This window comes from Vipera berus (assembly GCF_964194415.1).
Source record: "Vipera berus genome assembly, chromosome: 3".
In the NCBI taxonomy this organism is placed as follows: domain Eukaryota; kingdom Metazoa; phylum Chordata; class Lepidosauria; order Squamata; family Viperidae; genus Vipera; species Vipera berus.
In genome coordinates this window covers 93,818,258-93,936,997 of record NC_138204.1, presented here as the reverse complement: position 1 = coordinate 93,936,997, position 118,740 = coordinate 93,818,258, and the positions used below count along the sequence as shown (strand labels likewise).

The following is a 118,740-nucleotide window of genomic DNA, read 5'->3' as shown; positions in this document are numbered from 1 at the left end:
CTTCTATGTACGGTCCTCTTAAAAAAACAGACTTCCCTCACTACGACAGCTCCTAACCACACCTCAGATTGACTAAGACATGTCTTCATAAATGGTTCCCCAACTCCCAGGCAAGGAATGCTTTGATATACTATAATAAAAGAGGGTAAAAACTCTCTCAGGTATATATACATTCTTATAGCCCATCCCTGATCTAAAAAGCTGATATGAAGTTTCTGTATCTCAGTTTTTAGTTTCCAGAAGATGAGAAAAAATGCCTTTTAATGATATAAAGCTAGTTCAAATCAGTGTTTTGTATCAGGATTATGTATGTATATATTTTATATACATACTATCTATCATCTATCTATCTATCTATCTATCTATCTATCTATCTATCTATCTATCTATCTATCTATCTATCTATCTATCTATCTATCTATCTATCTATCTATCTATCTATCTATCTATATTTATCAGGCGCGAAAGACCAGGTCCACATGTGAAGGTCTGATTAAACTGATTTATTGCTAAGTAGTCTATGCACAGGAATATTCTCAACTAATGGTTATCTACTTGGAGTTAGATAAGGGTCAATGGAATTCAAGAAGGGTTAGACTTAATCTGCTTGTGGAGATGTAGGGATTCTAGGCTGATCCCTCTTTTAACTGCATCCTAGTTCTGCCACTTCTCCTATATCATATAGATATTTTAAAAATTGATAAATACATCTCTTGAATCTCCTCTTTAACATCAAGAGTATAAATTTATTTCCTTCTTCATAAAGGTTTTGAGCCCTAGAGTCAAAGAAATCCAGAATTCTTTATAAAATGTCAGATTCCATATTTTGAAATAATGCTTTTCTATGCACATACCCCTTCTAAAGATAGATGTATAAAACATGCTCTGCCCCAACCTTGAAAAATAAATTTAAAATATTTCTACTTTATTTTTGTGATGCCTGATCTAATCTAAGACATTTATGAATATCTCACTATCATAATTATTAATAAATATATTTGTTTCTCCTGCTCTCCTCCAAGGGAAGCCTGGTCAATATCCAGAATTTTGAGGTCAAGCAATGATTACCATCTTCTAATCAAGGCAGATGGCATCACCCTTTTATTCATAGATGCATTTACCATAATCCAAACCCATCTCCTAGTCATGTGCCTGGAGACTTTCTTCAGTTAGGAAGGGAAGGATGAAATATGTAAACTAATTTAAAAAATAAAACAATCCAGACTACAAGTAGAGACCTGATGAGATACAGAGCCATGTTTGCTTCCTCAGAATTCACATTTTAAGCTGCCGTTTTGGATGGCATTTTGTGAGTGCAATAAGAATGAAGGAGCGTTGACATCTGGTGCTCTGATTACCATCTAGGCCTGAACACTTACTTATCTTGTCTCTGATTCACTCTTTGTCTTACATCAACAGTGCTCTAGACATCTAGTTCACTTCATCTCCTAGAGCTCTTAAGTAAACCAAGGAGGATCCTGCAATTGCTAAACTATAGTAGAAGAGGCCAATTAGGTGGAATCCCATTCAAGGGCCACTGTCACTTTATTTTTACAGGTGACTGACTAAACATTCAACAGAATTGCTCATCATAACCATCACTGCACTCTGGAAACAAAGTAATTCTATTGCATCCATCCTCCCTATCAACTTCATAGCAATCACAAAGTGATCCAACTGCCATAAGAAACAGATAATAATTCTGTCTATTCTCAAATAATATTGCACCAGTGCTAAGATAAAAACCAGATATCAGACCTCCAATATGATTCAGGCTGTGGCTGTGTCAGTCCTTTGAGCTAGTGCAGATCAGGAAACCAAAATTGTGAATACTACTACTACTTTTATTATAAGGTTACAGCAACAGAATCATGTAACTCTGGAAGAACTTTTCCACACCTCACCTTTTGGTTCTAGAGAATTAGGGAGGGATGCTTTCTCAAATTATGTTTTTGCTTTGGACTCAATTTTTATTTATCAGACCGTTGTCTAGTCCAGAGGTCCTGAACCTTTTGGGCACCAGGGACTGGTTACGTGGAGAATGGTTTTTCTGTGGACCAGAGGGGGTGTGATTTTGTGTGCTGCCTGCATCCCGTGGATGGGGCTTTGCTTGTTTGTGTGGCCTGATTGCTGGCATGCCACAGTCCGGTACCAGTCCATGGAATGGGGATTGGGGACCCCTGGTCTAGTCTGCAAACGCTCCTCCTGTTTCTCAAGATTATTTTTACAGCCCATTACAGGTTGAAACCAGACCAGCATGAACTCGTGGGTTGCCTCTGAAAATGTTAAAATATCGCAGTTCCATTGAGAATTCCACTGCCAATCCATTCATGAAGTCAAGCAGCCCATACAGAGTTGCCCCCTGGGAAGTATATTAGCAATCCCAACTTGTCCTAAAGCCTAATTTCTCAACCAATAAATCCAAATAACTGTAGATCAGTGATTCTACGTTCCTACTACCTTGATCTCCATTCTTAGCTTCAGTTCCCCTATCATATACTCAGGTCTCCAATCTCCAGAATATATCAGGGGTTCTCATCTTTCATCCATTCTCTTACCCCTTCTTATTTATATCCAATTTAACCATCTTTGTTGCACTCAGTCAGCTTCCTGCCAACCATAGCCTATTGGTTGGTTGCACCTGAGAAGATCATTCTTCCCTTTCAGGACATTGTCCGTGTAAAGTCAGTCAATAACTCTCCAAGCTTTTCCTTGATATCTAAACTTCTCTTCATCAGAATTCCTTATTATTTCCCATCTCTCTCCAAACCCAAACAGAAACTTTAACTCTTCACTGCTTTTCACTCCTCTTCGCACTTTCTCTTTCTCACATTAATTTCCTCACCAACAGGTACAGGTCTTTCCACAAAACACTGTTTGTTTCTAAAACAACAATTAGGTTGGGCAATTGCTGACAATACAATGGCAGCCAATACATTTTGCCATGGCAACTGGAGGCTCAGGTAGACAAACCGCCTCTCTCTAGGAGCCCAATCCTGCTCTGTTGTGATCCTCTGCCGTAGCATAACCTAGCTCGGAACAACAAAACCCAAACGGGTCCTTTTAAAAGACCTTTGTTAACAAAGTAAATGTTGAATAATTGGACCCAGCTGTTTTGAATAACTTTCGTCTGGTCTCCAACCTTCGCTTTCCTGCGAAGGTTGTTGAGAGTGTGGTGGCGCACCAGCTTCCCCTGGTCCTGGATGAAGCGGATTATCTAGACCCGTTCCAATCGGGTTTCAGGCCCGGGTACAGCACAGAGACGGCATTGGTCGCTCTGGTGAATGATCTCTGGAGGGCACGGGACAGAGGACATTCCTCTGTCCTTGTCCTATTAGACCTCTCGGCGGCTTTCGATACCATCGACCATGGTATCCTGCTGCGGCGTCTCAGGGGATTGGGAGTGGGAGGCACAGTTCTTCAGTGGTTCTCCTCCTATCTCCTGGGACGCTCGCAGTCGGTGTTGGCAGGGGGGCAGAGGTCGACCCCTAGGACTCTCGCTTGTGGAGTTCCTCAGGGGTCGGTCCTCTCGCCTCTCCTGTTCAACATCTACATGAAACCCCTGGGTGAGATCATTCGTGGTTTTGGAGTTGGGTATCATCAGTATGCTGATGATACCAAACTTTTCATTTCGACCCCAAACCACCCCAGTGATGCCCTCGATGTGATGTCCCGTTGCCTGGAGGCGGTTCGGGCCTGGATGGGGAGGAACAGACTTCAGCTCAACCCTGACAAGACTGAGTGGCTGTGCATTCCGGCATCCCGGGACATTCAAAATATTCCATCTCTTCTTATGGGGGGTGAGTCCTTACCCCCCGTCGATAGGGCTCGCAACTTGGGAGTCCTCCTAGATTCACGGCTTACTCTGGAAGACCATATAGTGGCCGTGACTAGGGGGGCTTTCGCCCAGGTTCGCCTGGTGCGCCAGTTGCGGCCCTATCTGGACCGGGATGCCCTGTGTACTGTCACTCATGCGCTCGTGACCTCTCGCCTGGACTACTGCGATGCTCTTTACATGGGGCTTCCCTTGAAGACCACTCGGAGGCTCCAACTGGTACAGAATGCGGCCGCGAGAGTTGTCTTGGGAGTTTCCCGGTACTCCCATGTTACACCTTTGCTCCGCGAGCTACATTGGTTACCAGTTGTCTTCCGGGTGAGGTTCAAGGTTTTGGTTATGATCTTTAAGTCCTTACATGGCATGGGTCCGGGGTACCTCGAGGACCACCTGCTGCCGGCGTCAACTCCCCTCCGCCCTGTGCGTGCCCACAGAGGGCCTCCTCAGGGTGCCTCCGGTCAGGGAATGTCGACTGGTGGCCCCCAGGGGGAGGGCCTTCTCTGTGGGCACTCCGGCGCTATGGAACCAACTGCCGGTTGAGCTCCGGATGGCACCAGACCTTCGCTCCTTCCGGCGCGGTCTGAAGACCCACTTATTTGAATTATCTGGTCTGGCCTGATGGGGAACGTTAGGGTTTTTAATGGGTCTTTTATTGCTATTGTAATTTTTAATTGGGCATTTAATTCCTTTTTAATTTTTGTATTGTTATTTATATATGCCCTGTTAACCGCCCTGAGTCCTTCGGGAGAAGGGCGGTATACAAATTTAATAAAAGTAAAGTAAGTAAAGTAAAGTAAAGAAATTAATTTCATTAATAATGGAACTATTGTAGTTTTACATGGTCTCATTTAAGGCAAATCAGATTTCTTCAGCAGTAGAAAATGTGAAGAAAGATTAGTAATTGGAATTAAGAAGCTCCCAGATGGCAATTTCATGTATTGGCAATAAGCCATTATCTTTCATACGAAAAACAGTGAAAAATATTATTTTGATTATAGCTTGAAAGGCAGGGTCCTGTTTATTAAAGTATTAAATGTCTGACCGTGGCCCAATTAAAAGTTATTTTAAAATGCAAGGGGTAAGCACTGATAGAGACAAACTGAATGGTAAAATGGGGCATCTCTCAGATTAAATTTTACTGTCTGGTATAAATTTGTGGGTGATAGAATAGTTACCGTATTTTATGGCCCACTTCTTCAAACTGCATACTTCCCTTTTGTTTTATCAGTATTTTAGGGCATATTCACACACATTTCTGAAGTATGATAGCAGAGATAAGTCTGCTCCAATGAACATATCCTATAATAAGAAACCTCTCTGAATAATTGCCAAGTATATTTGCATCCCATTCTTTCAAAGAGTCCCACCCAGCATAGTGTAGAGATATCCCTGAATTTAATTACAGTACATATTTCATCTGGACTAAACTGAGGCAGTTAATTGGGACAAGTCTTCTGCACTTATAAATCTACTGCACGTACAAACACCTGTGCTACTTTATCATAAATTACAATATACTGGTCCTTGTTTAGTAATTGTCTTGTTTAGCTGCTATTTGTAGTTATTATGATGATGAAAAAGTAACTTTCCAACCAATCCTCACATTTATGACTTTTGTAGGGCTATAAATTAAAGGAAAGTTGAAAATCATAAGCATAGTCATGGCTTAATTTAGTGACCACTTCACTTAATGACCGAGTTGCCAGTCCAAATTGGGGTCACTAAACAAGAGTTACTATGGATGTGATTTAAGAACTTTGTCTTTTAGAATGACAGAAACATATATGACAATTATGTGACCCATGTCTAAGTGTAGAAAGGATGTTTATCAAATTATTTTGGACATACTGCAACAGTTCACTTGAGAAAGTATTGAGGTGGTTAGTAGTGGTTATCAGTGTGTGTGTGTATGTGTGGTTTAAATTTATAGGATGTTTTTTCAATTATAATATTTCAATACAGTTAGAAAATAAGAAAAAGAGCAAGGGAAAGGGAATGAAAAGAAAGAAAACAGTTATGCCTTCTGCCCTTCCTAAATTTATGGGAAAATGTTGAGATTCAGTGACAAAATGCCAGTTCTCAATAAAATTTAACAGATTCAGCAAAAAAAACCCAAACCCATTTCTTTACAGGAAGAAATTGTGTTATGGAGCAGAAGGAAAGTGTGCATACTAAACATTCAACTAATTTACAAGTTCTAAAATTAATTGCTTGTGCCATTTTCTTAAAAATAAATACTCTCAGCTGTTTTTCCTGTAGTACCATGGAGGATATCTGTGGGATTGACATACTTCAATTACCAGTATGACTGCACATAGTTTAAAAAGCACATCTTGAAACACACCCGCAGAATTACTAGTTGACACAACTATTGAGGCACATTCATATTTAGCTATTTGATATTCTCCAGAATAAATCAGTTGATGAAGACAACCCTGCATTTTAACATTAAAAGCAGAATACATTCATACTATTTGTGATCTTCTGAGCCTTTTCCAATGACAACTATTACGACATGATGAAGCTGAGAGATTTTGGCTCCTGATGTTTAGTATAAGAAAATTTATTCTTGAAAATATACCATAATGTGGTTATTAATTTTATTTTTAAAAATCAGTAGAAAAATTCAGGAATAAAAAAAATATTCCCAATAAGGATGAGACATAAATTAAACAAGATATTTTAAATACTGCCTATCTTTTTCAGTCTTCAGAATTTGACTTGTTGAAGGACACAATCGATGATGCTCCTGTTACTTCATACATTTATACAATTTGTGGAATACAGTAAAAAAACAATACTTCAGAAAGTATTCAAAACTCCGGTTTAAAAGAAGAAAGTATAAAAGAGGCATCTTAGTTACAGCTATCTATCCTTTTTTTAAAATTGGTTTGATATACACAAAAAAACCCCAAACTGATTGTATGGTGAATAAGAATTTCCACTAGAATCCTTAGGGTTTTTCATAAGCTGTATGCATTTAACAATAGTTTACAACACACTCATACAAAGGAGAGGGAATGGAAATATCATATCCAAGATGAAAAAATACTTTATATGAAGTAAAGAGCAGCCAGGTCTCAAATACCAACCCCTTAGATAGGAACAAAAAATTGATCTGAATGGACACGAAGATACCTGTCAGAAGCTTATACACTACAATAAGCTGCTAAGGTCTCACTAACTGTGACTTTTTATTTCATATGACTAACTTGTTTTCACAAAATATCATGTAGGCATATTTTTAATCAGAAGGAAAAAGCTGTCAGAAGCTCAAAGTACCTCAAATTTACAGGTAAGGGAATAGTGCTTTAGAAAGGAAAACAGAGCAGTTTCATTGTCTGTGAGATAATGTATATAAAAGGTAAAGGTAAAGGTTCCCCCGCACATGCGTGCTAGTTGTTTCCAACTCTAGGGGCCAGTGCTCATCTCCGTTTCAAAGCCGAACAGCCAGCGCTTGTCTGAGAACGTGTCCGTAGTCATGTGGCCGGCATGACTAGATGCCAAAGGCGCACAGAACGCTGTTGCCTGCCCACCATAGTGGTCCCTATTTTTCTACTTGCATTTTTACATGCTTTCGAACTGCTAGGTTGGCAGAAGCTGGGACGAGTAACAGGCGCTCACTCTGTTACACGGTGGCTCAGTGGGTTAGGACGCTGAGCTTGTCGATCTGAAGGTCGGCAGTTTAGCGGGTTGAATCCTGAGTGCCGCGTAACAGAGTGAGCGCCTGTTACTCGTCCCAGCTTCTGCCAACCTAGCAGTTCGAAAGCACGTAAAAATGCAAGTAGAAAAATAGGGACCACTCTGGTGGGAAGGTAACAGCGTTCCGTGCGCCTTTGGCGTCTAGTCATGCCGGTCACATGACCACGGAGACGTCCTCGGACAAGCGCTGGCTCTTCGGCTTTGAAACGGAGATGAGCACCGGCCCCTAGAGTCGGAAACGACTAGCACGCATGTGCGGGGGAACCTTTACCTGTACCTTTAATGTATATACCCACCCTCAATAATTTTATGTCAGGTTTACCTTTAAAGGACATAGCACATACAGTATGTCTGCTTACTACAATCTCTAAAAGATGCTCAGATTTTAAGGCTTGTACCAAATCAGCTATTTTGTCACTATTTAAGCTATTTTAATATGTCCTGCAAATCATCTGGGTGTAGAGGAACTATTTAGCTATCAGTTTTCTATATGTTTCTTATATATGATTTTGCTACTCATTTAGAAAAGAATTAGCTGGCCTACAAATATTTAGTAAAATGTTTCAAAGGATGCAAAATTCCAAAATGCCCGATGGGGATTCCCATGTAGTGGGCATGGCATGAAAAGCTACATACCTTACCTTTCAAAGAATAGGAAACACAGTTAAATGGAATGCAACATCTTAGAAAAGGACACACTAGCTTAAAGTTCACTTTAAGGATAGCTTAAAGTGAAACTGGAATGGATTTTTTTTTGCAAGTTCCACATTTCCATGGAATTCATATGAAAATTGGCCCCTTACTTTTGAGGCCAAATGCATAATTTTAAACAATTAAGAGAAAAATGTAAGGTATGGATTCTTAAAAAAGATGACAACCTGCCCAAAAAACCCACCCCCAAACAAATGCAAGTAATATCCATACCCCTCACTCCACATCCTCATTTTTAGAATATTCTCTCCCCCAAACCACAGGTAAACACAGGCTGGGAAGGGGGAAAACCTGTAATCTAGCCAAAATGGATGAATTACGGTTGGTAATGTTAATAAATGGCAATGGATGGGGCTATGTTTTGTACATCTCTGCAGCCTTTCCTTTTAAACTGCTTTGAACGTCTACTAGAGTTTATATAATTACAGGTGTGCGGCACCTGTTTTACAAACATTTTAATTTTAATAAAGAACGAGTTGTGTGGGAAGAAAGAAGAGGCGTGGCAATCCTGTTTCCTACTTTTCCAGCTTCCCCGCCAAGCCGGTTTGCTTCCCACTAACAAAGTTTGCCAAATTCAGTTCTACGAGATTGCTTGCCATCCTAAACTTACTGTAGGCGCGAATATCAAAAGAACCACCACCTTTTACCAGTCCTGTCAACTAGCCTCCATGGCGCGGTTCTGCATCCTTTATCAAGAAGGAACGGGAGGTATCAGAAGTATAACCTCTTTAAAAGTGGCGCCACGGCTCGTAAAATGAGATTTGTTTGACGATCACTCTACATATTATTATTATTATTTTTTACCCTCCCTGCTTCATGTCAGGAGAAGAGCTCTTTTACGCACGGCGGTTAGATTACCTAGGTCAGGGGTAGGCAACCTCGGCTCTTTTATGACTCATGGACTTCAACTCCCAGAATTCCTGAGTCAGCTATGCTGACTCTCAGGAATTCTGGGAGTTGAAGTCCATGAGTCATAAAAAAGCCGAGGTTGCCTACCCCTGGCCTAGGTATTGCTCCGAGCGTTCATCATCCGTTTCATTTTTAACCCACGGATATTTCACTGTACCATTCGCACTGTACCCGGGGCTCCTTTGGCTCCAGAGAGCGGCTAAGAAATACCCTAAATAAATCAATATCGCTGCAGTGGGAAAGTCTTCCCAAGTGGCACGTTCCAGACGGCCAGATCTCGCTCGCATCTTTCGGGGAAGGGGGGGGAAGGACAGATTCCGAGGCGAGGAATAAAGGCAAAGGGGCTCAAACTAACGGGAGCCGTTCCCATGAAGCCGCGTCCCGCCGGCCTCCCAACCCAATCCTTGCCGCCTCCCCATCCACTGTTCTTCCTTGGCTTGGGCTCCGGTCCAGCCACCGACGCCTGGGAAACGCCGCTCCTCGGAGCTCCTCCAGGCAGCCCCCGCCCGCCCTCACCGCCCCTTTCGTCGCTTTCCCATTCAGGCGGCTGCGCTGTCACCCCGCCCAAGCCTCGCCGCCGGGCCCCGCGGAGCCGCTTTCCCGGCCAGCGATTGGAGAAGCCGCTTGACAACCACAGCCGGGCCGCCGCCGCCGCCTCCTCCTCCTTCTCCTCCTTCTCTCGGGTCCTAGGAAGCGAGCGAAGCAACCCGCCGGCACGGGCCGCGTTTGTGGGCGCTGGTGGCCGCAAGCCGCGTTCGGGCTCTTTTTCCTCCTCCTCCTCCTCCTCTTCTCCTTCTCCCAGACCCCTGGGAAGCTCCTGCCGCCATTTTGTGCGTCTCCCTCCCTCACCCCGATTTTCCCTCGGAGTCGGTGGCTCGGGAAAGGCCCGCCCTGTAGGTGAGTCTCTCTGGCTTGGCGCGGGGCGACTCCCAGGAGTGAGTCGGCGGGTCTTTTGGCTTAGCCGCCGAGCAGGGCTTCGCTGGGTGGCGACGCTGAAGAGGCGAAGCGGTTTGGGAAAGCCGTGCCGGAGTTAGGGGAGGGGGGGGAATGCAGAAGGCCCGAGGGAGGCCTCTGGGGATCGGGCGTCGGGGCTGGCGGGAGGCATCGAAGGGTGGACGGCGGTGGAGGAAGCGACGCGGCGGGGAGGAGAAGACAGCCTCGGCGGGGCTGCGTTGATGCCGAATGGGAGGGAAGGACGAAAGCTCTTTAACTCTCGCTGGCGACCTTGCCTGCCTTCTCGCGTCGTCCCCTGCCGTCCTGCCTTCCAGGTCAGACGGGGTTGGGGTGTCTTGTCTGTGTGTGTTTCTGTGTGCCATTGCTGCCCAACCCGTGACTGAGGTGGCTGCGCGTCTGGTTCTTATTCTCTACCTTGTGCACGCTCTTTGCATTCTTTTGTTATTGCAGCATCCACGGGAGCAAAGCTCCCAGGGTTTTGTTTTTTTTAATAGCACCTGCTCTTTTTTGGCTTTTTCCCTGCGCTTTAGGTACTACTTCGGGTGATGATCTCGCGTGCTGGATAGGAAGCAGGAAGGCTGGATGTAAATAAGAGTATATGAAGTTCAATGGTTGAAATCTTTGCCCGGTCGCTGCAAAAAGATGCAGTGTTTTGCCTCTGAGCTCTGCTTGTTCTCTGGTTTTTAATCTTGATTTTCTAAGAAAGCAATCTATGGCTGCTTTTGTTTCTTGAGAGTATTAAGAATTATTTGCCTGCAGTTTTGTAGCAAAGATTGGCATCATGTCACATCAAGCAGTTCTTCTAACCTATAGTATTGTAGCAGGAGTTCAAGATCACTTAAGAGACTTGGACATCACATAGTTTTAACAATCCTTTGTCTGCATGATAGAGCTGCAGTAAAAAAAATAAAATAGAGATGTATTAATGAGAATGCACATATGCTGAATTCAGATGCATTTTGCATACAAATAAAAAATTGGCATTATGGTTATACAAAAGTTTTAACCCCGACAGCTGTGAACAGATAGTTGGAAATGTGGTAGTGGTTATGGTAACTCATTGATTTAATGGAATACCTTGTTCTTTGTTCATTCAAACTGATTGAAAACATTAAGGATGCTATGAATATAAAATTGTGCCCACAAACCTTATGGAATATAACGTGCCATTCAGAATTATAGAGAAATACTAGTGGTTATCCATATGAGTCTGTTCACTTTGGCACTATCGTATATACACATACATACAATAAATAAGTACATTTAAACAAAAGATGATCTGCTTGTAACTTATTTTTCTCTTCTTCTATATCTATTGTTGCAGATAAATAATATATCGCCTTATACCGGTTCCTTTCCTGTCCATCTGTTGTACTTTAAATATTCAGGAGCCTCCAACCCCAACCCTACTGGCCATCTAGGCACAGATGGCATTTAGAGAAAATATTAAAAGCTTCAGAATGCAATTGCAGGAATTGGCCATTCACAAAATTGCTCTCATACTAGACAAGTCCAATCATGAAACACTTCCATCACAAAAAAGCTACTGCTTTATCTTGTTTGAGATTACTTCCATTCCAACAGTCTCAGTCATCCCATCCCAGCACATAAAATGCATCCATGCCAATGTGTTGCCAGTCATGGTAATATTCTTTCAGGAGCATTTTTCTCAAAACATAATATGTAGCTTTTACTTCTCCAATGCCCCCATGCAATCTAAATCACTCTTGGTCCCCATGTTTCTTTCTCCCCTATGTCATATGCCCCTATTCCTGTGCCTTCCTTATCCTAATTCAACCTTCTTGTTTCCTTTCACACTGTTGGATTTTGCTGAGCATGGTTCTTTATTGCATGTTTCATTATTATCCTATTATGCTTAATAATTGCTTGTTCCACTAAATCACTTGCAGCTTAATGTTAGTTTTGCCACATCTGTCCCTAAGCCACCTATAAAGTTGTTTCATCTTATCTATCATTTCCTTCCCTTTGTTGAACCTGCTGTACAGAAGTGGTTCACAATAAAGCACTGTCTTAAAATTTCTGTCTCTAAAAATTTCCAGGGTTGTTTCTGGGACCAAGTGAAAGGGGGGGAGGCAGACAGATGGAGCAGCAGTCCATTCCTACTGTTGAGTAGCTGCTGCAAAACCAAGACTATTGGGGTGATTCTTTTAAAAGACCACTGAATGTATATGAAAATACTCTCCATTAAGTAGACATTGCAGTGTCTAATCTGTAGAGGTGCAAGTTTACTGTAAGACTAAAGATCAACTTGGAGGAAAGCAGTGAAGAATATATTTTTTCAATCATCACTCTGTAGAGAAAGGTCTTTTTCCTGGGAGAACTGGCACCAGAAGACCCTCCCCTCCCCTTCTTCTGCCACACAGTTTGGTAAAAAAAAATGGGAGAGAGACATTTTTGACAGAGTGAAAGAGTATGAATCTCTCACTGGCAAACACAAATTGCTGAAAAAATGAAGCGCCCAGAGAACAGAAGGGAGTGCGTGCCTGCAGTGGATCAGATAGCTGATAAGATCAGAGTAGGCTCATGCCAGTAACCATGCCTCTTTATGATATGTCATTTATAGATTATGCAGAAGCCCCATTTTAAAATTGAAGCAAAAAGAATGAGTTTAGGCTGATTGCTGGGTGGGTCAGTGGTGAGTTACAAACATTCAAATATGGTTCCTGGGGCATCTCCAGTCTGTGATTAGCAGGACATGTGCAGGAGTGTGCAAAAGCAAAATATTACTTTATTTCGTGGAAGAAAATACAAGTGTTTCTTGTTCCACTGCTGGTAAAGAAATTGGAACAAATTGCAGAAGTAAACACTTATATACGTCCTTTCTTTCATTCATTATTCTTTCCATTCCAACAGAATGATGTAAATAAATAATATGAAGGATAAGGCTTGCTTATCTCAGCATGATAACTCTGAAAACTAAACAGAAAAGGACTACATTTGGTGTTTGGGGAGAAACTAAAGAAAAGGTGTTGAATCTTGCTTTTTCTGTAGAATAGGTTGTTGCTCTGAATTCAAAATATTACATGTATTGCTATTGCTGCCCTTATCTTGTGTTTTGCTGTAAATACCAACAGTTACATTCCAAAACCAAGTTTCTTTTTATTTATTAGTAGCATTTTTCTCCTGCTCTTTAGTTTAAAAAAAAGGCTCTGAGTATATTTTTTAAATCAGAGGTAAGATAAATCCAACATTGGGACAACATTATAAAAGACATAAGGCAAAAGAGATAAATACACAAAATAAAAGGATTAGAGAGGAAAGGAGAAAACAAGCCATTTTAACACCTTGGCAAGCAATAATGCTGAAAAAAACATTATTTGTTCAAGGATTTACATGGTAGCTGAATAGAAGATTAGCTACAAAGCTGAAAGTGATTATAGAATTATACACTTGATTATAGATTGATTACAAAATTTATTTCTCTGTTTAGTTTGATGCTAGGAACTTTCAAGAGAGAAAGGAGAAATGATAACTAAATCTAATTGTGTCTGCCTTCTTTGAGCTATTGGGTTATGAACAGTCAGTTGAGCAGCTCCATTGGCCATGGATACCAGCTGTCACACATTAATAAGACAAAACAAAGTGAAAATCAATTTAAATTCTGGTTCTTCAGTGCCCCTATTGATGTCAGCCCCACTACAAAGACCAGACCTTGAAATCAACTCCACAGAATGTCTACAACTATTTTTATTGAGATGGAATAGATAGAATCTTTCAAGTCTGTCTACCTGAGCCACTTCTGAATGTTATCTGGATACTTGGGCTTAAAAATGCTTTAGCCTTGTTGCCTTGGCAACAGAATCTGTATATCTCTACAGTTACCCTCTACAGTTAATAACAATTAGAGTTTTTTCAGTATATATTGTCCAAGGGATGTTGTATTTACTTTCTGTACAAATATTTTTTTAAATTAATGGAGCAATCTCCAGATTCTTTAGAAGCCACTTGGAAGGACAGAAGGAATATTGTAAGTAGTTGGGTGCATCAATTTTGGGTGCATCTTATTATGGTGCGTTTAACAGGATTTATTTAAATGATATCATTTGTTGTTGTTGGCTTGTTCTCCAAGCTTGCTCTTTAGCTTGGTTTTGTCACCAGGCTAGGTTACATCCTCAGTGGGACTTGGATTGGAGCATCTTGTTTCACTTCTTCACCACTTTTATTGATCTCCAGTGTCATGTGGTCGGTAGGTCGTGTGACTGGCTGGTCATTACGTGTGACCTATCATGCTGTGTGACCTATCATGTGACTGGCTGGTCATGCCATGTCACCAGTTGTGTGACCAGCTGGTCATTGTGTGTGAAGGTCACCAAGTGAAGAGGTGGTACCATTGTTGGTTGGTCACTCGATTGACACAGCTCCTTATGGGTTCATAGGCTGGCTCCAAATCGACACGTTTGTTGATAGCTCCATTGGTTGAATACCAGGCTTCAATGAATTCATCGAATTTGGAAGCTAAACAGTAAGCTCAGAGAACAAACTCCCAGCTATTTTCTATCATTTCTAAATCATAGCATTTTTTCTCTTCATTTCTACATAAGCATTCTGTATAACTTTGAAATCATATTGTTGTTTCCATGGTGTCTGTGGTGTTGGACAGCTGATCTGATTTATTTCTGATTCAACTGTAGTATGTGAAACAACCACAAATTGTTACTTTGGGATTCCGTGGCTCCTGTTCCACATTAGAAGGAAAACCTGCCCCAACTTTCCTTCAGGTTTCTGAGCTTCAGTTCCTGTAAGTGAAATGATAATCAGGGCTTTATAGATCCTCCTCTGTAGTCCAGACAAAAGAGCTGAAGTTGAAGCTGAGTAGAGTTGTTGTCTGTTTTCCCTTCTGAAGCTGTACAAAGTGCTAGGCTTCCTTCCCCCCCCCTTTTTTTTGTTCTGTGTATTGGTGATGAAGGAGTTTTATTGTGCCACAATCTGCCTAACTAAGGCAGTGGAGGGGGGGCAGTAACTTGTCATTCCTTGTTCTCAACTGTTCACTTTAGCAGAAATGAATATAGTCATAATTTGTCTTCAGGCAGAGGGTTTGTGGAATAAAAACAGTAGCAGTGTGGACGTTTCTATAACCCTTCTTGAATAATACAGACACCTGAAAAGTTTATTTTGGAATGGGATAACTTTATTTTTATAAGTTTTCCTTGTTATCCTGTCTGTACCTGCTTCATATGCCTAAACTGTTAAAAAGAACAACCCTAATATTGCCCTATATTAGGGGATACCCATAGCGAAGAACAAATGCAATGCAACAGTTTTATACACGCCTGTTAGTCCAACTAGTATGAGAGGCATACTTAAGATAGTGTAGGACAGTGGTGTCAAACTGACGGCCAGAGGCCGGTTTCATCATACCGAATCCGCGCTCACCCTGTTGCCTGCAATGCAAAAAGTCACAATATGTCGCAACACATCACGTGACGTGGCGAGTTTGATGCCCGTGGTGTAGGACTTTTCTTCTTGGTCCACCTAGTTGAGCACTACTAGTTAGGACAGCAACAAATATGAAGGACCCATCTTTTTTTAGTAATTTATAACTATTTCTACAGTGTCTTCAATATATCAGTCTTCCTTTGGTAATTTTATTAAGGTGCATATAAACTAAAATAAAAGATTTCTATTTCCCTTTAATTTCAGTTAAAGAGCTAAGTACATGCACAAATACTTGCTATCAAATGAGCAGATGGAATCTTCCTATAATTGGGGTATATAATTTAAAAATGAAAACAATAGAATTCTGTGATAAGGAGGGCAGTGTCCAGTATATCAAACGTGATAACGTGATCCTCATTAAAGTTTATTATATATCGAGCATCAAATATCTGTGTTCTGCGTCCAAATTCACATTTTACGTACATAAAATTTAGAAGCTACTAATCTAGTAGGTGATCTATGTCAGAAAGCTGTTTAGATCAAGTCATAATATTTAGATGGCTCTTTATTCTTATTTAATCCTGATTATATAAAAAGAGTAAAAAACAAATATTGGTTCAGTTATGTTTGAATATCTATTTAATCCACCTAGCAACAGGGTTCTCTAGCACAGGACTTTCAATCAGTGGTACGGGTACCACCTGTGGTACATTGGCACCTGGCAGGTGATACGCGACCATCCTAGAAAAGTGGTAGCGGGGGGAGGGAAATGAGCTGAACCGGTGGCAGCACCGCAGAAGCGTGAGTGAGAGATAGTTGGAGCTGCAGGGCTGTCAGGGCTCAGCGGAAGCGCCAGGATCAGCGCTTCTTCAGGGCTGTCAGGGCTCAGTGGAAGCGCCAGGCTCCAGCTGTAGCTCAGCGCTGATCCTGGCACTTCTGAGCCCAGAAGAAGCACCAATCAGCTGGAATGTTGCAGCATCTCCAGGGTCTTGTGATTTATTTCCAGATGCTTGGCAACTGATTCATATTTATGACGGTCACAGTGTCCCAGGGTCATGTGAAGTGACCAAAACCTGCTGCAACCACCCAGCAGATGGGGAGGGAATAAAAACCAAATACCCCCCACCCCACCCCCACTGCCAATCATCAACAGAAATGCTCACAACAGTGAAAACCTCGGACAGGAGGAAGAGCGCCGCCCGGCAGGCAGGCAGGTGTCTTGCTCGGCTGTGGCTTGGGGGGCACTTTTTTCAGTGCCATTGTAACTTCGAACAGTCACTAAGTGAACTGTTGTAAGTCGAGGACTACCTGTACTTCATCACTTTTTTCCTTTTTTGGGGGGGGGTCAAGTTTTTGACACCTTGCTAGGGGACTGGTGGTACTCAGATGTTGCCATATCCTAAAAGTGGTACAATGGGTGAAAAGGTAGAAAAGCCCTGTTCTAGCAGATAACTATTAAAAATAGATGAAAAAGCACAGACAATAACAAAATAAACAGAAGAAGAAAAGGGAATATTAAAAAAATCAGTCCCAAAAAGTACTTAAATAGAAACTTCCTACTTCCAAAATAAACATTTAATTATGTAAATATTTAACTATTCCATCAAAATGTGAAACCTGACAACTGACTTTTAAGTAAACAACAGTTAAAACACTTTAACATCTGCTATTAATTCTAAAAGGAAAATCATGATGAAGGTACACTAACGGCCTATCTAAATAAATTACAATCCTTTTTTATAGCATGGTATGGGTATATAAGTATAGAATATGTATTGGAAGTTTTGTGTATGATATACCTGTTTCTTCAAAGTGTAAATGGGAATAATTACCTGGCAAAAGAGATACCTTGATAATGGCATAATTACCAGACATTTATAAATTATCAAGGAAGAGGATGTCATTTTGTTGTATTAATGATATTCTGCAAATATTTTTTGTTGTTTGGGAAATATTGTTATAGCAGTTTTGTAACATTTGAGTTTCCTAGCTTTTAAATATTTGTGGGAAGGAGTTTTGTCATGTAATCTCCATAGTACAAACTACCTATGTCATGTAATTTTTGTGACTCATACAGGTTTTGTCATTGTGCATATAATTTTTGCATCTTGAATTCTAATCCACAATTGTGTAAGATTCTTTAATCTCTGTTCTGTAGCAGTGAATTATTACTTGAGCAAAAAGCTGAAACTATTGTTTCTAGTAGAAATAGTCTTCCATAGCTCCGAATGTTATGGATGTTCTGAATTTTACCACATACCTATATATCCTAATAATAGGGGAAATGTGCAATATACTTTATGCCTGTGGCTGGAACCCACTGCCAAATAAAATGAATTTACTCTGTTGAAATAGTGGTGGCTGCACATTTTATATGAAGACTGCTTTAGCTAGTTGTAAGTGAATTGATTAAAATTAGACTAGGTGCATGACAAGATATACAGTAGTTACTTCACCTTTAATGACAATTGTTTTTATAGATGAAGTAATTCAAATTGCCATCTTTCTATTTCATTTAAGAAAGGTATAAATATCTTTTTTTTCTTTTTGTATGTTTTAGCACTACTGCTAAAGTTCTTGTTAAGTGTAGCTACAGTATATTCTAGGTTATTCCCTGTGTATTGTGCCAGTTTCTGCCCAAAAGCATGTATGGATATTTAATAAAATAAGTGTTAATTGCATTTCTTTCACTTTAAAATTCAGTTAATTGGTCACATTTCACATCTGTAATATTTTCATTTTAAGAACTCCTTGAATATTTAAACATGTCAGAGTTCTGTACAATTATTATTCAGCCACCAAAACAACAGATTAAATCTAGGATCCATCAAAGCTCATGGGTAAAAGGATGTAGTGCAGGGGTGTCAAACTCATCACGTGATGTGTCATGACGTATTGCAACTTTTTCCCCATTGCCGGAGCTGGGATGGGTGCAGTTTCGGCATGACGCATCCGGCCCATGGGCCAGCAGTTTAACATCCTTGATGTAGTGGGATAAAGAGATAGAAAAATCTAAGAAGTTCTATTTAAAGATCACTTACTTTTGGGTGCTAAAGGAATGTCAGTTTGTTCCTCTGAGATTCCCACTCTAGATAGGAATGTTTCCATAAATGTCCCAATTGCTTGATGGGAACTGAAATAATTATGAAAAAAATGCAAGCAGTTATTTTCAACAGAGGAAAACATTCTATTTGTTCAGACTGTGTTTTGTCATGCATAATAATATATACTCAATGTTCTTTAAGTAACACCTCTGAGCTCGCTGCCCTTCCTTTTGCCAGCAAGAGTATAAAACAAATTTCTAACTATAAACATTTCTAATTATTCTAATTGTCTATGCCTTAAAATATGAATGGAAATCAGATCTATTAACTGCAAAAGAAAGTGTTTTGTATTTTATTTCAGTCAAAGTCAACACTGATTTGGCAGGATTTGAAATGAAACAAAACTAATATATAACACATTCAAAAGAATGCAGTATAAACAATGGGATATAATAGGCAAGATACTAAGTAATAGGGTTGTGCAAAGTGCCAAAACAAGAGCTGTGCAAAGTGCACTAACATAAATAAAACACCTCCCTTGAAAGGTATTACAAGCGCTGTATATTTTGTAAATTTGATACAGCTGCTTTAAAAGTTGATCTAGTTGTCTTTCCATGTATATATATTCAGACCCAATTTTGCAAAATGGGGTCATGGAAAAAATGCAGGTGTTTTAAGAAAGCCAATTAAAACACTTTCTCAACAGTGTTGGAAGATCACCTTTGCAGTTTTCCAGAAAAAACATCATCTTAATCTAATTTTATTTATCAGCCAAGAAAGGAACAGTTGTATGAATTTTCATTTCTAAAACATATTAATTGAATTCCAGATTTTAATTAAGGCTTTCCCTAGTTGGCATTGTTTAAAACATTTCCTGTTTTCCCAGTGTTTAAAAACAGCATTTTTATTAACAATTTTGTATTTTTTTTCCTGGCCCCAAACAGTTAGCTAGTTAAGGACCATAGAGTTGGGGACAGCCCCTGGGAGTTTCAAGGGCAAATACTTTTGGACCTGCTTCTGTTAATAATTCATATCCCTTTCAGTGATATTCCATTAATCTCTTTGATCTAGTCAATTCATTTCATCCAGTATCTTCCACTTACTCCAGTTACTTCAACCTTGCCAAGCATAGTTATTTCTTCTACTTCATCCCCCACTGATACCATATGCCCAAAGTCTGACCTACAGGTATTATTTTGAATAATATATACTGACTAGCTCTTTGAGTTTGCAATGGAATATAAATGTGGAGAAAATGTTGAATCACATTAAATAAGTGACATTTTTCTTTGTACTGAAAAGACAGATTTAATAGAACAACCGTAGTACAAAGTATTCATTTGTAATAAATGTGTCTTCTGTCATGTTAATAATTATATATACTTAAGAATTGTATGTGTATGTATATTAAAAACTGTATATGTATCTATAATATCAGGTAGAATTTCAGTTTTATTAATGTCTAGATATTCTGTAGACTTCTTAAAAGGTGTTTAATCTTGTTTGTGCTTTTGAATCCTTGTAAATTGAAACATAATATATTAGTATTGCTCTCTGCAAAGGTACTAAATGTGAATACTTGTATAAATGATATGAATGTATTGAATGGCAACAATTTTAATTTACGTTTTCTGTGCTTGTTTAAATAAAAGGTGATGCCAGATGGAATTTTCTTAGGTTGGACCTGATTTGATTTGTAATTTTCTTTGCTTTTCAGCCTACACAATGACAGCTGAAGAGACAGTGAACATAAAAGAAGCTGAAATAGTCAAACTAATACTGGATTTCTTGAATTCAAGAAAGCTTCATATCAGTATGTTGGCTCTAGAGAAAGAAAGTGGTGTAATTAATGGACTATTCTCAGATGATATGCTTTTCTTAAGGTATAAATTATTATCATATTATTAAATATGCGGCAAAATAAAGCGAACCATTTTTTAATCAAGATGCTTTAATCTCTCTCAGACCCAGGGCATTTCCACATAGATATGTTTTTTCTCCCCAGTGTCTTTAAACTATTTTGTACAATCCTCTTCACAGCTGGAGAAACAAATACAGAGAACTGGCAAGGAACATTGGCATCTGTTGGTGATCTTCACTGAGCTGACCAATAGGACAGGGCAAAAAAATGTTATTTTCTTAATCCACTACTCCAAATTATTGCTATTTTTAAGAACAAAAATTCTTCCACTTTCTGCAAAAAAGAATGAAAGTAATCTATTAAAATACTTCAAAGTAATCTATTAAAATACTTCAAATTTGGTTTGAAATAATTTTTAATAAAATATAATTAGATTAAATTTTCTCTTAATACGTAATGTGTGCAAGTATATCATTTTCTTGTACTAATTCTAATATGTTATAAGAGGATATTTAATCATCTAAAAATAGTAAAAAAATATTTAAAATAATTTTCTTGCCTGCTACAGCACTTTGTAGCATTATAAAATGCAGATTTGTTGCATCCTTAGTTATTTTTGAATATATCTTTCTTTTCGGTTTAAAAAAATAAAAAAGCTATTTTAATTTTTAAAAAATTTATATAAACAGTGATATGCACTGGTGAGAAATTCTAATACATTATACAGTGAAAATTTTGTATACTGTTTTGTCTTTTCAACTGTTTTAGCTGTTGCAATCCTTGTCTGTTGGACATTTGCCAAGAATTTATATTGTAGTTACAAATAAAGGGATATTTATATCCCCCTTTTAGCATAGTTTATGTCCAACAGAAAAAAAAATATTTCCAGAAAAAAAATTTCCAGAATGTATTAGTATTTAGATTGATACTGAAGTTTTTGTAGACAAATTTGTTAAATATTGAAAGAACAGAAATATTTATCATATGTTCTTGGACCAGCCTGCAGAACCTCAAAGATTACCTGCTAAAATGAAGGTATAGTTTTATTAACTGTTTTCAAAGTAATGCATCCTGAAAGCTGACTGTTATAGTTGCAGGTATGATTTACTTATTTGTTTGTCTCTTAAGTCTTAGTTCAATTGTTTTTCTCATTTGTTTAAAGACAGTTGATTCTTGATGGGCAGTGGGATGAGGTTCTTCAGTTCATCCAGCCTCTAGAGTGCATGGATAAATTTGACAAGAAAAGGTAATGTTTTTAATGTTTGCAGTATCAGTAACTATAGATTATATTGAGAAATAAAAAACACTTAGAAAAAGAGAAAGACTAACCATACTGATGCAAAAAGATTGCATGAATATAATCACCGGGAGAACTTTCCTTCTCATTACAAAATACCATAACCGCAACCCTGTTCATACGATTAATGCCAGAATATCACAAATACAGGGATATTTAACTAACCCTGATGAATTTTGCTGGTTTCGGTTGGATTGAAAAAATGGCCTGTAAGCCTTTTCAGAGGATGAACACTTTAATTTGTTTCTGAGATTAGCTTTTTTTTAAAGACAAACAATTATTTTAGTGCTATATATATCTAATTGCCTGAGATCATAAGACCATCTACTAGCAAACATTGATAGGTTTCTTTTTTAAAAAAAAAAAACTTCACTGTGTGTAATCCAATTTGGAACTGCTGTACAAAAGAAAAAAAATAATCAAAGGAAATAGGCAAGAATGCTACTATTCCTACTTAATTTGCATTTTTATTATTTTTTGTTCTATAGATTTCGTTACATCATACTGAAGCAGAAGTTTTTAGAAGCCTTATGTGTAAATAATGCAATGTCTGCAGAGGATGAACCTCAACATGTAAGCTCTGAGACTTAAACAAAACATCTTCATAGTAGAACATAATAATAATTAATACGTTCTTGATTTTTAGTAATAGCAAATTCACTTACCTTACCTTATAATTAATTATATAAATGGGATAAAATAAAAATAAATAAATAATGACATCTATCCTTACAGCAAAAGCTGGCACAATTTTATCACAAGGATTGAATGTTGTCATGTTAAGCAAGCTATCATGCTGGATTCCCTCAAGTCGGATTAAGAAAACCTTGCTGATAGTAATATCTTCCCTTGGACTCTTATTTAAGTGTCTCCGATTACTGAAATAAGACAGGCAGTGATTTATAGTAGGCCCTTTTTATTCATGGGATTCTTATGCTGAAATGTTTTCCCTAGAGAAGCTTAAAAAAGGTAAAGGTTCCCCTGCACATGCGTGCTAGTCTTTTCCAATTCTAGGGGCTGGTGCTCACCTCCGTTTCAAAACCGAAGAGCCAGCAGTTGTCCGAGGACGACTCCGTGGTCATGTGGCCGGCATGACTAGATGCCAAAGGTGCACGGAACGCTGTTACCTTCCCACCGTAGTGGTCCCTATTTTTGTACTTGCATTTTTATGTGCTTTCGAAGTGCTAGGTTGGCAGAAGCTGGGACGAGTAACAGGCACTCACTCTGTTACGCGGCACTCGGGATTCGACCCGCCAAACTGCCGACCTTCAGATCGACAAGCTCAGCGTCCTAACCCACTGAGCCACCATGTCCCTCAGAGAAGCTTAAGTGACATGAAACCTGATGTCTTTTATTTCATAGTTAAATTCCTTTATTTGTCTGAGCTTTTTAAGTTTGAGGTATGACTTTAATATCATGAAACAGAGGATTGGAAATGCTTCCATTTCTTATTTAACAGTGACTTTAGTTCTAATTCCTTAAATTTGACTGACAAGGCAGAGTATTATTATTATGGTTAATCACATAGTCAGCCGGATGTCCTGACTGGATTTGGCATTTTTTTGTCCACCTATCGAGTCATTCCCAAGGACTCAGATATAGGCAGATGTGGATGTTTGATGGTGTTAGAGGTATCACAGGATGTAAGCTATTCCAATTTTGTTTGTTTGTTTGTTTGTCATATGGTGATGTTACATTAGCTAGGCTAGGAGACTACAAATAACTACAGAGCAGTTATTTGGCTGCCTTAAGACTGTTAACTTGTTTGGTTCACTCTTAAGTACTATCCACAGTGAACCACAGGGGGCGAGCTAGCTCCTCCCAAAGCAATTCAAAGTAAAGCTGCCTTTTGCAATGGACTGATTGTGAGTTTGTCAATGCTGATGGTGTTCAAGTGGTGCTTCACAGTTGTTTTGGGATTGCACCCAAGGTGCCTATTACTATTCATACTTTATTTATTATTATTAATTGGATTTTTGTATAACCATCTATGAGACCTGTGGACTGACTGAAAAAAGTAATGCTCTTTTGCATAAAAAAGTAGTCCAGTTTTAATACCAGACATAAAAAGTATGTTCATAACACGTTGCTTTAAACTTGGTCTAGAAAAATGTATAGGAGAAAGAAATACCACTAGATTACATAGGAAAACAATACAATGCACTATATTGTATTGGTGTGGTCCAATAAATATCTTTAGCAGAGGAAACGAATTGCAGCTATGCATTGTAATAAAGTGATTTTTTTCCCTTAAATAATCAAAAATGCTTTTCCCCTGCAGTTGGAATTTACAATGCAGGAAGCTGTGCAGTGCCTACATGCTCTAGAAGAATATTGTCCTTGTAAAGAAGATTATAGCAAACTGTGTTTACTACTCACGTTGCCTCGTCTGACTAACCATGCAGAATTCAAGGACTGGAATCCCAGCACCGCACGAGTTCACTGTTTTGAAGAGGCTTGTGTCATGGTGGCAGAGTTCATTCCTGCTGATAGAAAACTAAGTGAGGCTGGATTTAAAGCAAGCAATAATCGCTTATTTCAGCTTCTGATGAAGGGGCTGTTATATGAATGTTGTGTTGAGTTCTGTCAAAGTAAAGCAACAGGAGAGGAAATTACAGAGAGTGAAGTATTACTCGGAATTGACCTTTTATGCGGGAACGGATGTGATGATTTGGACCTTAGTTTGCTATCGTGGCTTCAGAATCTGCCCTCTACTGTTTTCTCTTGTGCTTTTGAACAAAAAATGCTAAATATTCATGTTGACAAACTTTTAAAACCTACAAAAGCTGCCTATGCTGATCTTTTGACACCCCTCATCAGCAAACTTTCTCCTTATCCATCCTCACCCATGAGGCGGCCTCAATCTGCTGATGCTTACATGTCCCGTTCCTTAAATCCTGCATTGGATGGACTCTCCTGTGGGTTAGCAGGTCATGATAAACGTATCACAGATCTTGGGACAAAAACATCTCCCATGTCTCATTCCTTTGCTAACTTCCATTATCCAGGAGTACAGAACCTCACTCGTAGTTTAATGTTGGAAACGACAGATTGCCACAGCATTTGTGAAGAATCACCTGAACGGTAAGTTGTCCTCAACTTCATGTATTTATGCAAAGAAATTTCTTTCTGAAATTGTTTTCTCATAATAATATAAATATTTAAATTTCTTTTTCCTTACAAGATTGCATAAATGTTTAATAACTGTAATAGGGGACAATGCATAGTGATCAGTAATTTATTGATTAAATAATTGATTAATTATTAAGTATTATCAGTGCATAAGAAGGTTTGCAGTTTAACAATGAAAGCCATTCTGTAGATCTAAACAAAAAACACTATACAATTTTACAATCAAGGAAGAAGAGAGGTAAAGGTCATTGAAAGAATATAGTAGGGGATAGGAATCAAAATAATTTAAAATCTGGAGAAAATCTGTTCAGTATAGCTTGCAATAGTTTATAGAAACAATCATAACAACATGCATAAAATATAGTATCCCAACCAGGTGCATTTCAGCAAGAATAGATAAGTAACCATTGCCAGATCATAAAGCTTTAATAACAATGTATCAAAAGGTGTATATAGGCTAAATTTTCTTTTGAGCTAAAGTACCATTAATGGCATTAAGCTGGAAATTTGCCATGACAGGTTGTTTGATTTTTGGAGCATTCTTCAACCTAATCTTTCTCACCTGTTTTTCATCCTTCTCATACAGAGGTTAATTTGAACTGTGATAAACTATTTTTCCCATCCTAACTGGCACTTCTAGATCTTTCCCTAGTGCAGGGGTAGGCAACCTCGGCTCTTTTATGACTCATGGACTTCAACTCCCAGAATTCCTGAGTCATAAAAGAGTCGAGGTTGCCTACCCCTGCCCTAGTGGATATCAGTTAAGAGCATTCAAGTGGTACATTCCTAGTACAACAGTTTAGTTCGTCTTGGGTAAACTATCACCATCTGTATAGGAATCCTTCTGTGGAAAACAAGATACCTCTTTACTCTCAATTTAAAACAGTATGGATAGCCTGATGATTGCACCTTGCCAGTGCACTGTATTTGAGACTAGGCCTCAGTGCTAAGTGTAATATACCGTATTAATATACAGTGTTAATAACATAAAATTAAAAGTATACAACATAAAATAATAGTATTACTGCCTTCCCTTTCCCCAATGGATATATCTTACATTCCCCCTCAGTAATAATTCTTAGTTAAAAAATTTCTCAACCAGACCTTAAATTTGTTTTCTGGGTGTCCCTCCCAGCCAGGCATTCCATGCTTTTTACCTTATGCTGCCTCTCTGCTCTGGTACTGAAAATCCTCCCTGGCAAACTCCAGAGAAGGATTTTGAATCCCTAAGCGGAGAGACACTCGTATATGACCCGTATCTGGTCTCCCAGGGCCTTCCCCGTAGAGCTTGGGCACCTCACACTTCTTACCTTACCACTGATCATTTGACGGGGAAGATGTTTTCCTCCCCTCAGACATTACTAGCTGGTGGAAAATACCAATCACTCACTCCCCTTAATATGCCATGAGACTCTGACTAGATAAGACAGATAAGTCTTAAGAGACTTGGACTAGGTAGGTGTTGTCTGCAAAGGAATGCTGGTGGGCTAATCAATGATTTGGTGACTAGAGGAGCATCTACAGTGTTGGAGCTTGTGGTCATGGTAAGCCATGGAGGCACTAGGCAACATGACTTTCAGGGCAGTGGTGGTGATTTTATTACTTTTTTTTTAAAAAAAAGTCTGTGCTCTGTCCAAGGGTGCTTGGTAGGCTGCATGTACAGACCTGGTCTAGAATTGGTGGAGCAGTGGGCTAATGCCTCCTTAAGTAACACCAGCTGCCTGCAATTAGTGCAGGTTCGCATCCCACCAGGCTCAAGGTTGACTCAGCCTTCCATCCTTCCGAGGTAGGTAAAATGAGGACCCAGATTGTTGGGGGCAATTAAGCTGACTTTGTAATAATGCCGCTTGGGGTGTGTGTGAAAGCCCTAATAAGCAGGCATATACATAGAATGAAGGCTACTGCTAAGTTTGTAAGCTGCCCTGAGTCTTCGGAGAAGGGCGGGATATAAATGGAATTAAAATAAAAAAAATAAAATAATTTTTTTTATTTTGGAGCATTCAGCTATCTAGAGCAGGCATGTCAAACTCATTTTGTTTGAGGCAACTTCTTATAAAAGAATTGCCATTAATTTGTTTTAATAAAATAATTTAAATCAATTTTTCACTTGATTTCAAATTAAATGAATTATATTGGTTGACAATGAGATTTTTTTTTAGTACAATTGCCAAATGCAATAAATTGGTTTTAGGTATATGTGTGCACTAATTATTTCAACACCAATACATTTTAACAACATATTCTATTTGTAAATGAATGCAAATGCAAATTATACATTTTTTTTGTGCAAAAATAAAACAAAATAACAGATTTAAGAGCTGTTATCATTAGTTATCCTTAGATAAAAAATAATTCCATCATCCAAAACTTTGTTATACTGTATTTAACGAACAGATGCTTTGGGATTAAAAAGAAAGACTGAGTACATTTGATTGTGTATCACCATGGCATTAAAACAAAATTCGAACAGTGTATGAAAAATAAACGTTCCCTAAACGTCTGCTGGCTATATCTATACATTTTCCTTGATAGCATTCTATTGCCTTCTTTTTAGCCTTTTTTTCAACTTCCCAACTTAAAAATGGCAAGGCACCGGGAGCTGAAAGTTACAGAGACTGTTTAAGCAGGTTGCTAAGCAACCTGTTCACACCTGGCCCTTCTTACCCTCCCACTTTTAAATTAGCCTGTACGGATCGCATTTCCTTCTATTTGAGCCATCTGAAGGCCTGTCGCTGCAATGCATTCTGTTGCTCTGCAACCTGGCTGCCTGAGAAGAATTTGGCTCTACGGAACATTTTCCTTCAGCCTTTTTTTGTGTGTGTGCAAAAAAAGGTGCCGGAACGCCGTTCTGAGTGTTCTATGGGGAAAAAAACCCTGGATATATCACATATAATTGAAGATTGTAATTAGTTGCGTGTGCACATTCAGCAAGTGTGATGTATTTGTGCTGGCATTTCTAGGCCTCTTTCCAAACACATCCAGAAAAATTTGTAACAAACATTGGAATTCTTAAGGTCATGTTTGGTATTTCCCAGCAATCTGTTACTGGAAGGAAAAAGCAATCCCTTGTGCATTACTGATCCCAGAGAAGCATTTGCATGTATGCAGGTATCCTTAGGGTGCCATAGTTATGGATGAGAAATATTGGTTGCAAAGTTGGCATTTCTGGATGTAATACAGATATTTTGGACTTATTTTTGTTTCTTTGCATGTCTGATATTTTTAAAAAGTCATATGCTACTGACTACGCTTATGCACATATGTAACATCTTTTGCTAGGATACATGACCACTGCTTTTCCAGAATGTGAAAAGTGAAAGATTGTGACTAAACAAAATTTTAATGTACAGATAATACCACCAGAAATTATTTTAGCCTTTTTAATAAATGTTGTTATTGATGTTAAGGTCACCATGGAAAACATCATATATTGTTATGTATATACTAGGTTAATTATTTAAAGACTGAAGTGCAACATAACTAGATTCTAAATAATCTATTTTTCAAAACACACAACAGTCCAAACAGTAAAAGTAAAGTCCAAATTAAAAATATTTCATTCTTAAGAATTGTTTAATTTAAAGTGGTTTAGTTGTAATAGATGGTTAGATTCAAAATAGTTTTCAAGAGTATGTACAAAAGATACTATTTTTTTCTAGCATCAGTAATTAAACATATTACATTGAGAAAAATGTTTCTCATTTCTTTCCTGTTACCTTTATTGATTTCATTGTTAACATAGGAAATAGATTATTTTGTTATCTAATTTTACCTTCCAAAAGACTGAAGCAGATGAAAAATGTGAGGTTTTTTCCTGTTGGCTTTTTTGAATTATCTGTTTTAGATTCTAAAAGTTTAGTTCCCAAAGAAGTAACCCTGTAAATAATTTTAATGTCCTCCTCTAGTGCAGGCTCTTTTATGACTCAAGGACTTCGACTCCCAGAATTCCTGAGCGAGCATGGCTCAGCTTGGAAACCTCTCCCTTTCCCCTCAGCATGGCTGGCTCAGGATTTCTGGGAGTTGAAGTCCACGAGTCATAAAAAAGAGCCAAGATTGCCTAGCCCTGCAATAGGCTTTCAGACGGAGTTTTTTTTTTCTTGAAAAAAGTGCCGGAATGCCATTCTGAGCATTCTATGAGAAAAAAACCCTGGTTTTGCCCCATTTTACAACCTTTCTTGCCACTGGTAAGTGAATCATTGCAGTTGTTAAGTTTGTAACACAGATAAGTGAATCTGGCTTCCCCCATTGACTTTGTCAATAGGTCACAAAAGGTGATCACATGACCCCAGGACACTGCAACTTTCATAAATATGAACTAGATGCCAAGCATCCGAATTTTGATCATGTGGTCATGGGGAAGCTGTAATGGTCATAAGTGTAAAAAAATTTCATTTCACTTTTTTAGTGCCATTGTAACTGTGAACGGTCACTTTAATAAAGCATTGTAAGTTGAGGGCTACCTGTATCTTGTTTGCTTCAGTAGTGGAATATTGCCACAGAGTCCTATCAGATGCAAGTAGAAGAGTTAAAATGATTTTGTCTGAAAATGATCTTTCTGGTATTATCCTGAAGGCTTTTTCTTCAAGGTTTCTGATTTTTTTTTCTTAGTATGCCATTTTAAAATATTATTATAACGTACTTCAGAGTTTTTTTTAATGAAAGATGCAGAGATAGAAATGCCTTTAAAAACAAAATGTGTACACATATCTACTTAAATAGGACAGCAGCAAAGAACGCTTTGTGTTCGTCCAAGGCATCAGCCCATCTGACTGCTTGAAACATCTCATTTTTGTGAAGGTGCAGAGACGTCTCTTCAAGGTGCTCACCACTCAACATTTAACAACTAGTTATGTGGAAAGCCTGTAGTTTAGCTACGGTAGAATAGCAGTCACTATATAATAAGAAATTATTAAAGGGTAATCAGAAAGCAACGTTTCTTATCCAAGGTTTCTTCTGTATATGTTAAAGTATTATGGGCAGTTCTATGCCACAAGCCACAATCCAGCTCTCTGCTATTTTCTAGAGAAGAAAACCTTATAATGGTTGTCCTGAGAGAGAATCCTACCCAGTTCCAACGTCGTATTTTACATGCACATACTTTACATAATTTGCACACTCTGTTGTGTAAATTTTGAGTCATTTTAATTGTGTCCCTTGACCACCTGTCCTCTCAGATCAGCACAGTACACATGTGGAAGTAAAAGTAGGGAAATATATTATTATTGTAACTATATTAAGCATTTTCTACCTGAAGTTTAAATGTTAGGGCTTGTGGTTTTGGCATACAGTCAATCTATTTATCTCAACATTTGAGCTATATTTTAAAGAAAAAAAATACTAAAAAAAACAAGGACATGTTTCTGGTCTCTGTATTCATGAAAGATGTGAAACTCCTGTGGATTCCCATAATTCATCTGGCAATGAGACGGCACACCAGAATTCGTTTCCAGAAAAAGAGGCAGCAAATGGAACCCAGAACCAAGGACCAACTAAGCAAGAAAAAAATGAGGTATTTTTAAAAACTTTCAAATAAAGGCCTTCTGAATATTTTGGTCTATGCTGTACTGATGAAATTGGACCTGAATACTATATCCCATTCTGATCACCACAATACAAGGAGGACATTGAGGAATTAGAAAGTGCAGAGAAGAGCAACCGGGGGTGGGGGGGTGGGGGGGTGGTTGGAGTTAAATCTTATGACAAACTGTTAAAGTAGCTGCTATGTTTAGCTTAAAGAAGAGAAGACTACAAAATGGAGCTTTTTCATACTTGAATGGTTGTCACAAGGAAGACAGGTGAATTTATTCTCCATAGCTTCTGAGGGTGAGGCAGGAAAGTCCACAAAGGCAGAACTTAAAGAAAAAATTCTTCCCCATGAGGAATAGCCTGGGTTCAGCAGTCATGGGTGCTCTATCACTGGAAGTATTTAAGGAAAGGTTTATGGGATGATATGAGGATTCCTTTCGTGGGCAGACTTTGGACTAGCAGTCTTCCAAGATCCCTTCCAACTATGCGATTCTATAATTCTTTCCTTGATGTTTCCCTTCATACGATACTCCATTAATTTTATTTCACATGGATGTAAGGAAAAATTGAGATCGAAACTATATTTATATTGTGTCCTGCACCCAGTTCCAGTATTTAAAAACAGTTTTATTTGTAAGGGAGTGGAAATTAAATGTATTTATTTATTAAATAGGACTACAAATAGTAGCATAGGACATTTAGAGGGGAAAATGTGTCATCCAAAAAACTGGATTTTCCAAGTCGTTGGTTGTTGCAACCCCCAGTATTTCCCCTTCCTTCAAGGTCATTCAAGGTGCATCTGAACCTCATTTTCTCTAACCCCATCTTGAAATGTTTGGGATGCTCTTCTGCCCTCAGAATGACGTGAATCTACCAAACATAGAAGTCTGCAATAGAGAAGATACTTTTTTTAAAAAAAAAATCCTGATTCTGTAAATAAAAAAGTATTTAGCCAAGTCTTTACTTAAATAGAAACAAGATCTTTTTTATAGAAATTTGAAATGTGTACATTGATGTGGTTTGAGATTAGTTCAGCGTTTGTGGCAGATGATAACATGAGGATAACATGAAGGTAACCAATTAGACAGATGCCCTCTCCCTTTTTTTGAAGGCCAAACAGCGAAGGATAAAGAACACAACAATATAGAATCCAAAGTTGCTTCAGCAAGATTTTAACATTTCTCCCTCATTTGGCACAGAGCATTTATATGGTACAATTGTTCAGTGATAAGTGTTTTCCCCATTTTTAAAATCTATTTTTTAACCCACAAACCCAGCTTAATAGCAGTAGCCCTATGCCTAGGAAGAAGAGAGTGATGCTTAGGGCAGAACTATACCTAGGTTATTCCTTTTGGGTAACAGGGCATGCATGGCACAGCTTATCCTATATGCTTGCCTAATTTTGGAGAGGAAGAAAACAACTGTGAACTTAGCAGTGGGAAGGAACTTGTCCAGTGTCCTTCCTCTACTTACAAAGTGATGGTAATTTTCCAGGTAAGGCAGGCAGGTAGCTGCCATGAATCAGGAGTTATGTCTAAAGATATTTTGATTATCAAGCGCAGGGGTCTTCAAACTTGGCCCTTTTATGACTTGTGGACTTCAACTCCCAGAATTCCTCGGCGAGCGTGCCTGGTTGAGGAATTCTGGGAGTTGAAGTCCACAAGTCATAAAAGGGCCAAGTTTGAAGACCCCTGATCAAGAGGCATGGCTGAATCTCTCTTTGAATGTTATTTGTTTACTTTTGGAAGCATGTGGAAGCATGCAATATTTTTTCAGTTGTTTAGGCATGAGCAATTCTATTTTCAGTTACTCCTATTTAGTTTCCTTTCTGACATTTCTGCAAATACTTTGAAATGGGAATAAGTAACTTGGTTCCCCTGCAACCAGTGGACATTGTGGAGGGATATTTAGTGGCTACTAAGTTACAACATTTGCACTTCAAGAGGTCCACCCATTTTCTCTCCAACGTTTTAAGACTAATCACACAAAATCAATCTACTGACTTTAACTATTTGTACAGTATGACTGTCTGAGATGGGTTGATTTTACTTTGTGCATGTCTGGTTCTGATTTTGGCTAGATTTAATCTGTTGTGTTTACTTAACTAAAAGTTAATTGTTTTGTTTTTTTCACAACAATGGGGTGTACATAGATGCAGTGAGAATAAGGCCAGAATGTACAAAGATCACCAAATATTTATTGCTATATTGTATAAAAATAATTCAGGTTTATGAGGCAAATAACTCTAATAAGAGTATGATGGATAGTGTTCTGCAATATTTAATCTTATTTAATCTTTTTTAGCTTCGAGATTCAACAGAGCAGTTTCAAGAATATTACAGACAGCGGTTACGATATCAACAACACTTAGAGCAAAAAGAACAACAACGGCAATTGTATCAACAAATGTTATTAGAAGGAGGAGTTAATCAGGAAGATGGTTCAGATGTACAACAGAATCTTACAGAACAGTTTCTTACTAGGTTGGCTTTAATGACTTTCTAGTTGTATACTTCCGGGTTGCCAAATAACAAAATAATAGCAAAAATGTTGACAAATCATTAAGTTGTGATAGTTGCCAAAAAGAGCCTTTTAACCTGATTTTAATTTTCCTTCTGACTAGTTTACTTCTTGCAGTTTATGAAAAAGTAACATTTTTATGTGTCCTAACAGGTCTATCCAAAAGTTGGGTGAATTAAATATGGGCATGGATAATCTGGGAAATGATGTGCAGACACTAAACCAGCAATGCAATGGGACCAAGGGAACTATATCCATTCCCCCAGATTCTAGTCAGAGAATAGCTGGTGATAACACAAACATTAACACAAGTACACCTCGAAAATTTGGCTCCAGTAATCAGATACCATCTCTTGAAGAATCACCTGTCCATGGAAATCCAATGTAAGTAGATGAATATTTTTGTCCCTGTAAATACTGTGTTTTGTGGGGGGAGTTACTTGGAATCAGTTTTTGATTCCTGGAGGGTGCATGGTCAACTCCCTGTAGGTTTCTTGATAAGATTTTGGAAGAAGTTTGCCATTGTCTCCTTTCTAGAGCTGAGAGAGAGGAGAGGGTCCCCTTTAAAGGCACCGATTAAGTATGTGGAGATTTAGTCTAGAGGCTATTTGAGCCAGGCTGAGATCTGCAATTTTTGATTATGTATGTATGTATGTATGTATGTATGTATGTATGTATGTATGTATATGTAATGTCTTCAGGGTTGGAAGAAAGGCATTTGTGTTTTGCATAAAGAATATTGCCATTAAGGCCCAATTTAGTATTGATGTCCCCTCCCAATTCATCAAAATTAGATCAATGGAATATGTTTCCAGTCCAATCCACAAGGCTCTGACCTGGATTTCTGTCTCATTGGGGGCATATAAGCAATGGTGGGATTCAGCCAGTTCGCACCACTTCGGCAGAACTGGTAGCTAATATTTTGTTGCCCAGGCTCAGAATGGACTTCCGGAAGCGGCATCCACACAGAGAACCAGTTGTTCACATATTTGAATCCCCCTACTGCATATAAGCATTTATTATCAACAGGCACCAGAGACACAAAAATCCCAAATTCTAAATGAAATGTAATTCTAGCTAAATAGCAAAATGCCTCAAATTCCTGAAGGCTATCAAGCTACTCCTGCAGACTTTTAGAATTATTGATTGCAAAGTTTGCATTATTTTCACTTTAGAGAGAAAACCCTGTTAGATCTAAAAAGAATTGAAGTTTACTGCTGAAAAATCATGATACATAGTTTGAGACAAAAGTGCAAAAAAGAATGGAGGGCAGCAGCAGAAAGCAAAGGAAGTCAGAACAAAAGAAGGGACTTCGATAGATGGTTTTATTGAAAGTGGTCTACAGTAATTTGGGTGTAATAATGAAAGCTAATTTTCAAAATGTATGTTATTCCCCAAATGTCAAATATTTCAACAAACCTATCTCTCTTCTAGTGTTCTGACCCTCTTTCCTTTGAATTATATCAGAATGGTTTCTGGTCTCTGTAAATTTTAAAAAGATAACAATCTGTTTATCTCACTATGTTGGATTTAATTTTGTGCATTTAAAACAGAGTGCCAGACCAAGCTGCTATTCAGGCCCAACATGAAGATTCTTCGGGGAGTGTAAGAAAACCAAGAAGTGATGAGGTAGGATTTCACTGGGGTTTATATAGCAGGACTTGGCTCTTTTAGATCCTCTCTCGCAAACAACTATCCAAACTATACCTTGGAATCTGCTACCGGCTTGGCATTTATGAAAATATTTAAAAATTGTTTGTAAATACTATTTTACTGATTAATTGTGCCATTGAATCAGTGTCAACTGTTAGCAACCACAAAGATATACTTTTTCCAAGATGATCTGTTCCAGTCCCAAGCCTTCAGCTCTCTCATTGGTGTCACTGTAATTGAATCCACCTTGCTGCTGATTGTCGCCGCCTTCTTTTTCTTTCCATGTTTCCTAGCATTACAGACTTCTCAAGGGAGATGGGTCTTTATATAAAATATGTCCAAAATAAGTAATTTGAGTCTAGCCATTTCTGCTTCTCATTTGGTTCCATAATCCATTCATTTATTATTTGGCTATCCATGGTATTCTTAACAGTCTTCTCTATTGCCAAAAAAGAATAGAAATACTTTTTTTTGCTTCTTCAAAATCCAACTTTTGATTCTGCAGAATGTCACAAGGAAAACTTTGTCTGCATGATTCTGATCTTTGTAGGTATAGGCATGTCACAGCATCTGAAAATATTTTCTTACCTGTTTATTTCCACCCTTCCACATCAAGTGCTAGTCTATGACATATTTCTTGGTTTTACTGTTGGTGGTTGATTCTGAAAGGCAAAAGTATACTATTTCTGTGTCTTCATTATTAGCTCTAATGCTGGCTACTGTAGCTGATGTCATTAGCTTGTTCTTTATTTATGTACTTAACTTTATTTAGTTTAATATCTAATTGTCCTATTTTTTCATTGTGTTCTACTTCCATTTAGCTTCTAGATCATTTGCATTTTCAGCTATCAAAATAAGGTCTTCGTATAGCATAGATTATTGATGTTTCTTTCTCCAGTGTTAAACCATGCTCACTTTCTCCTAATACAACCTCGCTCAGCATGTATTCAGAATATAGGTTTAATAAATAAAGACAGAATTTACAGCTTGTCTTGTTTCTTTGCCAACATGGATCCAGTCTTTTACAGTTCCAGCTAGATTATGAGATTTCTCATTAGGACAATAAGACACTCTGGGATTTGTATTTTCCTAGGGACATTTTACAGTTTGACATCGTTGACCTGTTATATTAAAGGATTGTCTGTGAAATCTAATTGATATTATTTGATCATTGATTGCATTGTACCCAAGTATTGTCCTTGCTATATCTTTCTAATTATGAAAACAACATTGTTCCTTATTTGTTTTTCATGTCCTTAGTAGTAAACAGTAAGGTCTTTGGATTAAAAGTGTCGAATTCAGGTCCATTTCAATTAGCTGGTGCTAATTTGATTCACTTAAATTTTACTGTGTTGAGCTTTTCCACCCCTTCTTCCTATATTTGACTGTAATTCTGCCATTGTAGCTTCAGTTTTTTTTCCCCTTGCATGGCAACATTAGGAGCTAGACATCCAGAAGGATTTAACCTAGTTGCGTTATAAACACTGTTAATATTCCAAAAGATCCTCAGCTCTTCCTCAGGTGCATGTTGAGATCCATCCATGATAAGGAGGCCATGATCCAACACTGTATTGTAAATCACTTTATTTGGTCCAAACATTTGGTTTTAGCTGAACAGCTGGGATTATCTTTGTACCTTGGGTGATTCTACTGGGAATATACAGTTTTGGCGTATATTCACAGTGTGCTTCATTCTTCACTCTAAGGAGCACCCCCATCATGCTGAAACAGCATACTGTAGCAGACTGCAGTCTGAAATGTGCTAGTTAATATTCTGTCATTTATTGTTATAATAGGGTGACATCTAGTGACAGTTGTATGTATCGTGGGAAAATGGGCCCAAATCTCTAGTACCATCTGATCAGTTCATAAATTTATATAATCGTAGACACTGATGGAATAAACATCTATGCTTTGTAGAATTCTACATCTGGCGTATCACACCAGATTATGCAAAAAATAGCAATGCAAGATCAGAAGATGCGGAGAGCACCTGGCCCATAAAACGACTGAATGGATAACATCATCAAAAAATGTTTGGTGCTGACTTGTATAACATGTTTGATACCAATTTGTATAATAATTTGGAGCTTTCAATTGTTAGCTGGATGATAAAACATGGTGGATATTTTAGTAAAGGTATCATTAAAAGATAGTCTATTTAACACAGAACTTTAAAACAGTGATCGTCATTCTGACTATTACAATCCAATTAAGATATCTGTAGCTAAACCATTTGTTTTACTGCTAATGGATGGATATAAAATGTCTTATTGCTAATATATTACTTTAGTATTGATTGATAAAATGAATAGTTCACATTCCAAAAATGGCTGAAAATGCAATGACCAGGTTAGATCATTTTTTCATATTTTATGACTATATTGCAAAGTTTCCATCATTTTGAAATATGACTTATAATAGAATTAAACTAAATCTAAAAGCTGGATTTATTTTCCAGTCTTCTATCTTGATTAAACATTGCATCTATCTTTGTATGTGATAGCTGCTGCAAAGATACCTTATAGCTCTTAATACAAACTATGTATATTTTTATTAGAAAGTACGAACTTTTCTTTCTGCAAAAGAATTAGTAATTATATGGAGTACTGATATCTAAAATAACTTGGTGTTTGAAAAGTAAATAAAAAACAGAATTTAATTTAATTTGAAGGTCATTTTTAGATTTTAATTCTATGTATTAGTTTGTTCCACATCTAAAATTTAGCTTTTTCTGAACACAAATTTTATTACAATAAAGTTTAGTCTAATATTTAATTATGAATGACCTGTTAAATAACAATTGGTCTTTTCTTTTTCAAACAGAAATTACTAGAATTTTTTATCTTCATGATTTACACATTGTTAATTATTGCTACTAATATTTACATACTAACTAGATTTTCACAGTGACCTACATTATTTTAAATGATACAAGATACTCCATTATATAAAACTAAATGAAATGTTAAAAATTCTTATCCAGTCTCATTTAATTCTGTGATGCTATATCCCGTTTATTCACCTTGTGTTTTATTTTTACGTGTCATTTACCTTTTTTTTGCTTTCTCAAAAGTGTTTAATGAAAATATAATTTTAAAAACATTAATTTTTACACTTGAGGAAGTACATAAATGCCTCCTAATAAAGAAAAAGTTCATATTGATATTGCTGTTTTTATACAGCAGGATGACAAATCAAAGAAACAGTTCATTTGTATCAATACTCTAGAAGATACACAAGCTGTCAGAGCTGTGGCTTTTCATCCAAGTGGCACTCTGTATGCTGTTGGCTCAAATTCCAAAACTCTGAGAGTCTGTGCCTATCCAGACCTCCAGGACTCAAGGTACGAAGAATGTGTCGGGACTTTTCTCATCACTCGCCATGTAGTGTTTGCATCCATGCTTGCTCTCTGCTTTTTTTGTTTCTCCCCATTTATTTTTAACTTACTGGTAATGAAATAATACAAAACTTAATACCACTAGAATATTATCTGAAATACTTTACGTATACAGGTTCTAGTCAGATTTATTTTTCACACTCAAGAAAACATCATTGGGCTCAATTTTTTCTTTCAGTAGCAATGTGAAATTCCATTAAGCAAAGAATTAGTACAATTTGTCCATTTCTCCTTGGGGGATTTTTATTAATGCATTGACTAGACATGTGGTTCTCAACCTGTGGTCCATGGATCCCTGGGAGGCTATGATGTCATCAATGGGAGTCCGTGAAGGCGTGAAGAAACGTTATGATTTAAATCTTGAGTTAAGTCTTGGGGGTCAGTGGCCACAAAAGATACTTAAAGGGGATTTGTGGTGAAGAAAAGGTTGAGAACCACTGAACTACAAGAGATACAGTATACACATTTTAATCACTTTCATGGTAGGTGATTATAGGTTGTGGGCTTTTTATTTTTGTGCCTTTGAGTCAGTTAAAAGGAAGTGATTGGCCTGGCTTTGTGCCTAAAATGGAACTCAAACTCACAGCTCCCCCAGTTTCTAGCCTGGTGCCTTATCTATTCTACCAAATTGGCTTTCTGTATAATTTTAGTACCAGTTCATAATTTCTTAAGGTTGTTGTTGATGCTAGATGAAGCAGATTAAAAATCAGGTCTTTTTTCTAGTATATCTTTCTCTGGGAGATTAGCTCAGCTTCAAATAAACCTAGATTTACAACACACATACATACACACATAGACAAAAAAATTCAGTAAAATTCTTAATTGGATAAATACCTTTAGTATCCAGTAATAAATAACAAAAACATCAATTAATACTTTATTGTAATAATATGATATAAATGGGATTTTTTTAACATAATAGCCTAAATAACAATACTTTGAGGTGATTTATATTAAACTTCATTGAGACAAGTCAAAATTTAGCTTTTATCAATAAAAGCAGCTGACTTTTTTGATAATAGTGTATTTTTACTATTTAGTTGTATTGTTTCAAGCACAAGTCCCATCTTACTTCTATTTCAGTTTACATTTCATAAAAAAAATCCCTAAAAATTCAAATACATTTTTGAACATGCTAAGATTCATAAACGTTTTTTCTGTACAGTTTTCCTGTTATTTCAAGACATTTATAAAATATATACCACAAGTCATATTCAACTTGTTTGCTGCCCATTGCTTATTGGTTCAGAAAGTAAGAATTTGATTGATTGATTCATTTTAAAATGTAAACTGATTAAGTATCTCATGGTAGAGATTAGGCAGTGGGTCTCACATGCTTTCGTGCAAAAAAATTTTAATCCTAAAATTAAGGAAAGGAAAAATGACAAACAAGATACACCTTTGCTGCAAGGAGAGGAAAAGAAAAAATGCATAGCACATTTCCACCTTGTACTTAACTGTGGTAAAAATATACCCTGACAAATCTTTTTTTTAAATGAATACTCCTATAATATTGTCTTTATTTTATCCCTAGCCCAAGAGTTAAACCAGTTACATTTCTTAATTTTACTGGTGTTAAAAAATAAGTAGTCCTCACTTATCAACTGTTAATTCAACAACTGTTTGAAGTTATGATGGTGCTGAAAACAGGCTTTCAATCGGTCCTCAAAATTGTAACTGTTGCCTCCTTGCAGTTACATGATTGCAATTAGGACATTTGGCAAGCACTGCACATTTATGAATGTTGCAGCATCCTGTGATCACATGATCACCATTTGCAACCTTTATAACTGGCTTTCAACAAAGTCAGTGGGAAAGCCAGCAGGAAGTTGGAGGATGCAGTAACATGATATTTCACTTAATGACCTGCAGTGATTCACTTAACTTCAATGGAACCGATGTCGTAAGTCATTCCAGTCACATGACTTTTCACTTTATAACGGTGTTACATAGTGACAGAGCAGCCAGCCCCAATTGTGGTTGGGAAATGAGGACTATCTATAATATCTTTCCTCTAATTTTGATACCAGCAGTCAAATTATCATGCACGGGTGACCAATAGCATGCCTTATATTGTTGACTTTAACGAACAAATTGTTCCGTTAAAGTCATTGTGACTACTGAAAATGCATTTGGAATCATGGTTCATTTTTCATTTGTATCTTTCTGTAAAGTAAGAAATTTAGAAAGTAAGGAAGGTAATTTTAAATTGGTTCAATGGTTCCATCATTCTCGCTGAGTTTCGTCAATCTTCATTGTCTTGTGTGGCTGCCAAGCATGGCAAAAGGGAACCTCAATAATGACTGTTCTTAGATTACATGACTTGCTGCTTCATCAATTAGTTGTCAGTTTGTTGTATAAAATATTGGCCCAGTGTGTGTTTTTGTGTGACCCATCACAAGCCAGCTTTCACCATGTAAAACTGAAAATGCCATAAGTGTGTTAGCTCACATAGGATATCTTGTGAAGTATGTTTCTAGTCTCTTTGTAACTATTTGCTTATATGTTGTTTAGCTCCTCCACTGCTGTTCCTCAAAAACTCGTATTTGACTTAGGCAGATCTGCGCTCTCTTCTTCTGTAAAGATGACAACAAAGTAACTAGTTTATTTATTTCCTCTTACCTACACCTTGGAATCTTTAGTTCATTGGGTTTCTTTTTCTTTTGGCTTTTCCATTATGCGCTTTCCCACATGTAAATATATTGCCTTCTCTATATGTTTGGGCCATTTTTTTCTTCACTTTTTATAACTTAATACACTGCTCCACTTTTCAGCTTCTGTGTCATGATTCTTTTTTTAAAAAAAATGCTACTGTTAAAAATGTCTTGATTATATTAGCTCTCCGTTGCTATATTAGCATCCTCTTTTATTTGCTCAGTTCAACAGCCAAGTAGTAACATTACGTCATTACTTTTACATACATGTTTTACATATGTACATTTTATAGCTGCCTGTAAATGATTGTCAAATGTCTCTTTCCTTGGGACTGTTTTGGTTATGGTTATGCTTGTATAGAAAAAGAAAATAACGCTAGGCATTATTACACTTTCATTAGCATTATAGTTATGAGCCACTGTATCTGCATATGGCTAAATTGGTTTTCTTATACATCAATTTGTTTTCGTGCATATAATACTTTGCCTTCGCTATCTCAAGTACACTGTCTCAAGTGGCTTAAGAAAATAAATGTTAGTCTTTCTTTCCACTTTAACTATATAGATTGCAAAAATTATTTTGGGCAGTCCAATCGTATAAATTAACCTTCGCTCCTATAATATTAGAAGTGGATCTGTTCTGTTGCACATATTCTAACTATAAATAAAAACGCTGAGCTTTTTGTTGTTTTGTTCTTTGAATACAAAGGTGGTTAAAAGTTGCTGTTCAAGATGAGGGCAGTTATAGAAAAGTTCTCTCACAAAATTGATTTTGTGCATTCCAACAAATTCCAGAAACTGTTACCACAAAGTGGTATTAATATGGATTGGATTTGATAGCTAGGTATGGATTTTATTTCAAACGGTGGAATCATTTAACTCCTCTTTCAGCAAGTTGTTGTCTCAATGGAACAAAATGTAGAGACAGAAAGTAAATCTCTTTTTATTGATTGAACTGTGGATGATTTCTAATATATCAGCAAGTACTATAACTCTAGATTGATTTACATTAGCAACATTCCATAAACCCTACTATTCTGCTTATATACAGAAAGTTTTGGAATCCTGGAAGTGGATTTTATATGTGAAAAGATTTGTATATCATTAGTTCCAGTGCTCAAATTCCTGAGCACTGGATTTGGGAGATCAAAAACTTCCCATTCTGCATTAGCCCAGTGTTGCAAGATTTGGGTTCCATAGTCTTTGGAGAAAAAAAATCCTATTATTTTTTAAAAAAAATCTGTACACTGCAACAAGATTGATTCAGCAGTTGAATTAGTCGTGTTTTATAGGAGAATGATAGGCCAATAGATTTTGCTGGAATGAGAGAACAAGCTAGAAATATAGAAATTATTTCAAGGTTTACTCTTATGTGGTTTTTGTGTGTGTGTGTGTGTGTGTGTGTGTGTGTGTGTGTGTGTGTGTGCATGTAGATCTTTGGTCATTCTGGTTTTTTCCCCACATAGAATTGGAGGTATCAGGGCAACGTTTCGACGAAATCTCATCCGTCATCCTCAGGCTGGTGACTGCAGCTTCGTTCTTCTGGGAGAAGTGTGTGGTAGTGGCTGTTTGTTCCTCTTTTTTAAACTGCCAGAGGGGGTGCTGTGAGTGGAGGCTTGGCTGTGTTCTCCCAGAAGAATGAAGCTGAAGTCACCAGCCTGAGGATGACAGATGAGATTTCGTCGAAACGTTGCCCTGATACCTCCAATTCTACGTGGGGAAAAACCCGAATATATATAAAGAATTTTAGGGAGGCTAATATGATCATTTCGAACTTCTTATGTTCTCATCAGTTAGTCATACCCTTTTTATCTGAGATTCGAACCTGGGCTGATTATATATTAGGCAGTTGCTTTAACTTCCTGAGCCACAGGTTCTTTCTCTATTAGCTAAGAAGCAAGGGAGATATATGTGTTAAATATTTGTCAAGTCATTTGAATATTCATTTGAATAATCAAATGACTTGACAAATATTTCACACACACACACATATATATATGAAAATAAGAATAATAAATTGGAAATGCTTTAGTTTAAAAATGTAAAACAACCTAGGTAAGATGTGAAGGTTAAACAGTTTTGAAGCATAGCTAATAAATCCCAAGTTGGGAAAGGACGAAGGTCAATAATTTCTTGCCAAGATTCCCCCATCTCCTCTTTTGATGTAAATATATGAATAGCCTTTTATTTGAAATTAATGGAAATTTCAGCAAATGACTTTAGACTGGGGAAAAAGACAGACACCACAGCATTCTTTAATTTGGAATTACATCAGGGAAGGAACAAAATGTCCATCCTACATATTGCTTCCCCAATCATTTTAGCAGTGCCCTCTCTTTCATTTATTGTAGATCTATGAGACACACAAACACTGATGGATCTTGTAGCATAAAATACAATTTTACTACAGGATAAAACTTTTTAAAAATACATTTAATTAAGTTTGAAATGAAAATAATTTATAGCCAGCTAAATTAGATTGCAGACCTCCATATTAATCACTGATCTCTTTGAGCTTTATTTCTGAATGGATATGCACAGAATTGTATATTGTTGACTCAGATTATATAATGTGAGAAAGAAATTGCAAATCAAACTGTTCTAATTCAAACATATTCTTTCGTGACATACCAAAAAAGCTAGTTATGATGGTACTTTGTTTTGCTTTATTTTACTTTTTAAAAACAGTTGGCACATACATTTAATAAATTATTACTATTATTATTTAGAGGTGTTCCCAACAGTCACATAAATGTTTAAATACAGATAGTCCTTGATTTACAATTGAGCCCAAAATTTCTGTTAAGTGAATTTTGTGCCATTTTACAAACTTGCTTGCCACAGTTATTAAGTGAATCACTGCAGATGTTAAGTTACTAACAAAGTTGTTAAGTAAATCTGACTTCCCCATTGACTCTGCTTGTCAGAAGGTCACAAAAGGTGATCACAGGATCCTGGACACTGCAACCGTCATAAATATGAATCAGTTGCCAAGCATCTGAATTTTGATCACGTGACTGTGGGGATGCTGCAACGGTCATGTGAAAAAACGGTCATAAGTCACTTTTTTCAATGCCATTGTAACTTTGAATGGTCACTATATGAACTGTTGTAAGTCAAGGACTCCCTGTAAATAGCTTTGTTTTCATATTCACAGAAAATTAACTAGTTTCAACTCAAACTTTATGATTAGATATACTTCTGCTGGTTACATTTATTTTATATTTAATAACTTATCTTTTTGTATTTTATTTCCTAGTATCTTATTTAAACCATTTAAAATTATTTGGTGAAAATATTTATTTATTTTATTTTTTAAAATAATTACTCTTTTCCAATATTCTTACTAAGGCAGAAACTATTGTAGTTGGCTGTATATGTTCACACACATATGTTCATGCACACACAGACACAGAGTGAAGGGTATATATATATATATAATAACCTTACAATCTTTATAATATTTTTAGTGGTAATAGCACTCCAAAACAACCAGTTGTTCGTTTCAAACGGAACAAACATCACAAGGGATCAATCTATTGTGTAGCATGGAGCCCCTGTGGACAATTGCTGGCTACTGGTTCCAATGACAAATATGTTAAAGTGCTGCCTTTCAATGCAGATAGCTGTAATGCCACTGGTAAGTGCAAGCAATTATAAATTTTAATATATCTGAACAATGGTGATAGAAGAAAAACAAAATAGCTCTTGCTAATAATGTGACCGAGTCAGAACTAGCTGTTCCTTTCAATCTGGAATATTTTCAGAGGGAATCATTGATTAATCCTAATTCTGAATAGCATTTTCTCCTTTCCTAAATTAGGACAGAATCAATTTCTCTGTCTCTATTCCTACCACATACATATTATATATAAAATTAATTACAAATAAATGTTGATGAATGGCAAAATATTTACTGTATTATAGATGACCTGAAATATCTTCTGTATTTTGTGTATAAAATGCTTAAATCAGGTTTTATCCAAATATATGCAATAATGGCTCTGCCCCCAAAAAGTATTCATTACCGTATATACTTGAGTATAAGCCGACTCGAGTATAAGCCGAGACCCCCAATTTCACCCCCCAAAACTGGAAAAAGTTATTGACTCGAGTATAAGCCGATCCGCCGTTCTGCAAGCCTCTGCCGCCAGCAGAGGCTCGATCCGCCATTTTGCAAGCCTGAATACACAGGAATACCCTGTGTGGCCAAGGCTCGTCGGCAGGTCTCCGTTCCTCCTGCCGACCTTTGGGGAGGTTTGGGCGCCTCCCCAAACCTCCCCAAACCTCGGCAGGTCTCCGTTCCTGTTTGGGGAGGTTTGGGCGCCTCCCCAAACCTCCCCAAACCTCGGCAGGTCTCCGTTCCTCCGCGCAGACCTGCCGACCTTTGGGGAGGTTTGGGCGCCTCCCCAAACGTCCCCAAACCTCCCCAGGTCTCCGTTCCTGTTTGGGGAGGTTTGGGCGCCTCCCCAAACCTCCCCAAACCTCGGCAGGTCTCCGTTCCTGTTTGGGGAGGTTTGGGCGCCTCCCCAAACCTCCCCAAACCTCGGCAGGTCTCCGTTCCTCCGCGCAGACCTGCCGACGTTTGGGGAGGTTTGGGGAGGCGCCCAAACCTCCCCAAAGGTCGGCAGGAAGAACGGAGACCTGCCGAGGTTTGGGGAGGTTTGGGGAGGCGCCCAAACCTCCCCAAAGGTCGGCAGGTCTGCGCGGAGGAACGGAGACCTGCCGAGGTTTGGGGAGGTTTGGGGAGGCGCCCAAACCTCCCCAAACAGGAACGGAGACCTGCCGAGGTTTGGGGAGGTTTGGGGAGGCGCCCAAACCTCCCCAAACGTCGGCAGGTCTGCGCGGAGGAACGGAGACCTGCCGAGGTTTGGGGAGGTTTGGGGAGGCGCCCAAACCTCCCCAAACAGGAACGGAGACCTGCCGAGGTTTGGGGAGGTTTGGGGAGGCGCCCAAACCTCCCCAAACAGGAACGGAGACCTGCCGAGGTTTGGGGACGTTTGGGGAGGCGCCCAAACCTCCCCAAAGGTCGGCAGGTCTGCGCGGAGGAACGGAGACCTGCCGAGGTTTGGGGAGGTTTGGGGAGGCGCCCAAACCTCCCCAAACAGGAACGGAGACCTGCCGAGGTTTGGGGAGGCGCCCAAACCTCCCCAAAGGTCGGCAGGTCTGCGCGGAGGAACGGAGACCTGCCGAGGTTTGGGGAGGTTTGGGGAGGCGCCCAAACCTCCCCAAACAGGAACGGAGACCTGCCGAGGTTTGGGGACGTTTGGGGAGGCGCCCAAACCTCCCCAAAGGTCGGCAGGTCTGCGCGGAGGAACGGAGACCTGCCGAGGTTTGGGGACGTTTGGGGAGGCGCCCAAACCTCCCCAAACAGGAACGGAGACCTGCCGAGGTTTGGGGACGTTTGGGGAGGCGCCCAAACCTCCCCAAAGGTCGGCAGGTCTGCGCGGAGGAACGGAGACCTGCCGAGGTTTGGGGAGGTTTGGGGAGGCGCCCAAACCTCCCCAAACAGGAACGGAGACCTGCCGAGGTTTGGGGACGTTTGGGGAGGCGCCCAAACCTCCCCAAACGTCGGCAGGTCTGCGCGGAGGAACGGAGACCTGCCGAGGTTTGGGGAGGTTTGGGGAGGCGCCCAAACCTCCCCAAACAGGAACGGAGACCTGCCGAGGTTTGGGGACGTTTGGGGAGGCGCCCAAACCTCCCCAAAGGTCGGCAGGTCTGCGCGGAGGAACGGAGACCTGCCGAGGTTTGGGGAGGTTTGGGGAGGCGCCCAAACCTCCCCAAACAGGAACGGAGACCTGCCGAGGTTTGGGGACGTTTGGGGAGGCGCCCAAACCTCCCCAAAGGTCGGCAGGTCTGCGCGGAGGAACGGAGACCTGCCGAGGTTTGGGGAGGTTTGGGGAGGCGCCCAAACCTCCCCAAACAGGAACGGAGACCTGCCGAGGTTTGGGGACGTTTGGGGAGGCGCCCAAACCTCCCCAAAGGTCGGCAGGTCTGCGCGGAGGAACGGAGACCTGCCGAGGTTTGGGGACGTTTGGGGAGGCGCCCAAACCTCCCCAAACAGGAACGGAGACCTGCCGAGGTTTGGGGACGTTTGGGGAGGCGCCCAAACCTCCCCAAAGGTCGGCAGGTCTGCGCGGAGGAACGGAGACCTGCCGAGGTTTGGGGAGGTTTGGGGAGGCGCCCAAACCTCCCCAAACAGGAACGGAGACCTGCCGAGGTTTGGGGACGTTTGGGGAGGCGCCCAAACCTCCCCAAAGGTCGGCAGGAGGAACGGAGACCTGCCGAGGTTTGGGGAGGTTTGGGGAGGCGCCCAAACCTCCCCAAAGGTCGGCAGGAGGAACGGAGACCTGCCGAGGTTTGGGGAGGTTTGGGGAGGCGCCCAAACCTCCCCAAAGGTCGGCAGGAGGAACGGAGACCTGCCGAGGTTTGGGGAGGCGCCCAAACCTCCCCAAACGTCGGGAGGTCTGCGCGGAGGAACGGAGACCTGCCGAGGTTTGGGGAGGCGCCCAAACCTCCCCAAACGTCGGCAAGTCTCCGTTCCTCCGCGCCCTGCCTGCCTGCTTCTTTCCGCTGCGGAAAGAAGCAGGCAGGCAAGGCGCGGAGTTTGGGGAGGTGCGCGCGCACCTCCCCAAACCTCCCCAAACTTCGGCAGGTCTCGGACGGCGGTGGCTTGGGAGAGGTGCGGGCGATCCCGAAAGCACCAAAGCCTCGGCCGCGCACAAGTCCTCGGTAAGTTTTTTTGTTGACTGGAGTATAAGCCGAAGTGGAATTTTTCAGCCCAAAAAGTGGGCTGAAAAATTCGGCTTATACTCAAGTATATACGGTACTTTTTCCTCAAAAATGATTATTCATTGTTAGATGACATTCCTTTTCTTTCAGTGAGTTCATAATAGAAAAAGTAAAATGCAGCAGCTCTCCTGATGGAATAAGATATTTTTGGTTATCCATTATTAATCATAGCAGTTTATAGGTGTTTACTGTAATTATCATTAATTATTTTTGCATATGAATACCTTTTAGGGCCATTTGCCATTTATTAACTTCTTTAATGGATTAATGGGGACACAGCTTCCTCCATTAGCCCATTCAACTGAAGTTTAATGTGATTTCATTTTACACGGCAGCCTTAAGTTACTGATGGGACTCTAACACAGGGTTCCCCAACCCCTGGTCCGTGGGCCAGTACCGGGCTGCAGCATGCCAGCAACTGGGCCACACAAACAAGCAAAGCTCCATCCTCAGGATGCAGGCAGTACATGAAACCACACCCCCTCTGGTCCACGGAAAAACCTCTCTCCACAGAACCGGTCCCTGGTGCCCAAAAGGTTGGGGACCTCTGCTCTAACAGACTCCATTGCTATTAAGTGTAACAGAATTAGGATCAGTAGTGGAATTCAGCCAGTTCGCACCACTTTGTCAGAACTGGTAGCTAATTTTTTGTTGCCCAAGCCCAGAATGGACTTCCAGAAGTGGCATCCACAGAGAACCGGTTGTTCACATATTTGAATCCTACCAATGATTAGAATTTTCTGCAATTACTGTAGACTCTCTTTAAAAAAATTATAATTGGAGTTTGGTAAACTCCATTTTAAGTACCTAGAATGTCTCTATTTAAATTTTGCTCCAGCACAACACAAAGCCCACCATTAGGAAAGAAAATTATTTTTCCCACTGATTAAATGTTTATACAGATTCCTGCTATGCTGCCAGGTAAGCCTGATAAGAGTCTTTTTCAAAACCACAGCCTGTCCTGGTTGAAGTTTGCTAAAACACATTAACTATACATTTTAAAGAATTGAAGGTCTATTTGTTTTTCAGCATTTCACAACCAAGTTTTTGATCATTTTCACAGTGTCTTAAAATTCCTTAAATGGTTAGTAAACCTACCCTGTACTAAAAATGTATTTCTTTATATTTTTCCTGTTCTAATGCTTTTAGGGCCTGATCTGGAATTTAGCATGCATGATGGCACTATTAGAGATCTAGCTTTTATGGAAGGTCCTGAAAGTGGTGGCGCCATTTTAATAAGTGCTGGAGCTGGTGATTGTAACATTTATACCACAGACTGCCAGCGAGGGCAAGGTCTCCATGCTTTGAGTGGCCATACCGGTATGTTCACAGCTCATCAGAATCATTAGCTTTCTAAAATATCTTGCCATATGAAAAGTTTAATAAAGTTTAAAATGCATACTATACATTAAAAACATAAAGATAAAAAGTTACAAGTACCTCTTATAGTCTCCCTTGTTGCGGCTTAAGTGTTTCTTAATTATAAACCGCTTAGAGAGGGCTGTAAAGACTATGAAGCGGTATATAAGTCTAAGTGCTGTTGCTGTAGAATTTAATAGCTTTTTAAAAACTGCAGCGAATACAAATCAGTATCTGTTGTATGCAGGTCACATTTTAGCACTTTATACATGGAGTGGATGGATGATAGCATCTGGATCCCAAGACAAGACTGTGAGATTCTGGGATCTCAGAGTACCAAGTTGTGTTCGAGTTGTTGGAACAACATTTCATGGAACTGGTATGCTTACTGATACTGACCTAAAAACCCTTATTGGTGGCAATTGTTCAATATATTTATTGTGCAGAAGATGGAGATTGTCATGAAAAGGAACAGCTTTTTCATAAATTTGAGCAAATACTGGGAATCTTTTGTTAGACATCTAACACTATTATTAGAGGGACTTTTCAAATAATACTACAGAATGTTTATTTTGTAAATGGCATATTTAATGACCAATGTTCCAATCTCGTATTGTATGAAATATCATTTAAAAATGTAGAATAACTTTAAACTTTTACTTATACATGCTTTTATTGTCAAGTAAGTTTAGCTTTCTCAATCAAATGTTCCTGTTTTTACCAGAGTTGCAAAGACAGAATCAGATTGCCTTACAGTATTATACAGTTGATCCTACGTTGATACCAATGATTGTAAATGCATCTTTATTTTGACTAGTATTTTAGAAAATCTACATTAAAATCTTGATTTGAAACCAAGCTTACAGTATATAATGGGTTGGTTTTTTTTAGGCAGTGCTGTCGCATCTGTAGCTGTAGATCCTAGTGGCCGTCTGCTATCTACTGGACAGGAAGATTCCAGTTGTATGCTTTATGATATCCGTGGTGGGCGGATGGTTCAAAGTTATCATCCTCATACCTGTGATGTCCGCTCTGTTCGCTTCTCCCCTGGAGCTCATTACCTTCTCACAGGATCTTATGACATGAAAATAAAAGTCACAGATCTGCAAGGTAATTTCACTTCTGAACAATTTCTGAACAGCACAAATACTCCCCATCTCTTATCTTCAGAACAACTTCATAAATTTATTTATTTGATTTTTATCCCACCTTTAGTATTTTTTATAAGTAAGTAAAGGCAGTAAACATGCCTGATACTTCTTTTACCTCCTATTTTCCCTACCAGCAATCCTGGTGGGTTTGGTTGAGAGACAGCAAATGGTCCAGAATCATCCAGAAACGATATAGAATTACTGGTTTTGTAATAAATGAAAAGAGGGATGGGGAAGCATAATCCATCTGAACTATTTCACAGTACATCTTTAATGATCTTGAACTAAATAAAGTTTATGTGCAAAGATAAAATAAATGGCAGTGTGTGCAGACATCCTTTAGCAATATTTAATTATTTTTCATAGGTGACCTTACCAAGCAGCTACCAACTATGGTAGTAGGGGAACATAAGGACAAAGTGATTCAGTGCAGATGGCACACACAGGATCTTTCCTTCTTATCATCTTCTGCTGACAGAACTGTCAAACTCTGGAGTTATAATGGCTAAAGGCAATCTGTATGGATAAAGCACACACAAGACAACTGGAGTGTCCATAAGAAAAGCAGCATATTGAGCAGGAAGATGCATCCCACAGAAACTTGATTGTTAATGAGATGTTGATGTGTTGGTGTGGATTATTATTTTTCAGTGCTTTCCATGTGATCTCATGCTGCTACGACCTACTAGTCTTGTTGCTGAAGTTTGTTACAAGAGCTCTTGCAAAGTCACTGTGCACTCCAAAAGTTAAATTTAATTATGTGTTTACACTTTGTGTTATTTGCATTCCCTGGTCTTTGTCTCAGTGACAATATTTTTTAAAAATCCAGACTGAATTACAGTTCAAGGAAATCACATGCAATATCATAGCATCCACACAAATAAGTCTTGTTACGCCATGCTGTACGTTGTTTACATCTATCTTAATTAGCGGTCCAAAACCTTACCCATCAAAATTTTGTTTAATACATATAATTATGAACTCTAAAGATGGCTAAAGAGGGGATGACTCGATCATAGTAACCGTCTAGAGATTGAGATATATGAAATGATTCTCAGCTTGAGGCTGTACTTAGATTATGTTCAGCACTCAAGCTTTTGGTAGAAAAAACATTGGTGTGAAGTGACGTTAGCATTACTGGATGCGAATGCAACAAAATACCTCTGTGTAATGTAGGAAAGGAAGCACACTATTAGGTGTGGTTGGTACAGTTATTTTCATATCAGTGGCTATAATCCTACAGAGGCACGTGTGTATGCAGTTAGGAATTTTTCTGAAGTTGCTATAATTACTAATTGCATTGTTGAAAAAATTAATATATTAAACTGCCCATTCCTCACCATTGCAAAACCGTATAATAAAATGTTTCAAAATATTCTCTGGTTACACACAGTTTTCTCCTGTGTATATATAGAATACCATACAAATTTTAAAGGCAATAGCATGGCTTGAAATGCTATGTCTGCATGATAATCTAAAACTAAATTATTTCCCAGTTCAGAAGTTTATTTGGAACTTTTAATTTCTTGCACTGACTATACAATATAGTTGCAATTTTATTTCTATATTTAGAGTATTATGTTCATGTATTGTTTTATATTTTCATATTGTACATTTATATTGCTTTTAAATTAATTTTTTTAATATTTGGATTATTTATTTGAAGTAAAATTTAAGGCTTGGTTCTAATTAATATATGCTGTGCACTCTAGCAAGATCTTTTTGAACTGTCATTAAAAAAAAGTTGAGGTGACTATAGAAGTGTATATGTACTTAAATTCAATAAAGATTTTGACACCTGAAAAGTTAAGCTATATTTTTTTCTTCCTTCATATGGAAACAACTACCATGTATACGCGCATATTGGGAGATATAGAAATAAGCTGACACTCACATTTTTACCAAAATAACATGAAAAATCATTACCTACAGTAGGGTGAACCACATTTTTCATGCTATTTTGAATAAACATTCAAAGGCTGCTTATCCATGGATGGGCTTATCTGTGCATATATAATGGAAATATCTGTACTTTTAAAAACTTTATCACAGATTCATCCACTGAAAAGCCAAACTTAATGTGCATTTTGGCACCTAAAATTCTTGGCTTATAGCAGAATAAACCTTTTAAAATAAGAGCTGCAGTATAAAATCCACCTATATAATAAAGATGGTCATCTATGTATTCATTTAAAAGCCCTCTGAATTTCTTGATTATGGTAAAAACAGCCAAATTAGTTTAGTAATTAAGTCACTAGGCTTGAAAGCAGGAGACCATGAGTTCTAGTCCTGACTTAGTCAAAAGCCAGCTGAGGGATCTTGGCCAGTCACTGTCTCATCACCCTAGTAAGCAGGCAGTGGCAAACCACTTCTAAAAATCCTAACAAGAAAACTGCAGAGACTTCTCTCAAAAGCACAAACAAATTGAAAAACAAAACAGTAAGGGAAGGATTCTTGCACCATCCTGTGGACTAATATTCCCTAATGATAGGAGCAAAACAGAAAAGGCTGTCTTTTTTCCCCAGGGATATTTATTCAGGAAACTGCTGTTTTATACCTGATCAGGGGTTTTATAGCTGATCCTGATCCCCACAATGGACGGCTAACTAGTGAAATGCTTCCAAAAGAAACTGTGCACTGATTATTTAAGATCAGCTTTGCACCTCCATTCAGCTTCCCTGCTCATGGACAGATTTGCAGACTTTTTCCTCCATGTACCTGAAAAGTGCCCTCAGTATCTGATACGCATCTCCACACCTCAGATTAACTGGGTGAAAATAGTTACTGTAGATCTCACAATATTACATTTTACACAGTCTTAATTGGATTATATCCCTAAAGTAGATAGATTCAATTCTCTTAACCTCCTTGTCAAAGTATTTTTTTTATTATGAAAAAGCTACATTTGTATTTTGCCTGATGACAACGGGATTTTCGGCATCATACAAAAAACAAATATCACACCACTTTAAGATAACAAACGCAAAATATCGCACTAACCCTTACTTTTAAAAAAATTGATTTTTAAAGCTAACTGTACCAAAATGCCTGCTGAATAGAAAGGACCTTTTAGCTGGTACCACAATGCCTAGGAATCACCCCCCACGAAACTCCAAAGGAGAGTATGATTTAATTGGTATGCCTTATCAAAAGACTTACTTTGATAAGTTGTATGCCTAACAAACCTAATTCACTTTTAAGTAGATCCTTTAAAATAGACCCTAATTCCAGGGTACCGTAGATACGGTATACAACTGCACAGGAGAAGAAAACTTTTGAGCAAGTTTGGTCTCCAATCATTTCAGCAATAAAGATTAAGCACTCCATAGAACCCGGAATGCGCTGTAATCCTAAAAATCTCTTAAAGAGACCTCTTCTTGTGGAAAAGGCATAGTAATAATAAATAATAAATAAACCTTTATTGTCAAAGTACAACATGTGTACATTGAGATTAGCTGAGCCTCTCCCCCCAACACACAGTGACAACAAACCATCCTACCACACCATGTGAACCACACAGTGACAACCCTCCATCCTACCACACCATGTGAACCAACTACACCACACACCGGCCTCCCGGTGTGTACTGTAGTACTGTAAACAAGGGAAAAAAAACCATTTTTCTCCGCCTGATATTTAGCTTTTCCTAGTGCAGGGGTAGGCAACCTCGGCTCTTTTATGACTCATGGACTTCAACTCCCAGAATTCCTCAGTCAGCTACGCTGACTGAGGAATTATGGGAGTTGAAGTCCATGAGTCATAAAAGAGCCGAGGTTGCCTACCCCTGTCCTAGTGCCATCTTTGCAGTATCAACGAGGTAGTAACTCCCACTCAGGATCTCCAAAAGCGAGGCCGCAAGCAGCCATCCTGGCATGCCGACAGCGGTTCCTCTTATCTTGTTCAGTCACAACTTCGGACCCTGAGCGGAAACATTCAGATAACCCGAAGCTTCGCTCCGCAAACCTTCCGCCTCCGTTATCGGCCATGTTAGATTTCCCGAAATGCAACGCGGGATGGCCGCATGAAGCTTCTGCATTTCAGACGACCCAGCGCCAGGGGCCCAACGCCGCCTCCTTCGCCAGGCAGAAGCGTTTTGGTAAAAAAAAAAAAAAAAAAACGGGCGGAGAGAAACAGCGGCGGAAAGGCGGCGGCGAGGAAAGCGAGTGGGATGAGGGCAGGGTGGGGGTGGGGAGACGCGGGAAAAAGCAGGAGCCCTCTGCGCTCGTGGGGGGGGGGACGCCGCCCCAAGTGAGGCTGCCCCTCTGTGCCTGCGCGCATTCTTTGAAGGGAAACGTTTCCTGCAGGGAATTCTGTCAGCACGTTTTCCCGCCGTCAAGAGGCTTCAACTTTTAAAATGAGCCTGTGTGGGTGGGTGGCGGATACGCAGCTTGTTAAGCGTGCAGCCACCTTTCGGGGATTCGCATGGTTTTGGGGGTGTGGGGGGGGAGAGGGGGGGAAACGGGCGCAGGACTCCCATTATCCGCAGCCAGGCAAGGCACCTTTCCCCTACAAATCTCCTGCCCTGGCTTTGCCCTGTCAGTATCTACGGCTTCGATTCATCGTAATAAAAAAAAGGGCAAAGTGTACATTTATTTGACACATGTTAACACTACAGTTCTGTTATGTACTGGGCTCTTGTGTTACAGCTAACGGCTTTCCAGCAACCCGGACTGCAATTGGCTATCTCCAGGCGGCAATGAGTGGTTCAAACCTATTGGCTGCCTCCTAGCGGCTAGCCCAGGGGTAGGCAACCTCGGCTCTTTTATGACTCATGGACTTCAACCCCCAGAATTCCTGAGCCAGGCTGGCTCAGGAATTCTGGGAGTTGAAGTCCATGAGTCATAAAAGAGCCGAGGTTGCCTACCCCTGGGCTAGACTACATATTGCGGCTGGTTGCAGCCCTTGCTCCAGTACAGTTTCCAGCAAGAAATAAAAAGTATGAGTTTTCCTGTACTCAGCCTCACCTCGTCATTCCAGCACCCAAGAACCCACTATTTAACAAGTTCATTCAAAGTTACAATGGCACTGGAAAAAAATGACTGAGGACCGTTCTTCACACTGAACGACCGTTGCAGCATCCTTGTGGTCATGTGATGAAAATTTGGCCATTTGGCGACTGACTGACATGGGGTCGTGGGATTGCTTTTTGTGGCTTTCTTGCAAGCAAAGTCAATGAGGAAGCCAGATTCACTTAGCAGCCGTGTTACTGACTTAATAAACTGCGGCAATTCACTTAACAACGGTGGCAAGAAAGGTCTTAAAAACGGGACAAAATTCACTTTACTGTTTTGCTGAGCCATGTAAATTTTGGGCTCAATTGTGAGCGTAAGTCGAGGATTACCTGTGTTACTTATTGATTCCAGCAACTGAAAAGGATTCTTGATGCAAAGGGGCATTGTTTCATTTGTACTCAAGTTTTCTGAATGGGCAGTAAATATGGTTATCTATTCATTAAGTGGGTGTGTATTTTATCTTTCAATCCTGAGTTCAAGGCACTGCAGGAAGTGCTGCTTTTTCCTGTATGCCCCCCCCAACAACTTTGTGAGTAGGTGTGGCTGAGAGTGTGACTGGGAAAGTCACACAGGGACGTTTCTTGACTGACTTAAAATTGGCTGTTTTATACAAGTAGTTCTCATTTATCGTCTGCCTTGTTTAGCAACCATTCAAGTTACAACAGTGATGAAAAAGAAACTTTAGAACCTTCGCAGGTCTGTAAAGTGAAGGAAGGTATAAATAAAATCAAAAGCACACTAAAGCAAAACAAAGTGCTACATAGAACAACCATTTATTCATAGCATTTATCTACCGTATATATTGATTTCTTCATCTTTTCTTGGTTTTGTTCTTGAATTTTCCTTTGTAGAGCAAAAGTTATAAACATAAACAATAATTTTTTATCCTTGTGAACCTCTTTCGAATTTCCCCCTTTTTCAAGCTTATATAGTCACTGTACACATAGGTAACAATTCTATTTTCTTATTTTATAGTCTTAGCTCAAATAGGGCTTTTAATAATTTTTTGGAAGTGATATGTTTTATCTTTTTTCAACTTCTGCTGAATAGACAAGCTCACGTATACAATTTAATAAAGAAGAAAACACGTCGGTGTTAAAATTTTAAGAGCTGGAATTTAGGTTCTAAAGTCCTCTAATGTCTATTTTGAGAAGTTTATATTCTAAGATTAATTAACAGATAATAGATAGTGAAACAATAAACACAAACTTTACTCATGCAAACGCATCCAGTCCAGCAAACTAATTATTTTACTGATAGAAAGTATTATTTATTACGGGAGGGGGGGGGGAACACTCTTCTGGTCTTTTTCTTTTCAGTTGTTGTGGTTGGCTTGTCTTTCCCTTTACATAATTTAAAAAGAGGATGTATTCTACCCTAAGTTCTTTAAGTGAATTCTGGATACTACTAATTCATTGTGAAAATGAAAGCTGTTTAATCATTTCTCTTTGAATAGAGAAATCAAATATGGGGTTATGTGATATTTATTCAACAGCATTGTGGAACTGACTAGGGGTGAATTCTTCCCTGTTCAGCCTCCCATAATTGCCAAAAGGATGTAACCAAGTTAGTTTATGTAAATAAGTACACAAATAAATACTCCTCTTTTGAGCAGAGGTTGGGTCATGCGTTGCTGGGAGATAGCTTGTTGTAGCCCGATAATTCAATAACCTGGAAAATGTTGAGCACTAGATGGTTGAGTTTGCCTCCTGCATTTTGCTAAAATCATCCAATGTGCTTCCTGACAGAGGATGCTGCTTTATTTGCTCCTGAATCCAGTCCTGTTGATAGGAAGCAGTGAAGCTCAGAATGATGATTGGATTGATCCAACAGACATGTTGAATTATGATGCAGCGTCAGGTACAATGCGAAAGCCTGACAAGGTAAGGGTAGAGATATTGAAGTCGCTTTGGATAGTAATATAAATGTAATAAATAAATATTCTTTCTTTATGATACAAATTCAAGGTCATCTCTAGGGTTTAGTTAGGAGCTGTTTACCTTACCTTAACTTACATATCCGGAATGCTTCCTTTTTTGGAAGAACAGTCATCAAATTCAGTTAATTAGCAAACTATATATATATATGTATGTGTGTATGTATGTATATGTATATGTGTATATATGTGTGTGTGTGTGTGTGTGTGTATATATATATATATATATATATATATATATATATATATATATATATATATATACACACACACACAAACTAAATATATATATTTATATGTTTTCTGAGGTTTTCATGGGTGTTTGTATGTAGATCTTTGGTCATTCGGGTTTTTCCCCACGTAGAATTGAAGGTATAAGAGCAACGTTTCGACGAAATCTCATCCGTCATCCTCAGGCTGGTGGCTTCAGCTTCGTTCTTATGGGAGAAGTGTGTGGTAGTGGCTGTTTGTTCCTCTTTTTTAAACTGCCAGAGGGGGTGTGTTCTGTGGGTGGAGGTGTGCTCTGATTGGGTGGGGGGTTAGCTGTGTTCTGATTGGGTGAGGGTGTGTTTTGAATGGGGGGCTGTGTTCTGATTGGGTGGCGGTGTGTTTTGAGTGGATGGGCTGGTCTCAGCTGCCAGCCTTAGACATGAACTCTTTCTTTCCTGTTTTTGCCTAACCCAAGGCTATCCACAGGATATAGTCAACTTATGACAGCTCATTATTTGTGTAAATTATTCAAATTGCTAATAAAGAATTAGGCTATCCTGTGGATAGCCTTGGGTTAGGCAAAAACAGGAAAGAAAGAGTTAATTGTTGTTGTTGTTAGCTGCGAAGTCGTGTCCGACCCATCGCGACCCTATGGACAACATTCCTCCAGGCCTTCCTGTCTTCTACCATCTTCTGGAGTCCATTTAAGCTCACGCCTACTGCTTCAGTGACTCCATCCAGCCACCTCATTCTCTGTCGTCCCCTTCTTCTATTGCCCTCGATCTTTCCCAGCATTAGGCTCTTCTCCAGTGAGTCCTTCCTTCTCATTAGGTGGCCAAAGTATTTGAGTTTTAGCTTCAGGATCTGGCCTTCTAAAGAGCAGTCAGGATTGATCTCCTCTAGGACTGACCGGTTTGATCGCCTTGCGGTCCAAGGGACTCGCAGGAGTCTTCTCCAGCACCATAGTTCAAAGGCCTCAATTCTTTGGCGCTCAGCCTTCCTTATGGTCCAACTTTCACTGCCATACATTGCAACTGGGAAGACCATAGCCTTGACTATACGCACTTTTGTTGACAGGGTGATGTCTCTGCTTTTTAGTGTGCTGTCTAGATTTGCCATGGCTTTCCTCCCGAGGAGCAAGCGTCTTTTAATTTCTTGGCTACAGTCCCCATCTGCAGTGATCTTGGAGCCCAGGAAAACAAAATCTGTCACTACCTCCATTTCTTCCCCATCTATTTGCCAGGAATTGAGAGGGCCAGATGCCATGATCTTGGTTTTCTTAATGTTAAGTTTCAACCCAAGTTTTGCACTCTCCTTCTTCACCCGCAACAAGAGGCTCTTTAGTTCTTCTTCACTTTCTGCCATTAGAGTGGTATCATCTGCGTATCTTAGGTTGTTGATATTTCTTCCGGCAATCTTAATTCCAACTTTTGATTCATCTAGCCCTGCCTTTCTCATGATGTGCTCTGCATATAAGTTAAATAGGCAGGGCGACAGTATACAGCCTTGCCGGACTCCTTTCCCAATTTTGAACCAATCAGTGGTTCCGTGTCCAGTTCTCACTGTTGCTTCTTGACCCGCATATAGGTTTCTCAAGAGACAAATAAGATGGTCTGGTACTCCCATCTCTTTAAGAACTTGCCACAGTTTGTTATGATCCACACAATCAAAGGCTTTGGCATAGTCAATGAAGCAGAAGTAGATGTTTTTCTGGAACTCCCTAGCTTTCTCCATGATCCAGCGTATGTTGGCAATTTGATCTCTAGTTCCTCTGCCTCTTCGAAATCCTGCCTGTACTTCTGGTAGTTCTCGATCCACATACTGCTGAAGTCTAGCTTGTAGGATTTTAAGCATGACTTTACTAGCATGAGAAATGAGTGCAATGGTGCGATAGTTTGAACATTCTTTGGCACTGCCTTTCTTTGGAATTGGAATGTAAACTGATCTTTTCCAATCCTGTGGCCACTGTTGAGTTTTCCAAATTTGCTGGCAAATTGAGTGTAGCACTTTTACTGCACTGTCTTTTAAGATTTTGAATAGCTCAGCTGGAATACTGTCACCTCCACTAGCTTTGTTGTTGCTCAGCTTTTCTAAGGCCCACTTCACCTCACATTCTAGGATGTCTGGCTCGAGGTCAGTGACCACCTCATTGTGATTATCTGGGACGTTAAGCTCATTCTTGTATAGTTCTTCTGTGTAATTTTGCCACCTCTTCTTAATCTCTTCTGCCTCTGTTAGGTCCCTGCCATTTTGGTCCTTTATCATGCCCATTTTTGCATGAAACGTTCCCTTCATCTCTCCAATTTTCTTGAAAAGATCTCTGGTCCTCCCTATTCTATTGTTTTCTTCTATTTCTTTGCACTGTTCATTTAAGAAGGCATTCTTATCTCTTCTAGCTATTCTCTGGAATTCTGCATTCAATTGGGCATATCTATGTTTTTCTCCCTTGCCTTTCGCTTCCCTCCTTTCCTCAGCTATTTGCAAAGCTTCCTCAGACAGCCATTTTGCTTTCTTGCATTTCTTTTTCTTTGGGATGGTTTTGGTTGCTACCTGTTGTACAATGTCGCGAACCTCTGTCCATAGTTCTTCAGGCACTCTGTCTATCAGATCTAATTCCTTAAATCTATTTGTCACCTCTACTGTATATTCAACAGGGATATGATTTAATTCATACCTGAGTGGCCTAGTGCTTTTCCCTACTTTCTTCAGTTTAAGCCTAAACTTTGCAAGGAGAAGCTCATGGTCTGAGCCACAGTCAGCTCCTGGTCTTGTTTTTACCGACTGTATAGAGCTTCTCCATCTTTGGCTGCAGAGCATATAGTCAATCTGATTTCTGTGTTGACCGTCTGGTGATGTCCATGTGTAGAGCCGTCTCTTGGGTTGTTGGAAAAGAGTGTTTGCTATGACCATCGTATTCTCTTGACAAAATTCTATCAGCCTGTGCCCTGCTTCATTTTGTACTCCAAGGCCAAACTTGCCTGTTATTCCAGTTATCTTTTGGCTTCCTACTTTAGCATTCCAATCCCCCATGATGATAAGGACATCATTTTTTGGTGTTACTTCTATAAGGTGCTGTAGGGCTTCATAGAACCGGTCAATTTCATCCTCTTCAGCACTGGTGGTTGGGGCATAGACTTGGACTACTGTGATATTGAATGGTTTGCCTTGGATTCGAACTGAGATCATTCTGTCATTTTGAGGATTGTATCCCAGTATTGATTTTCCTACTCTTTTATTGACTATGAAGGCTACTCCATTTCTTCTGAGGGATTCTTGCCCGCAGTAGTATACCTGATGGTCATCTGAATTAAATTCACCCATTCCTGTCCATTTTAGTTCGCTGATACCTAAGATGTCGATGTTCAGTCTTGTCATCTCTTGTTTGACCACGTCCAGCTTTCCTTGATTCATGGATCTTACATTCCAGGTTCCTATGGAGAAAAAATCTTTACAGCATCGGACTTTCCTTTCACCACCAGACATATCCACAGCTGAGCGCCCTTTCGGCTTTGGCCCAGTCGCTTCATTCTTTCTGGCGCTACTAGTACTAGCCCTCTGCTCTTCCCCAGTAGCATATTGGATGCCTTCCGACCTGAGGGGCTCATCTTCCAGCGTCATATCGTTTTGCCTTTTGGTACTGTCCATAGGGTTTTCATGGCAAAGATACTGGAGTGGGTTGCCATTTCCTTCTCCAGTGGATCACATTTTGTCAGAACTCTCAGCTATGACCTGTCCGTCTTGGGTGGCCCTGCACGGCATAGCTCATAGCTTCATTGAATTACGCAAGCCCCTTCGCCACGACAAGGCAGTAATCCATGAAGGGGAAGAGTTAATTAGCTTCCTGCTAATAAAGAGAAAGAAGCTGTGGCTCAGGGAGTTAAAACAACTGCCTAATATATAATCAGCCCAGGTTCGAATCTCAGATAAAGGATGTGACTGACTGATGAGAACAAAATAAATTCGAAATGGCCATCTCAGCCTCCCTAATTCTTTATTAGCAATTTGAATAATTTACATACACACACACACACACACACACACACACAAGCAGAATGAAGCTGCTTCATGTTCAATAGTAGAAATATTAACAAATGGTTAAAATTACAGGACGTGAATCCAGATGATTTTGAAAATAAGAGAGTACCACCAACAAAAGTGGCCGAAGAAAATCTAATGGAAATTTCCAGGTGCCAAACAAAACTAGATACTGTAACTCATAAGGTTAGTTTGTATGCATGCTAGTTGACTATATATGTTTTTAATAGAATATTGCTTTGTCGTAGCTTGAATAAATTCTGACCTTGTTAAAATATCACTTTATTTATTTTATTTATTTTTTATTTTTATTACATTTATATCCCGCCCTTCTCCGAAGACTCAGGGCGGCTTACAAGCTTAGCAGTAGCCTTCATTCTATGTATATGCCTGCTTGTTAGGGCTTTCACACACCCCCAAGCGGCATTATTACAAAGTCAGCTTATTGCCCCCAACAATCTGGGTCCTCATTTTACCTACCTCGGAAGGATGGACATTATTATTAGATAATCTCCCATATTTGTAAAAAAAAGTTGCTGTTAAATGTTCATGGATATTTTCAGCTAGACTCCTACTTAAATTAGCTGAAATTTTTCAATTTATACTTTTGTTAGGCATTTCGAAGTAACACAACAAAGAAAAAGAACAAAGCAAATGGATGAAATAAAAATACAAATGAATAAACAAGAGGTTTACAAATACAGAGGCTATAATTTTACAGCATATCATTATTTAATTGTGAATGTTGAAAGCTTAAAAATTGTAATTATCTAAAGAAGCATAAATATCAAGAATCAGAGTCAGCACAATATAAACTCCAGAATTATAAATTAAAATAAATCCTATCTATATCTTTTTTTACTGGTCGTATTGATGTATTTTCTTTGTTTTGTTTTCCTTGTTTGCTTTTATTATTCTAGTTTACTTTTTCTTTGTTTAAACTTTCTTTTTATTTCTTTGTTTTTTATAGTTGTGAACCACCTAAAGTAGCCCCATGGAAAGATAGGTGGCAAATAATTTAATAATAATAATATTCAACATACTAGGAGTTTTTCTAGACTAGACAACAATTTGTCTCGATGGTATAAGGACTCCTGCCTTGAGGATGGGGTTTGACTAAATGACCTCTAAGGTCTATTCCAACCCTGTGAATCTTTGTTTTATATCCATGGTGGCAAACCTATGGCACGCGTGCTAAAGGCGGCATGCGGAGCTGTCTCTGGTGGCACGTGAGCCATTGCTGGGCCGAGCTGCTCCCTCTTCCTCTCCATGCATACGCAGCTTTCCGCGCATGCGCAGTGTAGGAATAGGCGAGAGGCTATAAAAGGAGCAACCTTCGGCAGAAGCAGCATTTGCCTCATGTGTGGCAGCAGCGGCAGAGCAATAATGGTGGCTGGGGGCAAGTGGAGCTGCCTTGCCTCGTGTGCGGCGGCAGCAGATCGGTAATGGCGGCCAGGGGAGGGTGAGGCTGTCTTGCCTTGGCCGGCTGCCCAGCCTCGTGGGGTGGTGGCAATGGTGTGGGGGGTGGGGGCCTGGTATCTGAAGCTGCCTCAGCTGGCCGCTGACCTCAGCAAGGCCCCAACAAGGTAGCATTCACACTCACCAGCTGCCCAGCCTCGTGGCAGCCGCGAGGGGTAGGTGTGTGCCAGAGTGTGAAAAATGGTCTTAAGTCACTTTTTTAAGTGCCATTGTCACTTCAAGCAGTCACTAAATGAACTGTTGTAAGGTGAGGAGTACTGTACTTTATCACTTTTTTCCTTTTTGGAGGGGCTCATCAAGTTTACATCAAGTTTTTGACACCTTGCTAGGCGACTGGAAAAGTCCTGTTAGAGTACCTAGATTGCAGCTGCTTTCTTGCAGGTATGTGGAATGGTGTGGGACCCACAGGGTTTGCAAAGTTAAGTGAGGAAGTTGGTTACAGCTTATTAGGAAAGATAAAATAGACAACCAAGAATGCTTTATTGACCATTCTTCGTCCAGACTTTATATCAGTTGCGTCTGCTAATACAGGCGTTCTGCTTCAGTTTTGTCTGCTGTTTTCACTATCTGGTAAAATGAATACTTTTCCAACAACCTGTAAAATCCAAGACACTGCTTTCATTGTTTAATTCCCCCCTCCTAGATTGTTGGTGCAGGGAATATCCATTTCTTTAACTAATAGTGTTAGTTATTTAGAGATAGATTTGTATTGGTTGCTTCGGGTTTTTTTGTTTTTTGTTTTTGTAGACTCCAAGTCTTGTACACCCACCCAAAAATGACTACAGCCGAAAAATCAAAAACAGATAGTGGAAGATCATTCTAAGAGTCCTGGACACAGTCATTTGGAGTGATTGAACGCAGTGGGAAAGCGTTATGTGTTCTATGCAACAAAAGTGTTGTGTCTCACACATCAGGTGTCAGACGGCACTTTGAAACCAACCAAAAAATGTTGCCCAACTTGGTGATACTGAAAGAAAAGAGTTTCTTGAAGGGAAATTGAGGAGCTACCATTCCCAGCATCTCAGTTTTTCCAACTATCTTTCCAGAACGAATCATCTGACAGCTGCCAGTTTTAAAATTTCACTGTGCATAGCAAAACATGGTAAGCCCCTCTCTGATGGGGATATTATCAAAACAGCCATGTTGTCTGGGAGTGATTCTCTTTTTCATGATTTCCCAAACAAGGATAAAATTATTTAACGCATCTGAGATACCACTGAGCAGAAATACTGTGAAAGATAAAGTCCAGCGCATGGCAAATGATGTTAGTCAGCACCTCAGCACTAACAGGCAGCCTGTTACTCGATGTGCTTGGACGAAAGCACAGGTATCAATAATCATGCAAGTCTGGCAGTAATTTTACATTACGCTTTTGGTGACATCATGAGAGAAGAGCTGCTGAAACTGATGTCTTTGCCTGAAAGAACACAAGGTGTAGATATCTACAATGCTGTGAACGAAGCTTTTTTGTCACAAGACATAAGACCAGAAAAGGTGGTTTCAGTTATAAGTGATGGAGCACCTTCTATACTGGGGGCAACATCTGGTTTCATACAGTTGTTTCTTCAAGAAACAAAACATAAAGTAATTCAATTCCGGGAAGCTCTTTGTGCCAGGGAAAACAACAAAAAAAAATTATGTCTTCAAAGACGTCACAAAAACAGTGAATTACATCATGGCTCGTGCTCTGAATTGTCAGCATTTTCAAGTACTTCTTGAGGTTCAGGCACAGTATGATTGTTTGTTTATGTACAATAATGTCCGGTGGCTGAGTAGAGGACGAGTCCTGGAGAGATTTGTAGCCTGCTTGGATGAAATTAGGCTGTTTATGCATGAAAAAGGGCAAGAATATCCACAGCTCACTGATATGGCATGGCTTACCAACCTGATGTTATTTACAGACTTTACACACCATTTCTACTGAACAATTACAAGGTGCAGGGAAAACAGCAAAAAGGACGTTTTGTGGGTGTAATGTATTGGGCTTTGTCATGTTAAGGGAACATCACGTGGGTTAATTGCTGGTAGGTTGCTTAAGCAGGGAAGCTGGCTAACGGCTCCCAGCTCCTCAGACATCCCATCTCCAGCACCGCCATTGGCTGCCTCTAGGGCGGCAATAGGTTGCTTTAAACCTATTGGCCGCCGCCTAGAGGCCAGGGTATAAATTGCTGCATTCGCAGCACTGTTCCTCAGTTCAGTTCCTGCAAGCAATAAACAATGATCTTTGCTGAACTCGCCTTGTCTCGTCATTGAAGCAACGAACCCAGTATCTAACACTGGCGATGAGGATGGGATCCTGCTCCTCCAACTGAGCTGAAGAGTCACTAGGGGAGAGGCTGAGCACGCCTGGCGGTAAAAAGCAATTCCCCCCCACAGTCGGCCTAGCACAGCCACGCTAGCGACCACACGCCCAGAGGACCAGTCCCTGGGCAACGGAGGAGCAGGACGCAAAGACAATCAGCCCCAGCCGTGAAGACCAGCAGAAATGGCCAAGGTCGGAAAGCTGGAAGAATTCGACATAACTCACCCAGAAAGGTGGTCCTCGTACCTATCCAGGGTCGAGAACTACCTTCGCGCGAATCAAGTTGCCGAGGACGGCCTGAAGGCCGCCACACTCCTGTGTGTGTGCTGCCCAGCCACGTTTAACATTACCGAGAACCTGTTTGCGCCGCCATTGGAGTCTGTAACATTCACGGACTTGAAGAAGCTCAGAGACCACTTTCAACCCAAGCTGTCGGTAATCGCTTGGTGCCATGCATTCAAGCAGAGAGTTCAGCAACCAGGTGAAACATTGAATTCATTGCGGCCTTGAGGCAGGCCGCACGCCTGTGCCAGTTCTCCGACGTCGAGGAGAGGCTACAAGACTGGCTTGTCTGCGGTCTTCAGAATCAAAAGCTACAGCAAAAACTCTTCACCAAAGAGACTCTGTCGTTCCCAGACACGCTGAAGGAAATCATGGTGGACAAAGCCGCCGGCGGGGCCGTACGAGCCATGCGGCCCGCCAAAACTGCACAACGTGAGGAAGCCGTCCACCATGAGGACGCTGAACACACAGAAGTCCCCGAAGACGACACAGAAGTCAACACAACGACCAACAGCGTCACAGCGACAAGCAACAAGGGGCGACTTACAAGGCAGATCCCTTCCTTAGGTGCCCAGGGTGTGGTGGCCGCCACCAACGCTTGGACTGTAGGTTCTGGACAGCCACGTGCCGGGCCTGCAGAAAGACTGGCCACATCGTGTCCATCTGCAGAGGTTGCCAGAGGGACCGGCCATCGAATCGCCAGTCGGATCTTCCAACCAGGAGAGGTACCAGAGCCCCGGGACAGTATAGCGTGATGTTTTGCTCCAGCTGCAGAAGCATTTGCTGCACAGGAGCTCATCGCCCGATTAAACTGAAGTTTAGACATCAGGTGGAACTGCAAGGGGTCCCCTGCAAGATGGAGCTGGACACGGGCTCTGCCGTTTCTATTATTTCACTTGAGACATTTCATTTTGTCTGTAATCACAGTAACAGATGGGCCAAGCTGAGGCCTTCTGACATTATACTAACTGATTTCCAGAATGTCAGAGTTGCACTCAAGGGTGAGGCCACACTAGCCGTTAATTTTAAGGGGTTTTCTGGGCACCTGGACGTTGTCGTAGTAGTGGGTCAGCGAACGAGCCTGATCAGGCTCAATTGGTTTGATGCAGTAGGCATCCAAGTAACCGGGATCAACCGGACGCAAGTCGCAAGTTTAGCAACAGTATGCGAGGAATTTGCAGATGTGTTTGATTCAGCTCTGGGGACATACACAGGCCCGCCAATAACATTTAAACTAGATTCTACTGTAGTGCCAGTCAGGATTAAACCTCGTAGGGTGCCATTTGCTCTTAAACACAAGATAGACACTGAGCTAGATAAACCTGTTGAACAGGGCATACTGCAGCCAGTAGATGGGGGTGAGTGGGAGACCCAATCGTAACACCACTAAAAGCCAACGGGAGAGGTCAGAATTGTGCCGATTATAAACGCACAATTAACCGTGCACTCAAACAGCACGCATACCCAGTGCCAGTAGTAAGTCACATCCTGACATCCTTGCAAGGTGGTACCATTTTTGCAAAATTAGATTTGGCTCAGGCCTACCAACAGCTCCCTGTTGATGAGGCTACAGCCGCGGCACAGACAATTGTAACCCACAGGGGGGCGTTTAAAGTAAAGCGCCTGCAATTTGGGGTCAGTGTAGCCCCCGGCATTTTTCAGGGCATTATCGAACGGACACTCAAAGGCATTCCGGGGGTTTGCCCCTATTTTGATGACGTGCTCATTGTCGGTGAATCCACTGAGGTGCTAGCAAGGAGGCTCAGAGCCGTCCTTCAAAGGCTGCGCAAAGCAGGACTCAAGCTTAAAAAGAATAAGTGCAGTATTGGAGTCCCTTCAACTGAGTTCTTGGGGTTCCTTATAGATGCCAACGGCATCCACCCTGCTGAGTCTAAAGTAAAGGCCATTCAGATTGCACCCAGCCCCAAAACAAAAGGAGAGCTGCAGGCATTCCTAGGCCTCCTAAATTTTTACCACACGTTCCTTACTAACAAGGCCACAGTGACAGAGCCGTTACACCGGCTCTTGGACAAAAATGCTACATGGAAGTGGACTAGTGTTCACGAAAGGAGCTTTCAGGAATTGAAGGCTCTTCTGTCCGTCAGTTCCACAATCGCTCACTTTAAGGAATCAATGCCAGTATGCCTTGCATGTGACACGTCCCCATACGGGGTGGGGGCTGTCCTGAGTCACTTAGAAAGCGATGGAACTCAAATTCCAATTGCTTTTTATTCGAGGACACTGTCCTCTGCCGAGCGTAATTACGCTCCAATCGACAAAGAGGCACTGGCTATAGTAGCTGGAGTAAAAAATTTCCATGACTACTTATACGGCAGGGACTTCAGGGTCTTCACAGACCATAAACTGCTATTGGGGCTATTCACTACAGACAGACAGACAGACACCCCACATCTTATCCCCTAGGATGCTAAGATGGTCCATTTTTTTTATCGACTTACAATTTTAAGCTAATTCACAAACCCAGCAAGGATATGGGCCATGCAGATGGCCTGAGCAGGCTTCCACTGCCTCAAATCGAACCAGATTTTCTAGTATTGTAGCAGCTACAAAGGTAAATTTTAGCAACAGATTTTCACAGTTCTGTAAGATGGAGACAACCCTGTGTTTTCTTACTTCTCCAGATAAAGCCAAATTTGAGGAACTTGATCTTTCCTGCTTAGAGTAGTTAGATTTAGGAAATCTGGCAATGGAGCTACTGGAATTTCAAGAAAACACTATTTGCAAAAATAAATTCTGTGACCTGCATGAAACACTAGAGAAGATGGAAGGAATGACAAAGGACAGCACAGTTCTGAGAACGAAATCCTCAAAGTGTGGAATTCTCTGCCAGATAATTTTAAATCCATGCAAGCACTTGGGATTGCTTTCCTTACTTTGTTTGGATCATCTTACACTTGTGAGCAGCTGTTTTCAGCTTTGAATTATATCAAATCTGACACCAGAAGCAGACTAACAGATGACCTGAGTGCTGCATGTATTGCTCTCAAACTTACAAACTATGAGCCAAGGGTAGATAAATTATCAACAGGCATACAACAGCAAAAACATGCCAAATGCAAACTTTTACTTTTCAATAAAAAGTTGTTTGTATCATTGAAAGCTCTGTTATTGTGTTTTTGGGAGATGGAGTGAGTGGGGGATTTTTACTTTTTGCCTCGTTTTGCTTTTTTAAAAAGAACACCCCCCCATACTCCCCTGCATAGCCAGAAGCCTTGCGCCATTGCCGTTCTCCTACCGTGCTCCCCCAGCCCCATATTCCCTTCCTTTGAAACAAACAACCCCCCCCAATCCTCCCATTCCTTCCTTCCGAATTAAAACAAGAGAAAGCCAAGTTTTTTTCTTTTGTGGTCTTTACATATATTACCTGCATGTAGAAGGAAGTGGGGAAGAAAACCATCGCGAGGCACACTTCTGGTTTAACTTTTATTCCTTGACGCTTTTGGGAGATTTCATCCTGCTTTTGTGAGAGGGCAGCGTTTGGGAGGGGGTGTAGCTGCCCTTCTCCAAGCCATCAGTTGAGCAAGATGCCCACCTGCCCGCACTCTTCCCCCTGTCCAAGGCTTTCATTGAGGATTGGCAGAGGGGGGCCTGTTTGGTTTTTATTCTCCTCCCATCTGCTGGCTGGTTGCAGCAGGTTTTGGTCTCTTCTGTCGTGCTTTGAAGTTACCCACGAAGCACGTTTGCAGGATGAGCCTCCTACCCACTGCCCCACCTACCAGAGAACCCCTGGATCTCCCCCAAATCTGCCCAGTCCCCACAGGCATCGCTCCCCAAGGGCAACATTGAGGTGGCCATGCCTACCTTGGCCATGCCCACTCAGTGGCCACGCCCACCCATCCCCCGGCGATGCAAAAGTGGGTTTTGGGTTGCAGTTTGGGCACTCGGTCTCTAAAAGGTCCGCCACCACTGTTCTATATTATTACTAAAAATCATCTCTAATTTTGAAATTCTAGAAAATTTAGATGCAGATTTTATCTATAATGAAACCTTAATTTTGGATGTGATACAAATCTCTGTATTAAATTGTAATCTAGAAATAATTTTCAGTTTGAATTAAATTGAATTGAATTAAATTCGGTGTTACATTTACATTTAAGATATGAAATTACTCTGATATTAAAGCCTACTACCATATTGTTCTTCCATAGACAGGATCAAGCATCCTTTCTACGGAAAGGCATACACTATCCTTGCAGCAATTCCCACATTTACAGCTAATTCTTTGAAGGAATGTGTGCTTTATATGGTTATACTATATGAATTAGTAAACATAATTAAAATATCTCAAATTCCAGTTTTAAGATTTCATTCTGGTTTGAATTATTTTCTGAAACTTTTGAGTTTACAGTGTTACCCCCGGATGTGAAACAATGATCAGATCTGCTTGTTATATATACATCAATTTATACCGGAGATAATTTTGGAGGACTTTATTTTTTCAGCTTGACGAATATGAAAAAAAATGTAAAGCAAGGTTATATGAAAGCAGCAGCATTCATGTTTTTAGAAGATACTTGAATAAGATTTTAAATGAAGTTGGAAGACTTGGACTAGTGAGTACCTAAGAATCAGTTAAGAATTTTGAGCATTTTTATTGTTATGTGTGTTCTCTCATAGATAAAGTACAGGAGTTTGCATAACTAACCGCCCACTTTTAAAAATAAAATGGGTCTATCTAACAAATGATATATACTAGTCAAAAAACAACCTACAAAAGTACTTGAAAGGAGTTGCTTGAAGAGGCCTTGGTTTGTTTGATTTACATGTGTAGCAATTTGAGATAAAATTGATCTTTTCTTAATATAATATAGTTTTGGACTTGGGGCCTTCTTAACTATATGAAAATCAGTATGATCAATTACTTAGGATGATGCTGATGCCATTAAGTGGTTGTAGAAAACCTATTTGGGTGATGGATATTTTTGGAATCCTCTGATCACCTTATGAGTAAACTCATAAACTACTTGCCAAGCAAAGGTGCAAATATTTACAGGTTGATACTACAGTGAGCTCAGTGAGTTGTGAAAATATTTGAAGGTGAACTCAAGTTTGTAACCTCACTGAAGAGAATTATGTAAGTGGCTGAGTTCAATTTACTCCCCGTGTTTATTATGTTACTTGCCCATAATGCCTGGGTGTGGCCCAAAACTATTCCTTTAAACAAATGATCCTAAAGCTGGCATTTTGCTTGTTTTTATGGTAGTCTCACATTTCACATTTTGCTTTAATAATACAATAATACTTTAAAAGTTTTAAATGCCTTCAGGGTACATTTGGGTGGTGCCTACTACAACAACATCCAAACTCTATTGTAATTGGGATAGTAGTTTAGCATTTTTAATGTTCAGAGCATTTTATAGCAAAATGCGCATTTTCTTATATCTTGATTCTGGAGGGTAGTTTTTGATGACTGTTCTTGACCTTTTGAAAGGCCACCGAATCAGGATTTACCATATGACTGACCAGCTGTGAACACTTTGCAAAAGTATTTTATTTTGTGTGTGTTTTATTTTAGCCCGATGATAATACCAAGGAAATGCATTATGATGCGGAGATCATCCTCACCAGCCAATCGATTAATGAAATTAAGAAGTTTGTTAAGGAAGAAGGCTGGAAATCTGCTTCTCTAGACGAAGCCGTTAACAGTATTCTGATTAATTATAGACCTCATGATTATGAAGCATGGAAATGGAAGTTTGAGGACACATTTGGGGTTGATCCATATAATCTCTTCATGGTAAGGGAAGCTTTCTGAAATACAAGGTCTTATGAATTGTAAATCTCATAGCCTGAGTAACAAAATGGCTGTATTCTTATTTCTAACGCTAAATTAGTTTTAATGATAGGAATGCAGTAGCTCATGTGGTTATGATGCTGATGATTGGCAGGCTCCCATTTGAGATCTGGTTGCTGCTGTAGGATGGGATGAGCTTCCATCCCTGGCTCCAGCTCCTGCTGACCTAGCAGTTCAAAAGTGGAAAAATGGAAGTAGATAGATGGGTACCACTTCAGTGGACAAATTTAACAGGGACCCGAAAGGAGTCCCTAATTGAGCCCCCAAAGAGGCATTGGGGATGTCACTGGCTAATCATTTCAACCCTTAAACCTTTCAGTGCTCCCAGCACGACTGTAGTAGTAGTTTTAATGATGAACAAGCTACAGTAGAAATGCACATCATGCTCAACATAAATCAACAAACCACGCACCGACAGTATGAGAACAAGCTAATTTTATGTGATTTTTCTCACTCATGATGAAGCACCTCAATTTTTTTGGTTCATTTGTTCAAAAAAGAACAAAAAAGGAAGAGCAGTATGAACTAGATAAACTTCTTTTCATTAAGTAGTTTCCCACTGGGAGTTCAATAGAGTTTTTTATTATTACACTATTTGAGAGTGCAGAAACGAAGTGAGATGAAGCATCTCCCAGTTCATGATGCATTATCACAATTCATAAAAGATGAAGATATTTAAATTCAGTTTAATCACAAGGTAGAAATGTGTCTGTTGAAGTTAATAAATTCTCACCAACTACATTCCTGTATTCTTTGTTATTTTTCTACAAAAGGTCCTTTTGTGTTTAGCAAGCATCTCGGTCATTATTGCAACAGAATTATGGACACGTGTTAGTTGGTTGACTCAAATTAAGCGTCTTATGATAATCAGTTTTCTCATCAGTCTTGGATGGAACTGGATGTACCTCTATAAGGTAAACAACCTTACTTATTTTGAAGAAGTAGGGAAGATGATAGATATATTTGGTCTGAAAGAAAAATTAAATATTATGGTACTCACCATTGTACAGTCAACAATACATGTAGGCAGGGCTTTTTTTCTCATAGACCATCCCTCAATTATTTTTCCACGATGTTAGTGTTTTTTATTGTTTTCTAATGGATTATAACTTATCATGAGATCTCTTAAATAAATATTTAGATAAATATTTAAGATAAATTAGATAAATCAAAGGACAGGCACGAAGAAGAATCCATATACAAAATGTACTTACTATCCAATGTACTTTGCTATTATTCTTTCAAATGAATCTTTTCTTTGTTGAACTTTTCTTAAACAAGATCTTCCTTTTCTCCATTTTGCACACAAGGGTTTGTATGATTAGTATATAAAACTCCTGTCCTTGCATTGACTGCATTTTGGCTTACTTTAAATATGATCTGATATCAAATTATAATTCTCACTAAATCAAAAAAAAACAAACCACAGTGTTTAATTATAACCTATTTGTGTTCTGAATAATCTACATGTTTCAAACTGAGGTACTTACTTTGCCAGATACAGTTGTTTTTTTATTCAGTAGGCAGTGACAGACTGTAAGCTGTATAAGAAGCAGGGTTGCTTCAAGATTTGACTGAACTGTGCTTGTAGAATTTAGATTGTTTGGATACCATGAAGTATATCTCTCTACCCCCAAAATGGTAACTAAAAGCCTGATAATTTTTCACTTTTGTTTTTAGTAAACTGAAGAGGCACTTCAAATCCTAATAGATTATGAAGCTGCTTTGTTTCAACAAAACATAAATGGTTATACGTAGCATTGGCAGCTTTCTAATTCCCCTATGTGTTTTCTTTAGAAATGGGTTTTGTTCATAAATGGTTTAATAAAAAGCTTCTGTTCCAAAATACATTAATTTAGCAGCACATATATGATAATTTTGCTCTGCAAAGTAAACTCGCTAGGTGATGTTTGTCCAGTCAATGTGTACCCAACCAATCTCATAGGTTCTGGTTTGAGAATTGGAGGAGGGAGTATTATCTACTCCACCTTGAATTCCTGAAAGAAATATAAGGGATATAAACCTAATTTAAAAATAAATAAATGAAATAAATTCTTAGTAACTAGTGACCTAGCGAAATGGATACTACTACGGAGCCCATCTAAGGACATACACTGTAACGGTGGATTGAACATCTCATCTGCTGGCGCCACGAATAGTTTTTGCTGGTGGGGAAAGGATACAGAATACATAAGATCTAATCTTTCTTCACGATTTTTTTCTTGCTTATCTTATTTTCACACTAGTTAAGTCTTAACAGGTTAGAGGCTTTAGAAGAAAGCTATTCTCATCCTAGGAGGGAGTGAGGAAAGGCCTAGTTTTGCACCTACCCATTCTGACATTCTCTCCAAGCATTGCAGAAATGGAACCTCCAAGGACCACAATATCCACGTTCTCTTATTTAGTTTCAACAGCGACAAGTCTACGTTAGAGCTGTTTTCTTTTAAGAAACATTTTAAAAGAAAGACTAAAAAAAAAGTAGATTCAGTGATTTTATTCAAGAATTGTTGAATCCTTTAGGGTTTTTTTGGGTGTGTGTGTTTTTTTGTAGAAAGCCTTTGCTCAGCACCAGTCAGAAGTGGCCAAAATGGGAAACGTTGAAAAACTCTGCGTGGAGAAGCTTCAATGGACAGACAGCCTTTGGGGTAAGTAGCTTGTCACCTCTGTTCTGGTACTGCAACTTTTTTGTGCTCAACTTCTTTTTGGAAAAAAGAAGTGTTTTTATCACTATGCTGCTTTTTCTTTCACAGAAATTTAAAGCAAGTACAGTATATGAGAAGGAAAAAACAGAACAATAATACCCTAAATAAGAAATAAGACAACAGAACGAACAAAAAGCCTTGGTTGAAAGAATTGCCAATTTTAAAAAAGTGATTTAAGGAAAGCCTTGGACGCTGGAATGTCTAATAGCTTGGGGAGGGGGAATAGTTTTGGGCAAATAATCTTCTGAGATGCTTTTTAACACCCTGATAGAAATTTTAGCTAACTAATTGTACAGATTTGAAATGAATTTACAGATCTCTCTAGGCAGGTCTGGTTAATACTTGGATTTCTTCAAACCCTGGCCTTTATTTCCAGTTATGCCTCAGTTGCCAGAGGAAAGGAACCCCTCCCCACAAGGGTCTTTTTTTAGGAGGGTGCCTCTTCTATTAGCTTGCAAACTGTCAGCCCTGCGAGGTAGTACAGATAGAAGCACATGTGTTTGTGGGCGGTATTGGTTCTGAGAGTTGAAGTCCATCGATCTTAAATTTGCCAGGGTTGAGAAACACCGCTGTAAATATTGCTAAAGTAATTGCAAATTTTATTTTCAAGCAGTTAATTTCTACTTATCTTTAAAATACAGTTTTAGGTTTTGTTTGACTGAATGATTTCTTGCTTTTTGACTATAGAGATTTTTAGAACCTCATTTACATACCAAGATGATCCTTGCCAAAAGTACTATGAAACCCTCCTGGTAAATCCGATTTTGTTTGTTCCTCCAACAAAGGTATATTTTTAAGTTCTAGATGTTTTCCCTTTGTTCTATAGGGAAGCTGTCAAAGCACTCTAATGTTTATTGTTGTTTCCTGTTTTAGGCCCTGGCTGTTACATTTACCAATTTTGTAACAGAACCATTGAAGCACATAGGACAAGGAATTGGTGAATTTATTAGAGCTCTCATGAAAGAAATTCCGGTACTTCTACAGATTCCAGTGCTGATCATAATGGCAGGAGCAACTTTGGTAAATATTTGCTTGAAGGGGATTCATCTGGATTTTGGGCTCTGATGTCCCACAGTACAAGCTATAAGCTCCCAGAGACCATTCAAGTTGATTTGAGTGCTAGGGGGGGAAAAATCCTATTAGCAAGATCAGTTCAATAGTGGAATTAATTACTAAATTGTGTTTAGTGCCCTTTGTTTGACATGTTCGGTTGGGTTTCCAGGCCCATTCCAAATCTGTGATTCAGCACATCTCTTGTGCACATGACCTACAATGGTCCCAATGAATTCAATATGAGGAAAATCGATGTAATTACACTGGAAAGGATTGTTAACACCCCTTCCTCGACTGCTTTTGGTGAATTTCTCATAGTGCCACTTATTACCCAAGAGGTTGGAGGGACAACTCATGTATGAAGTTTGGAAGCTATTGTTTTGGCTTTTTGAAGGCAATTCACAGTCACATTCTAGGTAAATTATCCTGGTCTGGGTGTGTGATGGCTCACATGGACACTGGATTGGAGCTTAGCAAGTCTGTGTTTGATACCCAAGTGCTGATGCATGGCAGAGCGAGCACCTGTCATTTGTTCCACTTCCTTGATTGGGGCATAAGCCCGAAGGGCCATTCCCCAGTTGGTGATGTTACTGGCTAATCCTTTCAACCTGGAAGTGCCTTAAACAGTGCCTCTAACATGAACGAGATGGGATCCTGGACCAAAAACTGATGTATCAATTAAAATTAATGTAGCGTGCCATGATAAAAATGATTTGGTTGTTGAATCTACAGGGATTGCTCTAACAGTAATTTACAATTCTTCCTATATTCATAATCTAAAAGTTCGGATAAATATAAAAATGGTTAAGAACTCTTCCTGTAAGACAGAAAGAAATCCCATTTAAATACTCTGGGTGGTAAAGATTGGAAGCAAATATTTGAGAAAATAATATTTAATAAGAAATGTTAAAATATATAGTGTCCTTGTTTGGCTACGTGTGGATCATGTTCAATTTCTGTCAGCAGAAATTTGGTTGCCGGCTCAAATTTCCCTTATTCTCCACCTTCAGTTCATGTCACCAATTTCTCTGGAATTTATCCAAATTTTTTTGGAGGGTCCCTACCAAAAAGATTTTGGTGGCATAGTTGGAGGAGGGTGCTGTAATAGAAAAGACAGAAAAGTCACTACTGGATAAATAGAAATCATTATACATAACAATGTAAAGAGTTTAGTAAATGTGAAGATTAAATTGCAACAGTTTGTTCAGTACCCTACACAATTCTTTTCTAGATTTTCTGCTATGGGGCAGGAAGATCTGTCACTGCTCTAAGAGGTTTACCATACCAGGAAAAGCCACAGCCTCCTCCTCTTCCCCCAAGGGATGGAAATCAATCACCACCAATGCTGCTGCCAAAACAGGCAGGTACCAAGGCAGACTACTTGACTGGAAATACAGAGTCCACCCCAGGGGGTCCTTATGACAGAGGAGATGCATCAAGAAGAAACGGGCAACGCAGATCTGACAGTGACCCTAAAAACAACGTAGAGGTTGTGCGAGCCGGCAGTACACTGGATGTACCAGAAGAGCATTCCAAATTGGCAGCCAAGGTAATCAGAAGCGTATCAGTTTTAATTCTAATTAAATTGGTTGTGTTTTGTGTTATTTTTATCCATTAACTCAGCGATCCCCAATCCCCGTGCCGCAGCCCACTAGCAGGCTGTGTGGCCTATTCGTAACAGGGCTGTGTGAGTGGCGGGCTGGTGTACACGCACATGCAGCTCAACTTGCACAAGTTGAGTTGTGAGTGCATGTGTGTGCACACCAGCTCGCCACTCGCACGACCCAGTTCTTCTCTTCCCTCCAGCCAGGCTGCCAAGCTGCAAAGGTTGGGGACCACTGCATTAACCTATTGGGTTTAGAGACCACTGTATGTCTCCAGACATTAAAAGACAAAAACCATAAAGCACAAGATGGTTAAAAGGAAAATCTGCAATGAAATAGTCTTATGACTTATAATTTGTCTTCTGGCAGTAATATTAACAGTTCAAAGTTTTATAAAACAGCTAAGACAACAAATTAATTTCTGCAGTCCACTTTTTAAGCTATTTTTAATTAAGTGCACCCACTCACCCGTTTATAAGAAGGTAATTTTCAGATGTGAATAAATCTACTTTAAGGGAGTTGTTTTGTGGCTCAGAAGTTTGGTTGAATCAGCCTGGAGTAGGTGTCAGTTTCTTGGATCTGACACCATGGTTGTTTGAGGTTTGGGCCAGGAAGTAGAGAAAGGAAAGCAACGAGGAAAGCAAGGTGATGGGTGGGCATGGTGGTTAGACATGTCATGTTTGAATTAAAGGACAGTGGTGCATGGCAGCTGCAGTTTTATCTAATCACCCTTCCCCCGTTTTTCCAGGATTACCGTTTTTCCTTGCTCCAACACTTTTTCCCTACTTCCCTTCTTCCCTACAATACAAATTTTGGTCCCAATATGGATCACCTAAAACTGGCTGTTCCGTCCATGGAATACTTTTCACATATGTGTAGCACTATAATTAAGAGGCATTACCTAGCACTTCTGAAGTGTGTGTATATATAAGTATCATTTCATGATGCTGCAGTATATTTTAGTTGACCTGAAAAATATTGATTATATATTAGGAAGCATGTAATCCAATACATGTATATTTGGAAGACAGCCGCACCAACTTCAATGGGATCCACTCCCAGATAAATTGCTTAGGGATACATCCTTTCTTATTTATTTTGTGTATAAATATATCTTTGAGAAGAACAAAGATACTGATACTGATACTGAAGATACTGATTATCTAGACCCGTACCAATCGGGTTTCAGGCCTGGACACAGCACGGAGATGGCATTGGTCGCTCTGACGAATGATCTCTGGCGGGCTCGGGACAGGGGCTATTCCTCTGTCCTGGTGCTATTAGACCTCTCTGCGGCGTTTGATACCATCGACCATGGTATCTTACTGCGGCGTCTCAGGAGATTGGGAGTGGGAGGCACTGTTCTTCAGTGGTTCTCCTCCTACCTTCTGGAACGTTCACAGTGGGTGTTGGCAGGTGGGCAGAGATCGACCCCGAGGCCTCTCATTTATGGAGTTCCTCAGGGGTCGGTCCTCTCACCTCTCCTGTTTAACATCTATATGAAGCCGCTAGGTGAGATCATCCGTGGTTTTGGAGTGGGTTATCATCAGTATGCTGATGACACCCAGCTTTTCATCTCGACCCCAAACCACATCAGTGATGCCCTCGACGTGATGTCCCGTTGCCTGGAAGCGGTCCGGGAATGGATGGAGAGGAACAGGCTTCAACTCAACCCGGACAAGACTGAATGGCTGTACATACCGGCATCTCAGGATATTCAGATTATTCCATCTCTTAATATTGGGGGCGAGTTATTACCCCCCGTAGATAAGGCTCGCAATCTGGGTGTCCTCTTAGATTCACAGCTCTCCTTAGAAGATCATATAGGAGCTGTGACTAGAGGTGCCTTCGCCCAGGTTCGTCTGGTGCGCCAGGTGCGACCCTATCTGGACCTGGATGCCTTGCGTACAGTCACCCATGCACTTGTGACCTCTCGTCTAGACTACTGCAACGCTCTTTACATGGGGCTGCCCTTGAGATCCACTCGGAAGCTTCAGCTGGTGCAGAGTGCAGCTGCATGAGTTCTTTTGGGGGTCTCCCGATACTCCCATATTACACCTCTGCTCCGTGAGCTGCACTGGCTTCCAGTTGCCTTCCGGGTGAAATTCAAGGTGCTGGTGATGACATACAAAGCCCTACATGGCGTGGGTCCGGATTACCTACAGGAGCACCTACTGCCAGCGTCAACATCCCTCCGTCCTGTACGCTCCCACAGAGAGGGCCTCCTCAGGGTGCCACCGGTCAGAGAATGTCGGCTGGTGACCCCCAGGGGGAGAGCATTCTCGGTGGGTGCACCAATCCTTTAGAACCGCTTACCAGCTGAACTCCGGATGGCCCCCGACCTTCGCTCCTTCCGGCGTGATCTAAAAACTTATCTATTCCAACAAGCCGGCCTGGCCTGATGGATTTGGGTTTTAAAATTATTTATCTAATGTATTCTTATTTTATTGCTCTGTACACCGCCCTGAGTCCTCCGGGAGAAGGGCGGTATATAAATCAATCAATCAATCAATCAATCAATCAATCAATCAAATAAATAAATAAATAAATAAATAAATAAATAAATAAATAAAAATAAATAAATAAAATAAATAAACAAACAAACAAACAAAAGAATGCTAGCAAAGTGAATAATTTCTAGAAAATTAATGTGGAATTTGTTTGGAGGGGGAAATATGCTTGTCTAAAATTATCTCTTTGAAAAATTTTAAGTTAAGTAGAACAGTTTCTATATAGTTTATCAAAGTGAATAATTGAGATTGAAATATGTATCAGCATGTGTTGTTAGAAATTTTGCACCTTATAATTGGTTAGACTGTATAATCATCTCTTTCAAGTGGCATGTAATTGCTATTTGTTTATGTAATGATGGTTGTTACTAAAGTAACTCACTGATACTAGAATCTCTTACAGAGTGAATTGAATCCTAAAGAAGAGAATGAGGCTAATGATGTAATGGAGAAAACCAACACAGATTCAAACCTGGATAAAACAAACGTTGTTGAACCTAGCCAAGTGCAAAAGCATTCAGAAAATAATGGAAATGAAAAAAACCATAGTAGCAGTGAAGATGGGATTGTGAAGCAAAATGCCCCGGAAACCCCAGAAATGCAGGGGAAAGAGAACAGCTCATGTGGATTGGAAGAATCCAGAGAGAGGATTATAGAAACCTTGAACCCATCTGTAAGTTTAAAATGGATTCACTCTTGTGTATCTTTAGAAGAGGAAGCCAATTTGGCCTCCCATAACAAGGAAACAGTAATGAGTAAATGTAGAATTTTTCCTGTGTGCCTAGAGCCTATTCCTACAGGGATAGGAAGACATGCACAGAAAGGACAATAATTTTTTTTTAAGAGGAATTGTTAGATTTTAAGTTATATAATTTTAAATCCATTTCAAGAAGAGAGTGAAAGCAGTGAATACTTCTTTCCCTGATTTACATAGCTGTTCTCCAGATGTCTTTAATCATTCACTAGAAGAAACAAGTGATTTTTGGACCTTTTGACAAATGCATTTTTTTTAAAAATGTATTTTACTCATAAAGACAAAATAAATTCAATTTATTAGTTAACTACTGTAGGTAGAAATGCCATAGCAGCCTTTTAACAATACCATGGACTGATTTCAGGCTCCAGTTGTGGAACTGGGTGATGTAATTCATTTAATAATAATAAACAATTCTGAGCTTCACTGCTTGATAATGAAAGAGTGGGGCCAAGGTAGCTTTTTTGCAGTTTATACACATTGAGCTTCTACTCCCAGATAGTTAGGAAATATTTTAAGCAGTGTAGAAAGTGGTATTGGGGATTTTAAGGGATGAAGACAAACTGTCAGAAATTAGTTTTCTCCCACTTTCAGCTATTGTCATCTTTGCGCTATAGCGCAGTCTTACATGATTTAAGTATTTGCTTTAAAAAAACAGGGTCCTTGGTGCTGTCTGCACTTGGTTGTTACCAAACTAGGTATCATTAGTGCACAATTACCTAGTTTGGTAGTGAAACATCTGCAAGAAAGCAGCCAAGCTCAGTGAGCATCAAGGACCCTACAATTCAACTCTGAGCTACAAATATTCTTTTACCAGTATAGCAAACACTTTTCTCTCTTGTGAAATTAATGATCTGACAATAGCAATTCTTATAAAATTTATGGAAGTTATAGATAAGATGCTGCTTTCATACCATACTATGAAGCATGCGGGAAAGATTTTCAAGACTTCAGGTTGTGATTGTTGATAATACAATGAATTTCTGAATTTCTAGAAGAGTAGTTGGTAACTGTAAAAGTTGGGCAGTTACTTTGCCCTTCAGTGAGATTCACTTCTAAGTAACTCTATAAAGGTTAGAGACTGACATTTTTAAATTGTCATTTTTAATAGGAAAAAATATAGCACCCAAGTGTATCTAACAAGGATGTCACACGTTTGTGGAGTATTTAGCTTTCTGTATCATATTTTTCTGGCTCAGTTTCCACTCCATTGCTTTCCCACTGGATGGGAAAAGTAACTTCTCTACAAAGAATTTAAGATACACATTTGATACATCTTAAGCAGGAAAGAAAAGGGACACGGTGGCTCAGTGGGTTAGGACGCTGAGCTTGTCGATCAGAAGGTCGGCAGTTTGGCGGGTCAAATCCCGAGTGCCGTGTAACAGACTGAGCACCTGTTACTCGTCCCAGCTTCTGCCAACCTAGCAGTTCGAAAACACGTAAAAATGCAAGTAGAAAAATAGGGACCACTCCGGTGGGAAGGTAACAGCGTTCCGTGCACCTTTGGTGTCTAGTCATGCTGGCCACATGACCACGGAGACGTACTCGGACAAGCGCTGGCTCTTCGGCTTTGAAACGGAGATGAGCACCGGCCCCTAGAGTCGGAAACGACTAGCACATATGTGCGGGGGAACCTTTACCTTTACCTTTTAAGCAGGAAAGAGAAATTGTTAAAGATCAGATTGGTAGCTATAGTAACCCTCTTCTGTGATAAGATTTAAAAATAGAGGGCTAAAAAAATCTGTACAAAGTTTTAGTATAGCCTTTCCCCCTTCTCCGGACTGTTGAGGGCAACAGATTCATATGGATTAATTGAATGTTTCAGTGCAACAGAGGTTGTGACTTGTGAAGACATTTGGCAGGCGGCTTTTAAATAATTGAAATCTTCTCCTTACAGGAACAGTATTAGAAGAACACTGCTTCCTGACAGACCTCCCTCTACTTTACCTTAAAAAAATTAATGAAAAAGAATTCACCATTCTGAAATGAGAAAATTATTAACTTGGTAACCCCAGTGTACATTGATTAATCAGGATATTTTTCTCCTGACAGCTTCAAGGTGTTTTGAAAGCATCTTATAGAATTATGTATTTAAGTATATAAAACATGCAAGAAATGTGACTTCACAGTGAAACAAAGATTTACTGTATATGGGACGTTAGTGTAATTTTTGCTGTGTTCATAAATAGCCCAAGGAACAGTTCATTTTAGTTACAATCCAAGAGCAATCATAAAAATGAAATTGGGCCATAAATTAGCTTAATCAAGCTTAACTTAGGCTTTGGGAAATTGTTGGGACTATTAATTTCATATTAATATTAAAACAGAATCAAAAATGGTTTGCATGTATTATTGTGAATGTCCTACTAGTCCACAGTATAGAATTTAATGAATGTAAATACTTGAAATCTGGAGCACTGTCTGGCACTCTATAGAAATGAAGAGGTTAGCAACACCAAGACGTAAGGAGCACTTGGAGGCTATAAATGAAGCGTTCAATAAGACTTCCAGGGAAGGAAAGGCGAACTAAAGGAAGTCTCTGTGAAAATAGCCAACAGCCATACAAAGATGAAAGAATTGGTGAGTAGTAGACCGATTCCTTGGAGTCTCTCCAGATAGAGAAGAAATTGCTCACAGGTGCTCCAGACAGCCACTCTTCATGAGGTGATTGGAGGACACCACTTTTTTTCCAGGTTTTAACTTTAGAAGACAAAAGGATCATTCAGCAATGGAGTCAGTCATCTTTCTTGCAATTACAGTGGACCCTTTTAAAGGATACTAAGTTCACATGCCTCACTTCTTAATCCCTTTGAGAAATTCTCTATTACCCATCTTAAAGAGGTAGAGAGCTTAACGATGACAAGTTTGAAAAGTAATTGGGCAGTTCATTCAGTTCAAATCCGAACAAAAGAAAAATTAATTTTAAGCTTAAGCATTTAATTTGAAATAACGAGCAAAATGCTAAATAAGATTTTAATCTAACAGTTGTCCCACAAATACTTCCCCGCACCAAAAAAAGCCAACCAGACTTTTTTTCTTTGAAAATGTTTTGCTTCTCATACAAGAAGCTTCTTCAGTTCTAACTGGAGGGGAAGCTGATGAGAAGCGTAACATTTTCAAAGAAAATAATCAAGGAAATCCAGTTACGTTTTGAACAAAAGCACCCTTGGGACAACCATGAATGACCTGGATGATTGAGAATCTCAATACATATCTTAGAAAGTTATAAACCATTTAAGAAGCCAAATACATCTGAACTTTTAAGGTTTTAAAACTTTTAAGTATTAAAAAATAAGCAGCTTCTTGGGGGGGGGAGAAACAAACTTATTCTGGCAATCCTGGTTATCGTTAAGTCATAAAGATTTTTCAATTCTGTTTTTTGAAACTGGATACCAGAGTGGACTAAAGATTCTAAAAAGGGGGAAAACCCCACACCTGTTTTTGATGTTGATTAATTCTGTATCTTACAAAATGACACAAAACATTATACAGAAACATTAAAGATCTTTGAAGAGCTGAGTCAGAAATTAGTAAATACAATAGCAACCCTGCCAATAATGATATCTGCTTCTATAGATAACACTATGTCCAAAAGATGTTAATTAATGAAAGAGCAAATGTGGAACAAATTTAAAGTACAAAAAAAAAGTTGAGCTACAAATGACAGGCCAAAAGAATGTTTTGGAAAAGGATGTTTTACTGGATATACAAAAGAAACTGGATGAAGATTTAAAACTTAAAAAAGAAAATACAAACAATAAACTGAGACAATGACCTGGAAAATGTTTCTTATTGGATCTACAAAAGACAGTTGTTAAAGCCTTGAATAAATCTGCACAGTGGGATAAGAATTGAAATCAGCTACTACAGTAATACAGGTAGTCCTCAAGTGACAACCATAACAGAGCCTGCCTATTAAAGTTGAAAGTCATGGCAACCATTAAAGCACCCACATGGTTGTCTCACAAATCCCCATACCTGCTCTTCCCAACGTGGCTGGTAAATGACCACATGGGTCATTAAATGGAGCACAGGTTTCTCGGGCCCCAGGGGAGAACCTGGGAAGCCTAGCACAGGCCCCACCCTGGGCCTCAAGACCTGCCCCAAGGCACCCCATGCTTTGCTTCATGCCCCTTGGGGTCCACACAGGTCTTGGGTCTGCTTCTCCCCCCCCCCCCCGGGTCCCACACACTTCTCTCCACCTACCCCCATTATTGATTGCTCATACTTTTATGGGGTAGGTGAGCTGGAGCGCTACAGCATCTCTACTGCAATCATAAGGTGAACAACCAAGGGCACTAGCGGGCGTACCTTCAGAACCCGGCCAAAAGTATCTTTTGGGAGAGATTCACTTGTAACTTCAAATGGCCAGTTATAAGTTGAGGATTAACTGTATTTGATTGAATTAAGGACTATTAGAAATAAAGGAATAAAAAGTTGGTTTATTTGATCAAGTTTAAAATGAGACTTTTTTGTTGCAAAGTTCTGGTACACTTCATGGTCTGTTTCCTGACACCAGGACTGAAAAGTTAAAGTTTTATGGATTTGCTTTTGGATAAGGAATGAGATATGCGATGAGGAGATATCTGTAACCTTACAGAGGGTAAAATGTTATTAAATTTGCTTATACTTGTTCTGATTAATATTAGAAGTAACTTCTTATTTTCTCTTTCTTCAAGTTTATGTTATTTTAATCAAAATTCTTAATAAAATTTATTTTAAAAAAGAGCTCAGTGAGAGGTTACTGAAGCCTTTAAGTGCTTTGTTCATGGCTTAAACTGAACCGGTTTCTTTTCCTTGCATCGGCTTAATACTCTTTTATAGATAAAAAAATAAAAAAAAACACAGCAGTATTAAAAGTTTTTTAAAAAACCACCATAATACTGTTCATTTTAAAACCTTCTGCAATATGTAAAAATTAGGAAAAAAATGAATTTATTTCCAGTTTACATATTTTAGCAGAAAAAATTGTCCTAAATTTCTGACAAAAGTACCTTAAACATAGATGCATTAATAAAGGAAAACAGTACATCTACAAGAAGGGAAATGAGCAGAAAGGGAGACAGTATGGAAATAAAACACTATACAGCTGACTTTCAACAACCAGTATTCAAAATCTGATTTTAAGCAGTGGTAGTAATGACTGTACCGTATTCTATGTACATATACTGAATATTTTCAATATATATATATATGTTTCCCCTGAAGGCATTGTATGTAAAATATCTGCTGCAGCTTTACATAATCATCCTTTGTTCTTTCATATGAGTTTTAAATCCATTAGGTAGAACTTGGCCTCTTCAGATTAGATGGTGGAAAGACTCTCTGTTCATCCATTCTTTTCTCCTGCGATCTCAAAATAAGGCTGAAGAAATCTTCATCAGGAACAGTTGGCCCTTTTGGAATGTTTGGTGGTGGTTCACATCTCTGGTCATCTAATCGAGAACCCTAAAAAAAAAAGACCACATTAAAACCATTGTTTTATTTTAGTTTCAGCTAGTCCATTTTTCCAAGGGAAGCCTACTGGCATCCATTTCGAACCCGAGTGTCTCCCAGAACCATTCTGAACAGTTATTCCAACAGACTAATGTAGAAGACGACCCAGAAGTCGATACAGGAGAGCAAAGAGGCTGGTATTGAAATGCTGCCTGCATCCCTACATACACATCAGCCGCCAGCAAAGGGATCAAACCCTTCAACCTTAAGTTTCCTTGTTGGATAGTAACTTATGGGCAAAAGATTGCACTCCTACACTCCTGGGAGAATGGCCCACCAACAGTACTTATTTTTAAATATGAATGGGATCCTCCAAGATACATTAATATACAGTATTCCTCATAGCACTTCAACTAATAAGTTTCCTCCCAAACTGAGCACCCAGGAAAACAAATGGAGTGGTACTTGATGCTTGAGGGGAGTGAAGCTACATCTGAAATACTTGGAAACACAGTATCCAACCGAGTTTTCATTAAAAAATAAAACAATCTAACTTAACAGTATACAGTGGTAATCTGTTAAAATTTTGGAATATCCTCTATACAAATATAAAATGCTTTATAAGTGCCTATCCTTTATCCGGGCAAAATACATTAATACAAAAGAAGAAAGTATCAAAGGCTGAGGAAACCCTAAACATTAGGGAAATAGAAAATAATTCTGAAAACAAGACTTTTTAAAATTTTATGTTAAAACTACATAAATCTTTGCAACCGAGCACACAAATGGGGATTTTGCATGCATCCATAGTGAGCACAATTTTAAACTCATTTGTGTGCTGAAATATGTCTGGGTTTTTTTTTTGATAAATATAGGCTTTTGTGCTATAGAAGGGGACGACAGAGAATGAGGTGGCTGGATGGAGTCACTGAAGCAGTAGGCGTGAGCTTAAATGGACTCCAGAAGATGGTAGAGGACAGGAAGGCCTGGAGGAACATTGTCCATAGGGTCGCGATGGGTCGGACACGACTTCGCAACTAACAACAACAACAACAAGGCTTTTGTGCTAATAAAAGAACAGGATATCTGCAGGAAGATAAAAAAAAATACACAATAATGACTACTCAATCTGTCAAAAGACTGAGCTGTGCTTAATTTAGATTTAAAATTCACTTTTAAAAACAGTTCACTAGAAAAACAACATTGTTTAGTAGAAACAATCATCACTTAAAACATAATTTTGAAGAACTGCTTTGGACCTTGCATGGAGGCATATAGCATATATATATACCTCATTAAATCACCCTGACTTTTTTCAGGTTTCTATATGGTTCACTATGAATGAATATTTTTACCATCATTGTTTTTGCACAAATACCCCTCCCTGGATATATACTTAATATGCAGAAATAGTTTTAAAGTTTACAACAGAAATTCAATTTCATCGCTCACTATGATACACATTCATTTTGCTGCACTACGTTTATGGCTGTGCTGTAAATCAAAATGCAGCAGTACGAATGCAGTTCTTATCTGCAATCCATTACAATCATGTAACTAATAAGTCACAATAATGCTGCAATTGTGCATCTGATGCATTTCTTCAACAGCACAGTCCTGTTATTTTTAACATGCCTGTCAAATATGTTGGCATATTACCATTTAAAATGCTTAACAGAGTAATACAAAGGGTAAGAACTATCTAAGATCTTTCAGCAATTATTTTAACACTCTAGAAGAGGCACAGATTTCTGTTGTGTTTATTAATGTATTACAAGGCAGGAATACTATTTAGAGCCCCATTACGATTTAAGAAGATAAGATCTAGGCTGGGAAGTTGGTTTTAATAAAAGCAGGAACTGGAAAATCCAATATACTCTTCTATTTTTGATCCACTGTCAAAGGGTTGAACTTAACATTATGCGATAAAACTACTTAATTAGCATTAAAAAGATTTTAAACAAAATTGTCCTATGTCTTTTTTTAATACTCCCGAATTTACTGAATGATTCAACTGACAAGATACCACCAGGAGGTTCTATTAAACAACCACCAGTACTTGTTTTAAGAATGTCTTTTTAAGAATGCATGCCACACAGAATATCCAATCAACCAAAAACTCACCTGGCATTTTATTAATATATCAAAGAAGTCATCATCTGGTTCGCTGTTCTTGCTGGCCATTAGGTGACCAAGGACTGACTGACTATTATGTTGATTAAGACGAAGTCCAGGTAAATTGCTGGCACTGGCTCGCTGATCATCTAAACGTCTACTCTGAGAACTAGCAAGCATATCTAAAAATTCATCTGTATGTGGAGAGAGCATTGAAGCAGAAAAAGCTGCAAAAAAATAAAAAAACAGCATATGTAGAAAGCAGCAGGAGGTACAACAGTATACTGGTTAAAGCGGTATCTAATTTCATTTAAAGTGGTGGCAATGTTATATAGGCTTTATAATTAATTACATTTTTGCATAATTCTGGATGGTGTGGCAGAAGCAGCCACTGTCAGTCTGTTCCTATCCTGGAAACAATATCGCTGATCATCCATACGGTTGCTCTGAAATCGGCTCAACAAGTCAAAAAATCCTTCATCTCCAGGGACTTCTAAGCTGCTTTTCTTAAAAATAATGAAATAGAAAAGTAAATACAAATAATACCAACCATTTATGAAACATCAGAGAATTTTAATTCAACCTACATAAATCAGATTAAGTATTATTATGGGAAAGAAGTGAAAAGGTCCAGTGAAGAAACACTAAAAATATTGGGGCTATAAAGTTTGGTATAATGCTATTTCAACATAAAAGAGCATTTCAACTTAATTTCTCACTTGTAGGTACAACTTTATCATTTATTCATGTGCATCAACAAAACTCTACTATGTTCACTTCACTTCTAAATGTTTATTCATATATAAATATTATTTCATTGATTTCTAACTTGTAGTCTTACAATTAGTCTGAGATAAATCTAAACATTAATTATATGCTCTGAATCATTTACAATTGGAATGGAATGTAAACCTAGTAAACAAATAAGTATACATGAGTTTTCATTTTCAAAAATTAGGCAAAGCAATAAAAATCGGCATATTTCTAAAATGTTTTTATATTATATCAAATAAAATATTGAAGTTTTAAAATGTTTATTTCTCCACAAATACCTTCTGTGAATTTAATCGATGGTCAATAGAGTTACTAGCATCCTGAAGAACTTTAGAAGAAGTAATGTTTTTGTATTTTTTCCCTTTTAATCGATTTACAAAGTGCAGTTTTGCTGAAGGTTTGGGAACCAATGGTTTCTGTTTAGCTAGAATTTCACTGTTCCAATCCTGAACCTAGGAAACAGGTAACAACGTATACTAAAACACTATCCAGAAAACAGTTTTTCAGTATATGAAATGCAAAAATGCAAGTTAATTTAATTTTTCCACCTCTATTAAAACATGGCTAATTTATTCATATTTGTAAAACTAGTGCTTTAACCAAGTCAAATTTGACCATAATTGCAGACAAAAACCCTTTGAAGTAAATCCTATGCTTCCAAGGCGCTAAACTGAGACTGGCAATCAAGCTTGGAGTCACATCAATGTACACAGATTGTACACAGATACAATGGCCTTGTTTGTCCCAGTTCTTTATATAGTTAATATAATCCTTAAAATGTTTGGCTTGTGAAACTTGGAAAGCTAAAGGTTTTCTGCAGGTCTCCTCTCTCCCTTCTTGCTCTTTTAACATGCCTTTGGGATCTGAACAGTAGAATTCACAGAGGGAGGGGGGTATGAAATGTCAAGGATTGGGTGAGGGATGACTCCTTCATCTCTTTAACCTCTTCCCAGAGATGCTACAAACAAATGCTACTAAGGGCCCAGAGCATTTGTCAGATGACAAAGGGTCTGAATATCAAGCCAACCTGATGTCCAGCCAGTTCTCCATCCCAAACTAAAAATGAAGGAAAAGAGAAACTATTGTTGGATAAGCTTGGAGGTAAGTAACAGCAATCTAAGGGTCGCAGGGAGAAGAAAAAAAAGAGTCTAATGGAATCCATTAGAAGGTTAACTCTAGATCAGAGTACCTAATTTGCTGATCTCAGATATTATCATTTTGACTGGTAGCTCATTGCTGAAATTTAAATGAATCTATAAGAAATATACCTTTATTATAGGAAGAACTACTGATTAGACACTGACCAAGTTAGTTGTACTAAAATTTTCAAATTTACAAGATTTTTGCACAATTTAATAGCGGAACAAAAAAAATCCATAAGGGATAAGGCTTTTATGGTAGAAATATGTATACTTTTTCATATCCATACTATTACAAAATCAGTGCATTATCATCTGTGAATCTGGACCCAACGTTATGAAATATTTTTTTTACAAAGCCACTTCCACTTAAAAGACACCAACCTTCTCAGGTGTTAGTTTCATAAGTTCCAATTTTTCCATACTATGGCGACGTCCTAACCTCTGTTTAGTGCCTAGAATTACAAAAATTAAGTAATTAAATTACTTTGAAGAAACATAGAAGGAACAACTTAATGGAGTTGTTAACTTATAATATTTACTGAAGATGATCAACCCACTGAGACTAGTAACAGCAACTCTTCTAAACTTGATTGCAAAAGCACTGAACATCATGCTGATATAACTATTAATTTGAGGCAAATTTTTAATTTTTCTTTACAATATTAAAAAAGGCATTTAAAATGTTTCAGTGGAGGCAAAGGAAACCATTTAAAAGCCCGAACGCTGAAAGAGATGACTCCCTGTCCACTTAACCTGAATATTGAGCTAATTATCTTACTGTAGGCATGCAATCTTCAACAATTGCTGAAGAAGGGAAGGGATAACTTGTTCTACCTCCAACATTTTGTCTCTGCTTACAGTTTGTTTGTTTTTTGCCACAAGGTTTAGTAGCTGCAAGCTGTCTTTAACATATACATTGCCTTGTATACTTTTGGGTGTTCCTCATCAAACATTTGTTAGACTTAGAATCCAGTCCGATCCAATCCATTTCCTTAGCACTGAAAATGGCTCGTATTTATTGTTAAACAATGTCAACTCTACAAATAAACATGGCTGCAGCCATTTTCCTTCTCATTCTAGGTTGCCACATAGAACAGAGGAAGGGGGATTGCTCAGGTGCTTCGTTAGTCAAAATAATCTTTTGTCCCATGGGAAACAAGGTCATCGGTTGCTCCCGAGACTAGGGACTGGGCATTGCATAAAAAGCCCGCCAACAATCATACTGGGGAACCTAGTTGCTTGCAGTTTTATGGGTGGGACATTTAACTTAGTATTGGGAAATTGTTACTTGTGTATCCAGACTTGGTTTCATTCTTGACCATGCTGATACTTTGTAACTTGTTCTTTGAGGGATTTGAAAATCTCGGAGCTCTGCTTTATGTCTGTTGGAACCATGACACAATGTGGTTCTTATATTTCATTTTTCAATCTTTTTTGTAAGAAACTTACACAAGGAAATTGTAGCTTCATTAGCTACAAAGCTACGAAGATTAAAAAATCTTTGGACAAATATATTTTTGCACAAATTAAAATAGGAACAAAGAGAAACTATATACAATATTTCTATGGTGGAAACTTCTATATTAGTAGAACTTCTATACTTTCCTCCATATCTATGGTAAGTTTTATAGGATCGATGCATTATTTTCTCTTCTTTATATTTAACAGAAACATCCAGCAGAGTTCATTACTGTATTGCCTTTTAACTCGGGAGATTAATTCAGAAATGGTACTTTACTTTTATCAAGATTCTGGAACACTTTCTAGAACCCAAAAGAAATGGAAATTTTTATTATGCATTCCTTCCCTCTATGTCACCATCAAGATATTCCATCCATTACTATTTCTCTTAATAAACAAAATTTGTATAACCTCACCTTGGCAATTACTTTTAGAATACCCTTTGGAAGACACAATACAATTTATTCAAAATATTATTTCAACTATACCTAGTTCCTAATACATACCTTTAAGACATCTATATAAATCATTTCTACATTACTTGAGATACTGAAGTGACTTGTAGGAATAGACAAAGTTATGTATTTGTTATTAGAAAATAAATCAAAACCAGAGTGGCCATTCCAGAGGAAAGCAACTTGTGTGGAGATAAACCAAGTGACAGGAATAAAGGATTTTATACAAAGACACATGCACACACATACCCTCTTTTTATACCAGCATTTCTTATAACTACAAAATGTAATAAAAACTCTAAAATGATATACAATAAAAATATGAGTAATGAAAAGCAAGCAATTACATATAAATTATGTTCATAAGGAACTATAACGCAGGATTTGGAAAATCAAGACTTATTGTTAATTAGCTATACACTTGTATAGCAACCTACTCATTTTCAATTGATTGCACTTCTGTTAGCATCCTCAATAGGTGGTTTCCTTAGCACTGATAATGGCAGTAGAGACCATAACATTCTTCTGTAGATAATAGAAAACCTGACTGATTTCTCAAAGGGATGAATTTTGGGAACACAGAAAAAGTATGAAATAAGAGGAGGTCATAAATAAGAACAATTGCCATGAGTCTATTTCCTAAGTGCCTGGCAGCGCTTACATGTATCTACTGTATGATTTTCACTGAGCCCCAAAAGTTTATTCTCATTTGGGAGGCAAGTGTATTCCTGTAATGCAGGCATGTGCAAAATAGGACTATTAAGGCCAGATGTCTGTGGGGAAGATAAAATGTCCCAATGAATAATGCAGAAGAGTTAATGGCACAGCTAATATGATGTGCAAAGGAAGCAAGGTTCTCACTAAACTTTAAAAGCTCTACAATGTTTTGAATGTAGTTCTTTGCAGGTGTGGGTCACATTCTGGTAATCATAGAGAACACAATAAAGAACTGGAGATTAATAAAAAAGAATACTAAAATGCATTGGGCATATTTACCATTCAAGTTATAATCTGGAATCTGATTTTCAGTCATCATTGAGTTGCTTGTGCCGAAACTAAGACCAAGTACCATTTGAAGATCTGAGAGATTAAGTTTAGCTGTTAGTTCTCCAGTCTTATCTCCAACCTGCAATCAAAGGTATTACATGCTTTCTGTAAATGATTTTATTTATTTAAAACAATGCGAATCATACTCATCAATCTGAAACAATCCCTACCCTCAAGACTTCAGTCTGTTTCTCCTTAATTTTATTTACTCAATTTATTCCAGTTATATATAGTACATATAGTTTTATTTGAAAAATGCACACAACGAAGAATTAAGAATATGTGCACATACCTCTCTTGAAATATCTAAATGCTTTTCTGCATAATGCATAGCTTGATCATGGTTCCCCAAAGCTGTGCATGCATTCCCTAAACTCCAGCATGCTCTTCCTTCACCAATTCTGGAACACAGTTCAATAATACACATCAAATATTCCAGTTAAAAATAAAAGACAACTTTTAAATACATTTAAACAAATAATTTCAAATAGATACCGTATGTACAATTAAAGGACCCTTGAAGACCTTATGCATAGTCTCCATACTTATTCTATGAATTTGTTGTTTTATTTAATCTTTAACAGGAGAAAAACAAATATATGTAAGGTACATTAATTTTATCACATTAACCATAACTTACTTTAATTACATTTATCAAAATCAGATTTTGAGTTGTTTTGCCTGTCTCAATATATCAGCCTTAAAATGTTTTTAAAAATTATAGCAATATTTCAATTAACCAATTGCTGTGCAACTATAAAGCTTAGAAAGCACACTAATCTCTGTGATAATGCTAATCAATACAGAATAAATATTTATTCATTATTGGAACATTTTTAGAAATTAAACATTACATAACTTACTACCTTCCTTAGTTCAAAAATGCTTCATTTTCTGCTGAAAAAAGCTTTCCAAAAATTTTATAATGGAGAAATTTTAAATGATCACTTCCATATTAGTGCCAAAAAAGTTGCACAGTTGAGCCCATATAAGAATAACACTTAATTTAACAGAGTCCTTAACTTTATGACTATCTACATCTCAAACGATTAATAGACTCGTGGATTTGACTAAAGTTGCTCATTCAGATTGATGTACCGTATTTCCCCCAAAATAAAACCTAACCGGAAAATAAGCCCGAGCTTGATTTTTTTCTTTTGGGGGGGGGGGGGTAAGGTAAGGTAAAGGTTCCCCCGCACATGCGTGCTAGTCATTTCCAACTCTAGGGGCCGGTGCTCATCTCCGTTTCAAAGCCGAAGAGCCAGGTTTGTCCGAGGACATATCCGTGGTCATGTGGCCTGCTAAGCTTGTAAGCCGCCCTGAGTCTTCGGAGAAGGGCGGGATATAAATGGAATTAAAATAAATAAATAAAAAAAATGACTAGGCGCCAAAGGCGCACGGAATGCTGTTACCTTCCCACCGTAGTGGTCCCTATTTTTCTACTTGCATTTTTATGTGCTTTCGAACGGCTAGGTTGGCAGAAGCTGGGATGAGTAACAGGCGCTCACTCTGTTACGTAGCACTCAGGATTCGACCCGCCAAACTGCCGACCTTCTGATCGACAAGCTCAGCCCAAAAATAAGCCAGGGGAGTGGGCATGGCCAGCACAAACGGCACTGAGTGTGTGGGGGCCGACAGTGTCTGGCAGCAGCCACAACCCACCAGCCCCTTGGAGCAGCGCAGGTTAAGTCCAGCACGAAGGCGGGGAGGGAGGGAGGCAATCCGGACATGCCACACACTTTTAGGAGAAATGACAAGAGACTGAAAACTTTTTCTGCTTGAAAATGGGGAAGATGGAAACGGACGGATTCACTCCGTTTCCAACTGCCCCATTTTTAAGCAGACGAAGCTTCCATTCTGTCATTTCTACGTCTGGGGGAAAAGTGTTTGGGCACCCCATAGGCATTCAAACACTTCTTGCCCAGAGGGAGACTGAAACCTTCGTCTACTTCAAAATGCGGCAGTTGGAAATGGAGGGATTTGCTCCATTTCCAACGGCCCCATTTTCAGGGAGATGAAACTTCCAGTCTCTGTCAACATAAACAGCAGAATTCCTCTCCCCGGGATGGAGTGCTCTGCCACTGCCATTGCTTCCCCCTCAGAGCTGTAAGGCAGCATCTGACTCCTTTAAGCCAGCAGTGAAGGTGTAGTTTGGGACGCAGCAATGGAGTGTAGCCCAGGAGCAGCAGCAAAGCAACAGCAGAATCTCCCAGGATGGCCTCGCCAGCTGCATGCTACCGGTATTGACAGGTAACACTAAGGGCCCAGACCTTCACCGCTGGCTTGGCTTGCGCAGGACTTTCATGTGCGTCAGCTGGCTTGGGAAGCAGCATTGGGGGGGCAAGGCGAAGCCCAGTGGCAGCAGCAACAGCAAAAGCAACAGCGGAATCCACCTGGGACGGCCAAAAGGCATGAAAAGTGATCCGGGGCAGCCCCATGCCCGTCTCACACAGCCAGCATTAGAGATGGAGCGCCTGGCAGGGCCCGAAGAGCATGGGGCTGCCCCTGCCCCCCCCAACCACCAGCCAGATGCCCCAAGCATTTCTTTGCTTACCTGATTTCCAGACCCATTGCATTTCTCTGTCGCTTTCCTGACGCTACGTGCAGGGAAACATAAGAAGTTTGTGGGACTAAAAAAAAAAAGTTCAATCAATCAATGCCAACTTCTGATGGAAAAAAAAGGATCTCACGAAGTTGGAATTGATTGATTGAACTTTTTTTTTGTCCTACAAACTTTTGTTTCTCTGCACGTGGCGGTGGAGGAATGTAATGACAGAGAAACGCAAAGGAGCTGGAAATCAGGTAAGCAAAGAAATGCTTGGGGAAAGTGAGGGTGGGGAAGCTCTCCAGCTCCGTAGCAGCAGAGAAATGCAACAGAGCTAGAAAACAGGTGCCAGGCAAACCCCCTAAGGGCGCCAGGTACTGAAACAGGCCTATTGCTCTCCTGCAGCTGCCCAGGCCAGCTGGAGGGAAGGCCAGCATCTACTGGCACTTACAGTAAATGCAGCAGCATTCCGGCTCTGGCAGGGAAGGGGCAGCTGGCATGGGCACTGACGGCAGGATGCTCCCTCGCTTCAGCACCCTCTCTTCCCGACCCTCCAGCGCTCCACCTGCCACTTTGGCCCCAGGCTGCCGCCTCATTTACCTCTCGGGTGGGCCGTGCCAGGAAGGCAGCCCCCCAGCATCCCCAGGGCAAAGGCCCCCTGCTCCACCAAGGGGGCATCGGCCTGGCTGCCACCACCTTAGGGCTCTTCCGGGGCTGCTGGGGCTGGCCTGACATGGGAAGGGCACACACGCCCCACCCCCGTCCTGAACTCTGTCATACAGTACCTTTACCGTAGTTGGTCTGCCACCACGCTCTGAGGTTGGCCCATCACCAACTGTGTCTCCACTCCATGTGCAGGCCATGCCCCACCCCGACGCGCTCATCGCCTGCTGGTAAGACACTCCCCAAAAATAAGTCCTAGTGCTTATTTCGGAGCCCAAAAGAAAATAAGATCGGGTCTTATTTTCAGAGAAACACAGTAAAAATATAAAATGAGCCACACTGAACCAGTTTAAACACCTATTTAGTCTCCCAATTTTTCCACTTTGCAGCTAAATGCCAATAGAAAACCCCAGATCTTTGATTTGTGCTCCAAAGAACTAACGTGGGAGCAAACTCCTCCAATAACAGACAGAATATCTTTATTATTGCAATTAATAGTAAAATCCTCTATTATACCATTTAGCACGGGGATCCTGTCTATATAAGTAAGGTAATATTCTTATAGGGAACAAAAACTGTATTACTATATAGCAACGAATTTAAAACTCTTACCTATCATTTAGTTCTTCAGCAATTGCTAAGTGTTTCAGATGATAATCTATGGCCTTCTCATAATCCTGAAGTAAGGTATAGGTATTTCCAAGACTATAACATGCCTGTGCTTCCACAGCCCTATCTTTAAGCTGCCTTGCAAGCTGTAATGTCTTCCTAAAGGACAAACAGATACAATATTTACTTATACAATTCAAAACACCATCAATGTATCAGAATACAGTAATGTAAAGTAATGAGATTTACTGGATCTATTATAAAATTCAATGCAATATATATATCATTGCTCTTTAAATAATCTGAAAAAATATTTTAAAAATTAAACAAGCCCTTTTAAAATTGGTATATATTATAGCATACATTAATATTGAAAATGTTTGTCAACCAGTTAATATGATAAATAAAAATAAGTGGAATCAGCAGGTCAGGAAAGCTAGTCAATCATTATGGGCGTTCTTAAAAATCAGACAATTTCTCAAATTGTTTTTTAAATTTACCAACATGAGGATGTTGCAGTACTGCTTTATAGACAATATTACATACTCTTATTATGTGTCATCAAGCTGGTGTTGACTTTCAGTGACCACCTAGATAGACCGTTTCTAGGATGATATATTCCCAAGCCTGGCCTTTCAGGGGAAAGCAAATTCAGACTTGCAAGATTCTGTCACTGTAAGTGTTACAATAAAAGTAGTCCTGACTTATATGTATTGTTTTCTTACCTTGTTGGGCTGACACTACCAACTACCAAGCACAATTTAAAGTGCTAATTTTTATTTATAAAGCCGTCGATAAGCTTAGTACTGGGTTACCTGAAGAATCACATCTCTCTACTGGAATTGATCCATTCACTTCAATCATGCCAGGAGAAACAGCTGGTTGTCTCTCTTTTTCAAAGGGGAGGGGGAATTTTCTTCCCAAACTTGAGCTTTTTTTGTAAGTATTTAAGGGGCCAACAGCAGATCATCTTGGATTTATTTATTTTTGAATGCTGACTTTGAATTATTTTATTTATTATTTCTACAGTTTTTTTAAGTTGTAAGCCACTACGAATCTGCAGAGTACTGCAATGGAATATAACTATAACAAATAATTAAACATTTGCTCCCATAGACTACCATATGGAAAACCACTGCCTGCAGAATTCTGACTTTTATAGATCTAGACAAGACATGGCAACTGAGTTCTCTTTACCAAGGCCTTCATTGCTACCTCCCAAGTGCTAGTCTGTGTTCTAAACTGGTGCTTCTTTCCGTATTCATAGTTGTTCCTAAAAGGCAAAAGCTATTCATCACTTCACTATCTTCAGTATTAATTATCAGGCTGGTTGTTCTACCTTTTGTTATATTATTTTGATCTTCTTACTATAATTTTAGTTCCAGTTTTCACTATGGTGCTTGACTTTCATTAGTACATCTTGCATATTATTTGCATTTTCAGCCATCATCAGCACAGCACAAGTTATTGATATTTCTTCCTCTAATTTTAAAACCACACATTCCTCCAATCCAGCTTCTCTTAATATAGTATGCAACATACAGATGCATAAGGAAAGAGCATATAGCCTTGTCTCATTCTTTTGCTGACCCAAACCCAATCTGTTTCGCCATATTCCATCTGGATTGGGTTTTGTATTCTATATATAGCTTTGAATTAACATAGTGAGTTTTTGGATTCCCATTTTCTAAGGCCAGCTTAAAAAAACAGTATTTCCCTTTCCAAGTAGTCTCTATCAGCACTGAGTGATCACAAAAAGATACTTAATGTGCTATAATTTCCCAACCTTATAAATTAAATCAAGTTACATTGCTCTTAAGGAATTTAAATGAAATACCACAGAGTAATCAGACGCAATTAAAAAGTAACGGTACTTTTGCAGAATTACCAGGGAAAATATTTTGCAGATATCTACCACCCAAAGTTCTCAGATGAGGTTTTTTTAAAAAATTTCCAATCAGCTAAAGAAGCCGTGTTCCAAATGCCATTAGACCTGGATTCAAGATTGGGCTCCATGAAAATGAGACCTTTCTCCATTAGCCATTTTAGAAATATGTATCTTGATAAAGACTACATACTTGCTTTTGCTGGTTACCTCTGAACAGGTTATGATTGTTTTATGTATCTAAGGCAGCTGAAATGTATGTACAGTTGTTTTTTTAATGGAACTGTTTTAGTTATCTTATTGTTTTAATAGGTTTATTATAAAACATTTATAAATCCATCTAAATATATCAGTGGTTCCGTGTCTAGCTCTCACTGTTGCTTCTTGACCCGCATATAGGTTTCTCAAGAGACAAATGAGATGGTCTGGTACTCCCATCTCAGTGAATTAATATAGCCAAATTGTGGCAATTCTGTCTCTGGGAAGAAGCTCAGGTAAGATAGTTCAAGTATACTGTATGTTCATAGCTCAAACACGGGAAATGCTTAACTATCCAAATAGATATTTTACCAGCTTTAAGTATTTTATATCAATAACATATTAGGTTTTATAGAATTATGACTGGATAAAGTTGTATTTATTTTTTCTTACATGACAAATTTAAGCAATAATGTTTTATGAAAATAAAATGATGAAAACAAATACAGCCAAGAACAGCAGAAGACAACAAATCAGTATTATTTTGAAATAGCTAAAGCTAATGAAGCTATGCATAGTTCAAAATGAAAACTTAAAAGATCTGATTTTAAGACCTCAGTAAATAAGAGTAAATGTATTAACAAAACAGTATAAAACAATACTCAGACTAACTTATAGTATTCAGCAGCAGTTTCAAATTCTCCCAGGAAAATATAGGCATTTCCAAGATTACTGTAGGCTCTTCTTTCTGCAGCTCTATCACCAAATTCTTTTGCAATCAAAAGGCGCTGGAAAAGAATTAGCCTGTTAATTATAGTAACAGTGATCAGAATAGGAATCCTTATTCTCAGTGCTATTTCCATAACAAATAACAAAGTAAACACTAAGATTCACTCTTTTTCCTTATCTAAAACATGTTTTTACCAGAACATTTTGTATTACAGGGAGTCATCGAATTACGACTACAAAGGAGCCTGCCCATTGCAGTTGTAAGTCATTACGATTGTAAAATAGGGTCAGGCATGTGACTGACTTGATTTTAGGACTTTTTTTGCAGCAGTTCTTAAGCAACAGTGCACATCTTAAGCAAACCAGTTGCTGTTCTGTCCCAGCCTACTTGAGCTCTTTGTTAAGTTCACAACGAGAAAACCCCTCTTCAAACCAAGCAGGCAGAAACTGGAGGACAAACCCAAACCCCTTTTATTACTCACAGACTTGAGGAAAAACAAACACAGTTCATTGCAACTTGACTCTTAACCTTCAGCAACCAGCACCTGCCAGACCTCCCCTTTTATAATGCATCCAAGGTGCGGCTTTCCTAACGCCTGCTCCTTCGCCTTTACAGCCACCCCATTGCATTCCTTTGTCCTGTGAATCGTCACTATCCCCCTCAGCTTCCCAGCACAGCTGTGTCTCAGCCTGAGCTGAGTAGAGGGGCCAGGCTCCTCGTCAGATTGTAAATCTTGTAGCTCAGAGCCTCCCTCTGATTCTGATCACACTCCAGGCCCCTCCTCCTCCTCTGAGTCTTCAACTCAGCTGTTGGATCCATGAGCTGGCAAGGAATCACAACAGTTGCTTGCTATGGGTGCAGTTTTGCCAAAAACCAGAAGTAAATGCTGGTTTTCAGCAAAAGCATCATAAAATGCAGTCATGCGACATGGCAAACAAATGTAAATGAGTCCTGGTTGCCAAGTCCCAGAAATTCAGTCATGTGACTACAAGGGGAGAGGACAACTGGAACTTCAAATCTGGATCCTAAGTAGTCCCCTAGTAGTTCTATTGCAACTTTAAACAATCACTAAGCAGCCAGTTGTAAATCGAGAACTACTATATACAGAAAAGAATTTTAAAGTTCTCTGTCTCCAAAAGCATGCTGGAAAGTAACAGCATTGCGTGCTTCATTGTACGCTCTGTGATGCAACGTGATGTCATGCCGGCCACATGACTCTGGAAATATCTTCAGTAAACAATGACTCTTTGGCTTAAGAAATGGAGATGAGCACTACCCCTAAAATCAGTCATGACTAGCAGGTAAAAACCACGGGAACACCTTTACCTATCTTCACAGTAGTATCTGTTTTTCAGCCCAATAATGCACTTTAAAATATCACATGCATAATAAATCTATATCAGATAATGTCCTCTTTACAATTTTAAATAGGACATACTTTAGCCTTCTTTTATAAATGTCATAGATATTTCCTTGAATATCCATCTTTCTGTATATATTTCATAAGAGAAACCAAGGAAACAATAGAATATGCTTTACTAACATTATTTGAATGCAGTAAATGTACCTTTTAAACAAATAATATAAACTACAATGAACCAGAACACACCAACATGCACTCTTTTATACCTGTTCATGGGCAGTAACAGCACTTCGGAAGTTGCCCAGAAGATAATGTGTATTTCCCAAATTTCCATAGGCCCGTCCTTGGGCAGCTCTATCCCCCAATTCCGTTACGATTGTTAAGTTTTCCCTATTTAATATTCAAAGTTTTTAAAAGCAAATTACTAGATTTATAATGGAAGAAATGTACAAGCAACAATTATGAAAAATAATTGTTCTGTTAATTTAAAAGAAAACATTTTATGCAGATTGATTTAATGTTCATTATGTAATACTATTTGCCATCCTCTTAAGGTGATACCTTTAAATCACTTGTGATTTCAAATGCTATAAATTATAGTAACAATATTGATGGCTGCTGTCCAATAGTTCTTATTTTTCCTTCTTAGACATTCATCTTATTTCAGTCACTACTGCAGAAGAAATATGGGTGGAATTTTAAATTACACTCATTTTGTATATTTATGCACTGACATTATAAAATTGAAACTGGCTGTAAAAGAATTAAAATAACACATTTTAATGTATTACAAAAGGGACGCTTAAAAACTGTATCCACCTTGAAAGATTAATCCACTACTAAAGCTTTTCTTACTGATAATAGTCTGCAGCTTTCCGCAATGCAGTTTTAACATCATCTGGAAATTCCCCTGGATCGTGGGTACCTGCACAAGCAACACTTTTACCCTTGGAGTGATACACGTTTCCAAGATTATACAAAGCTCTTGCTTCTCCAACCTATAAATACAAATAAAATATTTTCTTAAAAGTTCTTATGCTATATAGGTACTCACTTAATTGAACAAAAAATAAATCTCTTATTTCCTATTGTGAGAACTACAGGTGGTCTCCTGACTTATGATCGTTCATTTAGTGATGAAGTTACAACGGCACTGAAAAAAGTGACTGTTGGCCAGTTTTCACACTTACAACCGCTGTAGCATCCCTATGGTCAAGTGATCAAAATTCAGATGCCTTAACAACTGGTTCATATGTATGAAGGCTGCAGGGTCCCCGTGGTCATGTAAACACGTTTTGACATCTTCTGACAAACTAAGGCAATGGGGAAGTCAGATTCACTTAATCACTGTGTTACTAACTTAAAAACTCAGTGATTCATTTCACTACTGTGGCAAGAAAGGTTGTAAAATGGGGAAAAACTCACTTAACAACTCTCTTGCTTAGAATGGAAATATTGAGCTCAATTGGGGTTGTAAGTCAAGGACTACTTTGTAGGGGTTTTCACTATTATATATTACCCCAACACTGTCCCCCGTTCAGATCTTACATATTTATGAGTATCATATTATGTCACAGAACAATATTTTTTTCCAAAGTCTGTTCATTTGCCAAAGTTACTTTTTGATCTTTCACAGGAAGAAAGACAGCAAGAATACCTTCCTTTTTTAAAGTCTGGGTCAGGGAGAGAACATCTAAAGATACCATGGCAACCAACTAATAAGCTTGAAAAAGTTTATCAAAACACTATTATTCTATTGCTGATATCAGGTTCAAAAATACACACTGTGCTTTTTCTTTCAAAATTGACTGTAGTAAATTTTCTTACCTTATCACCTAGATCTCTCGAAATATCAAGGTGCCTCTGACAGCAAACAATTGCTTCCTCAAAATTCCCAAGGACCTTTAAGGTATTTCCCAAGTTGCCACTAGCTTTAGCTTCTCCTAGCTGATCCCCAATTGTTCTGAAAATTAAACATTTAGTCATTCCTTCTGTTTTTCTGTTAAAAAGTCAGCTCAATCTTGAGTAGGAGAAACATTTTTATTAAACTTGCTGACAGGTTTGCTGACAAGTGTCAGCAACTGCACACTTATTGTACTTAAACATTTTTATCCCTAGCCTTAAGGATCCTAAACCATTGTAATCATTATTTTTTCTAGTTCATTTTTTCTCAGACATGGATCTTCAAATCTACCAATACTCCCAACTAATGTCTAATCATTAGAAAATATGAGAAGGGTAAAATAACATCCTGTGCTACATATTGGGGAAAGATTATATAAGTGTCAATGAATCTGTTTGGACATATTTAATATGTTTGGATAAACTGTTCTTCACAGTTGTAAGTATAATATTACCGGTACATTGTAAATATATTCTATATTCCAGATAAAACATATCTGGAGTGTATTTTGGAAGTCAGTTGATCAGATACCCAATTATATAGTGTAAAATAGATTTTAAAAGTATTGTGAGGATTTAATTTCTGTATGTCATTTCTTGTGAATGTAATGCCTAAGACAAATTACACATCATTCTCTTGAAGAATAAAACTTTGCTATATATTATTCTGAGCGGTTCCTCAGAACAAATTTCACTTACATGGCTAAGATAATCTGCTCTATTCAACAGCTCAGTCATGAGATGAAACAATTTTGGGCAACATTTAATTGAACAAACTTTTAATCATTATCACAAAAAGTGATATCTAGATAGTTTTAAAGTATAAATAACTTTATACTTTATACTTATAGCTGTTAGAAAAAAATATGAGGCTGTTATTATGGGAGAAAGACAAAATGAGTGTTAAGGGGGGCTTGGAGAAGAAGTTACATAGTCCTGAGATGGAAGGATATGTAAGAAAGAAATTCAAAATAATCCCACCTTGACTATTTTTAGTGTGAATAGGAAAAGGCTTTCAAGGGTTTGTCATTCCACTTTACTACAATAAAGAGCATTACTGATATCCATGCTGTGATTGTTTCTTTAAGTGGCCTATCTTGAAGGACTAACATAAAGGTACCAAAATCTGCATTTACCTTGCAAGAGTTAAATCATGATGATGATATTCCAAAGCTTTTGCATATTCATGCAAATAGAAATAGGCATTGCCCAACTGGCTATAAATAGCACTAAGTGTTTTTAAGTCTTCTGTTCCAACCTGAACTGCAGCTTCAAAGAAAGATACCCCAGCTCTACAATCCCCCGCTTTACATAACCGCTCCCCTTCCAAGGCAAGCTCCAGGCAAGATGCTTCCATTCTATAAATATGAAACATAAGAAAAATTGTGTTTTAAAATAGACATTTCTTCTAGTAGTCATTTCTTCTAGTAGTTCTGAAGCAGAATAGAAATATTAAATTATTTCAAATACTTATTGAATTTCAAGTACTTATTGAAGCATTTATTTTTGCATCTCAAGTTTAAAATATATTCTTATTAGTCCCATCCCAGTTAGAGAACGAGGAAGACCATCGAGTATTGGCAGTGGTTAGTAACTACTGAGAGGGCAAGTATGCTGATGGAATACTGTATGTAGTATTGAGTTATCAATAGCAGCACAGGAAGTCATCAAGTAATGACCAATTGTTCAGCAACCAAAGTTAATGACAGTGCTGAATGAATTGTATTTATGACCAATCCTTGAACTTCTGTACTTCATGGTAACATGATCGTGATTTCTTTTGTTCCCTAGAGCTTCTCACAAGCAGGAAATTTTCCCAGACATGGATCTTCAAATCTACCAGAAAGGAGGGGGAAGCTGGCAAGAAATTGCTCTTGGTCTTGCTTTTTTGCCCACCCACACTCCATAGCACCTATCCACTGCATCACTAATTCCCATGGCACCCACCCATTCTTTGGAGCATCTGCTAGGAATGTCCCTTTGCACACCCACTGGCATGGGACTCTTGCCTCTTCCCACTTAGCAACCTTTGCAGTCCTGGGCTACAACAGCAACCAGGACTGTTGGGATTGCTGTTACTCAGTAAATTCCAGTAGTCACATGATATCACAGTTTATGACCGCGTTGCTAAGCAACACAAATTTCAATCCCAATGGCCACTGTAACCAAGGACTACCTGTAATAATGGCATTTAAGGGGATTTCTTGGTTCCTATTTTCCTGGTCTACATCCTCCTCTTTGTCTGGCTTGAACCACTATATAGGATCATTAGCAAATTTGAGCAGAATTAAAAATACGGGAGGAATGGTAGTACATAAGCAACTTTTGGAGCCAGACTGCACCCTGCGCAGGATCCAGCCATTAGAGCTCGCCCTCCAACAATTTTTCTACATAATAACAGTAACAATAACAATAATAACAATAACAAAACAATAATAAAAATGCCAACATTTCTGTGCAACCAACCATATCTAAAAAAAAAACACTGAACAATTGCCACATTGTATGATGTAGCATGTAATTTATCTTGAGAATATTCTGAGTAAGATAATCATTGCTCCCTACTAATCGTATTTTTCTAATGCCCAATGAACTCTTATAAAAATGATCTTTTATATCAACTATTTAATATGAAAAGAAAAACTATAACTATGTTACTGTTTTTCAATCCTAAATTAACTTTTTATTTTTTAACCACCATGAAACAGATCAAATAGTGTATGAAACTAATATTTCTACTTTAGTTAATACAAAGAATTTGTTAAATTAAAGGTGACATAAAACTAACACAATTGTTTTTTTTAAAAAAGCTACATTTTGGAAAAGCTGTAACAAAGTTATACATAACTGGATGAGAAACTAGGCCATTTATGATATACATATAAGCTATTTTTAAATGGTAACTTGTAGAAAGAAAATCAGTAACTACTTTATTCAGAATAAAAGGTCTACTTTTTCAGTATTTTGATAAATGTTTTTGATAAAATCACAATTAGAGATCACATATAAAATGAAAATTACTGAATACTATACCTCTTAGCTTTCGATATTCCGCAGCCTAAGCACATCGATATGACAGACATTCTTAGTTTGTGCAGTAAAATTTATATTTCGCCCATGAAATGTCCCAGTTTGCCTATCTATAGCATACCTATAGCATTTCTCAGAAACAGCCAACAGGTATTTTCTTCCATTTGATTAAAATGATATAACAAAATTGACTACAGCACTCTTATAATTGCCATAACAAAAGATTTAACCCTCTCTTAAGGGGTAATGTTAACTAATCCTCTCGTCTCCTGAGAGGTTCTCTCCGGGCACCTTATGTTAAATGTCACATCCAATTAAAATTAAATGTATTCCACCCCATACCTAAAAGGCACAATCCTATTAATGAAACAATAAATTGTATCATCCCCTCATACCAGTAATTCATTTTTGGCTTCTGACTATGTATATATCTACTGTATGCGTGTATGTTTGTGTGTGTATACATACATACATACACATACACATACACACACACACACACACACACACACACATACACAAATGCTTATAAAACATTTAATTTAAAAAGTTGCAGAAGTATCAAGCTCTACACTTATTGTATAAGATGCAGCTGTTTAATATAATAGCAAAGAAGGGATATTGTAATTTTTACTATATTAATTTCCAAATCACTTTGTTCTTAATTCCTAATTTTATGGAGCACTCAGGCAAAGTGCAATAAGTCTGAAACAGAAAATGAACACTTTCCCAAGTGCGGAAACTAAGAAAGAACTTTTTAAAGTTTTGCCTTGAGAAAAGGAGGAGGAGCAGGTGCATTACCTTAAAAAATGTCACATAGAAGGCCAATCTGCCCCCTATCATTTCAGATTTCAGGACAAGGAATAACCCATTTACGGTAAAGAAAAACAGAATTCTTTGAATATTAGGAAAGAAGTCCAACCATTATAACAATTTGATGGTATAGCCAATTTTCACCCTTTGCTGAAAGCATTTCAGTAGGTTTGGATAAACATTTGGAACCCATATTAACTGGAATTACTGCACAAAATAAGAGTTGGACTCTATCTAAATGGCCTCCTTTGGCCTTATGTATCTATTGAAAACAGCTTCCTACTCTCATTGTGTTCTTCAGACTATATGAACAATAATTATTTAACCAAATACCATACTCAATAAATAATACATTTTAAGTAATGTAGGTTAAAGCTAAGTGTTTTGTTTTTGAAGGTACAAATATAGTACAGGTAGCGCAGCATCCTTCAAAAAGAGTTTTAGTAGAGTCCATACGTTGGCATTCTCCCCAAAGTGTTCAGTCTTTGAATATGAATTTAAATCTGAAGCCATGGAGAGGTGTATATGGTACTTTTTTTAAAAAGTTCATTTATTTGCACAAATCAAGACCAGCAACAATTTATCACACTGCAGCCTTGTTTTGGATTCTAGGTATATTGGTATTATGGATCCACTATAAATATTTACACAAGACTGTTGCTTATGTTTGGTTTTACATCTAAACAATCGACCCATTGTAGTCAAATCCTTGCATATCATTTCCTGTATTTATTTCAGATGTCATTCAACAATTTATCCTGCTTTTTTTAAAAAAATCTCTCAATATTTTAATTCTTCTCAAGCTTTAGTCCATTTTATTTGGAAATGCTGTAATTTCTATTACTTTAGAGTACAACAAGCTAGTGTCATTCAATAATCATTTAAAACCACATTGTTTTGGGTAACAAAATCAAGCAGTGTTACCAAGCCACTGCCTTTTATTACAGTGAACATGTTCAACTGTGATGACGATATATATGAGACAAGATATATATTCTGACATTAATTTTATATATCTGGCAATATTTCCCATCTTCCTATCTGGGAAGATGTATGTGCTCCTGATGAAACAAGAAATAAAAAATATTTTGTTTTATGAACAGAGTTCACAAAAGAAATGGGAATCTCCTTGTGCCTTCTATTTGATCACAACTTTTGGTTAAACCCAAAAATGATCTAGGTGCCATAAGTATTCCTCTCAGATTGCTATCTTTGATCTGTTTAAAAAAACAAAGTCTTTTGCATTCTTTGGCACTGCTGTGGAAGAGCTAGCTGAATCTCCTTAAATATAAACTGCACTTTCCTTCAAGAGCCTTGGTGGAGCAGTGGGCTAATGCCTCCTTAAGTAACACCAGCTGCCTGCAATTAGTGCAGGTTCGCATCCCACCAGGCTCAAGGTTGACTCAGCCTTCCATCCTTCCGAGGTAGGTAAAATGAGGACCCAGATTGTTGGGGGCAATTAAGCTGACTTTGTAATAATGCCGCTTGGGGGGGGGGGTGAAAGCCCTAATAAGCAGGCATATACATAGAATGAAGGCTACTGCTAAGCTTGTAAGCCGCCCTGAGTCTTCGGAGAAGGGCGGGATATAAATGGAATTAAAATAATAATAAATAATAATAATAATTGTGTGGCTCCATGACAGCCCAGGAGAACATGCAGTTTCTTTAAGGAGACTCTTACCAGCACTGCATGCAATACTATGCCTGCTACAAACCATTTTTTTGCTTCTGGATAAAAACACTGCGCATATTTTTAAGCACCAACACTGCTTATTTAGAAGACAATAAACATAATAAAAACATACAGAAACAAAGGACATATGAATAATAAATTAATAGATATGATTCATATAGTGACTAAAGGCATAAAAGGTGAAAATTCCAGTGTTTTTGAATTGAACTAACATTAGGTTCAGCCCAGAAAATATGGAAGTAGAGGCTGGAACAAGTAAATCAAATCCATATGAGGAAACTCAATATTGTAGATTTATCTTAGTAACTTTGGAAAAAGTCTACAATTTGTTTTAGAAAAATAGGTCCATATGATGATAGTGCTACAAGTGTAAGATTCATTTTATTCTAGATCAGGTGTGTCAAACTGCCGGCCCATGGGCTGGACGCGTCACAAGGAAACCACGCCCACCCCATTGCCGGCAATGGGGAAAAAGTTCCAATACGTTGCATGACGTCACGTGACATCGCGAGTTTGACATGTCTGTTCTAGATGAACAAACAGGAATGGGCAATGAAAAGAGCCTTACCTACAAATGGTTACCTTTCACATTAATTTAATCTTAAAACAATGTACCAGATAAACCTGTTAAACACCATTTCTCATCTATGTAGTTCCATAGCTTGGCTCAGCACAGGTAAAAATAAGGAAGCTTCAAACAAAATTTGAAACATTAAAGAAAAAGAGTATTGTTAAGAGATTACAAGTATCTGGAAGAGGTCAATCATGGATGAACTCTAATTTGGCAATTAAAATGCATATAAATAGGGGTATTAAACAAACATGTGATGACCCTCTGAAGTATTTTTAAAAAATTAAACATCAGATGCAAGCCTTAATTTTTCAATGCATTAATTAGTATATTTGCTTACCTGTAACGAACATGAAATGAATTATCTTCACACGTTTAACAAAACATCTTCTGTCAATTCACATTCTGTATAAATTTATTATCAGCTAGTCAGCACGTAGAAAAATCACCAGGGAACGAAAAAATATTCTCATAAAAATGTCCCAATACGTTATCAAGACTTGGAGTTAATAAAATTCAAATTCTTGTTGCAGTATTGATGCTTGATCAGAAAAGGAGATTCTTATCAGATATCTTATACATTCAGAAGTCATATTACAATCTGTGTCTGTCGCTCAATCCGTTGTATTTCTGCAAAGAGAGTATAAAATGATGTTTCTAATTTCATTTGTATGAGTGTCAAATTAATTTTTTAAAAAATAAGATGGCAATGCTTGGTGAAGATACAACAAATGAAATTCTTGTATAAAGAAAGCTTACAAAGCAAACCTTTCTCTCACACATACAGGCAATTTTAATACATACATGCCTAAACGCTATTTTATGGATTACTTATAAAGTAATAATTTAGAGAGATTGGTCACAGAACTATGTTCTCCTTTGTTCTAGGCCAGACATATCAAACACAAGGCCCGGGGGCCAGATCCGGCCCGTGAAGTGCTTTCATGTGGCCCACAAAGCCATCCTGGAAACAGTGAGGGAACGGCCCCCACTGCTTTGGCCCTGGCCCAGAGACCCTCCTTCTGCCAGAGACCCTCAGATCTGTCCCACTCCTGCCCAGGCCCCCATAGGCACCCTTGATGCGAACGATGTAGAGCTGGCCACGCCCACCCAGTAGGACATACACACTCTAGCCACGCCCACCCAATAGGCCACGCCCACCCTGGCCATACCCACCCGGCTCCCTGAGGGCAACCGCAATGCTGATGCAGCCCTCAATGAAATTGAGTTTGACACCCCTGTTCTAGGCAAACTATGTTAAAAACTTATTGGGGAAAAATTGTAGCAAAACTGTTTTATTTTACATTTTAGTTTTCAATGTTATACTAATGAACTGCTGCAAGGAAACTACAGAAGTAGAAAAATATCAGAATAAGGACTGGATGTCACACTCTTTCACATATTTCCACTAGAATTGTACACAAAATGGAAAATACACTTTGTTTCAACCCAGAAACAAATACAGTGATTTCTGGAAATTCCACTGAACTTTACAAAAACAAAACCTGGAATGTTTTTTGTTTTTCTCTCTTTTGGGCAAAACAAAAGCCACAGAGATCTTGGGTATGATTTCACTGATCAAGGTTAGTACAAATCAAACTGTCTGTCATCTGCCATTGGCTTTTTCACAGGGTCTGTTTATTTGTTACTCAGTAGAAAAAGAAGTTCCCAGTAGAATATTTCTCTCTAGCCAGTCTGCACATCAATTTTCCTTCTCTCCCTCCCTGCTCTCACCTGCTACGAATGTCCAAATAGCGAAAAGAAGGATGCAGCTCTCCAACATCCCAATAATACAAGAACCTACGCTGTTTCTGCTATGATTACCAGAAACATACTCCAAACAGTATCCACTGGCTTTTTACCACTTCTGTTTGGAAGTATGTTTTCACCCATCTCTGGAATAAACAATAAAACAACTTTGCTTTATTTTATATCTAAAACAAACAGGAATGTTTTGGTTCAGGCATAAACTACAAGAAAGCACCTATTCCAGGGATGGCAAACCTTTAAGAGACCAAGTGCCCAAACTGCAACCCAAAACCCACTTATGTATCATTGGGTGATGGTTCGGCGTGGCCCATTGGGTGGGTGTGGCCCATTGGGTGGGCGTGACTGCGGTGGTAATGGCAGACTGGGTGAGACTAAAAAGTTCAATCAATCAATTCCAACTTTGCGAGATTTTTGTTTTCCAGCAAGAAGTTGAAATTGATTGATTAACCTTTTTTTTTTTTGCACACAACAGCAGAGGCCTAAAGCGAAAAGGTTTTATAAAACCCAGCTGAAGGGCTAGGATTGGGGCGACGGCTCCAACATTAGTAGACTGAAACACTTCAGAACAGTACCAATATATTTTATCAAATCCCAGATTTTCAGTTCCCAGATCCTAATCAGAAGGCACAGCCATCCATATACAGAGGGACAATAGCTCATATTGTATAGGATTACATCATCATGCAAATGATATGAGTTATGCATTTATATCAGACATCATGATGTGAAAACAATTACATAAACATGATATTTTTGTGGTACCACCATTTTGACATCATTGTGGCATATAACATGTCTATGCCAGAAGAGCATCATGGCCAGTGGTATGAAAATTACTGATTACAGGTAGTTCTCAACTTACAGCCATTCATTTAGTGACCATTCAAAGTTACAAAAGCATTGAAAAAAAGTGGTATATAACCGTTTTCATACCTACAACCACTGCAACATCCTCATGGTCACATGATCAAAATTCAGATGCTTGGCAACAGGTTCATACTTATTATAGTTGCAGAGCCCTGGAATCATGTAGTCACTTTTTGTGACCTTCTGACAAAGTTAAAGGGGAAGCCACATCCACTTAACAACTATGGAGAAACTGGAGAAGAAGATGGAAGAGAAGTTTAGAGCAATGAGGGTGGACATGTTGTCTATGATTGAATCTGTAGCTGTATGTGTGCAACAGCTGGATGTAAAAGTGAAGGATCTCAGTCAAAAGAACTCTATATTAGAAGCAAAGGTATTAGAAAATGAAAATATAAGGGATAAAATGGACGGAGAATTGAGTCTTGTTCAGTATCATCAGATGCAGTATGCTATTAGAATCAGGGGTTTAAAGAATTGTAAAGAAGATTTAAAGCAGCTGATTTCTGAGGCTCTGGAAGGGGTATTGGGCCAGCCAGCATCTGAAATTGAGGGAAATATGGACAAAATTTTTCGTGTAAATTCATGGATTGCAAGACAGAGGAAGTTACCCAGAGATGTGGTGGTTTATTTTACAAAGAGAGTAATTAGAGATGAAGTCATTCAAGCTGCTTATGATACTAAATTGGTAGTGGCTGAGCAAGAAGTCTTGGTTTTAAGAGATTCCTCCGAAGATTTTAAGGAGAAGGAAAGATTTTGCATTTCTAGTACAGGAACTTAAGAAATGTGATATTAAGTTTAGATGGGAGATTCCAGTTGGACTGGTGGTGACGCATGAAGGTAAAAGACATCGTCTGGTTACTGTGGCCCAGGCACGTGATTTTTATAGCAATGTGTTAAAAGCAACCCCCCTATCATTTTTGGAAGCTGTAAAGTGATACGGCGAGGGAAAGCTTCAAGATGTTGCAGATAGACAGATAGAGGACAATGGTGTTGGAGGGGATCAAGATACAGTTTCATCGGATGTTGCAGGAGGCCAGAGGATGACGCGTGCCGCCCTAAGAAGAGCGAGACGAGAGCAAGAGCAAGACCAGCAGAAAGTTATGGAATCTCCAAAGTGTACTTACAGTGAAGCTGTGGGAGGGGCGCGGTCCAAAGAAGTTTTGGGGGTCATGACAGACGTGCTCCAAAAGCTTTGGAGCGTTAAGATTGCTGATTAAATTTTTAAATTAGAATGTCAATGGATTAAATTTATCATAGAGGAGAAAGAAAGTTTTTTTTAATATTTAACACAATTTAAGATTGATGTTATTTGCTTGTTAGAAAAGTATATTAGGGTTATGGACTAAAAGTATGTGTTGAACTAAGAATGGGTATGCAAGCTCCTAATTAACAACAAGTTGTCTTACAGACTGCTTAAACCTTTTTTTTTACTCTTTTTATTTGAACTCAAGGATGATTTGGAACTGCGAGACATTTGGCGTGATACATGCAAGAACTATTTTTGATCATAGTTTAGTTTGGTTGGAGATTATTAAGGTTAATAGAGATAGGCACTTTTGGCGCGTAACTGAGAATTTGTTTAGAAATTAGAGAAAGGTTGGAGAATGTAAATAGTAGGTGAAAGTTTTTTTTTCTTTTTTTTGAAATTAATATGAATAAGGACTGGGATTAAGAAAATCTATTCTGAGTAAAGCTCTTTTTCTGTTTTCCTCTTTTTCTTTTTTACTTCATTTGTAATATTAATATTGTTTGTATTCATTTTATATGAGCTAGAGGGAGATAGAATTAATAGTTTATTGCTGATAACATAGGGGTGCTTATGTTTGTTTCTTGATTTTATACCCTGTATTTAGCTCTGGGAAGTCGGGGGGGGAGGAGGGATTGGGGGAGAGGGATAGGGAGGGTTAGGTAGGGGTGGGGGAGGGGGAGATTAAAGTCAAAATGTATTGTAAAACTTTTTAAATAAAAAAAAACAACTATGTTACTAATTTCACAACTGCAGTAGCAAGAAAGGTTGTAAAATGGGGTAAAATCACTTAATAACTGTCTCACTTAGCAACAGAAATTTTGGGTTCAATAGTGGTTCTAAGCCTAGGTCTACCTGTAGTCCAGGAAACTAACAACATCAATTCCTACTACCTCAGCATATTATTTAGATTGTGCATTCTTCAAAAATGATCCAGAAGTACAAGCCTGAGGAAAATGCAGAGCCCATACAACTGCATTCCATGAATTTTGTTAATGTAGCATAAAGTAGGTATTCACTTAAAGCTCATTAGCAACTTTTAGCATCACATGAGAGAAACTGTCAAACAAGCAAAGCACAATTGAGGGAACAAATCAAAATATACTATGGAACTTAAATACCCGATTCTTAAAACCCATATTATACTGTGAAACACAAATGCAATTTTGCTGATTTTAATTACACTTTTATAAAATTTATCAATTTCCTATGTACTGTGTGATAATCTATATGTGGAAAATAATATATTGCTGAAAGACTGAGAGTTAATTATTACAGCCACTCCTTATTTACTGACTACTTCAGTTATTGACCATTGCAAATTAGATAGACAACAATGTACACTAGAGACTAATGCTGTAGAAACTGTACAAGAGAATTTTATTTGAAAGAGACAGCAATCTTCACAGCAACTCGGTCATGTTTGCTCAGTATCATTTCACTTAATGACAGTCACTGAAATGGACTGTGGTCACTAAATGGCGAGGAAGCAAGAAATAAGAGACCTAGTTTGGTCTAGTGATTAAGGCACCAGGCTAGAAACCAGACTGTGGAGACTGTGAGTTCTAGTCCTACCTTAGGCACGAAATTGGGTGGATATCTTTGAGCCAGTCACTTTCTCTAGGCTCTCCAGTATTCACCTCATAGGGTGGTGTTATTGGGAATATAGGAGGAGGAAGGAAATTAGATATGTTCGCCTCGAGTTATAAAAGTAATAAAGGTGGGATAAAAAATTTCAACAGGCAACTTTCTTCAGAGTATGTAGAGTCTTTGGGTCATGGGGCTTTCCTCCTCATCCTGTTTTCCATACAATAAAAAATATTTTTGATGCAACAAGTCCTATTTTTTAAAAATCTGATTGTTACACACAATAGCAAGTCAATCAGGGAAATGAGGGTTATCTTTCTTTTCTACATGCTACATTGAAATTTTAAAGCAATTATACCTCCACATCAATCTTGGTAAGTATCACACATAATTTAATTGGGATTAATCCTAACCCTAACGCTATAACCAGCAATCTATCTTGAATGGATCCCGGTTGAGAAAAGCTGGTCTAATCAGAACAAGGAAGGCAGTTTTCACTAGAAATGACATCAGAAATGTCTGAAATTTTTTTCAATATCAACCCTGTCAAGAACACCAAAGCAACAGGATTAGGTCTTCTAAGGGAGCACGATTCCATACAGCTGACATGTCAAACTCACGACGTCATGTGACATCGCACAACGTATCGGGACGGTTTTGCCATTGCCAGCAATGGGGTGGGTGCAGCTTCCGGATGACGTGTCCGGCCCGCGGGCCGGCAGTTTGACACCCCTGCCATACAGCATTTAATCAATAATGTCAAATGCGCCTCATCCAATCTGAGACTTATATTAGATAGTAATTCAGAATTTGAATTGGATTTTACTGGAATAAATAGAATTGCCATCATCTAAATTATTCCATACAGTTATCTACATTATGACATGGAATGAGGTTAAAAAGGATATGGTAAGATGGGAGAAACAACTATTGTCATTATTGGGAAGAATTTCTGTGATAAAAATGAAAGTCCTGACTAGAATGATGTTTTTGTTTCACACACTATCTATTCTGACAACTGATATACTATTTAAACAGTGGCAGAAGGGTTTATCTATATTTGTGCGGCAGGGGAAAAATACATTAAATAAGATATTACAAAATGCAAAGGAAAGAGGAAGATTGATTTATCTGACTTGACATTGGATTTTGCAGCTTGCTTTGTAGTTGAAATGAAAGTAATTTGAAATTAGAAGGATGTGATCTGAGAGTTGTGGTACGATAGTCAAGGCTGAGGTAGATTTTAGAAATGTTAAACATGCCATATTAAGAATACAGAATAGATACAAAACCCAGGATTTGACCTAAAACACCTTTGTAACATTTTATAGACAAGAAATAGGAAAATACAATGGTTAACTTCTTGTGAGATAGTAGAATGTTATCAAAGAGAACTTAAAATAAAATCAAGAGAAGAACTGGTGGTGGAAAGATATAGTTGTCAACAGTTATCACATTTGCAATCATTAGAAAGTAATATAAAGTAGACAAAATAATTTATGGTTTTGAACACTGGAAGACTTGAGTTTGAAAGAGAATTATATACAAATAATGAACGTGTAAATCCTAAAATGTGTAAAATTTTATTGAAATTTGAGCTAAAATTTTAGATTATAACATACAGATAGTCCCCTTGTAAACATTCGAAGTTACAACGGCACTGACAAAAATGACTTATGACTGTTTTTCACACTTGTGGCCAACCCTACAGATATGTCACCAAAATTTGAACACTTGGCAACTAGCATGTATTTATGACGGTTACAGTGTTTCAGGTTCATGTGATCACTTTTTGCAATTATCTGACAAGCAAAGACAATGAGGAAACCAGATACATTTAACAACCGTGTTATTAACTGCAGTGATTCACTTAACTGTGGCAAGGTCATAAAATGGGGCAAAACTCACATATCTTACTTAGCAATGAAATTTTTGGCTCAATTATGGTCCTAAATCAAGGACTACCTGTACAGATGGAACAAAGGATTGAAATTTATACTATGCCACAATCTTAAGAATTTTTTTATAAAATGATATATTATTGGTATACGTTACCAAAAAGTTTTTCTAGAATATATAGGCACTTCATATTTATGTTGGAAATGTGAACATCAAGAAGGGCCTTTTTATCATCTTTGGTGGACATATAAAAATTAGAAATACATACATTGATTTAGAGGATTTTAAAGATTAATATACAATTGAGACCAGATGTTTTTCTTTTGTGGTTGGACCAACAGCTGGAAAAAATCAAGGAACTTCATTTTTGTGCATAACTGCAGAGATAGCAAGATTCAGCATTAGCCACATTAGAGAAAGAGTTGGTAAAGGTGATGGAACTTACTAGGGTAACTAGGTTGACTTCTTTGATAAGAAAAAAAAACAATAAAAATGACAAATGACTACATTTACTGCCGACTGAAAACCCCTTATAGATTTCTTTTGTATAAAATAGAAAAAAAATACTTTGTTTTGGTTTTGAGGATTTATGGTTTTGGTTATTGGACAAGATAGATTATAGAAAGAATGTTGTAATCATAGAGTTAAGAGGTAAATTTGTAGCCAGACTTATAACTGCTATAAAGAAGTTTGGAAGCTACAGTCCTTGACTTATGACAATTAAGACTGAAATCTTCAGTCATTGAGAAAAATGATTAGGCAACCTTCCATTCCAGGGTTAACCTGCCTGCTGGACATACTGAGTCCTATTGGGGGAGGGGGGATGTAAATCCCTCCAGCAGGCAACCCTTTCACTGTTAAAAAGGCTGGCTGGAAAATGTCTATCCTGAAATCCAAACAGGATTTTAGCACAGAATGTTTGTAGGATGGGGCACCTGCAGCCAGCTTCCAGAGATAAAGAGGACTTCCTCTCGTTTCTGAGAGGTGACAGCAAAAAGACTTCACACTGCATCCATCCCAAAATCCAAATTGCGAATGCACCATGCTACAAATACTCTATTCCAAAATCCTGCTTGGACTTCTCCAGCCAGCCCACAGAAATCTAGGGGAGTCTTCTTGGCAGGTGGCAGTGCTAGCAACCTTTTCTGCCAGCTTCCCTATTGACTTTCTGGGGACCAAAATTTCAAGAGAATTCATTAAGTTCCTTCATTCAGTGTCATAATCTCTAACGGTCACTGAACGAATGGTTGTTAAGCAAGGACTACCTGTACTTCTTTGTATTTTTTATTTCATTTTTTGCACTTTTAGCTGTTTTTCTTTTTCTTAGTTTATATTAGTTTATTAGTTTTTATCATTTTTTAAAAAAAAATGAATAAAAAGTATACATTACAAATTACAAGGTAGTTCAGAGCGTTAAGGATCGGCACAAGCTTTACTGGGTTTAGATATAACTTCTGAATAGCAAAATTATTATAGCAAATCAGACCTGTGTTTCACCTGCATCATCTTTTTTTCATCTGCCAGCCAAAATGTTTTTACAAATTGCTAAAAATTAAACAAGTGCCGAAAATACGACTTTGGCACAACTCTCCCTATACAATTTTACAATGGAAGCAGAATTGAATTCTATGCGAGTTTACAATCAAACAATAAGAACCGTATACTAAGCGAATGCTATTAAGCAATCCATTCAAGGGACATGGTAAAACTTCTATTGGATCCCAGAAACATCCTGTCATAACATCCATCTAGGCCAGGGTGTCCTAGCCCAATTTTTTTTAAAAAATCCTTTCAGAAGACAACACAAATATAAATCATTTCCAGAGCAGAGCAAAGAAAATCAGTCGTGCCACAGCAATAACAGGAGAAAATTCTCTGGTGATTTTCACCGAAACGTCCGAGGCGCACATACTCTTGTTTTGTTTCTCCATTTTGGCATACTTTTTTGTTTCCCTACAAGCAGGGGTAGGCAACCTCGGCTCTTTTATGACTCATGGACTTCAACTCCCAGAATTCCTGAGCCAGCCAAGCTGGCTCAGGAATTCTGGGAGTTGAAGTCCATGAGTCATAAAAGAGCCGAGGTTGCCTACCCCTGCCCTACAGAGATAATACCTATGTCCCTAAGTAAGGGTAAACCATATTCCCCCCACCTCCGAGGAGCATCTGACTAATCAAAATGCAGCCCATTCCTAACGAACGCACGCGAATCCCTGCCTGCCCCCTCCCTCCCGGTGTGGTTTTCTTCAAAATGGCTCCCCTTTTTAACTTGTGTTGATTCAAAAAAAAAAAACACCACAGGCAGCCCTCCCTTCTCCCGCATCCCCACTATCTTCAGGAGCGCCTCCTGCCTTTTCCCTCATTTTGTTTTCCCCTCCAGGCACCCAACAGGCCGCTGCCAAACTCCCTAGTTTATACCAGGCTCAGCGTTGCCCACGAAGGGGACCCCTTTTCGCTCACTTCATTTCAGTTGCCACGGGTAGCTGGCGGACGGCTCTCTCCCTCGCTCTCCGGAGCTCAACAACAAGCGTCGCGAAAAAAAAACCCCGGACCCAGAAAGGGGAGGGGCTCCCCACTTTGCTTTTCACCTGCCCAGCCAAGGGCGCTCCCCGTCCGCCTCCGTGAGTGACGAGGAGCGGGGGGGGGTGGGAGGGAAAAAAAAAAAACGGCCATCCGCGCGCTCGCGCCGCACAGCGCACGCGCCTGGCAGCCGTGCCCTTTTTCTCTTGTTTAAAGGCGTCGTCCGTCTGTCATCCGGACGCTGCTCCGCCCGCCACGCTCCCCCCTCCCTTCCTCGGCACCTTTTGCATTGGCCAATCAGAAAAAGAGGGTGATGTCGATGAGGCCTGTCCTCTCCGTTTTTGAACACCGTAAGGGCTGGGAGTCACGTGGGCTTTTCCTGCGGTTAGGTTTATATTCCCTGGATTTTTTTGGGGGGGGGCTTGGGGGGGTGGGTGGGAAATGTTCGAGAGATTTAAAGGGCAGCTTCCCTTGCGTTGGTTTCGGGCGATGAGAAGGGTCCGCAGCAAAGGAAAGGATGGTTACTTATGTGTATTTTATTTTTATTTTATTTATTTTAATTCCATTTATATCCCGCCCTTCTCCGAAGACTCAGGGCGGCTTACAAGCTTAGCAGTAGCCTTCATTCTATGTATATGCCTGCTTATTAGGGCTTTCAGACACCCCCCCAAGCGGCATTATTACAAAGTCAGCTTAACTGCCCCCAACAATCTGGGTCCTCATTGACGGGATCGTGTAATATAGAATAGATCGCCCCTTTCGTCACTTTTTTAAACTATTGGTGTGAGCAACCCTGTCGCTCCTACACAAGGAGAGTGTAGACTACAGATA

General features: G+C 38.8%; 3 protein-coding genes across 9 annotated transcripts; 2 read left to right on the top strand and 1 right to left on the bottom strand.

Annotated features, from left to right (window-relative positions):
• Positions 1-9,854: 9,854 nt before the first annotated feature.
• WDR47 (WD repeat domain 47) lies at positions 9,855-51,688 on the top strand. 2 transcript variants are annotated; one of them, XM_081325326.1, is made up of 16 exons: positions 9,864-10,054; positions 20,270-20,435; positions 21,576-21,659; positions 22,199-22,283; positions 23,992-24,794; positions 30,225-30,351; positions 32,673-32,851; positions 33,042-33,272; positions 34,442-34,517; positions 37,727-37,887; positions 40,456-40,536; positions 44,066-44,235; positions 48,537-48,707; positions 48,994-49,125; positions 49,638-49,856; positions 50,264-51,688. In XM_081325326.1, exons 2-16 carry the CDS (start codon positions 20,278-20,280, stop codon positions 50,404-50,406), a joined length of 2,820 nt encoding a protein of 939 aa, XP_081181452.1. In that variant the 5' UTR covers positions 9,864-10,054; positions 20,270-20,277; the 3' UTR covers positions 50,407-51,688. The 2 variants fall into 2 exon arrangements, with proteins under 2 accessions (XP_081181451.1, XP_081181452.1); XM_081325325.1 differs by lacking the exon at positions 40,456-40,536 and having other exon boundaries at positions 9,855-10,054.
• A 2,033-nt stretch (positions 51,689-53,721) lies between these two features.
• Positions 53,722-84,041, top strand: CLCC1 (chloride channel CLIC like 1). Of its 5 annotated transcripts, none has more exons than XM_081324360.1 (12): positions 53,722-53,993; positions 56,658-56,792; positions 61,163-61,276; positions 69,617-69,727; positions 70,690-70,911; positions 71,742-71,882; positions 73,520-73,613; positions 74,358-74,455; positions 74,544-74,690; positions 75,955-76,272; positions 79,241-79,510; positions 81,489-84,041. In XM_081324360.1, exons 1-12 carry the CDS (start codon positions 53,919-53,921, stop codon positions 81,498-81,500), a joined length of 1,737 nt encoding a protein of 578 aa, XP_081180486.1. In that variant the 5' UTR covers positions 53,722-53,918; the 3' UTR covers positions 81,501-84,041. The 5 variants fall into 5 exon arrangements, with proteins under 5 accessions (XP_081180486.1, XP_081180485.1, XP_081180483.1 ...); XM_081324359.1 differs by having other exon boundaries at positions 79,229-79,510; XM_081324357.1 differs by lacking the exons at positions 53,722-53,993; positions 56,658-56,792; positions 61,163-61,276 and adding an exon at positions 65,281-65,878 and having other exon boundaries at positions 79,229-79,510; positions 82,027-84,041.
• GPSM2 (G protein signaling modulator 2) lies at positions 84,019-118,154 on the bottom strand. 2 transcript variants are annotated; one of them, XM_081324355.1, is made up of 15 exons: positions 117,808-118,154; positions 108,364-108,653; positions 103,053-103,274; positions 101,842-101,977; positions 100,870-101,012; positions 100,281-100,404; positions 98,594-98,709; positions 95,842-95,997; positions 92,314-92,422; positions 91,971-92,100; positions 89,440-89,510; positions 88,195-88,368; positions 87,495-87,648; positions 87,152-87,369; positions 84,019-85,039 (listed from the first exon to the last, which is right to left on the bottom strand). In XM_081324355.1, the coding sequence occupies exons 3-15, from the start codon at positions 103,271-103,273 to the stop codon at positions 84,872-84,874; spliced, it is 1,920 nt and encodes a 639-aa protein (XP_081180481.1). In that variant the 5' UTR covers position 103,274; positions 108,364-108,653; positions 117,808-118,154; the 3' UTR covers positions 84,019-84,871. The 2 variants fall into 2 exon arrangements, with proteins under 2 accessions (XP_081180481.1, XP_081180480.1); XM_081324354.1 differs by having other exon boundaries at positions 117,850-118,154.
• Positions 118,155-118,740: the final 586 nt, after the last annotated feature.

Excerpts from the sequence above, each read along its gene's own strand:
- WDR47 (XM_081325326.1), top strand. The coding sequence starts at position 20,278 with ATGACAGCTGAAGAGACAGTGAACATAAAAGAAGCTGAAATAGTCAAA. Across the intron at positions 32,852-33,041 it reads ACAGAACAGTTTCTTACTAG|GTCTATCCAAAAGTTGGGTG; the intron begins GTTGGCTTTAAT and ends GTGTCCTAACAG. Across the intron at positions 49,857-50,263 it reads AAAAGTCACAGATCTGCAAG|GTGACCTTACCAAGCAGCTA; the intron begins GTAATTTCACTT and ends TATTTTTCATAG.
- CLCC1 (XM_081324356.1), top strand. The coding sequence starts at position 65,525 with ATGGTGGACAAAGCCGCCGGCGGGGCCGTACGAGCCATGCGGCCCGCC. Across the intron at positions 69,728-70,689 it reads AAGTTGGAAGACTTGGACTA|CCCGATGATAATACCAAGGA; the intron begins GTGAGTACCTAA and ends GTTTTATTTTAG. Across the intron at positions 74,456-74,543 it reads TGTTTGTTCCTCCAACAAAG|GCCCTGGCTGTTACATTTAC; the intron begins GTATATTTTTAA and ends TTCCTGTTTTAG.
- GPSM2 (XM_081324355.1), bottom strand. The coding sequence starts at position 103,273 with ATGGAAGCATCTTGCCTGGAGCTTGCCTTGGAAGGGGAGCGGTTATGT. Across the intron at positions 100,405-100,869 it reads AAAGCTGCAGACTATTATCA|GGAAAACTTAACAATCGTAA; the intron begins GTAAGAAAAGCT and ends AATATTAAATAG. Across the intron at positions 92,423-95,841 it reads GCTGAAGAACTAAATGATAG|AATTGGTGAAGGAAGAGCAT; the intron begins GTAAGAGTTTTA and ends ACTGTGTTCCAG.